General features: G+C 42.8%; 4 protein-coding genes across 8 annotated transcripts in view; 1 reads left to right on the top strand and 3 right to left on the bottom strand.

The window, feature by feature from the left end:
* Nucleotides 1–9136, bottom strand: part of LOC132830787 (cytosolic 5'-nucleotidase 3-like) — a 16821-nt gene extending 7685 nt beyond the window's left edge. The window contains exons 1-3 of the mRNA XM_060848635.1: nucleotides 9052–9136; nucleotides 6851–6949; nucleotides 5958–6027 (exon numbers count right to left, since the gene is read on the bottom strand). Of these exons, the coding sequence (XP_060704618.1) occupies nucleotides 5958–6027; nucleotides 6851–6949; nucleotides 9052–9054 (172 nt within the window). The 5' untranslated portion in view covers nucleotides 9055–9136. The remainder of the gene's footprint in view (nucleotides 1–5957; nucleotides 6028–6850; nucleotides 6950–9051) is intronic.
* A 9612-nt stretch (nucleotides 9137–18748) lies between these two features.
* On the top strand, nucleotides 18749–43534 carry LOC132830696 (kelch-like protein 10). The gene is made up of 5 exons (XM_060848509.1): nucleotides 18749–18939; nucleotides 21794–22283; nucleotides 25294–25911; nucleotides 38265–38414; nucleotides 43157–43534. The coding sequence occupies exons 1-5, from the start codon at nucleotides 18749–18751 to the stop codon at nucleotides 43532–43534; spliced, it is 1827 nt and encodes a 608-aa protein (XP_060704492.1).
* A 3850-nt stretch (nucleotides 43535–47384) lies between these two features.
* klhl11 (kelch-like family member 11) lies at nucleotides 47385–56871 on the bottom strand. 2 transcript variants are annotated; one of them, XM_060848508.1, is made up of 4 exons: nucleotides 56316–56871; nucleotides 52119–53721; nucleotides 49113–49141; nucleotides 47385–48024 (listed from the first exon to the last, which is right to left on the bottom strand). In XM_060848508.1, the coding sequence occupies exons 1-2, from the start codon at nucleotides 56699–56701 to the stop codon at nucleotides 52137–52139; spliced, it is 1971 nt and encodes a 656-aa protein (XP_060704491.1). In that variant the 5' UTR covers nucleotides 56702–56871; the 3' UTR covers nucleotides 47385–48024; nucleotides 49113–49141; nucleotides 52119–52136. The 2 variants fall into 2 exon arrangements, with proteins under 2 accessions (XP_060704491.1, XP_060704490.1); XM_060848507.1 differs by having other exon boundaries at nucleotides 47385–53721.
* Nucleotides 56872–65047: 8176 nt separating this feature from the next.
* On the bottom strand, nucleotides 65048–143694 carry aclya (ATP citrate lyase a). Of its 4 annotated transcripts, none has more exons than XM_060848947.1 (29): nucleotides 143499–143694; nucleotides 131914–132089; nucleotides 123056–123178; nucleotides 120272–120334; nucleotides 116010–116200; nucleotides 114570–114649; nucleotides 113722–113852; nucleotides 110867–110985; nucleotides 110242–110378; nucleotides 108665–108726; nucleotides 104571–104688; nucleotides 102913–103067; nucleotides 98482–98575; nucleotides 95363–95392; nucleotides 91872–92013; nucleotides 86951–87119; nucleotides 85467–85571; nucleotides 83148–83344; nucleotides 80133–80214; nucleotides 78947–79057; nucleotides 78178–78305; nucleotides 77737–77830; nucleotides 75253–75407; nucleotides 74499–74649; nucleotides 73011–73154; nucleotides 70195–70308; nucleotides 69341–69423; nucleotides 68313–68389; nucleotides 65048–66601 (listed from the first exon to the last, which is right to left on the bottom strand). In XM_060848947.1, exons 2-29 carry the CDS (start codon nucleotides 132070–132072, stop codon nucleotides 66507–66509), a joined length of 3309 nt encoding a protein of 1102 aa, XP_060704930.1. In that variant the 5' UTR covers nucleotides 132073–132089; nucleotides 143499–143694; the 3' UTR covers nucleotides 65048–66506. The 4 variants fall into 4 exon arrangements, with proteins under 4 accessions (XP_060704930.1, XP_060704932.1, XP_060704931.1 ...); XM_060848949.1 differs by having other exon boundaries at nucleotides 95363–95389; XM_060848948.1 differs by lacking the exon at nucleotides 143499–143694 and adding an exon at nucleotides 134699–134787.
* Between the last annotated feature and the right edge of the window lie 485 nt (nucleotides 143695–144179).

Genomic DNA, 144179 nt, shown 5'->3' with positions numbered 1-144179 from the left:
TTACTCTTCTGTACTGAAAGCAAAGCTCCGTTCACACGCATAAAATGGAAGTAAAACTCCCTTCACCCTGTCCCATCAAACACTCCCAGGATAGGGTTTACCCTGGATTAGATACACAGTACAGGTAACTGTACTCTTATACATAGAAAGCAAAGCCCCATGAAACATTCCCACAACAGGGACAGCACAGGGTGAGATATGAAATAATGCTTCCTCTACACTGACTCCATCAAACACTTCCAGGTCAGGCACAGCGTGGGATTAGATATAGAGTAAGTGCCTCTACACTTTTAAACAGAAATTAAAGCTTCCTCTACACTGTCCCTGTCAAACATACTCAGGCCATGTACTATACAGATATGATATCGAAGCAGAATTAGGCCATTCAGCCCATCGAGTCTACTCTGCCATTTAATCATGGCTGATACCTTTCTGAAGCCTTCTCCCTGTAACCCTTGATTCCCTCACCAAGCAAGAATCTACCTCTGTCTGAGATACTTTTAATGATTTTGTCTCCATACACCTTTGTGACAATGAGCTCCACAGATTCACTGTGCTCTGGCTGAAGACATTCCTCCTCATCTCCATTCTAAAGGATTGTCCTTTCACTCTGAGGTTGTGCCTTCAGATCCGAACCTCTCCTGCTAATGGAAACACGTCCTCCATGTCCACTCTGTCCATGGCCTCTCGGTGTTCTGTACGTTTTAAACAGACCCCACCTCGTCCTTTCAACTCTGCGAAGTACAGACCCAGAGTCCTCAACTGCTCCTTATATAAAAAGCCCTTTGTCCCAGGATCATTCTCGTAAACCTCCTCTGGATCCTCTCCAACTTCAGCACATCCATCCTTAGATTCGGGGCCCGAACCTGCCCACAGTATTCCAAATGTGATCTGACCAGAGCCTTTCATAGCCTCAGCAGTATATTTCTGCTCTTGTATTCTAGCCCCCTTGAAAGGAATTTAAACATTACATTTGCCATCCTGTCAACTGAACCTGCATGTTAACCTTAAAAGTATCATGAACTAAGACTCCCAAATCCCTTTGTGCTTCAGATTTCAAAAAGCTTTCCCAGTTTAGAAAATAGTCTATGCCTCTATTCTTCCTACCAAAGTGCATAATCGAACAATTTCCCAGCTTGTATTCCATTTACCCCTTCTTTGTCCACTCTCCTGGCCTGTCCATGTCTTTCTGCACTCCCTGCTTCCTCAACACAACCTGTACCTCATATTTTTGTTGGGCGAAAACTTAGCAGCAATGCTCTCAATTCCTCCGTCTTGGGGTTGTTAATGTATAATGTGAATATTTGTGGTTCCCAACACTAACCCCTGAAGAACTCCACTCGTCATGAGCAGCAATCCTGAAAAAGACCCCTTTATCCCCACTCTGTGCCTTCCACCAGTCAGCCAACCCTTGAGCCATGCCAGGATTTTGCCTCTAACACTATTATGTTCTTTAGTAGCCTGGTGTGTGGCACCTTGTCCAAAGCCTTCTGGAAATCCAAACAGACCATGTCTATTTGCTTTCTTTTGTCTAACTTATTCATTACTTCCTCAAAGAATTCTAATAGATTTGTCAGGCATGATCTCCCCTTGACTCAGTTCTATTTTACCATGTGCTTCTCAGGACTCCATAATCTCATCCTTAATCATGGACTCTAAAATCTTGCCAACCAAGATTAGGCTAATTGGCTTATAGTGTCCTGTCTCCTGCCCTTCTTAAACAGGGTGTTATGTTAGCCTGATTCCAGTCATTCCTGAAAGATCATCACCAATTCGTCTACAATCTCCTTAGCTATCTCCTCCAGAACCTCTAGTCCAGGTGATTTATCCACCTTCAGATCTTACAGAACAAGAACTAAGAACAATACAGCACAGGAACAGGCCCTTCGGCCCTCTAAGCCTGTGCCGACACATTTTGCCCTTCCATACTAAAACGGTCTTCACTTACAGGATCCATATCCTTCTATTCCCTTCCTATTCATGTATTTGTCCAAATGCTTCTTGAATGCTGCTATTGTATCTGCTTCCACCACATCCTCTGGCAATGTGTTCCAGGCACTCACCACCCTTTGTGTGAAAAACCTGCCTCACACATCTCATTTAAACTCTCCCTCCCCTCTGCATCTGTGTCCCCTAGTAATTGATCCCTCCACTCTAGGAAAAAGCCTCACACTTTCTACTCTATCCATGCCATTCACAATCTTATAAATGAGTATCAGGTCACCCTTCAACCTCCTGCATTTCAGTGAAAACAAACCCAGTCTATCCATCTTTCTTCATTGCTAAAATTCTCCATAACAGGCAACATCATGGTAAACCTTTTCTGTACACTCTCCAACGCATCCACATCCTTCTGGTATTGTGGTGACCAGAACTGTATGTAATATTCCAAGTGTGGCCTAACTAAACTTCCATAAGGCTGCAGCATAACCTGTCTATCCTTATACTCAATGTCCCTTCCAATGAAGGCAAGCTTGCCATAGACTTTTATTACTACCTTACCTACCTGCACCATAGTGATCTGTGGACCTGCTCACCCAGATCCCTCTGCATATCAATACTCCTCAGGGTTCTGCCATTCACTGCACAATTTCCACCTGGACTTGACCTTCCAAAATGTATCACTTCACATTTATCTGGGTTAAACTTCATCTGTCCATGCCTCCAACTGATCTATATCTTGCTGTGTCCTCCGACAATCCTGCTCACGATCCACAAATCCACCAATCTTTTTACTGTCTACAAACTTACTAATTAGGCAAAAAGTGAGGACTGCAGATGCTGTAAACCAGATTTAGATCAGAGTGGTGCTGGAAAAGCACAGCTGGCCAGGTAGCATCCGAGGAGCAGGAAAATTGACGTTTCGGGCAAAAGCCCTTCATCAGGAAACTTACTAATTAGACTAGCCACATTTTCCTCCAAATCAACAGCAGAGGTCCCAGCACTGATCCTTATGGAACACCACTCGACATATTCCAAACAGGATCCTTCCATGCTAGCCTCTGTCACCGACTCTCTTTATGTTCTGGTAAGCTGCTAGTGTCTTCCACTGTGAAAATTGATGCAAATTACCTATTCAGTTCCTCCGCCATTCCTTGGTTCACTATTACTGCTTCTCCAGCCTCACTTTCCAGTGCTCCAATATCCACTCTTGTCTCTCTCTTATCTTTCATATACTTAAAAAAATTCTTGCAATTTTCTTTTCAATTAATAGCTAGCTTACTTTCATATTTCATCTGGCTTCCCACTAATCTTCACCACATTGTTTGCTTTCTCTTTTATGCTGTCCCTGATTTCCCTTGTCAGCCGTGGTTGCTTCATCCTCCCCTTCGTACGTATCTTCTTCACTGGGATGAATCTCTGCTATGTCTCCCAAATTACCCTCAGAAACTCCTGCCGTTGCTGCTCCACAATCTTCCCTGCTAGACTCCCCTTTCAATCACCTCCGGTCAGCTCCTCCTTCATGTCTTTGCAGCTACCTTTACTCAGTTGTAATACTGCTACATTCGATTCCAGCTTTACCCTCTCAAACTGCAATGTGAATTGAAAATGCTTGAATCTATTATCAAGGTAGAAGTAGCAGGACATCTAGATGCTGTGCAGAGGGACCTGAGTGTCCTTGTGCATGAATCACTGAAGGTTGGTCTGCAGGTACAACAGGTAATTAGGAAGGCACATACAATTTTATACTTCATTGCTAAAGGGATTGACTTTAAAAGCAGGGAGGTTATGTTGCAGCTGTGTAAGGTGCTGGTAAGACTATATATGGGAGTGCTGCATGTAGTTTTAGTCTTCTTACTACGAGAAGGGGTGCAGAGGACGTTCACCAGGTTGATTCTGGACTTGAGGGAGTTATAGTTTATGAGAAGAAACAGAATAGACTGGGATTATATTGATTGGAATTCAGAACGAGGGGGAATCTTATAGAAACATATACAATTATGAAGGGAATCCTTAAGCTATAGGGATGTTTCCACTGGTGGGTGAAACTAGGACAAGAGGGCATAGCCTCTCAGTTAGGGGGAGCAGATTTAGGACTGAATTGAGAAGGAACTTCTTCACCCAGAGGGTTGAGAATCTGTGGAATTCCCTGACCAGTGAAATAGTTGAGGCTTCCTCATTGAATGTTCTTAAAGCTAAGATAGATAACTTTTTGAACAGTAAAGGGATTAAGGTTAATGGTGAGAAGGCAGGTAAGTGGAGCTGAAGCCACAAAAAGATCAGCAGACTCAAAGGGCCAGATGGCCTGCTCCTGCTCCTAGTTCTTATGTTACGGTCACTGCCTCCAAGGGAATCCTTCACTTAAAGCTTCTTCATCAAGACTTTCTCATTGTTGTGGTTCTGTTCGCTGAGCTGGAAGTTTTTGTTGCAAACGTTTCGTCCCCTGGCTAGGAGACATCATCAGTGCTCTGGAGCCTCCTGCGAAGCGCTTCTTTGATGTTTCTTCCGGTATTTATAGTGGTCTGTCCTTGCCGCTTCCGGGTGTCAGTTTCAGCTGTCCGCTGTAGTGGTTGGTATATTGGGTCCAGGTCAATGTGTTTGTTGATGGAGTTTGTGGATGAATGCCATGCCTCTAGGAATTCCCTGGCTGTTCTCTGTCTGGCTTGCCCTATGATAGTAGTGCTTTCCCAGTCGAATTCATGTTGCTTGTTGTCTGAGTGTGTGGCTACTAGGGATAGCTGGTCGTGTCGTTTCGTGGCTAGTTGATGTTCATATATGCGGATTGTTAGACTTTCTCATTACGCATCACCAAATCCATCTTGGGTACATTCCACAAATTCCTTTTCTTGAGATCCATTACCAACCTGATGTTGCAAGTCTAACTGTATATTGAAGTCCCTCATGACTACTTTAATTGTGCCTTTCTTACAGGCTTTATCTATCCTAACGTATGTGTGTCCTTGGACACTTGTTCCAGAAACTTTAAGCTCTGCTGAACCTTCCTCTCTTTTAGGTAAAAACAAGGACTGCAGATGCTGGAAACCAGAGTCTAGGTTAGAGTGGTGCTGGAAAAGCACAGCAGGTCAGGCAGCATCCGAGGAGCAGGAAAATCAACATTTCGGGCAAAAGACCTTCATCACTTGCTCTCTTTTAACTTTTCCCATAATAGTTCATGCAACAGAAGCCATCCCCCCCCACACCACCACTACTGTTTACTTTAAAGCCCTATCCACACTCCTGGTAATGGGATTTGCCAGGACTCTGGTCTCAGCATCATTCAGGTGCAGCCCACCCCATCGGAACAGTTCACTCCTTCCCCAGTACTGGGACCATGCATTTGAATCATTTTTCCCAAAACTAATATTTGAGCCAAATGTTTACCCCTTAACTTTGTTCACCCTGAGCCAGTTAGTTCATGGTTCAGGTAGTAACCAACCTTTCTGGTTCTGCTTTCTAATTTAGTGTCAAAAAGCGTGGCACTGGAAAAGCTCAGCAGGTCAGGTAGCATCCAAAGAGCAGGAGAATCGATGTTTTAGGCATAAGCCCTTCCCCTCTGAACCAAACTCCCATGCTGCTCCAAGTTCCCCATACTATATACTCACTCGAGCTGTCTTGCACTCGATGTACTCTGAGCATACTGAATGTACTGTACAACACAGGATAGATAGAGAGTAAAGTTCCCTCTTCTCTTTGAAACTGAAAGTAAAGCTTCCTGTACCATTTTAAACTGAATTCAAAGCCCCCTTGATATTGTCCTCTTCAAAATACTCCCAGGACAGGGGCAGCATGGGATTACTTACAAATGTGAAGCTTCCTCTACATTGTCACCATCCAAGAACTCCCAGAACATGGACAGAGATAGATGCAGAGTAATGCTCCCTCTGCTCATTTAAACTGAAAGTAAAGCTTCCTCTACCTGTTCCCATGAAACATACTCTCCACTCTAGGAGCTCAGCATTCCAGTTGCAAAGTGACATTTTCCAAACGATCCCCGCAGTAGAAAAGGCAATACTTACTGTAACAGGTTACCCTTTTTTTGGTGGTCTTGGCAAATCGAGTTAAAGTCATATCAAAATCTGTAATAACCTGGAATAGAAACAGTAGTCCATTAATGGAGTAGGTTACATGGTTGTTCAACTCCAGCATTCCTTTAACACAGAAAAATAGTAAGTTGACTGTGCACCATGAAGCAGACCCTTCAGTCCCTTAAGGGGAGATGGTAGTGTCATGGTACTGCCACTGGGCTAGTAATCCACAGGGCTGAAAATGTGTTGCTGGAAAAGCGCAGCAGGTCAGGCAGCATCCAAGGAACAGGAGATTCGACGTTTCGGGCATAAGTCCTTCTTCAGGAATTCCCGAAACGTCGAATCTCCTGCTCCTGACCTGCTGCGCTTTTCCAGCAACACATTTTCAGCTCTGATCTCCAGCATTTGCAGTCCTCACTTTCTCCTAGTAATCCACAGGCCCAACTTTAATGTGATGGGGTCATGGTCAAATGGCAGCTGGTAGAATTTAAGTTCAATAATGAGGCTAAAGGCCCATGGACCTGATGGGGTGCGTCCAAGAATATTTAACGAAAGCAGCTGCAGAGATTTTGGATGCATTGGGAGTAATCTTCTAAGAACTCTCAAGTTCTGGAAAAGTCCCAGAGGAATGAAAAATTGTCTCTACTTTCCTGTTCACTCTCACACTTCAATTCCTGATGGACAATTTAACACAGTTTTAAAATGTTTAATGTCACCAACTCCATCATTCTCTGGGAAAGCAAATTCCACAGGTGTAGAGAAAAAGCGAATTCCTAATCTCTGTCATAAACACGAGACGCCTCATTCTTAAAGGCCCTTTTCTGCTTTCAATCATGGTAAATTCAGCTGAGGATAGCTACGATCTGGCCTCATTACAGACCCACCTGAAGTTTGGAGGCTCCCCCATCACAGAGGGCGGAAATAATTCTTTCCACACGCTCTGGTTCCTGGATATGGACGGTGCTTTTTTGTAATTCTGGTATCTGCAGGAAATGAAATCAGTTAGCATATCCTCAAATCTAAAGAGCTCGATAAATCTGCACTTTACCTCTGTCCGTTAGTTTAAACAGAGTGAGTATTCAGTAGTTTTAGATGATGTCTAAAGTAGGTGGCAAGTGATCATAATGGGCCTACTGCTGGTTTTATGAAACAGACTGTAATCCAGCAAACAGAGACTATGGTCATCAAACAAAAAGCACCCCAAACCCAGCTACCACCAATCAATCCTCCCTCACCCTGGTAAAACCCTGATCCCTGATCCACACAAAGACCTAGAACCCGGTATCACTGTCCCCAACTCTAAAACCAACAGCCTGGAACCCAACCCCTCCCCCCCCACCGCCTCAAACTGACTGCCAGCACTGAATTTCAATGCATCCCCAGGGTAGGGTCTGAGACTGCACACTAACCTGAGTGCTCAGAACAGCACCCTCCTGCTGAGAGAGCTTTGGTCCCGTCTTCATCACTGACCCATACACCCTTGTACAATGAAAAGTTTCACAATGACACCAAACCCCACCGATACACAAGTCACTGATCCTCAAACATTCCTACAGATGAGCATGGCTTCAATCGCCTCCCATTACCCCCCATTCCCTATTTCCATAACATTCCCTTTGCCTCATTCCCTATTTCCATGCTACCATGGAATGTTACCATGTCCCATTCCCTATTCCAATCCACCCACTGCTCACCAATTCCCACTTTCAAAAACCCATTCCAAACAGAGGATACATAGACACCATGGTGACAGGGATTGTGGTGACAGGAATCGTGATGTTGGGGACCAGAGTGATGGGGAACCATGATGATGGGAGCCATGGTGACAGGGACCGTGATGATGGGGATCAGGGTGATGGGGACTGTGGTGATGGGGACGATGGTGACGGGGACCATGTTAATGGAGACCAGGGTGACAGGGACCAGAATGATGGGGACCAGGGTGATGGGGGACCAGAGTGATGGGAAACGTGGGGACGGGGACCTTGGTGACGGAGACCAGGGTGACGGGGGATCAGGGTGACGGGGGATCAGGGTGACGGGGGAATCAGGGTGACGGGGGATCAGGGTGACGGGGATCAGGGTGATGGGGGACCAGAGTGATGGGGGACCAGAGTGATGGGAAACGTGGGGACGGTGACCTTGGTGACGGAGACCAGGGTGATGGGGGATCAGGGTGACGGGGGATCAGGGTGACGGGGGTCAGGGTGACGGGGGATCAGGGTGACGGGGGATCAGGGTGACGGGGGATCAGGGTGACGGGGGATCAGGGTGACGGGGATCAGGGTGACGGGGGATCAGGGTGACGGGGGATCAGGGTGACGGGGGATCAGGGTGACGGGGGGTCAGGGTGACGGGGATCAGGGTGACGGGGATCAGGGTGACGGGGAATCAGGGTGACGGGGAATCAGGGTGACGGGGAATCAGGGTGACGGGGATCAGGGTGACGGGGATCAGGGTGACGGGGGGTCAGGGTGACGGGGATCAGGGTGACAGGGGGTCAGGGTGACGGGGGGTCAGGGTGACGGGGATCAGGGTGACGGGGGATCAGGGTGATGGGGATCAGGGTGACGGGGGATCAGGGTGACGGGGATCAGGGTGACGGGGGATCAGGGTGATGGGGATCAGGGTGACGGGGGATCAGGGTGACGGGGGATCAGGGTGATGGGGATCAGGGTGACGGGGGATCAGGGTGACGGGGGATCAGGGTGACGGGGATCAGGGTGACGGGGGGTCAGGGTGACGGGGATCAGGGTGTCCTGGTTAATGACGAGTGACAATTAGTGACTTTTCCCCATGTTCCTGGAACAGGGTTATTACTCAATACCAATGCTACAAGAGGCCATTCAGCCCATTCATACTGGGATGGAGCCTCACTCCCTCCAACCCCCACAGACACACATTGGGCCCCGGCCCCATACACGGGCATCCCTGGGCTCCCTGCCCCATCCCTGTGCCCGGGCTCGGCCCCATCCCCGGGTTCAGGCTCAGGCTCGGCCCCGGGCCCCATCCCCATCCCCCGGGCCCCGGCCCCATGCCCCGGCCCCATCCCCGGGCCGCTGTCTGTACCGGGTCACGCCCTCACCATGTCGAGCCGGCTCCCGGACTCCAGGCCTCGGGCTGTCGTTTGGAAACGCCGACTCTGGGCCTCAGGCTCAGGCTCCGCCTCTGACGGCAGCAGCCGCTACCCCTCCCCCAGACACACACACACACACAGACACCCAGACAGAGAGAGAGACACACACACACACCCCCAGACAGAGAGAGAGAGAGACACACACACAGAGACACACAGACACACAGGGAGAGACAGACACCCAGACACACACACACAGACACAGACACCCAGACACAGAGAGAGAGACAGACAGACACCCCCACAGAGAGACACAGACACAGAGAGACAGACACTCAGATACCCCACAGAGACATACACCCAGACACACAGGGAGACATACACCCAGACACACAGGGAGAGACAGGCACCCAGACACCCCACAGAGACATACACTCAGACAGAGAGAGACAGACAGACAGACAGACAGACACACGGAGAGGCAGACACCCCCACAGAGAGAGAGACAGACACACAGACACACAGAGAGACAAACACCCCCACAGACAGAGACAGACACCCAGACACAGAGAGACAGACACCGCACAGAGACATACACCCAGACACAGAGAGACAGACACCCCCACAGAGACAGACACCCAGACACACAGAGAGACAACACCCCCACAGAGACATACATCCAGACACAGAGAGACAGATTCCCCACAGAGACATACACCCTGATACAGAGAGACAGACATCCCCACAGAGATATACACCCTGATACAGAGGGAGACAGACACCCCCACAGAAACATACACCCAGACACATAGAGAGACAGACTCCCCCACAGAGACATACACCCAGACACAAAGAGATAGACACCCCCCCGAGACATACACCTAGACACACAGAGAGACAGACACCCCCACAGAGACATACACTTAGACATACAGAGAGACAGACACCCCCACAGAGACATACACCCAGACACACAGAGAGATAGACACCCCTACGGAGACAGACACCCCCACAGAGACATACACTTAGACACACAGAGAGACAAACACCCCCACAGAGAGAGACATACACCCAGACACAGAGAGACATATACCCAGAAACAGAGAGACAGACACCCCCACAGACAACCCCTCTACTCCTTAAAGTGAAATATTCCCAGATTCTGGGAAAATTGAGATTCAGAAAAGAGCAAACAGTTTGCCCAATGTTTCAGACAATATTCATCCTTCATAGTTTATTTTCTTCTTTATTTTGGCATTATTTGGCTTTTAACTCTTTCCTAAATCTCTGGATTAGGAATCACTGATCTTTGCCACATTGTGTGTTCTTTCTTTCAATTTGATACCATCCTGATCTTCTTTGGTTGGTTTATCCCTTTCCTGGAATCCTTTTTCCTGACTGGGATATCTCTTTACTGTAAATAGTAAACTATTTTCTTCAACATTGGGTCAAAATCCTGGATCTCCCTCCCTAACAGCACTGAGAGTCAACCAGCACAGACTGCAGTAGGTCAAGAAGGCAGCTCAGCCCCACCTTCTCCACAGCAATTCGAGATGGGTGATAAATGTTGACCCGGGTGATAAATGTTGACCCAGATAACAATACCCACATCCTAAAAATGAATTTTTAAAAATGCCTGCTATTGTTCCTCAACCATATTTTCTGCTGAACTCCTTCCCCATTTCACTTTAGCCACCTCAACCTTATGTAATTAACGTGCTCTACCAGTGCCGGGGCTGTACCTAACCTCATGACTACTCAACACCACGTTTCTGAGGGTAAATTGGGTCACGCAGTCACTGATGCTCATATGCTGGGAATGAATTGGAAATGCACCAAGTAGACCTCCTTAATGTAGAGTACAATGGGGATATTCATAACATCCAGGAGGCAACATTGTTTGGTGTTTCCTTTTTGTTGTGACAAATTTGGAGTAATAAAGGGAATTCTGAATGCCATAAATGGTCATATCTCAGTATCCCTACGGTGAGGGTGGGGGAATTCTTGGATCCCCAAGGAATAACATTACATAAAAAGTAGAAGTTGAATTTTGTATTCTTATACTTTTTTGTCATGGGTTGTGATTGTTGCTGACAAGGGCCAGTATTTACTGCCCATTTCCAATTAACCCCGGACTGAGGGGCATGCTGGGGCATTTCACAGGGAAATTTAGAGTCAGCCACAATGCTGAAAGTCTGGAGTCACATATAAGCCAGACCAGGTGAGAAAAGCAGATCTCATTAGTGAGCCAGATGAGAGTTTCATACACAATATTACTGAGACTATAGAATTGAATTTCCACCAGCTGCCATTTGAACCACTGACCACATGGCAATACAGCTGAGTGTATGATTACTAACCCCCATCTCCATCCCCAGCTTCCTCCTCAGCCCCCACATGATTCAGGAGTGAGACTAGGTCACTCAGCCCTTCGGGCTCCACTCAATAAGATCATGGTTGATTTGATACTGGCAGATTCCCAATGTTGTGGTTACTTCTAATAATATGCTACATGTACAGGGTTTTGATTATTTATTTAAGTGTAGAATACATAGGGATAGTGTATTACAGGGTTAAGCTAAATAACTCACATAGACAGGAAAAGGCAGTATCTTTATGCAAATTTTTGCCACATGGACATCACATTATCCATACTCCATTTTTTCTTCATAAAACATAGGAAACATGTCAGTTCTAGGTCACAGACTAATGCCACTGATGTCTTCTCCTTCACCACAGCCAAGGATCACTTAGCCCCACCCCCAATCGACCCCCAATCTCTTCTAGCTCTCTGGAATGTTTTGAGGGCACAAGTTGTTGTTTATAGATTACTGTTGACACCAGCCTTAAGGATACATAAAGTTCATCTAGTATAAGATTCATTAATCACAGTCTGCTCTTTACTTTTCCCTAGTTAACCCTTACAGCCTAATTAACTCTAACAATGCCTAACCGCAATAAGCTTTCACCCACTTCTTATTTTAAAAATCCACCCCGACTTTAAAATATTACAGACTCTGTTTCCAGTGCATTTTGATAAAGATAGTTTTAAAAAGTCATAATCTTCTGTAAGAATAAATTTCTCCTCGTCTCTGTCTTAAATGGGTGACCCTTGATTTTCAGGCTCTGTCAGGAGTTCTGGGTTTTCCTACAAAAAGGATCATAGCTTTCACATCCATCTTAGAAAACCCTTCAGGATCTTAAATGTTTCAATCAAGTTACCCCTTATTCTTCTAAACTCCTTCAGGCTTACCTGTCTACCATTTCTTCATAAGATACCCAACCCATTCAGGTATAAATCTGGTAAACCTTCTCAGAGCTACTTCCAACACATTTGCATCCTTCTGTAAATAAGGAGCCTAGTACTGTACACAGTACTCCAGATGTTGCCTCACGAATACTATGTATTATTGAAGAAATAACCTCCCAACTTTTGTATCCAATTGCTCCTGCAATAAACAATGCCAATCTATTACCTTTCCTAATTACTTACTGTAACTGCATATTAACCTTTGTGATTCAGGTTACTAGGACAACCAGATCTCACATTGCATCTCAGAGCTCTGCAATGTCTCACTACTTATATTTTGTTTAATTCTTCCTGCCAAAATGGACAACTTTGTAACTTACTTGCTTCCTTTTCTTTGTGCCATCGGCACGTTTATCAACCGTACCTTCAGTTCCGGGATCCAATTCATCTATGTACATTGTAGGAGGTTGAGACCCCAGCGCTAATCCCTCTGGCACCACTCTTGTGCACAGAGTCATCCAGCACCGAAATAGACCCTTCGGTCCAACCAGTCCATGCTGATCATAATCCCAAACTATACTCGTCACACCTGCCTGCTCCTGGCCTATATTTCTCCAAACCTTTCCTATTCATGTACTTATCCAAATATCTTTTAAATGTCTTTTACAACTACCACTTCCTTTGGAAGTTCATTCTACATATGAACCACCCTCTGTGTTAAAAAGTTGGCCCACATGTCTTTTTTAAACCTCTTTCCTTTCACCTTAAAAATGTGCCCCTCAGTCTTGAAATCCCTATCCTAGGGGGAAAAAAAACAACAACCATTAACCCTATCTACACCTCTCATTATTTTTTAAAACTTCTATAAGGTTGCCTCTCAACCTCCTACGCTCCGGTAAAAAATGTCCTAACCTATCCAGCCTTTGTTTATAACCTAAACCTTCCATACCCAGCAACACCCTGGCAAATCTCTTCAGAACCCTCTCCAGCTTAATAATAGCCTTCGTATAACTGGGCAACCAGAACTGGACACAGTATTTCAAAAGAGGCCTCACCAATGTTCTATATAACCTCAACATAACTTCCCAACTCCTACATTCAAAGGACTGAGCAATGAAGATAAGCATGCTAAATGCTTTTTTATGCCCAGTTTATGTATGGCACAAACTTCAAAGAATTATATACCTGAACCCCTAGGTCCCATGGTTCTACAACATTACTCAAGGCCTTACCATTAACTGTGTAAGTCCTAACCCTTGTTTGTTGTACCAAAATGCAATACCTATTGCCAACTGGAAAATGGCCACATTTTCTGTTGGCCAGCCAATCTTCTGTCTATGCCAATGAGTTTTCATTTCCTTTGTCTTTGATGAGCCACCTTATTAAAGGTCTTCAGGGAATCCAAGTATAGCACATCTTTCTTTTTTCCTCAAGTTCAATTCTTTTAAGTTCCATTTCCCTTTCCATTTCGAGTTGCTTTAGCTGCAATTGAATCTTCATTTACTTAAGTGACTCACCACTTTGTGTACCTAATCCCACTAGTATTTCCACCTGTCACAAATACTATGCTAATATGTTAATTATCTCTGCTTCCTAACTTTTGCAGGAAATTCTACCTTTATCTCTTTTGCCAATTCTATGGCCTAAGCCTTAATCAGGATTTGTAAATCAGTCAGTGATATCTCCTCCATCTGCACAACAATTTGAGCTGTTTCACTGGCACTTCATTTTATATTGTGAGAAACCTGGTTTCTGTCCTTAATGAATTAATTCTACTGCACACCCAATCTTGTTCAAAGATCCTGCACCCGAGCCGTTTAAACTTCCCCACGATCCTGATGGGAAGAGTGTGCAGGAAATCAAGCCAGCAGCGAACCATTATTCAATGAGCCATCAAAAATGTGGAAATGCCCAATTGGATCACTAAGATAGTTCATTTATCCTACTTTCACAAGGACAAAAGAAATCCTCAATAGGCAAAAGAAAAACCCAAAAGGAATGCAGATGCTGGAAATCAGAAACAAAAACAGAAATTGCTGGAAAATTCAGCAGATCTGGCAGCATCTGTGCAGAGAAATCAGAGTTAGTATTTCAGGTCCAGTGTGTTCTGAAGAATGGTTACGGGACCTGAAACATTAACTCTGGTTTCTAGAACATAGAACAATACAGAACAGGCCCTTCGGCCCACGATGTTGTGCCGAACATCTATCCTAGCTTAAGCACATATCCATGTACCTATCCAATTGCCGCTTAAAGGTCACCAATGATTCTGACTCTGCCACTCCCACGGGCAGCGCATTCCATGCCCCCACCACTCTCTGGGTAAAGAACCTACCCCTGACATCCCTCCTATACCTTCCACCCTTCACCTTAAATTTATGTTCCCTTGTAACACTCTGTTGTACCCGGGGAAAAAGTCACTGACTGTCTCCTCTATCTATTCCCCTGATCATCTTATAAACCTCTATCAAATCACCCCTCATCCTTCTCTGTTCCAATGCGAAAAGGCCTAGCACTCTCAACCTATCCTCGTACGACCTATTCTCCATTCCAGGCAACATCCTGGTAAATCTCCTCTGCACCCTCTCCAAATCTTCCACATCTTTCCTAAAGTGAGGCGACCAGAACTGCACACAGTACTCCAAATGTGGCCTTACTAATGTCCTATAGAGCTGCAACATCACCTCACGACTCTTGAATTCAATCCCTCTGCTAATGAACGCTAATACATCATAGGCCTTCTTACAAGCTCTATCCACCTGAGTGGCAACTTTCAAAGATCTATGTACATAGACCCCAAGATCCCTCTGTTCCTCCACCTTACTAAGAACCCTACCGTTAACCCTGTATTCTGCATTCTTATTTCTCCTTCCAAAATGGACAACCTCACACTTGACAGGGTTGAAATCCATCTGCCACTCCTCAGCCCAGCTCTGCATCATATCTAAGTCCCTTTGCAGCCAACAACAGCCCTCCTCACCATTCACAACTCCACCAATCTTCGTATCATCTGCAAATTTACTGACCCACCCTTCGACTCCCTTTTCCAAGTCATTAATAAAAATTACAAACAGCAGAGGACCCAGAACTGATCCCTGCGGAACTCCACTTGTAACTGGGCTCCAGACTGAATATTTAAAATCTACCACCACTCTCTGACTTCGACCAATTAGCCAGTTCTCTATCTAACTGGCCAAATTTCCCATTATCCCATGCCTCCTGACTTTCCGCATAAGCCTACCATGGGGAACCTTATCAAATGCTTTACTAAAATCCATGTACACTACATCCACTGCTCTACCCTCATCCACATGTTTGGTCACCTCCTCAAAGAATTCAATAAGTCTCGTAAGGCAAGACCTACCTCTCACAAATCCATGCTGGCTGTCCCTAATCAAGCAGTGTCTTTCCAGATACTCATAAATCCTATCCTTTCTCTCACAGACACTGCCAGACCTGCTGAACTTTTCCAGCAATTTCTGTTTTTGTTTCTGAAACGCACACTAGGTTTCATTAATAAAGAAAAATATGTATATTTGTTCTAAACAACTGTTTCGATTAACTAGTAGCAAAGTGGTTATTATCTGCTACGAGGCAAACTTAAACTAAATCTCATGCAAAAGGGCAGTAGAGAGGGCTTTAAATGAATTAAAGTGGGGAGAGGTCTGATGAGGAGAAATGTAGGCTTGCTCAGCAAAATGATATGGCAACATTGCAGGTATGATACCCAGAATGCGACAGGAAAGAAATAATGCACAAACATAAGAAAAAGCAGCAAATACAGTCAAAGGGGAGAGAAAAATGGTAAAAATGCAAAATTAATGGCCGTGTCCTTGAATGCACATAGTATTCCTAACAAAATAAATTGATTTATGGCACAAATAGATGGATGTGATCTTACAGACATGAATACAATGAAGTCAAAGCTGGGAGCTAAATATTCAATGGTAAGTAGTGGTATGGGTATATGAATGGGAAGGTTTGGAGGGACTTGAGCCGGGCACTGGTTGTGAGACTAGATGGGGTTGGGATATCTGGTTGGCATGGACGGGTTGGACCGAAGGGTCTGTTTCTGTGCTGTACTTCTCTACGACTCTATATGCCTTTGGGAAAGGGCAGGAAGGAAAGGGGATGGGCTAGCTTTGTTCATACAGATAAGATATGTACAATAGCAAAAAATAATCTTGGATTGGCAGATATGGAATCCATGGGTAAAAGTAAGAAATAACAAGGGGAAGAAGACACTGTTGGGAGTAGTCTAGAAGGCACCTAAGAGTTGTTATAATGAGGATCAAGTATTATATCTGGAGATAATGACAGGGTGTAGAAAAGGCTGTACATTAACAATGGGTGACTTTAATCTCCGTGTAAATTGAGCAAATCAATTTGGTAAAGGAAGCCAGAAGAAAGAATTCATAAATTGTAATTGAGAGAGTAGATAAGCTGCATATTATTTAAATGGAGAAACACTGCAACACAAGGGATTTAGAGGTCTTCACAGATAAATCAAAAAATGTCAGCATCCAAATTCATCAGGTAATAGGGAAGGGAAATGGAATATTGCTCTTTATTTCAAAGGAAATAGAGCTTAAAAAAAGGAAGCATTGCTAATAACTATCCAAGGCACTAGTCAGGCCACACCCTATCATACCATGAACAGTTTTGGTCCCTTTTGAAACTGAAGAAGGTTCATTCGGTTTATGCCAAGTATAGATGGATTTCCTTATGAGGAGAGGTTAACTAGGTTGAGCTTGTACTCACTGGGGTTTAGGAGATTGAGAGGAGACCTCACTGAAGCCCATAAGATACTTAAGCAGGGAGGTTGTTTCTTCCTTTGGCAGAGCCTAGGACCAGAGGGAATCATCTCAGAATGAGAGACTATACATTTAAGACAGAGTTAAGGAGGAATGTCTTCTCTTTGATAGTAATGAATCTGTGGAATTCTTTACTGCAGAGGGTTGTTGAGGCTGGGTCATTAAGAGACAGACAGATTTTTAATCAGTAAGGAAATCAAGGGTTATGGGGACAAGGCTGGGAGATGGAGTTGCGGATTATCAGATCAGTCATGATCTCATTGAATGGTGGAGCAAATGGCCTACTCCTGCCCCTATGCCTAATGGTCTTAACCAGATTTACCTATACTGGTGTTGTCTATTTGAAGGCAAGGTGGATCAGTGGTTGACTCTGTTGCCCACAGTGTCAGTGAGGCGGGTCCAATTCCAGCCTCGGGCGACTGTGTGGAGTTTGTCTCCCCATGTCTGTGTGGGTTTCCTCCGGGTGCTCTGGCTCCCTCCCACAGTCTAAAGATGTGCAGGTCAGGTGAATTGGCCGTGCTAAATTGTCCACAGTGTTCAGGGTGTTTAGGTTAGGTGCATTAGTCAGTGGTAAGTGTAGAATAGTGGGGTGGGGGAGTGGGTCTGGGTGGGTTGCTCTTCAGAGGGTCAGTGTGAACCTGTTGGGCCGAAGGGTCTGTTTCCACACTGTAGGGATTCTATGATTCTATCCCATTCCACTTGTAAATGTTAATAAACTAGAGACGATGATGTGAGGGGACGAGACATGTGACACAGATGATAGTAACCCTCCCTGAAACGGTGTCCCTTCCAGCAGCTGCTGAGCTCAGAAGGCAAGTCGGTAACTATAGCCAGACACATTGGATTTTAATCTATAAGTGCTCCCAGTGGTGGATTTGGACAGTGGAGACCCCTTCAGAGTGCAGCTTCTGGTGATATTTTCCAGGGAAAAATCCAGTCCCAGGGACCGGCACCACAGCTTTCAGGAAAAGCAGAAAAAGTGCTGGGGAAACTCAGCAGGTCTGACGCAGCTGTAGAGAGATAAGAGAAAGAAAAACGATCTCACTCTTTTTGGGAACATTTATCTACAACAGCTCCACAAGGGGTGGCAAAGAAAGGAATATTAGGAATATGCTAGGAATAGGATTGACTATTTATCACGTGAAAATTCCCTGGCCGGTTTCTTGAGATCTGTGGCTTGTTTTGGACGATTTGAAGTTAGTTACCGACAGCCTGTAAACTTACAAATATTGTCTTTTGTTATGTCATTTTGAAACGCACAGCCTCAATTTTTACGTTATAAGAACAGTCAATAATTAGGTTACATACAAACCAAAGGCAGCCACAGATCCATCATGTGAGTTGATAGGAGCAGGGAGTAAGTCGGCGGGGTCTGGCAGAGAATGTAAGCGGGTGTTAGGACTGACTCTGTGGCCCACTGGATACTGAATGACCTCTCACTGAACCAAGGCAAGGACCGTGCATTGTCCATGTCACCAAATGGAAGTCGCTGGGGAGCCTGCCCTCAGTGATGTTACAATTGCCCGGGTTCTGGAACCCTGAGCGGCGCCGCTGAAAACACAAATCGTGACAACCGCAGCTCACACATTGAGCACCTCCACCAAGCTCACTGGGAAAAAGCTTCTGCTTTGAAAGCTTCATGATGGAGGAACCCTCAACCTCAACTCGGCAGTTGAGGCAGAGCACCATGGAGAGGAAGATGAGCGCCATGGCATGTACCATCTTCAATGAGCTTCGACTTGAGGGAAAACTCTGCGACGTGCTCATCAGGGTGAACGGCATTGACTTTAACGCCCACAAGAACATCCTATGCAGCTGTAGCTCCTACTTTCGGTCAGTAACTGCAGCAAAGAGACTCCTTCCTCAGCCCCGGCCGTCCCATGTGTGCTCTAATCCCTATAGGAACCGCTCTGAAAGGAAGGCTCACAAAAATAACTCACCCCCAAAATGTGAAACTCAACAAATTCAAAATGTAAAGTGAAATTCAGAATTAATCCACTGGGTAAGGTGCAATATTTTAAATGCAGCAGGATTGCAGGAGGGAGCTCTATGACAAGATGTTAATCAGAATACGTAACTTTGTAACCTTCACAATCACACTATATTATTCCTTGCCAAGCCAAAAGGAGTGGGACTTTGCTAAAACTCTGCAACATTGTATTTGCTAGTCCTAGCCAAAGAGTCTCCTTAGGTTTTTAGATCAGAGTGGTGCTGGAAAAGCACAGCAGGTCAGGAAGCATCCGAGGAGCAGGAAAATCAACGTTTCAGGCAAAAGCCCTTCATCGGGAATGAACGCATTTCCGAAGGGCTCCTGCCTGAAACGTCGATTCTCCTGCTCTGGGATGCTGCCTGACCTGCTGTGCTTTTCCAGCACCACTCTAATCTTGACTCTGATCTCCTTAACCTGCAGTCCTCACATTCGCCTACTTTGGTTTCTACTCGATCCTACACTGCCACCTCTTATCCTGCAAAGCAGCCATCCTTGGCCACCTGCTATCTCTTACTCACATGTTGTTCCCAGACCAGACACTGGGGCAGAGGATGCAGACTATCCCGGGCCAGAGAGTCACTCAGCGCCAGCTGATAACTCCGCACGTACCCAGCATTCAGTAGTCCCTGCCCCTGTGCTCGGTTTGAAATTCGAATCTTTGTACTCAAACCTTTCGAATGGGCCTCGCCACCCCTGACCCGCGGTACTTTCTGCCACCATACAGACACCGGAGTACTCCACTTTCCTCCAATTCTACCCTCTTCCCCCAACAACCCCCCCACCCCCCCCACCAGGGAATCGCAAAAACACTACACCTGCTGGAAATCTAAAATAAAAGACACAAAGTTCTCAAAGTGTTCAGAAGCTCCGTGAATGCAGATAAATGTCCTGCTAACATCTCAGGTTCATGACCTTTCATCAGAATCTGAAATATTAACTCTTTCTATCCACTGATGCTGCCCAATATTTCAAATTCTTTAGACTACCATCGGTGGTCATGCCTTCAGCTCTCTGTGTACCAAGTTCCAGAATTCCCTTCCAAAACCTCTCTTTGTTCCAAAGATGTGTGGGTTAGGGTGACCATTGGTCATGCTAAATGGTCCATAACATTCAAGGATATGTAGGTTAGGTGCATTAGTCAGGGTTAAATGTAGAATAATGGGGAATGGGTTTGGGTGGGATACTCTTCGGAGGGTTGGTGTGGACTTGTTGGGCTGAAGGGCCTGTTTCCACACTGTAGGGAACCATGGTTGAATGGGCAGAACAGAGTCGATGGGCCGTTTCTGGTTCTGTCTTTTATGGCCTCCCTCATTGATCCGACTTCAATATTTCCATGGGTCTCTACGACAATATTATTTCATAACGGCTCTCTAAAGGAATTTTGGACACCACTAAATGCAAGGTGCTTTTTTTTATTAATTCATGGGATATGACACAGTTGACTGGGCCAATATTTATTGCCCATCCTTAATTTCCTTACCCTGGTGATGAGCTGCAGTCCTTGAGGTGTATGGACATCCATGATACTGTTAGGGAGGGATTTTGAACGAGCAGCACTGAAGGAACATGTCAAGATGGCCTGGAGGGAAACTTGCTGGGGGTGGTATTCCCATATATCTACTGCCGTTGTCTTTTTTAATGGGAGCGGTTACTGCCTCAGAAGATACTTGTCCAAGAAGTTTTGATGAGTTACTGCATTAGATGTAGATGCTTGTAGATGCAGTAATGCAGAGGTAGTAATGAAGAGCAGTTGGTGCTGATAGAACTGTGCACCATCAAGAAAACGGGAAAAAATAGAATCATAGAGTTATACAGCATGGAAACAGACTCGTCAATCTAACTCATCCATGTCCACCAGCTATTCTAAATAAATCTAATCCCATTTGCTCATACTTGGCCCATATCCCTCCAAACCATTCCTATTCATATACCCTTCCAGATGCCTTTTACATGTCGTAATTGTACCAGCCTCCACCATTTCCTCTGGCAGCTCATTCCCTGCACATACCACCCAATGCATGAAAATGTTGCCCCTTATGTCCTTTTTAAATCTTTCCCCTCTCACCTAAAAGCTATGCCCTCTAGTTTTGGACCCCCCCACCCTGGGAATAGACCTTGTCTATTTACCATGTCCATGCCCCCTCATGATTTTAAAAAACCTCCATAAAGTCACCCCTAGCCTCTGATGTTCCAGGGAAAATATTCAGCCTCTCTCTACAGCTCCAATCCTGGCAATATCCTTGGAAATCATTTCTGAACTCTTTCAATTTTCATGACATCCTTCCATTAGCAGAGAGACTAGAATAGAATAGAGGTAAAAACAATGACTGCAGATGCTGGAAACCAGATTCTGGACCAATGGTGCTGGAGGAGCACAGCAGTTCAGGCAGCATCCAACGAGCAGCGAAATCGACATTTCGGGCAAAAGCCCTTCATAATGCCTACTGAAGTTATTCCTTTAAAAAAAGGATCAGAACCAAATGATGCCTAAGCAGGGAACATCATTTGAAGTTTATTGTGGATTAAATCCTCGTGTAGGATTAAGATTATATCTGAGCCTTTTTTATTTCAAATGTACTTTTGCCAAACTGTTCTCAGTTGGATTACTACAGAGCAGCTACAAGGTGAGATAGATGGAACGTTTAGGTAGAAGTATGCTCTTATTTTCCTAAGCTTTCTGTGTCCTTTGCTGTGCAGGGCTCTATTTACTAGTGGCTGGAACAGCATAGAAAAGAAGGTGTACAACATTCCAGGGGTATCCCCCGACATGATGAAGCTCATCATAGAATACGCATACACTCGGACAGTCCCAGTCACTGTGGAAAATGTTGAGAGACTCCTGGCTGCTGCAGATCAGTTCAATGTCCTGGGAATTGTCAGAGCTTGTTGTGAATTCCTTGAATCTCAGTTATGTCTCGAAAACTGCATCGGGATTTGCAAATTTGCAGACTACTACTTCTGCCCAGAACTCCGACATAAAGCCTACATGTATATCCTACACCATTTTGAGGAGATAGTGAAGGTGAGTGAGGAGTTCCTAGAGCTGTCAGCCTTTGAGCTCAGAGACATCATTGAGAAGGATGAATTGAATGTGAAACAAGAAGATGTAGTATTTGATGCCATTCTCAAGTGGATTGCCCAGGACCCAGACCTCAGGAAAAAGTGCATTGTCATACTGCTGCCCAAGGTACTTTAGGAGCTAGATGTATCTTTCATTTGTATCAATTAAATATTTTTGTTGTTAAAGAGGGAAGCATTAATTAGCATATTGTCCCTTCACTTACACCTGAGCTTGAGTCCTATCACAACTGGGAGTACTCCTGTTCTGTTTTGTTGGTTCTATCAGCCCTACAATGGGACTAATTGCTTGTAAGCCTTGGTCCACTTAGAAAGCAGCCATCAATCTGGTGATAAACAGGAGCTGAAGTACATGGGTAAGACCACAGCACATAATTAGCAATTTAACTTCAAGATTTTGTTGTGTTAAAAATCAAGATTGTTATTTTCCCTTGCAATCTTGGCAGCCATGATAACAGCATAATATAAGTCATTCCCTAATGGAGAAGGTTAAAAGAGTCTTCTTCATGAGGATATATTGCTGTCTTCCTCACAAGGAAGTGGCTGGTGCTATGTGGATGAAGAATTCACCAATGGGAACAATCTAATCCTAAATAGTGATTACTGGAGCTGCAGCCTATTAACCACTTCATATTAGCTCTACCACAGTGAGGCAGTAGTGTGGGGGTAAAGGGAAAAAGAACCAAGAGGAGTGTCAGATATCCTGTTCACTCTAACAACTGGCTCAGAGGGAGCTGGGGGAAAAAAGAATGAATCACTTCATGGCATTTTGTGACTCCAAGTCTTTGTATTTAATCTCTGCAGATTGATTATAAATGGGTAGAAGAATCTTATCATCATTCATGTTTCTCTCAGTGCATGTTTTATTGATAAAATTTTACCGAAGTAATGTCAATTTTGACATCACTTAAAAGTGAAATACAGTTGTTTTATTTCAGTCAAGTCTGTGACACTGAGTTTCCTCAAGCACAACCCCTATAATTGTAGGTTATATTCACAATGGATTCCATGTAAACCCACAGACCGCCGGCTTTTACAAGGATTCCAATCCCTCAGTGTTCTTTGATGGAATCACCTGAAAGAGTGGCCTTTTCCCATTGAGCTTTTGTGGTAACTGTTCTTCGTTACCGAGGATGTGCCAATATCATTAACTGTGTTTCCAGTAAGCGTCTCCAGTAACCCATCAACTCAACTCCTGTGAACACAAGCTGTAATTCACCTTTACTGTTTAAATTTCCATCCCATGCATTAACTGACCTAGTTATCGAAACCTTGGATCAGCCTTGCTACTTATGTATTTTACTGTCCCTCCACCCATTCCACAATGGAGTCAGGCTCGTCCCCACTACCCCTGCATTCCATCCATGATCATTCCTTGGGGTTGAGGCTATAGACAAGGAACAAGAGTAGGCCATTCAGCACATCAAGCATGCTCCACCATTCAATAAGTTCATGGTTGATCTGATTTTAACCTCAACTGTACATTGTTGGATATCCCTGAGAATCTTTTTTCCCCTTTGTCATAAAGAATCTATCTGCAGAAAATTCTGCACCCACTTCCTTTTGAGGGAGGTCATTCCAAAGACTCACAATTCCCTGGATTGGTGAATGTTCGGGGGAAGCAGAGAGAAACCCAGAGGCAGGTTATCCCCTACCCCAGGCCTGACATGTGCATTCCTGCAGGGACCATTGAGAAATGAGCATGAACTGGTTCTATCCCCGCTTTCTGGGGGAGGGTTCTGGGACAATGAGGTCTACCACATGGTTCAAACTAAAACCTCCCTCCATCTGGGATCAGCAAAAAGCCGAACTTCGAGCCTTTGGTCCAGGCAGAGTGATGCCTTTGCCCAAGGAGCCATCTCAGTTTGTGTCGTCACATTTATGTGACACTGAAAACAAAAGGATCTTTGATGCTGCTGATTTGAAACACACACAAACAGAATGTGCTGGAGAAGCTCAGCAGGTCTGGCACTGTCTGTGAAGAGAGAAACAGAATTAATGAAGCTGATGTTGATTTTCAGAAAAAAGCCCATCAAGTTGGACCGAAGGGTCTGTTTCCCAGCTAACTCTATGATTCACTAATGTCCTTCAGGGAAGGAAATCTGCCATGGTCTGGCCTATATATCACTGCAGTCCCACAGCAATGGGGTTGCCTGTTAACTGCCCTCTGGGCAATAAATGATTGTCTAGCCAATGACGCCCATACCCTGTGAATGAATACAACTGACTTAATGTTTTGACTCCAGTGACCCAGTCTGCTCAGTTCTGAAGAAGGGTCACCAGACTCTAAACATTATCTCTGTTACTCTCTCTTTAGATATTGCCAGAAACAAAAAAATCAGAAATTACTGGAGAAACTCAGCAGGTTTGGTAGCATCTGTGTGAAGGGCGAAACAGAGTTAATGAAACCTTTGTTGTATAAACACCCATCTGCCTCATTAATGTCCTTTAGGAAGGAAATCTGCCATCCTTACCTGGTCTGGCCTACGTCTGACTCCAGATCCATAGCAATAGGGTTGACTCTTAATTGCCCTCTGAATAATTAGGGATGGCCAATAAACAAATGATGGTCTAACCAGTGATGCCCACATCCTGTGAATGAATAAAAAAAGTTATTGTTTTAAGTCCAGTGACCATTGTGCTCAGCTCTGAAGAAGGGTGACTGGACTCACAGAACAGAGAATTGTACAGCTCAAGGTTAGACCCTTCGGCCTACAATGTTGTGCTGAACATGATGCAAAATCAAACGAATCCATTCCGCCTGCCCTTGGTCTATATCCCTCCATTCTTTGCATATTGATGTGCTTATCTCAAGTCCCTTAAACGCCCCTATCATATCTGCCTCCACCACCAGCCCCAGGCAGCGCCATCCAGGCCCCTATCACTCTGTGTGAAAGAAACGTGCCCGTCACATCTTATTTCAACATTCCCGAAATGTTAACTGTGTTCTTCTCTCTCTCTCTCTGCACAGAGCTGCCAGACCTGCTGAGTTTCTCCAGTAATCTCTGTTTTGGTGTGCATTTATGTGGCGCCAGAGAGGGCTGTGCAGTGAGGTTTGGGGGGTGAATGAGAAGGGGTTGCGGTTCTGATCATTCTGACCATCCCTCCCTCTCTGGCAGGTCAGACTGGCCCTGATGAATGCCGAATACTTCATGAATAACGTGAAGAACAACGACTACGTGAAGGATAACGATGACTGCAAGCCCATCATCATCAACGCGCTGAAGGCCATGTATGACCTGAACATGAACGGACCTTCCAACTCGGATTTCCGAAACCCCTTGACTAGACCCCGGCTGCCGTACTCCATCCTGTTCGCCATCGGGGGCTGGAGTGGGGGCAGTCCCACTAACGCCATCGAGGCTTACGATGCCCGGGCGGACCGCTGGGTCAATGTGACCTGTGAGGAGGAGAGTCCCCGCGCCTACCACGGAGCCGCCTACCTGAACGGCTTCGTCTACATCATCGGCGGCTTCGACAGTGTTGATTATTTCAACAGTGTCAAGCGCTTCGACCCGGTCAAGAAGAGTTGGCAGCAGGTGGCGCCCATGCACTCCCGCCGCTGCTATGTCAGTGTCACGGTGCTCGACAGCTTCATCTACGCCATGGGCGGCTTCGACGGCTATGTCCGCCTCAACACCGCTGAGCGGTACCAGCCCGAGACCAACCAGTGGACCCTCATCGCCCCCATGCACGAACAGCGGAGCGACGCCAGTGCCACCACCCTCCACGGCAAGGTACCGGCGGCAGGGCTGCAGGTCGCGGGTTGGGCACGGCCAAGGCAGGGGGTGGGAACCGAGATGGGAACCAGGCTGGAGATGGGGGTCAAGCAATGGGAATGGGCTGGAGGTGTGGCAGGGATGGAGATGAGGATGTGGGGTTGGGATGGGGTCACGCTTGGGGCCGGGGTGAGGATTGGGTGGTAGATGGGGGTCACAGGCGGTGTTGGGGCAGGGATGATGATGGGACTGGTGGGTGAGGAGAGGGCATGCAAATAGGGCTAGGGGGCAGGGGTTGGACTGGAGATGGGGATGGGGGATGGGTGCATGGGTGAGGCTGGAGATGGGGATAGGGCTTGGGGCCAGGGATGAGGATGAGATGGGGGTAGCTGAGGTCTTGAAAAAGCTTGCAGCAGCCAGAGCATGGGAAAGGAAAAGGCTCCCCTTCACATTCCCTCCCAATGAACACCAAGATGCAGCTGGTTCGATGGCTCAAACCTGAGAGCCTCTGGTTTCATGTTCTTGGGCAACACCAGGGAATGGGTCAAAATGCACTTCCTCTCCCAGTTTATATATTCTTTTTAATTCAAACTCTTGTGCAGGTAGGACTTGAACCTGGGCTTCTCCTGGCCCAGAGGAAGGGACACTACCACTATGCCTTAAAATAGCCAAAATCTGAAACTAAAACAGAAATTGTTGGAGAAACTCAGTAGGTCTGTGCAGAGAGAATCAGAGTTAACATTTCAAGTCTAATAATCCTTCTTCTAAACCAAAATCTTACATGTGCAGAGTTCACTTAGGAGTGATTTGAAAGAGCCAGCACGGTCGCAATGGACTGAGTGGCCTCTTGCATTGGATGCTGAATCATCCCTGATTCGACACAGGTTCTGCCACAGAACCTGGACCTACTAATGTGTCCTATGAGCTCCTCGTCCTGGTCCTCAAATTGTTCATCAACCTGTTGGGACAGGCTGGCACCCGACACTGGGGCTGGTTGGGTTGAACCCAGAACCTTCTCGTCCAGAGGTAGAGTCATTACCACAAGAATCTTTTCACTCCTGGTTCAATGTGGATGACTCTGCTATCCCATTTAATCTGCAAAACGTACCAATTTTGGCTGATATTACTTTTCAGCACCCAGTCGGTTATTAAGAAACCATCATCATTGCCATGACAAAGCTTCATTCCTGCCTCAGTTTCTGTACGGGCAGACAGTCAGGAACATGGACATGAACCATCTGCAACTGGCCACCCTTGCCACAGTCTGATATTTTCCTGAAATATCCCAGGCCTCTCCATTACTCACATCATAAGGATATTCCATCCCTATTCTGTCCTGATCTCAGGGAAACATTCCTGAAGAAGGGCTCATGCCCGAAACGTCGATTCTCCTACTCCTTGGATGCTGCGCTTTTCCAGCAACACATTTTCAGCTCTGATCTCCAGCATCTGTAGTCCTCACTTTCTCCTCAGGGAAACATTATCTAGTTTCAGGATTCTGGTCCTTGTATCTGAGAATGGTTTGGTGACAGAAGCCTGCATCAGATATTGATTCTCTCCAGGACATGGCCTAAAATTTCATCTTCAGACAGTGATGCAAAACTAGATCAATTGCCTCTTAGCAATCTCTTTATTTCCATTGACTATGAGCAGCTGCTTTGATATTGCCCACTTTGTGCCTCTCTCTTACTGGATCAATACTGGATCGTGTATGGTCACCAAGGTGCAATATCTGAGGATAGCTGACATAAAGGAATCAGACCCTTATAAGAGTCAAAAGTTTTTAGAGCAGTAATGACCTGGAAAATAGCATCCAAGACTCCTTGTTTATTTCTTCTGCCAGCTCAAGAACCATATACAAGGCCAGAGGTGCTCGGGTTCACCTTGTATTTCATGAGTGTCACAGTTTTGTTTTATACTCAGGCGGACGATAGCATTAGAGCTGAGAAGTGAAACACCCCTCTTCAGGCATTCTGGCAGCTTATAAACCCACCCAGGCTAAGCAGGGTACAGTTCTCTGTGTTCTTCACTGTCGTTGACAGGATCCATGCATCCCTGTATCTCGATATAACCACATGTCCAATGGAATTAGTTTGAGATTGCTAAAACTCATTTCACAAAAGCCTGGGGCTCAACAAACCGGGGAGTCTCTGGTCCTTTGGCTGGGTGTGAATCCAGCTCCCAGAGATTGGTGATCAGTATTTAGCACAGAATGTCATTCTTTTGCAGATTCGATTCCTGGCATGAGGCTGCAATTATCCCCCGCATAATGTGCATTGATATCACATAGTCATGCTACCACAAAGTGTATGATTGACACCCTGACCCTTTCAGCAGACTTCACTCTGCACACATTAGAGATTGTTTATAGAACCATGATCCTAAAGTACTCCCAATAATTGTGACCTATTCCGAAACACTTGCTGCCTGATCTTTCAGGCTGATGCTCTTTTCCATCAGGAAGGTGCAGCATGGTGGCACAGTGTTTAGCACTGCTGTCACACAGCACTAAGGACACAGGTTCAATTCCAGCCTTGGGCGACCATCTGTGTGGAGTTTGCACATTCTTCCCATGTCTGTGTGGGCTTCTACCAGGTGCTGTGGTTTCCTCCCACAGTCCAGGGATGTGTACACTAGGTGGATTGACCATGTTAAATTGCCCCATAGTGTCTGGGATTCAACAGGCTAGGTGGATTATCCCTGATAAATGTGGGGTTATGGGGATCTGATGGGATGCTCTTTCGAGTTTCAGCAAAGACTCAATGTGCTGAATGGCCACTTTCTGCACTGTCGGGATTCTGTTCTATGGAAGGTGAGATTAAAGTCATTCCCCTACAAATGAGTACCCACATTGCCACCATATCTGCATTAAGTAACTGAGCAACAGTCAGACTCTTTGGCCCATTCAGTCTTCACATATAGACATACAGCATGGAGGCAAACCCTTCAGTCCAACTCATCTGCATTGACCAGACATCCCAAACTGACCTAGCCCTATTTCCCAGGATTTGGCTAATATCCTTCTCAACCTTTCCTGTGTATATACCTATCCAGATGCCTTTTAAATGTTGTAATTGTACTCACCCCCACCACTGCCTCGGGCAGCTCTTTCCATATATGCACCATCATCTGTGTGAAATAGTTACCCCTTAGGTCCTTTTAAAATCTTTCCCCTTAAACCTAATCCCTCTAGTTTTTAACTTCTCCACTATAGGACAAAGACCTACGCTATTCATTCCTTTCATGATTTTATAAACGTCTAAAAGGTCACCCCTCATCCTCTGATGCTCTAGGGAAAGTAACCCCAACCTATTCAGCCTCTCCTTATCATTCAAACCCTCCAGTTCCAGCAATATCCTTGTTTATCTTTCCTGCGCCCTCTCAAGTTTCACAATATCTTTCCTAAGAATGGTAACCAGAATCATACACAGTACTTTAAAAGTGGCCTCACCAATGTCCAGTACAGCCACAACATGACCTCCCAATTCCTATGAAAAATTCCTGTATCGTCACTCCTTTGTGCTCCCACGAGGAGGTTGAACAGTTCATCCACTTTACCAATGCCTTCCACCCCGACCTCAAATTTACCTGGACCGTCTCAGACTCCTCCCTCCCCTTCCTAGACCTCTCCATTTCTATCTCGGGCGACCAAATCAACACGGACATTTACCATAAACCGACCAACTCCCACAGCTACCTAGACTACACCTCCTCCCACCCTGCCCCCTGTAAAAACACCATCCCATATTCCCAATTCCTTCGTCTCCGCCGCATCTGCTCCCAGGAGGACCAGTTCCAATACCAAACAACCCAGATGGTCTCCTTCTTCAAAGACCGCAATTTCCCCCCAGACATGATCGACGATGTCCTCCACCGCATCTCCTCCACTTCCCGCTCCTCCGCCCTTGAGCCCCGCCCCTCCAATCACCACCAGGACAGAACCCCACTGGTCCTCACCTACCACCCCACCAACCTCCATATACATCATATCATCTGTCGTAATTTCTGCCACCTCCAAATGGACCCCACCACCAGGGATATATTTCCCTCCCCTCCCCTATCAGCGTTCCGCAAAGACCACTCCCTTCGTGACTCCCTCTTCAGGTGCACATCCCCCACCAACCCCAACCTCCACTCCTGGCACCTTCCCCTGCAACCGCAAGAAATGCAAAACTTGCGCCCACACCTCCCCCCTTACTTCCCTCCAAGGCCCCAAGGGATCCTTCCATATCCACCACAAATTCATCTGCACCTCCACACACACCATTTACTGCATCCTCTGCACCCGATGTGGCCTCCTCTATATTGTGGAGACAGGCCGCCTACTTGTGGAACGTTTCAGAGAACACCACTGGGACACCCGGACCAACCAACCCAACCACCCGTGGCTCAACATTTCAACTCCCTCTCCCACTCTACCAAGGACATGCAGGTCCTTGGACTCCTCCATTGCCAGACCATAGCAACACGACGGCTGGAGGAAGAGCGCCTCATCTTCCGCCTAGGAATCCTCCAACCACAAGGGATGAACTCAGATTTCTCCAGTTTCCTCATTTCCCCTCCCCCCATCTTGTCTCAGTTCCAACCCTCGAACTCAGCACCACCTTCCTAACCTGCAATCTTCTCATGACCTCTCCGCCCCCACCCCCCCTCCGGCCTATCACCCTCACCGTAACCTCCTTCCACCTATCGCATTTCCAATGCCCCTCCCCCAAGTCCCTCCTCCCTACCTTTTATCTTAGCCTGCTTGGCACACTCTCCTCATTCCTGAAGAAGGGCTCATGCCCGAAACGTTGATTCTCCTGCTCCTTGGATGCTGCCTGACCTGCTGCGCTTTTCCAGCAACACATTTTCAGCTCCTAATAAAGGCAAGCCTGCCAAATGCCTTCTTCACCACCCTGTCTACCTGTGACTCCACTTTCATGGAACTATGTACCTGCACCCCTAGGTCTCTTTGTTCAGCAACACTCCCCAGGGCCCTACAATTAACTATTACAAACCCTGGTTTGCCTTCATAAAATGCAATGTCACACATTTATCTAAATTAAACTCCATCTGCCACTCCTCAGCCCATCTGATCAAGGTCGCATTGTACTCTGAAATAATCTCCTTCACTATCCACTACACTACCTACTTTGATGTCATCTGCAAACTTACCAACCATATCTCCTCTATTCACATCTACATCTTTGATATAAATGATGAAAAGTGGTGGACCCAGCACTGATCCTTGTGGCACAGCGCTGGTCACGGGCCCCAGTCCAAAAAAACCCTCTACCACCACCCTATGTCTCCTACTTTCAACCAATTTTGTATCAAAATGGCTAGCTCCCCCTGGATCCCATGTGATCTAGCTTACTGACCAGTCTACCATCTGGAACCTTGTCGAATTCTTTGAAGTCTGGATAGACAACATCAGCCACTCTTCCTTCATTAATCTTCTTGTCTGCTCTTCAAAAACTCAATCAAGTTTGTGAGAGACTATTTCCCATGCACAACACTATCCCTAATCAGTTCTTGCCTTTCCAACTGCATGTAAATCCTGTCCCTCAGAATCCTCTTCAACAACTTACCCAGCACTGACTTAAGGTTCACCTGTCTGTAGTTTCCTGGCTTTTCCTTACAGCCTTTAACTAATGGCACCACATCAGACAATGTCCAAGTCTTCTGGTGCTTCACCAGGGGCTGTCAATGATGGAAATATCACAGCAAGGGGCCCAGAAATCCCTTTACTAGCTTCCCACAAAATTCTGGGAACTTAATCCTGATCAGGTCCTGGGGATTTATCGACGTTGATGCATTTTAAGCACTCCCCTTCTGTAATATGAGCTATTTTCAAGACATCACTTTATTTCCCCAAGTTCTCAAGCTTTCATGTCCTTCTCCACAGGAAATACTGATATAAAATATGTCTTTAGTTTCTCACCTATCTCCTGTTGTTCCACACATAGATGGGCACATTGACCTATCAGAAGCCTTATTCTCTCCCTCGTTACTCTTTTGCCCTTCATGTACCTAAAGAATCTCTTCGGATTCTCCTTAATCCTATTTGCCACAGCTTTATCATGTCCCTCTTTTGCCCTCCTGATTGCCCTCTTAAATATACTCAAAGTGCCCTTATATCATCTAGGGTTTTACTTGATCCCTGCAGTCTAAACCTGACACTTGCCTCCTTTTTTTGACCACATTTCTCTAGTCCCCCAGCATTCCCTACACCTCTCTGCCTTGCCTTTACACCAAGAATGTAGTGTCTCTGACTTCTCATTATGTCGTTTTTTAAGGGCCTCCCACTTTCCAACTGTCCCTTCACCTGCGAACAGCCTCTCCCAGTCAACTTTTGAAACTTCTTGTCCAACACCATCAAAATTGGCCTGTCTCAAATTGAGAACTTTAACTTTTTGATCAGTTCTATCCTTTCCATAACTATTTTAAAACTAATATAATTATGATCACTTGCCCTATAGTCCTCCCCTACTGATAGCTTTGTCACCTGCCATGCCTTATTGCTCCTTCTCTAGTAGATACATCCACATTATTGTACACACTGAACAAATTCCTCCCCTTCCAAGTCCTTAACACTATGACAATCCCAATCTGTGTCTGGAAAGTTAAAATCCCCTACCATTACAACCCTATTATTCTTACAGCTATCTGAGATCTCCTTACACATTTGCTTCTCAATTTCCAGCTGACTATTGACGGGCCTCATAGTATAATCCCAACAAGGTGATCATTCCTTTCTTATTTCTCAGTCCCACCTATATAACTTCAATGGATGATCTTCCAGGAATATCCTCCCACCCAGGACTATCCTCCGTAAGTACAGCCTAGCCAAAAACTCCACTTCCCCGCTCTCTTTCCTCTTTTTCTATCCTTCCTGTAGCCTCTATACCGCGGAAAATTAAACTGTCAGTTCAGTCCATCCCTGAGATTGGATATTGGTCCATCCCTGATTTTGGTCCCTTCCCAATTCAGGTGAAACCCATCCCTCTTATACAGGTCATTTCTACCCCTGAAAAGATTCCAGTGGTCCAAAAGTGTGAATCCTTGAACTAGCTCCTCTGCCACACATTCATTTGATCTATCCCCCTATTCCTATTCTCACTAGTTTATAGTACTGGTAGCAGCCCAGATATTAGTACCCCTAAGGATCTACATTTTAACCTCTGACTTAGTTTCCTGTTGGACGCAGATTTCTAAAACAGAATCTCATCCTTTCCTCACCCATGTCATTGGTACCACTGTGCACAACAAGCTCCTGCTGGTCATTCTCCCCTTTCAGAATATTCTTTATCATCTCTGAAATACCCTTGACCCTGGCCCCAGGGAGCCAACACACCATCCTGATATCTCGCTGATGACTGCAGAAATGTCAGTCTGTGCTCCAAACTAGGGAGTTCCCTATTATAATCAATAGCTTGGAATCTGACATAGCCCTCATTGCAATAGAGCCAGTCACATTATCAGAAACCTGTTTGTCAGTGCTATACTCTCCTAAAAGGCCATTCCCCCCATTGTATACAAAACGGGATACCTGTTTGAGATGGGAATATCACAGGCGACCCCTGGATACCTTTCCTGCCATTTCTAGCTGTCAACCATCTACCTGACTGTATCTGCAGTGTATCCACCTTCCAGAAACTGCCATCCATCACATCCCCTTGCTCTTGTAAACTCCTCACTACCTCTATCTGCCGCTCCAGCTGATCGATCTGGTCCAATAAGATTCGCAAGCAAACATACTTCCTGCAGACATAGTTGCATTCAAATTGTCCCTGATCTCCCACATCTGACAGGAAGAGCACATCACTCTACGAAAAGCCATTTCTGCTCCTTTAATAATCTGCAGATCCAGAAATTACCTAAACACAAACACAATCTTGTACTATAACCAACTAAAGCCCCCTCCACATTCTGAGCTTTCCCTGATATAATATCAACCATCTCCAGAGATGGTTAGAAAAGTTTTGGCTGAGATATTCTAACTTTCCCATCACTAAACAAATATAGAATAACATAAAGGTGTTTCCTCTTGTGAGTGAGTCTAGAACTGGGGACACAGATGAGAATTTATTTTCTTTCTGAGGTTTATGTGACTTTGGAAATCTCTGCCTCACAAGATGGTGGCATGGAGTCATTGAATACTTTTAAGATGGAGCTAAATGCACATTTGTTAGGCAGGGAATCAGATGGAAACATGGAGTTCAAAACACAAACACAAAAGCAACGTTCCTTTGAATGGCAGATCAGGCTTTAGGAGCTGAACAACCTATTCATCTGTTTATAAAGCATTAATACCCCCTCCAGTACTGCCTGCTCTGTAGGGACCCCCTGCTTTGTCTTGGAGTTGAGCAGAAATTTGAGATAAGTACCAAGAATAATAGATACTTACTGGTAGATAGAGTGAATACATTACAGGGCTTTCATGATGAGTCCTCAATGAGCCAATGTCTATACTTGCAGCTTAAATTAAGGTTCAGTTCTCATTCTGAACCTGCAATAGCATCTATTTTTATTCATTTTAAAAGTTTTCTAAAAACACAAGTTGCAAACTCCTTCAGTGGTAAATACAGTGCCTGGTGTGACACTATGCCATATATAATTGCCCAAGTCCCAAGCCTTGAGTTGTCTTCAGTTTGATATCAATCAAGATAACAATGAAATTTACAATTAGTTTTGGCATAAATAGACTGGGAAAATTAGGGAAATATCAATTCAGGTTCTGCCTGAGATACCCTACAATATGTGTGTGTATGAGAACATGGTGGGACAATAGAATTGGAATCTGTTGTGATGTCAGCTATCAGTGAAACATCCTCTGGCACATTCTAGATCCACACCCGAAGGATAAGAGCTAGGGCAAGGTGTGGCTGGGGCTCTGAGGTCTGGTGAAAGATGTGCCTTTATGTAAGTTACAGCTTGCAGGAAAGGTGGAAAGGCAACAAATGTGGAATAGTTAGTGGGTGACAAACTGGACTTTAAATTATTAAAGCAGCCACCATTTTGAAACTCATTCTCAAATAAATAACCAGAAATACTCAACAAATACCTTCAAAGTCAAGCTAAAGTTAGTGACCACAGAATCCTGGGATAAGGTAGCCATTCACCCCATCATGTGTATTCTGGCTCTTTGAAAGAATACCTAAGTAGTCCCACCCTCCTGCTCATTCCCCCTTCCCCTGGAGGAACAGAGGGATCTTGGGGTCCATATCCTTAGATCCCTCAAAGTTGCCACCCAAGTTGATAGAGTTGTTGAGAAGGTGTATGGTGTGTTGGCTTTCATTAGCAGGGGTTTGAGTTTAAGAGCTGCGAGGTTATGCTGCAGCTCTATAAAACCTGGTTAGACCACACTTGGAATATTGTGTTCAGTTCTAGTTGCCTCATCATAGGAAGGATGTGGAAGCTTTAGAGAGAATTTACCAGGATGCTGCCTGGACTGGAGGGCATGTCTTATAAAGAAAAGTTGAGGGAGCTAGGGCTTTTCTCATTGGAGCAGAGAAGGATAAGAGATGACTTGCTAGAGATGTACAAGATGATGAGTGACATAGATAGAGTGGATAGCCAGAGGCTTTTTCCCATGGTGGAAATGGCTATCACAAGAGGGCATAATTTTAAAGTGATTGGAGGTAGGTTCTTTACACAGAGTGGGGGATGCGTGGAATGCACTGCCAGTGGTGGTAGTAGAGTCAGATACATTAGGGACATTTAATCGACTCTTGGATAGGCACATGGATGATAGTAAAATGTACGGTATGTAAATTAATTTGATCTTAGAGTAGGATTAAAAAGTTGGCACAACAGTGAGGGCGGAAGGGCCTGTACTGTTCTATGTTCTAACCTAGCATTTCAGTGAAGCAAGAATACAGAGAAATAGAGCACCTTGTGAACCCAGAATTCCAAGTGTGAGTTCCGAAATTTTAGCAGTATAGGTTCAGTTTAAGCTCGATGCTGTCTAGCATTTTGAGACTTGAATTGATTGAATGGAAGTGTTTAAGAAAATTAAAATTAAAAATCACACAACACCAGGTTATAGTCCAATAGGTTTATTTGGAAGCACTAGCTTTCGGAGCGCTGCTCCTTCATCAGGTGGTTGTAGCAGTGCTTCGAAAGCCAGTGCTTCCAAACAAACCTGTTGGACTATAACCTGTTATTGTGTGATATTTAACTTTGTACATCCCAGTCCAACATCAGCATCTCCAAATCACACAATGTTTTATTACTTGGTAGTAAGGATAGAGAGAAATGTTCCTCCAGTGGGAGACCAGGACAAAAGACCATGGTCTTGGGAACAGATTTGGGCTGTCGAGGAGTAATGTTTGGAAATACTTCCTCACACAAAGAGGAGTGGAAATATTACACAGCCAAGTGGTAGATGGAGTTAAGGCATAGGTCAGTCTTAACCTAACTTTTAATAAGGCATTTGACAAGGTTTCACATGGCAGATTGGTCAAAGAAAAAGCTTATGGGGTATTGATTGAATGGGGTTGAACAGGGCTTAGTAACAGGAAACAAAAGGTAATGGTCAATGGCTGCCCTTGCGAATGGAAAGCTGTTTCAAGTGGTGTTCCATGGGGTTGTGTTGGGACCCCTCCTATTTGTTTTGTATATTTATGAATTGGATTTAAATGTGCAGGACACATGTGGTAAATTTGCAGATGACACAAAAATTGGCCATGCAGTGGATAATTAGAGGATAGCTGTATAGCTCCAAAAGGACGCGTATGGGTTGGTAGAGTGGGCAGGACGGTGGCAGATGCAGTTAATCACTTATAAGTATGAGGTTCTACATTTAGGGAGATAAAATAGTAAAAGGGAGTACACAATAAGCATGGATATATTGAGAGGGGCAGAGGAAGTGAGAGATCTTGGCGTGCAAGTGCAAGAGGTTGGAGTTGTTTTCCTTGGAGAAGAAAAAGTTGAGGGGTGACATGATAGAGGTGTATAAAATTGAGGGGTAGAGATAGACAGGAGGAACCTGCTTCCCTTGACAGAGAGTTCAAAAATCAGGTGTCATAGATTCAAGCTCAGTGGCAAATGGATTAGATAGGACGTGAGGAAAACATTTTTTTTCAGAGAGTCTGGAATTCGCTGCCTGAATTGGTGATGGAATCAGAGACCCTAAATTCTTTCAAAATGTATCTGGATCTGCACCTTTAGCACTGTGAACTGCGGGGCTATGAGCTGCATGGAGAATGGTAGGGATTGATAAATGGTTTCCTCCTTTTCCAAAATTTCCAACAGGAACAATCAGTGAGAGACTAGGAGAGGGAGCCTTGGCTATACCTTCCTGCTAATCCTGGGATGGAAATTCATTGTTAGAGACTAAACTGTGGGAAGGAGGAATACAACTGGGACCTTACTAATCCGCAAGGTTGACTACCACAGTAGTTACCAATCATGTCATTTTGTCAATTAACTTGAGCAGTTTGAATTCTTTTCACGGGTATCAACTGGAATGTCAACTGTCCATCAGACACCCACTCATTAATGCCGAGTGTTAAGGAGTGGAGATAACCATGAGTTCATCCATCAGTAAATTCTCTCAGTAAACTGGCCCCCACTGTTTGTACTGCAAATTTCATTGATACACGTCTCCAGGAAACAGTTAAACATCCGCAGTTAAAGTTCAGCGTTTTTTGTGAGAGGATCGGCTACAAGGTACAATAACTTAAGAAAGAGTAGAATGAGAAAACACCGAATCAGCCACTCTCCACAATCTCTGTGCAATTCCCCATTTCAGAGATTCTGCTCCAGAATAAATCATGTACCAGAACGCACACAGCTATCCTCTGAGAATCTACCCTCACCTACTTAATGTCTTGAGGGAAAGCTGTATCAGCATTCACTGATCATTCCCCTCAAAAAAAGCTGAACAGAACTCCTCACATTCACAACTCAACTATTTAAATGCAGCTTGCTAGAGCTTAAACATAGCCGACTATCTAGAAATTAGCATAGATGCTGAGGGTGGTTGTGGTGGGGGTCTATAACAAATTGTTTTAATCATTGCTGGTTATATTTGACTGCAGCATGTTTTTAAATAACTACAAATGTCACTTATAATATTTAATGGCTAATACCTGGTCTGTATGAAAATATGCTACCTCACAAAGATAGTTCATTTTCACCTACCCTGTTTTTGAAATGAACATTAAAGTACAATAATTGATTCCTCCATTATTATAAAAGCTTTTACTGTGTACCCTTAATCTTCAAGTTTCAATGATGAGCTCTATTTCAAAGTGTGACACACCAAGGTTCAATCTAGCTTCATCATCTCCTGTTTAAACAATGCCTGGTGTGTCACATCTCTCTTTAAGATAACCCTTCCCGCTCACGGCTATCTAGCTGTGCTTTCCTCTTCACCTCAGGTTTACATTTGCGGAGGATTCAATGGTAATGAGTGCTTGTTCACAGCCGAATTCTACACTCCTGAAACCAACCAATGGACAACCATAGCACCTATGAGGAGCAGGCGTAGCGGCGTTGGCGTTATAGCTTATGGTGAATGCGTATACGCAGTAAGTGACACAGCTTGCAATTGTAGAACACCTTTAATATCACAAAATATCCCAAGAAATTTTCCAGCTTGGTGTTAGAAGTTGAGAGAACATTAGTTTGATCAAGTAGGTTTAAAGGAGACTTCTGATGTGGGGTAAATGTTGCTAGGAGGAAGAGTAACTTCCAGACTTAGTGTGGCAAGATGACTGAAGGCACAGCTATCAAGTAATCTGAAGAAATGGGCATTAACCCATAGACTTACTATAAAGTTACAGAGATTGAGAAAGTGGAGCCATATATTGGAGGAGAATGGGATTTTGAAATGGACACTGGGGAATAGGGTCAAAAAGTGTGGTGCTGGAAAAGCACAGCCGGTCAGGCAGCATCTGAGAAGCAGGTGAGTCGATGTTTTGAGCATAAACTTGACATCAATCATTTCTGATGAATAGCTTATGCTCGAAACGTCGATTTCCTGCTCCTTGAATGCTGCCTGACTGGTTGTGCTTTTCCAACACCACACTTTTGACTCTGATCTCCAGCATCTGCAGTCCTCACTTTGTCCCACTGGTGAATGGGGATAAAGCCAGTGTGGGATACTGAATTGTTAGACCACCTCATCTTGCTCCTAGGCATGTCTGTCACCCAGCCATCAGTACAAGAGACAGTGCTTCTATCTCTGCCTTCAGAGTGGATAGGTTGACAGTTCCTTCAGTTTCCTTCTTTACAAATCACTGGTTCAGCACTCCCACCATTCAGTCAAACCCCACTGCAGAGTCACAGGGAACTAAAGAGAAGTCAACAAGGAAATGGGAATAAATAGGTGAGCAGCATTTCATACAGAATAAACATTGTTTTTTATTTGATTTACATTAATGTAAAGTTGCTGGAATTACTTGTAAACTTATCCAAATGCCTTCTTTATTCTTTATTCCAATATGTCCTATCTTCTCCAAGTTTCACCAGAGGCATTCCTTAACAAATAAATTTTCAAGCAAAAGGAACCTCAACTAGACTCTTGTCTTGTAAATTTCCTTAAGAACAGATGCTGATGTTTACTCCAGTCCCTAGCATTCAAGTAGGTGTAACAAAAAGGATACTGGCAGCATTAAAGACACATGATGAAGGCCAAAAATCTGGATATTGTAGTGAGAGGACAGAAGTACTGCTGACTATGCATTTGAAAATGCTTCCTGGGGTGGCCTGGGCTGATATTACCAGAAGAACGGTCTGAAGAACAGTTAAAAAAATTGGCTTGAGAAGGTTTCAATGGCGGGAAGAGCGGCAGCACGGTGGCTCAGTTAGTGGTTAGAATCACTGCCTCACAGCATCAGCAACCCGGTGTGACTCTCTGTGTGGAGTTTGTACATTCTCCCCGTGTCTGCGTAGGTTTCCTTCCGGTGCTCCAATTTCCTCCCACAATCCAAAACTGTGCAGGTTAGGTGGATAGGCCATGCTAAATTGCCCATACTAACCAGGGATGAGCAGGCTATGTAGGATGCTCTTTGGAGGATTGGTGTGAACTTGATGGGCCAAATGGCCTGTTTCCCTCAGTAGGGATTCAGTGAGTAGTTCAAGGAAGGAATGTAGGATAAAGTTTACAGATTAAGGTCAACAACTAAAGGCAGAAGAGACAAGCAGGGATGGATGTACTTGTGGCCAGAACCATAAGTGAAGACTACACTGAATTAACACTTGAATTAAGTTGAATTCTGAGAACCAACTCTCTATCCTCTATTAAAAATCACTCCTTTGTCCTGACAACAAACCTCACCGTTAGCTGTTCACTAGAGAGAGCTTTTTTTTAAAAAAAATAAGCTATCAGTATTAGCCAGACCAGAATTCTACAATCTGGAATGACTTCAGCCCAATTAAGCATAAGGAACACCAAAGGGGTAAATGCACAGAAGCTTCTGTATACCCCTTATTCTTCTTTTTCATATCCAGAAGTGCTTTCATGCACAACTGAGCATTTTTTTGCCCCATTACCAAATCACCCACAATACTTTTCAACTATTATCCAAGGGTGGCATGGTGGTTAGCATTGTAGCCTCACAGCGCCAGGGACCTGGGTCTGATTCCCATCTCGGGCCACTGTCTGTGTTGAGTTTGCACATTCGCCCCGTGGGTTTCCTCCCACAATCCAAAGATGTGCACGTCAGGTGAATTGGCCATGCTAAATTGCCCATAGTGTTAGGTGCTTTTGTAAATGTAAGGTAGGGGATTAGGTCTTGTAGGTTACTCTTTGGAGGGTTGGTGTGGACTTGTTGGGCCAAAGGGCCTGTTTCCATACTATTGGGAATCTAATCTACTCACTAAGTCTCCTGTTCTTCCAATCGATCAGTTTATACTCTTCATTCCAGAATACTATCTGGTAACCCTTCTGGTTCACTGATCTCCTTTAATGAAGGTACCTGTCATCCTTACCTGATCTGCTCTACATATGTCTCCAGACCCTCAGCAATGCTCAAATGGGGCACTTAACCCAATGAGGAGTTAGCAATAAATGTTTACTTAGTAAGCGATGCCCATGTCCTGTGAATGAACGAACGAACAAGAATACATGTAATGCAAAGGTTCATTTTAAAAGTACTGATAACAAGTGGGCACCAGATAAGGAATAGCTGAACAAGCCTATTCTCTTGGATTGATCTTGACTCTGCCTACCCATCTTTATACATTACAGAAAGAGAAATTACAACACAGGATATTAAACCCACCCTATTGCTAGCTGTTCAACTGCAGCTATCTATATTAATCAGATTTTCCAGCCTTTTCCTCCTCTTTGCATCCTGATACTTTTCAGCTGTCAGCCTTGTCTCAGCAGGCAGCATTCAAGATGATACTTTATGGAGTCAGTCATACAGCACGAAATAGGCCCTTTGGTCCATTAAGTCTACGATAACCTAGCTACACTATTCCTACGATTTCCAGTAATTGGCCCATAGCCTTGAATGTTATGACATTAAGTGCTCATCCATACCCTTTTTTAAAAAGCGGTGGGGTTTCCAGCCTCTATGCCTGCCCAGACAATGCATTCAATTCCAGAAAATATTTTTCCTCAAATCCTCTCTAAACTTTAGCACTGTACTGACACAGTGCTTTGCTGTCATCCAGAAAGTTAGGAGCTACGGGATACAGGGAAATCTGGCTGTCTGGATACTGAATTGACTGGCTGAAAGAAGACAGCAAGTGGTGGTGCACGGAAAGTAATGTCTGGAGGTCGGTGACCAGTGGTATCCCACAGGGATCTGTTCTTGGGCCCCTGCTCTTTGTAATATTTATAAATGACTTGAATGAAGCAGAAAGGGTGGGTTATTAAATTTACTGATGACGCAAAGGCCGGTGGTGTTGTAAATAGTGTTGAGGGATGTTGCAGGCTACAACACATTGACAGGATGCAGAGCTGGGCTGAGAAGTGGACGATGGAATTCAACTTGGATAAATGCGAAGTGATTCATTTTGGAAGGTCAAATCTGAATGCTGAATACAGGGTTAAAGACAGGATTTTTGGCAGTGTAGAAGAACAGGAGGAGCTTGTGGTCCACGTACATAGATCCCTCAAAGTTGCCACCCAAGTTGATAGGGTTGTTAAGAAGGCAAATGGTGTTTTGGCTTTCATTAAATAGTGGATTGAGTTTAAGAGTCACAAAGTTTTGCTGCAGCACTATAAAACCCTGGTTAGCCACTTGGAATTTTCTGTCCAGTTCTAGTTCCTCATTATAGGAAGAAGTAGATAGCCAGAGACTTTTTCCCCAGGGCAGAAGTGGCTGTCACAAGAGGTCATAATTTTAAGGTGATTGGAGGAAGGTATAGGGGAGATGTCAGAGGTAGGTTCTTTACACAGAGTGTGGTGGGTGTGTGGAATGCACTGCCAGCCCTGGCAGTAGAGTCAGAGACATTAGGGATATTTAAGTGAGTGCTGGACAAGCACATGGACGACGTAATTTGAGAGGTGATTAGGTTAGGTTGATCTTAGATTAACATGAATGCTTGGCACAGCATCGTGGGCTGAAGGGCCTGTACGGTTCTATGTTCTATTAACTACCAACACTGCCAGCTTTCATGTGAAAGACTGAAGAAAGTCCCCCTCACCCTTAAGCAAACACAAAAGATTCCATGGCAGACGTTGAAGAGAAGAATTCTCCTTACTGCTGAAACAATACTGTTAGGACAGATGATCTGGTTGTATTGCTGTTATTGTATCTTGCTGTACTTAAATAGGCTGTCATGTTTCCAACTTTACAATAGTGACGACACTTCAAAAGGTATTTAATTAGTTGTGAAACATTGTGAGCTATGCTCAAGTTGTAAGGGGTACTATGGAAATGTGTTTTTCTCCTTTCAAAAAGACACAAAAACTTCAAATGTTTCTCTATCTTTTCATAATCATAAATGCTGCATTGGGCACCTCAAAACCAGATTTTCCCCAAAGAGATACTGTACGAAGTATTTCCTCAAAGTGGTGGAGGTTGGTACAATTGCAGCATTTAAAAGGCATCTGGATGGGTATATGAATAGGAAGGGTTTGGAGGGATATGGGCTAGGTGCTGGCAGGTGGGACTAGATTAGATTGGGATATCTAGTTGGCATGGACGGGTTGGACCGAAGGGTCTGTTTCCATGCTGTACATCTCTATGATTGTGTGTGTTTGATTCCCAATTACCAGAATTATCCTTATTCCATCCCTCTCAGGGTACTTGTTTTATATTACTCAAAGCAAAAGGAAGTGTAGTGAACAGCTGTCTTTTCCATTTCTGTGCAGGTTGGAGGATTTGATGGAGCCAATCGTCTCCGGAGTGCTGAAGCCTACAGCCCACTCACCAACACCTGGCGTACCTTACCCACTATGTTTAATCCACGGAGTAATTTTGGAATTGAGGTGGTGGATGATCTGTTGTTTGTTGTGGGCGGTTTCAATGGTTTCACAACGACGTTCAACGTAGAGTGTTATGATGAGAAGACAGATGAATGGTATGATGCCCATGACATGAGCATCTACCGCAGTGCCCTGAGTTGCTGTGTTGTGCCAGGACTACCCAACGTTAGAGAATATGCAGCACCCAGAGACAGTCTGCTGGGATTACTGTCCCGTGAGGAACAAATAAAATACTCTGCCTCTACCAGTCTCTTAGCGGTATGATCTCTGCACTAAAACCCGATTACTCTTTTGCTGTTACCAATAAAATATTTTCCTGAAGAATCAACAGTGTAATAACCATAAAGAAAACTTATTTTTAAATAAAATTTTAAGCACAGTGTGAAGATTGGTCTGCATATGTTCATTGGTTATTGTGACGACGGAGCCCAAAAGACCCTTGTGACAGATTGGGAAGAACATCATTTCGAAAAAAGGCACGTTTTTTCCAAGGGTTAAGTAACAATCGGAAAATTATCTTTAATATCACATATACACCAGGAAAGCTGCATCCATTCCCTTGGCTACTCCACCTTACAGAGAAGAGTCCAGACAGTGATCCCCAAGGACAATGATACAAGCTGCGAGAGAAGACCAGAAAAATTTGGGCTCTTCTGCTGAGAAAGATATGAGAAACGTGACCTCACACGTGATTTTGAAGATGGGTAAAGAAATGGAATTACATTTTAACTTATATTCCAGGAATGTAGAATTCAGCAGAAGTCAAATTAAAATATCAAAGTAGAACAGAGATCAGCAGTTCTTCACAATGAGTGATCAACTCCTGAAAATAATTATAATTTAAAAATCCAGTATTTTTCACGTCTTCCCAGGATAATGGAATATATTGATGGGAGCAAATTGAGTTGATGGATCATGATCATTCACAAGCACAGTGGTTTAAAAAGAAATGAAATGTTTTGTTAGTGGACTACAAATGTTGAAAATTCCTAGAAAATATTCACAAAGAGCTTGCAACAGCAAATGCACTAATCTGAATTGAGCTTAGGGCAATTTTTGGGAAATGCATAAAACTATCAACAGCCAGGAAAAAATGTTCAACTGCAGAAGCTATAGGTTGGCTGGTACAGGAAAGAGATATAAACGACAGAAACTTCTTCGAGATAGTGATCTTGGAAACAGAAGGGCATTTCATCAGTCAGGGTAATGGCATATTCAAAGCACATCTCCCACCTCACACCTACCAGAATTAGTTCTGCATGGGAAAGCTCATTGTTGACTTCTGGTATGTCCGGCAACTCAAGCTCTTAAGTGGGCATTAAGGACTATTGGATAGCCTCGGCTTATCGTTGATGGGATTAACCCAGCAGCAAGTGGGTCTTTCACTATTTTGAGTGGGGGTGTAAGGGTAATGTACATAGTTGCTCAGTCATGTGGGTGGTACGGGGTGGGAGGGTTTGAAGTTGTCTCCAAAGGTATTGTCTGGGAGCCATCACCATGTATTCTGGCCCTATGAAAGGGCCTTTGTACAACTGTAGTGTCCCTGCCTCTATGCTAAGAGGTCTAAGTTCAGGTCCAGCCTTCTCCAGAGGTGTGCAATAACATCTCTGAATAGATTGATTAGGTGGTCAGAGGGCCAACAAGAGAAATCCCACACCACCATCACTTACCGTTGTCTTGGGCCTTTCATGGTCCTGGAACTCTGAGGTGCTCTTCTGTTAGCAGCCACAGTATCTTCCACAGTACTGCTTTGTGCAAGAGCTGCTGGCTTCTGATTAGCCAGCAACTTTTGATGTGTAGGACATCCAATCCCAGGGAGAAAGTGAGAACTGCAGATGCTGGAGATCAGAGCTGAAAATGTGTTGCTGGAAAAGCGCAGCAGGTCAGACAGCATCCAAGGAACAGGAGATTCGACGTTTCGGGCATAAGCCCTTCTTCAGGAATGGCTTATGCCCGAAATGTCGAATCTCCTGTTCCTTGGATGCTGCCTGACCTGCTGCGCTTTTCCAGCAACACATTTTCAGATCCAATCCCAGGGCTCCAACAAGCTGTTGCCTTGCCAATGTCCGGTAGATGTGTATATTTGGCAGACCTTCCGTGGAAAGCGCGGCACAGGTCTCTCACTTGCTCTCATCAGCAGTTTAAAAAGGAACTTATGAAGACTGGAAATCATGCAAAGAAATTTTCAGGTTTATTTCCAGAGTTATGAAGCTACCCACTTTGACAGTAGACAAGCAGAATATGATTTAAATTGAGGGAACTACGAATGCTGCAGCATAGTTGGTTCTGAGTGTCCTTGTATGATTCACAAAAGCTTATTAGCCAAGTAATTCAGAACATAAATGAAATATTGGCCTTTACTGCAGGGGGAATGAAGTTTAAAAGTATGCAAGTCTTGCTGTAGAGATATAGGACACTGCGAGATGTGTACAATTTTGGTCTTCTTACTTGAGGTATTACTTGCATTGAGAACATTTCACAGAAGGATGACTAGGCTGATTCCAGAGATGAAGAGATTGTCTCATCAGGAAATGGTAAGCAGTTTACGCATATATTCATGAGTTTAGAAGCACTGATCTTACTGAAACAAAGAATTCTGAGAGGACTTGAGATAATGGATACTGGGACTGTTTCCTCTTGTGGGAAAGTCTAGAATTATGGAGCACAGTTTAAAAATAAGAAGCATCCCATTTAAGCCAGAGTTGAGATAGAATTTCTTCTGTCGTTGGATTATTAGTCTTTGAAATTATCTTCCATACAGAACGGTGGACACTCGGTGTACTGAATATATTCAAGTTTGACGCACAGATTGTTGAGCTACACAGGAGCCAAATGAACTTAATGTTACAATCTGATCAGATCTTACTGAATAGTAGCACAGGTTCAATTAAGCCAAATCACATACTCCTATTTCTTATGATCTTACAGGTTTGAGCTGAACTTAAAAGTAACTAAAGTTTCATGATTTACTTTTGTTTTTGCACTGTTATTCCAGTCTGAAAGGTGATATTTACTCCTCAAGAGGTGGAAAAGGTAAAATAAAAGCAAAACGGGCTTTGGGGATGATAATCATGTTCTTGGGCTAGTCATCACGAAGCAGAGGCAGGTTCAAATCTCACCATGGCACCTGGGAAATTTAAATATAGAACATTACAGCGCAGTACAGGCCCTTTGGCCCTTGATGCTGTAAGATTATTAATCTGGCATTAAAAAAAATCAGCAATAGTAATCATATAACTACTGGAATGTGGTTTTAAAAACAAAATCAGGTTCACTACTGCAATTAGTATTCATGATTTGGAGTTGCCGGTGTTGGACTGGGCTGTACAAAGTTAAAAATCACAATACCAGGTTATAGTCCAACTGTGAGCTTCCAATTAAACCTGTTGGACTATAACCTGGTGTTGTGTGATTTTTAGCTGTTTAGTATGGCACAGTAGCTCAAGTTGTTGGCATTGTTGCCTCACAACGCCAGGGACTCGGGTTCAATACCACTCTCGGCGACTGTCTGTGTGCACTTTCTCACCGGGTCTAGGTGGGATGCTGTTTTTTTTTGGGGGGGGGGGTCAATGTGGTCTCAATGGGCCAAATAGTATGCTTCCACGCTGTTAGGGATTCTATGATTCTAGTCTGCTATCAGCATGGCTTGAGTGGCTCCAGAGGCACAGCAACATTGCTGACTTTTAATTGCCCATTGATTTGGTCTTGAAGTTCATCTCATTGAATTCAAACAGGCAATTCACTACAAGTCCTCAAGGGCAACAAGGATGAGCAAAATAAGCTGGTCTTACCAGCAATGCCCAGACTACATAAATGAAAATCAAAAGGAGCATCACAATTAAGGAAAGGGTTGAGGGTTGGGAGAATAGTGGTCCTGTTGTACACATGATACAACACTGTAACCATGAGTGTTCCACATGCTGGTTCTTGTGCATTAACTGCCCAACCTGCAAAAGCTTAGATAACCTGATGTACATTAATCAAATTCTGGCTATGGTGGTGACTCAACTGCAATTTAATTCTATTGTATTAACTCTACGTACCATATTGCCAGCACCCCAACCCACAAAAAGCAACCACACATTATTTGTGATAAATTTAAACTCTTCCTTTATTAATAAACATGTTACTGTAATATATTTTAGAAAAAACAAGAATGGATGAGTAACACATTGCTACACATGCATACACACAATACACCAAATTAAGTCCACACAACCTTGCTGGTTAGTATTCCAACTGATGTCAGGCAGGCAAATGCATACTCTGCTATTGGAAAGACAATCGTTTACCATCTCCTTTTTAATGCAAGTCACAATCACACAGTGCCCAGCTAGCTGCACAAATGCAGTCAGAGTTGGAAGGGAAAAAAAATCCTCTTTATTTAGGCAAAACATTTAAAAAAAAGGCAACAGGGACAATGCTGAAGGTAAAGTGGAATGGACTCATGCCTGAATACTAGACAGCACACTGCTCCTAATTCAAACTACAACATGCGTCAGAATTCAAACTCTTTCCTTACCTCAGTCCTCTCTCACTACAAAACATTCCTTATCCTTAGGCAGAGAGAGAGAGAAAAGAAATCACAGGCAGCCTGTTCATTCATAAATACACATACAAACATGGGTAGTGAAGTCTGTGTTAACTTGAAATTGTGCGCATCTTGGATCATTCTTCAACATGTTTGACATGATGGGAGTGAAATAAGCAAGAAAGGGTTGAGCAACAAAAACATTTTTAAGTAAAGAAAAGATCTGTGAAGGAAAAATAAAATCAATAAACTAATAAAAGAAATTTGTTTCTGTCTGAGATTGCAGTTAGCCAAACATAACTAGTAGCCATCACACTGTCCCCTCTCCTAACATACATATTAAGCGCTGAGGCAGATTTTGCTCTGGTAATTGTGCACTTCAGAACAGCAAAATGGGAAATACTAGCAGCATGCATATCCACATAAAGTACTTAGTTGCTTATTAATAAATTTAGAAGCACATTGAAAAAACTGTCCAGAGAGGCAGCCCATAGAGCATCAAATTAAGAGTGAATGTAGAGAAAATGTCAATAAAATATCCAAAGATCCAATAGTAATGTGCATGTTAACAGAGTCAAATTATTTAGGAATTTAAAAAGGTCATTCTATATTGTCATCAGGTCAGGCCCAGTTTGGTACATCTCATTATGCTGTGTGTAAGAAGAGTGGATCTACCCTGGTGGGTTACTTGCACAAGATCACAGAAATGTATAAAATACCAAATACCAAGAGTGTGCACAATTTGGTGCCATTAGCTGACCAGAGATATCCTAGTGATACATTATAGGAGCATCTAAAGTTGCATCAAATCAACACAGCTAACAATTTATGTGACACTTACTCCTAATAAGGTGATATCCAAGATTTTCCAACACCAAAGGGCAATGAAATCAAGAACACCATGGCCTTGATCATCAATGAACGGAGCCTTTCAACTGATGCTCACTACTGGGATATTGCAGTACACTCCATGACAGAACAACTAAAATTCATTCCAAATTTGAACATGAAATGTTTTGAGGCATTTCTGAGATGCAAAAGACATTAAAAATCAAGACCCCTTTTCAAATCTATGTCACAATAGGGTGCGAGTATAACAAAAGGCAAAGGCCACCACACTGGACTGTTTGCAGGCAGCAAGGTTTCATGCTGAAAGTCATACCTGAACAAAACATATTCTGAACTACAGCTTGAAGTTCGTTCGGTGTTATAAAGTGAGGTGCAGCACAACATGTTCACTCTGTGTTTAGTGCCCCATGCTTAATCAGGCAAAACACCTCTTCTGTTAAACCATGCTGATGTATCACTTACCATCACTTGTAATACTGCATGTACTGAATCTAAAAATAAAACACCTCATTAGCACAGAGAATTTCAATAAAACAACAATACTACAGCCTCATTTCAAACTACATAAAACAATAATAATCAAGGATGGGTGAATGCAGCTGCATTTTTCTCCTCTGCCACATAGTCTTACAAGTGCACAGCACAATGGACGGGATCAGAAAAATTTGACATTCAACAGGCCACATCTCAGTGAGTGAAATCATCCAAATAATATACCCTCAGCTGCATCACCAACACTACCTCTGGATGGCTTTGTGTGCCCTACCTGATGACAGGAGTGTGTTACGGAAAAAAGAAAGAAATCCAAGCTCAGGATCTCTCAAACTAAAACTGTGCACAAAACTGCCAAACAGCTCTCAAAATTTTCAGTTAACAGTAAGGTAGGGCACAATTTTTAAACATCAGCTCAACAGTTTAATTACAGAATGTGTCCTTCCAAACTGAACCATAACTGAGGAGAGCGTTCTGTGGGTTACAGGGAAGTCACTAGCAGTGAAAGGACAATAAAATTAGTTAAGATTTTCAGAATCAGACAAACCAAATATATCACAATGCTGAAGTCTAATTCAACCTTGTAACAGGAACATGGACCGATCCTGTCTTGGTTGTGACCACCGATGAATACGGATGGCTCTTATTTAATTTAAAACTGGAACAGATTGTGAAATACTAGCAATATGAAACCCAAGTGCTTAGTCTCAGCCCACTTTTAGTGTTTAAAAAAAACAAAGAACTGTAGAGTCTGGAAATCAGAAATTGCTAGAAAAACTCAGCAGGGCTGGCAGCATCTATGGAGAGAAAGCAGAGTTAATATCTCAGGTCCAGTGACCCTTCTTCAGAAACATTAACTCTGCATTCTCTCCACAGATGCTATCAGACCTGTTGAGTGTTTCCAGCAAAATGTGATTTTGTAAAACTGACAGTAAAACATTGCTACAAAAAGCCCAAGGCACTCATTAAAAAGGGAGAACGGTGCAGCTCAAAAAATCTTCAGTTTTGGAAATCAGTTGCCATGAACAAACATTGGGTCATTACCAATTGCAAGTTACAATGAGTTTGTAACAGATTCATTTAAGAAAATAGCAAACTTAGCAAGGAATGTACCACCAGCAGGACACACTCTACACATACATCACAAACATCAACTGGTGAAAGAATGGCCACAAAACAAAGCCACGTTAACACTTCTTTACTAAGTCACCTTTCAAATACATTTACAAAATACAAATTAATTCTACTTGAAAGATTTACACTTAAATAAGTTGACTTCTGATACAGAAATTATGCTGGCTAGTTTAAATTTAAGACTTTCCTTCCTTTGAGGAGAGTTTCACAAAAAGGTTGAAAATGTAAGCTATACAGGGAAGTACATCTCAGAATCCAATGGTTGTGCAAGTTAGTACATTGATACATAGCACAACATACACACAAAACATAACGTGACAGCACCAAGTTAGAGACTGCAACTAAAAGCTATACTCCACACACTGATTCTCACTATGCCTCAGAAACGAACTGATATGACTGAACTATTTAAAATCCTTCTATTTCAATGGTTTCTAGATTTTTAACTACACTAACTGTTCAGAACAAAGTATTGAATAGGCTGCACAAAATCGGTTGGTAGAACAGGCAGTTCTCCTTGTCCACCAAACAGAGCAAGAAAAAGTACAGAGAATAAATTTTCATCTCCAACAACTCAGGAGTTCAGATGTCTGCAGAGTTTCGATCATTTAGGTCAGGATACAAGAATTGAATGAAATATAACACACAAGTATACTGAATCCTAAGCAATGTATAAAACTAAGCTGACTCTAACTCATGAGTGTACTGGAGTGTAGGAATTAAGAAGAAACAGATAAGACACAAGGGTCTGCAAATATCATTCAAGATCAATCACTCAGGTACTCTGTTCAAGCAAAAACTGTTTGATTGTAACTCTGCTAGGCCCTTTATTAAAAAGCCAAGCTTAACTACAGCCCAAATGGTAAACCAAAACTGAAGTGTAATCAAACCCCAGCAAGCCAGGTAGCAGATTCCTGGAGCAATGAATCAATACTGACTGGCTTGTGCCTCAAAAATAAAACTGAGATTGACATAATGGAAAGTACTCTTAAAGGGTATCTTAAAATGGAAATCACCTCAGGTGGTTTAATGGTAGTGTAGTATGAAAACATGGTGTTCACTACCAATCAAATTAACTAACATCAGTTTAAAGTGCTTTCTGCGATAACCAAAGTGCTTAGGGAATCCTTTGCTGGTTAGTACCCAGCTTAAGTTTTCCAATTATTAAGCATTCTGTTTAATGGATCATGATTGGAAAACTTGGAGCATATTGTCAGTTGTGCTATCTGAACCAAGTCTAGATTCAACAATTTTCCTGTAAGTTTTAGGTTAGCCCAGGGATTGGTGCTATGTGCTCCCAGGCACCATGCACTAGACTGGCCCCCAGTCCTCCATCATTGTAGTCTTCATTCAAAACAAAATTAAGCTGTTGCAACCAGAGAGTGGCATTAACAGTAATGGAGATGTCCACATGATCAAGTGGCACCCTAACGAAATTAATATGGCTCAACAAAACAACTTCCCTCTCACTCCCTAACAAAGTAAATGTCTCGTTTAAGGAATAAGTAGTAAAATCTAGTCCCAACAAAGGATGAAGGGGAAATAAAAAAAGGTTACGTTTTTACAATAAGGCAAGACATTATTTTAAAATCACATGGTACTCATCCACCACTTGGCTGAGGACTGAGTGTGGCGTGGAAGGAGGCAACATCTCTGAAAAGGAAATCCAAGAACCTGGATGCAGCACACCATTCTACAGTGGTTGAACTCCATAGTTCTTAGAATATTTCTATTGCAATGTATCCCCAGAGATAGATGGATGGAGAAAGTGAGGCCATGCAAAAGAAAAATGTAACAAGCTCGGGGGTGGGGGAGTGGGAGTGTTCCTCACTCAACCCTCACCTCCAGAAGTGCTTCTGGTTAACATTCAACTTGTGGCTGCAGCTGCCGCCTGAGGCTTAACGATCGCCGATGTAACTGCTGCATTTGCTGCAGCCGCTCTCGCTGCCTGGCTAGATTTTGTGGCATTGGGTATCTCTGAACTCCATACAGGTACCTATAAGGTATCCTCACGTGGCAAGCAGTTGCCCGGCATCGTGGCTGGGGCATGGGAGGCAGCAGCATCCAGCGCTTCCTCTCTGAGCAGTAACGGTATGCCTCCTTCCGATACTGTTTGTCCATGTCATCACTGTTCTTCCAGCCGCCAATTATGAATACATCATCACGGAAGTAGCAAATCGCCGCCCCCTCAATACTCAACACTTCGGGGGGCAAGCTCTCCAAGATTTCATCAGCTGTCATGTTAGAGATTTTCTGCTTTGCTTCGGTGTCTGTCACAGTGTAACATTTGGGGCAGCAGGAGGCTGTATGGTAAAAGTTTGTTGTTGCAATAGCCATCTGGAAGGCGCAGTAGTTATCAAGCAGTGGCAGAGATTCCACGTCTTGCCACTGCCTTGTGTCAGTATCATACTTTGCATTTATAGTCTCCAATCCGTCTTCGTTGTCAGTGTCCACAGGGGTGCGAGCAGTGATATACACAAAACGATCTTCCACACTGATAGCTTTAACATCTCGTAATATTTTGGGAGCCGATTCCAGATGGTGCCATCTATCTTGATCAGGTTCATATACGTCAACATCTTTGAACCCTGGGCTAAAGTTCCCATGTCCCCCAATACTGTACAAATTCTGCTTAACTGCTGACAGCCCAAAGGAATGCTTCCTTGTGATCAGGTTGTTAACTTGTTCCCAGCTGTTTCTGTTTGGACTGTATCTCTCCACTGTCTTTGCAAACCCAGGTTCCATGGAGCCAGCCACATACACATGAGAGTCTGTGATGGCCATAGCATGGCCGTCCAGATGGTTGTGAATGTGGGGAAGATTCACCCATCGATCTTCATCAATGAAATAGCCAACACACTCACTTAGATAATCTCCACCCTCTGACACACCACCCACCACCATGATGATATCCATGTTTTGTCCAAAGCGAGGCTGGAATGACACAACCTGGGATGCCCAGTTGTCCAGATTGGCAGGCTGAAGATTTTCTGATCTCAGTGCATGACCTTCAACTGCTTCTGAAACAAGTCGGAGGCAGTTGGCATTATCAGCCACAAGCCGCTCAGATTTGATGATTCGAGTTAGGTATGTGGGCTTCATCTGAGGCAACCGCAATAGCTGGAACAGCTCCTCAAAGTGCTTCTCCCTCTCCTCTGGGTTCCGCTGCACCCACTTCACCACAGCCTCAAAAAGAACTTCCTCAGAGTCCACTGTGATTTCAGAGTCTGACAGCCAGTCCCTGACCAGGTGAAAAGGCAGCGTGTAGAACTCATCATCCTGTACCACCTTGGAGAAGTCCCTGCGGATCATGTCTGCTGCTTTCAAAGCCAGCTGGTCCAGGGAGTACATGTGGGCCAGACTGTGAACTGCCACACAGTTGGTGAGATTCAGCTTTTTCTTTAGAAACTCCCCACAGAATTCCTTCAGCTGGAGCAGGAGGAACCTAGAACAGGGAAATGGCACTTTTGGAAAATCATGTAACTGCCACTAATGGAGAATACACTTGAAAACAAAAAAATGCACATTTTACATTTTAAAATTAAAGTTACCACAAAAACTCCATATTGCATGAAAATGAATCAATTAACCAAAGCATTTTCATTCCATTCCTTCTCAAACAGATTCAGAAATATAAAAAGAAATTAGTGCCAAGTAAATTGGTGGGCGTGGGACAGGGAGTGGAGAGTGTTGGCTGTCTAATGCTGAGATCTGTTTATCTTCTGCACGGATGCTGCTGTTAATTTCTGGCAGTGATTCACCTAACTGTCAGTGCACAAAATATCACTCGTACAGATCCTACTACAGCATGCAAGCTCAGGCATACACTCACTCTTTATTCCCAAATTCAGAAAAAAGGGACGTCAACATCACACGACAGAATCACTTCAAGTGATTCTGCAAAATTAAAACAGTGCATCAAAAACATATGCCTCGACTTTACATTGCAATACAGACTGCTTCCTCATCTGGTGCCTTTGATATTCTCTGCTACTTAAATGTTTCTTTGTCACAATACTCCTATGCGTTATCCTCTCTTGCTCTCTGTTGTAACCAATGTATCACAGACCTCTCAACTCAAATAGCTTCCCAGTCTATACCCACACAGGCACAGGGGTGCTCATCCTTTCAGCAATGCTACCCAAATTACTTGAGTCAACTACCACATATATCCTGAAGACGTTCCACCAAAACTCATCTGCAGTTCTACTCTTCCTGCAAACTATTTTACCATCTTTGATTGTTTGTCCTAATGAAGTACACAGAGTTAGGTCATATTGTTTGGAAAAGACATCTAATTTATGTGGTAACAGTAAAGACTAATGAAAAGACAACAATATATGTCTCTTTAGTTTTGTAAGAAGATTCTTGATGAAATGCCACAATGAAGACAGGTCAACAAAATTGTTGCTTATGAAATGGGAGGAGACTTGGATAATCGGCAAGTTGGAGGAAATGGTTACTTTTCAGACGGTCTCTTCCCCCCATCCTAGTGCATTGCTCTGGAGTTTAGAAGAATGACAGATGACTTGTTTGAAGTGTACAATATCCTGAATGATCTTGAAAATGAGTACGGAACTAGGGGCATATTAAAATTAGGGGCCACTCTTTTAAGAAAGAAATTAAAGGAACTTTTTCTCCGAAATGGTTGAGAGATTTTGAAACTTCTAACCTTGAAGACTGTGGAGATAATTTCATTGAATATTTTTAAGGTGGAGCTTAATTCTTATTAGGCAGGGGATTAATGGCTATCTGGGGTAGATGGAAATATGGAATTCAAAACACTAACTGATCAGCCTCGATCTTAGTGACACATGGAGCAAGCACGAGCGATCAACTGATCTCCTACTGCTCCTAGTTTGTACACCCCACCCGACCAGGACTGTTATCAAATGACAACCTGCCCTTCTTATGTGAACCAACCTCTCCCCAATGGGAGTAGATGCCCAATGACTGTGGACCACCCAACAGAAAGGAATGAATTCCCTCAATAGCTTGGAGTTCCTTCCCCTACCAACTGGACTGGATGTCACGCTCCTCTAGCTACTAAGAGTGAACTCCTCCTACATGTACATAGTCTTGGCTAATGGATGTGGATCTACACTCCAGGCAATGGTCATAAATCCTATCTTCATGCATTGTCTACTTGGGGGCAGGGGTGAATCCCCTCATCCTGATAATTGGGAGTGGATTATCTGGTTTAATTTCTAGATGACTAGAAAAGAATCTGCACAGAAAGTGATTGTGTATTACCCTCCTTGGCCAAAGGGAAGTGGATTCATCACTTCTTCTGCCAGTGGGAGAAAATCAAACCCCACCAACACCATCCCCCAAATGAAACAATCACCATAATGCCCTGGGCCAATTGGAGCAGATCATTCCACCCTCCCCAATGGGAGTGGATCACTTCCCCCCACCCTGGGTCAACAGAATGGATCGCCCCTCTCCCCCCACCCCGGGCCAACGGGGTGGTTCGTCACACTCCCCGAATCACTCCTCTCCCCTCATCCTGGGCTAAACTGGGGTGTATTGATCCTCTTCCCCCATCCCGGGCCAACAGGGGTGGGTCGCTCCTCTTCCTCACATTAGAGGCTAACAGGGGCAGATCATTCCTCATTCCCCCACCACAGGCCAACGAGAGTAGTTCACTCTGCCACCAACCCAGGCCAATGGAAGTGGATCGTTTCCCCCACCAAAAGGAGTGGATCACATTGTCCCAGCCGATGGGAGTGGATCACTCCACTGCGCCCCCTCCCCCATGAGAGGGATCTGTCTTCATGCTCCAGACCAATGGGAGTGGATCAATCCACCCCGAGTGCCAATGGGGTGCATCAGTTCACCCCACAGCCACTGAAGTAGATCGCATCACCCGGGCCAATGGGAATCAACCACTTTGCATTCGCCACACCCCCTCCCCGCCCCTGACCAATGTGAGTGGATCATTCCGCCTCCCCGAACCAATGGGAATTGATCACTCCGCCCCTTATGGAAGTGGATCACTATGCCTCTGGGCCAATGGGAGTGTAGCTCCGCCCTCACCTGTCGGCCAGCTCCAGGACCTCATGGACAGTGCCGGTGCAGACACGGATGGAGCCCGTGTACATGAACTGGAGGACGGCTTCCACGGTGTCGGGGTCAGGCCCGGGCTCCGTACTCCATTTGCGCATCTCCACCCGCTCGGAGCGGGACTCCTCGAAGTTGCCGCCGAGCAGCGGCTCGAAGTACTCGGTGGCGGCGGCCAGCACCGAACGGTGGGCGCGGAACTCGCGGCCTCCCACTGACAGGGTCAGGTCACAGAACAGGCCGCGCTTCCTCTGCTCGTTCTGGCGCCGCGACAGCTCCAGGCAGTGGGTCCTCGATTCGAACACATCGGCCTCGCCATCGCCGTCGTCCCCGCCCTGGCCCGGGTCCGGGGCCGCCGCCATTACACTGTCCAACCGCCAACGGCCCCCGACTTCCCTCGTTCACGTTATCAGAACCTGCGCTCAAACGTCATCACACTTGGTGCACTGTACCTCCGCTCGTGACTAACGTCATGGGAACCTGCGTTCGTGCGTTATCATATTTGGCAGCCTGTGCTCCCGCCCAAACAGCACGAGCCTTGCCGCTTCTAGAGCGTCATCGGAAGCTGCGAGCCTACTTACCATTTCGGTTGATTCTGCCCACCCCTGTCATGAGCGTCATCAGAACTAGTGCCCATACGTCAGTGATTTATGTGCTCCCTCCCCCCCAGGAACTCCTCCAGCAAGTTGTCTGGTTACCCTTGGAAATGAGGGGGCACATGGTTGAGATATGTAGTCATGAGGACTATAAACAGGAGAAACTTGGGAGAGATCAATGAACCAGGGAATATAATTAAACTAAAGGAGATGGAGAAGCCCTTCTTCACTCAGGGTAGTGGGAGAAACCCTCCTAACATTGAAGAGATGTCCATTTGCAAGGCCATGGGCCATGTGCTGGGAAATAGGATTGGAATAGTTAGGTGGCTAATTTTGACCAGTATAGACTCAATGGGCTGAAAGGCCATCTTCTGCGTCAATGTCTCTGACTAACTTGTTGCTAAGACACTAGTTAGATCTCAGCCAGAATATTGTGTCCCGTTCTGAATACTGTACTTTAGTTAACAATAGGATGGCAGTGGAGCACATGCAGAAGAGGTTTTCTGATCAAAGGTCAAAATAGCGCAGATATTAGAAATCTGAAACAAACTCATGGAGCAACGCAGCAAACCTGGCAACGTCTGCAGAGACAAGCTGAGCCAGCTCATTGCTGCTGCAGCAGAGGCAAGTTTGGGTTCCTGGCAGCGCCTGTTTCCAGTGCAGATTCATGGAAGTGCCTTTGAGTCCAGTATAGATGTGGGCAGCATTGAAAGCGGCCACATCATTTGAGATATGCTCAAAGTGGGCACATGGCAGTGTAGAGTTTGGGCTGGTATGTTACTCAGTGGCACCTGCATTGGCAAAGTACAGTGAGGATTTGTAATGGTGAGTGCATCGTTGGAGGTGAGAGAGTGCCCGAGTGGCAACTCATGATCTAGTGGCAGCACAGCAAGGGGGAACATGTGCCTTTGGCAGAGCACTTGAGGACTGTAAAGCTGTATGTTTTATTTCTTCATTTTTCGGCTTTTATATTGTATGTTTTGCCTTATTTTTGTCTTAACATGATGCCAGAAGTGGTGACACTATGCAACACTTTTCACTGTATTGTGACAAAAAACACTTGACAATAAATACATTAAATCAGTTAACATTTCAACTCCAGTATGACTTATTAGGATGCAGGAGGCCATTTGACCCATAACTGGCATTAGCTAACAGAACCAGTGCAATGTGTTTTGTCCCAAATCCTACCACTATTCAAAAAAATCAAAAGCCATCCTAAACACCTCAATTGAAGCTTCCTCCATTTTTCTGAATGTGATTTTTGGACAAGGGATCAGGCCAAGTAATGAGGCTGGAATGAAGAGGTTGGGACTATTCTTAAGCTAAAAGATTTGACAGCATTTTTCAAATGATAGGCCTGTACAGAGCAGTAATTCTGGATGTAGGTTTGCTCGCTGAGCTGGAAGATTCATTTTCAGACATTGTCACTTGTCACCATACTAGGTAACATCTTCAGTGATGAAAATGTGTTGCTGGAAAAGCGCAGCAGGTCAGGCAGCATCCAAGGAACAAGCAATTTGACATTTCGGGCATAAGCCCTTCATCAGGAATGAGGAAAGTGTGACCAGCAGACTAAGATAAAAGGTAGGGAGGAGGGACGATGGAGATGTGATAGGTGGAAGGAGGTCAAGGTGAGGGTGATAGGCCGGAGTGGGGTGGGGGCGGAGAGGTCAGGAAGAAGATTGCAGATTAGGAGGGCGGTGCTGAGTTCGAGGGAATCGACTGAGACAAGATAGCGGGGCGGGGGGGGGGGGGGGGGGGGGGAAAGAGGGGAAATGAGGAAACTGGAGAAATCTGAGTTCATCCCTTGTGGTTGGAGGGTTCCCAGGCAGAAGATGAGGTGCTCCTCCTCCAGCCGTCGTGTTGCCATGGTCTGGCGATGGAGGAATCCAAGGACCTGCATGTCCTTGGTGGAGTGGGAGGGGGAGTTAGTGTTGAGCCACGGGGTGGTTGGGTTGGTTGGTCCGTGTCTCCCAGAGGTGTGCTCTGAAGTGTTCCGCAAGTAGGCGGCCTGTCTCCCCAATATAGAGGAGGCCACATCGGGTGCAGCGGATGCAATAGATGATGTGTGTGGAGGTACAGGTGAATTTGTGTCGGATATGGAAGGATCCCTTGGGGCCTTGGAGAGAAGCAAGGGCGGAGGTGTGGGCGCAAATTTTGCATTTCTTGCAGTTGCAGGGGAAGATGCCAGGAGTGGAGGTTGGGTTGGTGGGGGGTGAGGACCTGTCGGAGTCACGGAGGGAGTGGTCTTTTCGGAACGCTGATAGGGGAGGGGAGGGGAGGGGAGGGAAATATATCCCTGGTGGTGGGGTCCGTTTGACGGCGGATGATACGCTGTATACAGAGGTTGGTGGGGTGGTAGGTGAGAACCAGCGGGGTTCTGTCCTGGTGGCGGTTGGAGGAGCGGGGCTCAAGGGCGGAGGAACGGGAAGTGGAGGAGATGCGGTGGAGGGCATCGTCGATCATGTCTATGGGGAATCTGTGGTCCTTGAAGGAGGCCATCTGGGCTGTATGATATTGGAACTGGTCCTCCTGGGAGCAGATGCGGCGGAGACAAAGGAATTGGGAATATGGGGTGGCGTTTTTACAGGTGGCAGGGTGGGAGGAGGTGTAGTCTAGGTAGCTGGAACATCTTCAGTGAGCCCTGGACGAAGCGCAGGTGGTGGTTCCTGCTTTCTATTTATATACCTGGGTTTCCTTGGGGGGGGGGGGGGGGGGGGGGGTCATTTCCTATTCTTTTTCTCAGGGGGTGGTAAATGGGATCCAAGTCAATGTGTTTGTTGATAAAGTTTCGGTTGGACTGCCATGCTTCTAGGAATTCTCATGTGTGTGTCTTGGTTTGGCTTGTTTTAGATGGATGTGTGTTATCACCACAGGATATGACATCACAACCCCAAGGAAACCCAAAACATATAGAAAGCAGGGAACACCAGCAGTACTTCATCCAGAGGCTCACTGAAGATGTTACCTAGCACGGTGAGGAGTGATGAAACATCTGAAAATGAACCTTCCAGCTCTGTGAGCAAACCTACATCCAGAATCCCAACCGGAACTACAAATCTTCCTAAAATTTGCAAAGTGCAGAAACTGTTCATGCTCATTGAGCACAGATTTACAAAAGAAACAAATGCAAGTTGAGACCATGATTAATGGCCTTGAATGCACTTCCTGTGTAGCATCAAGGAAAGTTCAATTAAGATATTCAAGAGAACAGATTTTAAGTAGTAACAATGTGCAAGTAATTGGGAAAAGTAGGAGAGTCAGTGTTAGATAACGACATTCATATGGAGGCATGCTGGAGCGATTGTCTTCTGTGCCATAACATCACTGACCAACTCATTCCTCTCACCCCATTGAGCTCCAAGATCCAACATCTCCATTACCCCCTTTTTCTGAACCTGTGACCCACACCTCATTTCTGGTTAGGGTTTCATTCTATCCCTACCCCACACCCACTCAACCGCAAGTGGTTGGCAGGGCCCTCAACTGTGACTGACCCATCTACCACACTTCTGTCCTCAGCCATACCCCTCCCTCCCAGAGCAATGACAATGTTCCCTTGCCTTAATTTCCATCCTATCAGCATTCCACAGGAATCATTCTCCCTGCAACACAATGCACACACTTCCTTACTCCCCCATGGCACCTTCGTATGTAGTGGCAGGTTGCCCATCCATCTCTTCCCTCCTCACCATTCTATGCTCCAAACACATCTTTTTACTCATACTTTTTAAATCTAGTTCATTATATTGCTGCTTAATACAATGTCCTCTTACATTGGTGAGACAACACAAACTGGGTGACCATTTTGCAGAACACCTCCATACTATCCATAGGAATGACCTAGACCTTCCAACTGCTTGTTATTCATCTCCACACGTGCTACACTGCTCTGTTGAAGTGCAACGTTACTTGGAGGATCAGCACCTCGTTTTTCATTGAGGCACTTTACAGTTTCCAAGATTTGATATTAAATTCCACTAAAGAATGACCTGTCTTTTAATTTAGTAAGTCATATTGCACTCCACTTTAACCATTAGCTTCAGCTAGCCTGTTCAAGCAAATTTAATAAAATAGTTTCTAACCAAAGGACAGTGTTATATAAATGTTATACAGTTATACACAAAGGAAAGTGCATAACCATTCAAGCACTTATTGACAATAAGTGAACTGGCTGAAGAAAGTCTTATATATATGCAAAGCAAGAATGATTTATCTCAACCTGCTGACACTGGATCAGTGATTAACACTACTTGTCAAATAGGCAATATCATGGACAGTGAGGAAGGTTATCAGAAATTGCAACAGGACCTTGATCAGCTGGGGAAATAGCAAATGAAATTTAATATAGATAGCAGTTCTTGCATTTTGCAAAGTCAAAGCAAGGTAGGAGTTTTATGGTAACTGGTAGGGCCTTGGAGTGTTATGGAACAGAGAGATCTTGGAGTTCAAGTGCCTGATTCTCTGAAAGTGGAGTCACAGGTAGACAGGGTAATGAAGGGTTAAGGCATTGAGTATAGAAGTTGAGAAGTTATGTTGCAATTGTACAGGACATTAGTGAGGCTACACTTGGAGTATTGTGTTCAGTTTTGGTCACCTTGTTACAGGAAGGATGTTATTAAACTGGAAACAGTGCAGAAGAAATTCCCAAGGATGTTGCCAGGACTCAACAGTGAGTTATAGGAGGAGGGGGTGGACAAGCTAAGACTTTTTTCTTTAGAGCGTAGGAGACTGAGGGGGGGAAAATCTTATGTGTATAAGATCAGAGAGGCATGGATAGGGTGAATGCACACAGTCTTTTTCTCAGGGTTGGGGAATTGCGGACTACAGGACATCGGTTTCAGGTTAGAGGGGAAAGAATAAGGGAACCTAAGGGGCAATTTTTTTTTTTGCAGAGGGTGGTATACATAGGGAATGAACTACTAGTGGAAGTGGTTGAGGTGGGTACATTAACAACATTTAAAAAAAGGTATTTGGACAAAGACATGGATAGGAAAGGATTACAAGAATACGGACCAAGTGCAGGGTAATGGGGTTAACATGGATGGGGACATTGTGGTTAGCATGAACCAGTCTAGGCCGAAAGGGCCTGTCTCCGTGCTGTCAGACTCTGACTCTCTACTGTCACAGACAGGAGAGAAATAAACTTAAAACTTCCAAATCCCTTTCCTTACTGCTCACAATATTGCTGTTTTGGAAATGTAGGCGTGTTTCTAAGTTCCTCTAATTTAAAGAATCTGCAACAGACTTTCATAGATTTAAAGATAATTTATTCACACACCCAGAGTGTAAACACAATCACATACTCAAAACAGATAATTATAGTACATTTCTACACGTTAAACCAAATGTGTTAAACCATTTCTACATGTGTTTAAATAATTAACAATTCATTTGTTTGACTTTTCATCGGTTCAGTTTATGGGACCAGGAGAGATCATCATCCTTTTCCATCTTAACAGATGGATTAAGAAAGACTGAACTCTGAGAACCACACTGTTGCTGGATTCCTACAAATGTTAAGCAGGTCAGCCAGCTACACAATTGAGACTTGTTTGTACCAGGTTGTTGTATTTCTGTACAGATACTATTGGAGTTTGGAATCAGACCAGGAGGTTTTTAAATGCCTTTACGGCATCCTTGTTCTTAAAAGGCAAAGATGGCAAACTCTTCGTGTTCTTGCAGTTCTTTTCTGGTTCTTGAGATAAAGGATTACAGTATCAGAAGTTTATTTTACTCATTTGTGGAATGTGGGTGTTGCTGGCTGGCCAGCATTTATGGCCCGTCCCAATTTCTCCTCGATGTGGTGGTTATGGTGGAGCTGCCTTCTTGAACCGCTGCAGTCCACTTGCTGTGGGTTGACCCACAATGCCGTTAGGAAGGGAATTCTAGGATTCTGATCAGCAACAGTGAAGAAATGGCAAAATATTTCCAAGTCAGGATGGTGAATGGCTTGAAGGGGAACTTGGAGATGTTGATTCCCACATATTCGCTATTGTCCTTCTGGATGGAAGTGGTTATGGATATGGAAGGTGCTGTCTGAGGATCTTTGGTGAATTTCTGCAGTGTATCTTGTAGATAGTACACACTGCTGCTACTGGGTGTCAATGATGGAGGAAGTGACATTTATGGATGTTGTACCAATCAAGTGGGCTGCTTTGCCCTGGATGGTGTCAAGCTTCTTGTGTTGTTGGAGCTGCACTCATCCAGGCAAATGCAGAGTACCCCATCACACTCCTGACCTGTGCCTTGTAGATGGGTGTATAGAGTCAGGTGGTGAGTTACCCCCCACAATATTCCTAGCCTCTGACCTGCATGGTAACCAGGTTTCCCAAACTAAATTGTTCCCATTGGCCTGTTTGGCCATATCCATCTAAACCTTTCCTATTCATGTACCTATCCAAATGGCTTTTCAATATTGCAACTGTACCTACCTCTACCACTTCCTCTGGCAGTTCATTCCATATACGTACCACTCTGAAACATTCACCCCTTCAGTCAGAGTCAGAGATGTACAACATGGAAACAGACCCTTCGGTCCAACCCGTCCATGCCGACCAGATATCCCAACCCCATCTAGTCCCACCTGCCAGCACTGGCCCATATCCCTCCAAACCCTTCCTATTCATATACCCATCCAAATGCCTCTTAGATGTTGCAATTGTACCAGCCTCCACCATATCCTCTGGCAACTCATTCCATACACGTACCACCCTCTGCATGAAAAAGTTGCCCCTTAGGTCCCTTTTATATCTTTTCCCCTCTCACCCTAAACCTACGCCCTCTAGTTCTGGACTCCCCGACCCCAGGGAAAAGACTTTGCCTATTTATCCTATTCATGCCCCTCAATTTTGTAAACCTCTAAGGTCACCCCTCAGCCTCCGACACTCCAGGGAAAACAGCCCCAGTCTGCTCAGCCTCTCCCTATAGCTCAAATCCTCCAACCCTGGCAACATCCTTGTAAATCTTTTCTGAATCCTTTCAAGTTTCACATCATCTTTCCGATAGGAAGGAGACCAGAATTGCACACAATATTCCAACAGTGGCCTAACCCATGTCCTGTTCAGCCGCAACATGACCTCCCAACTCCTGTACTCAATACTCTGACCATAAAGGAAAGCATACCAAACGCCTTCTTCACTATCCTTTCTACCTGCAACTCCACTTTCAAGGAGTTATGAACCTGCACTCCAAGGTGTCTGTGTTCAACAACACTCCCTAGGTCCTTACCATTAAGTGTTTAAATCCTGCTAAGATTTGCTTTCCCAACAGTCCCTTTTAAATCATTCCCCTCTCACCTCAAATCTATGCCGCCTAGTTTGAACTTCTCTAATTCAAAATGACATTCAAGCAGGCTGTAAGAAATAAGTATAAACAGTTGGCTGGGTTTTGAGGATATTTGGTCAAGGTTTGAGATCACAAAGCCCACACGGTGAACACTTCTGCAAGAATTTTCACTGAGTGAAAAAATTCCTTGGAGATGAAAGAAGCAGCCAATGAATACATGAACACAAACCTTCTCCCAAATACTTATGGAAAATGAAGCTGTACGGTGCTATTACAGGTAACAGACATGACATTTCAAAAATGATTTATATATCTTGACAGCACATTGAAGTAATATACATCCCACTCAAAGGAAAGGAAGAAGAAATCAATCATTGCCATTACGACTCTAGTCTCTCTCAGATGGAAACAGACACCAATGGGAGAAAGTCTAATCATTTGTCTCAGGACCTGGACGTGCTTGAACCATACTCAAACTAAATCAGTTCTTTTGAGTCCAGCTTCAGGTAGATCATAATCTCTAATTTGCCAGTGAAGTAGTTAGGACATGTTAGGTGAACATACATTTTTGGAAGACCCAATGATATTTCAGCCTGTAGTTCAGGCACAGCTAAAAAGCCCAGATGCTGCTCTGCAGAAATCACATTCAAATACAAATCACACTGACTCACATTCCAGAATTAGTATCTTAAAGGTCTACAGGCACCTAGGGGGAAGGAACAATCTCAACTCTCCCAGCCCAAGAATCTGACCATCCTTGATTCAGACTATTTTATAACTCCCCAAAAACAAAACAGACAAAAAAAAACACAGACAACAAAATACCCAATAAATTACACACTTTAATTTATACGAAGATACCAGGTAGATTTTGTGGTTATAGGTTCAGGCTTGGGTGCCTTGACGATGCAGAAAACACAGTCAAACAGGTGCATATGATTACAGCTCACGTATGAAGACTGAATTTCTAATGATTAAAGACCCTATTTCCCTTCAATCCCTCAACAGGATGTCACATCTCATTCCCAATCTCCTAATTTTAAAATTAAAATTCTGAAACCACACAGAGCAGACAAAGATTTAGTACAAATGGTCCCTTAAGTTTATATCAGCACAGTTACGACATAGGACTTACACACAGCAACGTGGTTGGATGAAATGCCATTGAAGCTGTACAGCAGACCCCAGCAAGAGAAAGTAATCACCTCAGTCGGACTGATTGCGTTGTTCCAATTAATGTCAAATATGTTGCCTTTGGTGCACACTCGTGCAATGTACAAACCTGAGAGCCACTGCTGACATCACGAGACAAACAGCTGCGTGACGTTCCAATGTCCACTGTTTCAAGTGAAGACATCAGAAGCATAAAAGAAAATGTAACATAAGCAACATAGTGAACAAAAGAGCATCATACAAAGATGCTAAGCATTCATTGGCTAATAATGACAAATTTCTAGGCTACAAAGTTAAAATCCCATTAACTTGTAAACATCAAGCTGCTTACAATAGATCACAGTCTGCAAAGTTAAGACTGATCATTCAGAGATGCAATGGCACCTAGATCAGTCCTTTCCAAATCTCCGGCCCTGCAGAATTAGGTCGAATCAGCAGAGAAAAAAGTGCAAGTGAATGGAGTTGCCAGTACATCTCCAGGTGGATAGCTATAATTTGCAAGTTGCCTACGGGTTTTGCTTGTTCAACTTTCTTGCTGCTTATTTCAGACAGTTAACAATTATCAAACCCCACTGAGTTCCCAGCTTACTGATTTTGTAAACAAAAAAAATCCTACTTGAACTGAGAATAAGCTTCACTGAATGGAAATGTTTCTATAGCAATACAGCAAAAATATTTTTGGATAATTTTCCTGATAATACTTCAAATGAAAGAACAATTCTACTTTGGGTTCTGCTGTATTCCGTAATGGCAACGCAGACAAAGAACTCCTGACAACACCGATTCCTTGCTTTCTCTTTATAGCTTACACTAGATTCCCAAAATAATGTGTGACTTCTGCACGTACACACCCACACCCGGTTTAGCACTGGGTTTCAGCTACTTCCTAATCGACTTGCAACGGCATGTATTTGGTTTGGTTTTAATTAAAAACAGCTGCATCATTTCACGAAGCTCTTGTTTGTACAATTAGTCAAGACGTGAGATTTCCTTCCCCTCCTTCAAGAACTTCAGTGCACAGAAGAAAAGCGATGTAAACACTTTTTGACATGAGCGGGATCAGGGAGGTGTTTCTGCACTGAGGCCCCCTTCCAAGCTAACACAATGTTCACATGGTCATATGTTCTGGTAAAACATAAGAGATGTCATCCCATGGGTGACGGTATAGTCCTTGCTTCAAACGTTTCTGATCCAGATAGTGTCCTGGAAAGTTAAAGTACATTAGTATCCACAGGAAGTAATGCAAACAAAAGACTTCAGGTTTCAGTTTAAAAGTAGGTATTTTTGAGAATCTTTTGGCATAAACTACTTAGGATAGCCTGCATTCCTTTAGCTATAAAAGTAATCCCAAGATAAAAAGGTATCCAAAGAATTGTTCAGAATTTAATTAAAATAAACCATTCTGTCCCACAAATGCTGACTAATATTTATGCTCCATACTAGCCCCTTCCAATGCTACCTTATCTTACCCTATTAATAATTCCTCTATCCCTTTTTCAAGGGGCTGGTTAGTTCAGTTTGGCTAGATGAATAGAGTAAAACCAACAGTTTTGGTTTCAATCTAAGTTATGATCATTTATATGTTTACTGTAAATATATCATTTACTGTTTTGTCACTTTATCCCATGCTTCTGTAACAGTTACCTTCAAACTATATAATGGTCTCTCTCCAATAGAAAGAGATGCCTATGATCCTTTGAGGATTGAGACTCCAGACTGTTCCTTTATCCCACATATACTTATCAATCTTTTCCTTACATACATCATTTGCATTCACTTCATACAGCAGCAATTTTCACAATCCAGCCACTGAGAATACAGTGACTTGCATCTCATCAGATGCCTTCACTTTGCTGGGACAAAAGCAGTAATGGAAAGGCGAATCCCTGCTGCCAACACTGCATGTTTCCTTGGACTGACAGTCTCGATCCTCAGCCACATGGTCCATTAGTGTGAAATGAGAAATTCACACATGCAATTTTGGAGCATGTCTGCCACCCACCCACAGACAAAGCAGACCAGATGATTTCACATCTGCTGGCAAAATTAAAAAGCAGCGTACGTTTTGCAACATCTTGCAAAAGTTATGTAAAAAGGTATGCAAAGTTATCAAAGAATGCCAGTAGATTCTACAAGATGAATAAATATCGGACAGATGCAGCTAACCATGGGGAAAGTGAGACGTCAATACATTGGACCCAAAGACAATAAATCAGGATAGTTTCTCCAAAGGAAACAGAAGAGAAGTTCAAGAACAAAGGGATCGATGGGTTTACAGAAGCAAGCTGGATTTCACTACTCCAAAATAATCACAAATATTGGTTGTTAAACTCATGATGATTACAATGCTTTCATTGTAGAAAATCTTAAATTTATCTGGAGTGGGTGCATTCAGTTTTGGACCTTGTGGAGGGGTACACAGATTCACCAGAATGACACCAGGGCTCACAGGGACAACTGAAAAACTTCCTATTCCCAAGTGCATAGGAAGCAGAGGTCTAACGAGGTTAGGTCTAGGAACATGAATTAAGGAAGCACTTCCTGGTCAAAACAGGAACTCTGCTAAATCTATGAATTTCAAATCAATTAAAAATTTGAGACCAAGATGGGGCAGTTTTTGCAAGGACTCTGGAACTAAAGTAGGTAAACTGAGTGAGAATCAGCTATTTACGATCTAACTTGGCTCCATTTTCCTTCAGATTCTCTTCTGATCTATCCAGTTCAGTCTTGAAAATTTAAATGAACCCAGAACACAGTCCAGATTTCCACAATCCTTTGTGCACAAGTGCTTCCCTACTTCACTCGAGCAGTCTAAATCCAAGATAGTGGTGGGGAGAGAGCATAGCAAATGTAACTCCAGCTATCTTATGCCTTCTAAAAGGATCATCTAAAAGGAAACTAATAATGAACTTACCAATAAAGCCCATACTTCGTCCAAGCACAAAGATTCCATTCAGGGCACCAATCTCCACATACTCATCAGCTTCCTCCCTGTACAAAATTTAGGCAAATTAGCACTACTTTCGAATTGAGAAAGATAGGTCAACATAAACTACTCTGTACTCAGACACTGGCATAGAGCCAGCACTTGCTGTTCATGTAGAATTGTCAACAATGCACAGTACAAAACTATTATGGCAAATAATTGGATTTCCTTCTAGAATCTTCCCTTTATTCCAGTGAACATTACAAATCTATTTTTGCTTTGAAATCTGTTATGCAACTTTCACCCCTTAGTATCTCTCTCAACCATTGAAAAAAATCCTCAACCACCCCAGAGTGCAGCAGCTACCAGATGCTGAACCTTCAGGAGATAGATGGACTTTTAATCATTAATGATTTGAAGGGTTACGAAGATAGGTGCAATCAGCCATAATCCTATTAAACAGTAGAGCAAGCTTATGGGGCTGAATTGCCTACTCCCACTCAGGTTGCAACACAGAACTGCACAGTACAGGAACAGGCCTTTCACTGTCGGGTGACTGTGAGAGTTTGCCCATTCTCCCCATGTCCAAAACTGTGCAGGCTTGGTGGATTGGCCATGGGAAATGCAGGGTTACAGTGATAGAGTTGAGTGGTGTTCTGGATAGGATGCTCTTCGGATGGCCAGTATGGACTTGACAGGCCAAATGGCCTGCTTCCACACTAAGGATTCTACAATTCAACTTAGAAAGCAGTGAAACTGGAAACAAGGAAGTTGCCCATATGCGCTCAGAGACAGTGCATCCTGTGGCTGCACTTGTACTCTTGATGGAGAAGGGATAATTTCACTGCTTTACAACTCCAACAACTGCGATCATACTCAATTGAATAAAAACTGCTATGAAGCACCCAAAGGTTGTGAAATGTTGTAGAAATCCTTTTTCTGTCACTGAATTCAATAACAGCCTCAGATAATTCCACATCAAAATGTGTAACCTTTCCTACACAGAGAGAACATACCTTGTAAATGCACCACAGTTTCTTAGCAAGTCAACCATGGCAACACCAATAAAACCGTCAACATTCAGGATAAGATTTGGTTTCTGAAAAAAAAATTAACCATTCAATTCTCAAACAATATTTATACATCAATAATAAACACAGATGGGGCAAGCTTTTAATAACTGCAACAATTCAGAAATGGTTAATTCTTCAGAATATGCATTATTAAAAATAAAACATAAGCATGGCTCGTGAAAGCTCATCCAACCACATTTTGTGCTGCAGATTTTACTTAAGGAAAAGCTTTCATATAAAAAGAACCACATTTTGTTGATGCTGCTGTTGGCAAATAATTTGGAAACAAGCTAATTCAGTGACAAAAAATGGAAAGTACTGCAGATGCTGTAAGTCAGATAAAATCAGAAGTTGCTGGAAAAGATCAACAGGTTCTGCAGCAGCTGTGAAGAGAAAATAGAATCAATGTTTGGGTCTAGTGACCGTTCCTCAGAACACAGCTCAGTGACTGCTTGCCCAGATTCTGCATTTAACCAACTTGCCATCTGATTATGAAGGTACATTCCACAGTGTACAGCACAAAACTACGGGATGGTTTCGAGTTTGAAGCTAATCAAAGTCTAAAGTCTAAAATAAAATTTGAGCTATGAAAGGAGTGATTGTTCCAGGTAATCCCAATGAAGGCTCTGCTTCCTTCCCTACCAAAACTCTGAAGGTCTTGATTAGAGTTACCAAAATCAGTTTTGAAATTTCTACAGGGGAATTAGTATTCATCACTCAATCCCTGATAGAACTGAAGTCTGTGGAAGATAGGTTATTTGCTGACCAGTTTTCAGGTTCCTGTGCAAGTTCCATACCTTGGAGGTAGTAATCTTCTCCACTTCTAGCGCATAGTCGAGGAGAGGTGTGGCTGGGAAGTGCTGCTTCACAAAATCTTTTAGGATCTGTACCCTCATGTCAGGATTGTTAATCTGTGATCAGGAAAGTTTAATTCATCAAATACCATAATGGCAATTTAAATGTGCAGTACATACCAGGATCTCTATCAGATCATGGTATTCCCAAAGTGACTGATCATCATTCCCAGACTGTATTTTTGTGATGGCTGAAATGTTGTCACCTCTAGATGTAGTTACCCCATGTATATTGATCCAACCTCCCAATCTTCAACTCGGAATAAATCAGAGTGCTTCCAAAACACTAAACGTCAACACAATTGGTAGATTACAGCCACTGTACTCCAGCAACTCAAGACAACTCATACTTGTGTTCCAAACTCTGGTTTTCCTGTTTTAATTTGCAAAAAGCTATTCCTTGAAAAGTCTTAAATCAATTCACCACAATCATGAGATAATGTGAGATGTATGACATTTATTTGTATTTAATTTAGAAATGTCACCTTCAGTGATAAACCCTTGTAAACCCAAGTCAAAAACACTGCAGATACTCATGAGAATAGGACAGATCAGCACTTGCATGAGGCAGGTTATCAATAAGTGGAAGTTTATTAATTACCCTTTATTACTTCCAAACAATGCAAAATGCATTGTTGGCAAGATAATAGTGTATCCAACACTCAGCACAGCCAAGGGCCTGAGTAGCAGAGTTTCTGACCAAAGCAACACATTTCACTGTCCTCTTGTGACATCTGGTGGCTAGTTACAGAACTGCAGCAACAGCCAGTATCGCCCAATGAGTCACTTTCATGTGGGGAAGGTGCATTCCATTTCTTTTTATATAAAAGTTCTTTATAAAAAAGGACTGAATCATCTTTTAAGAATGCGTTTCTCAGGTTTGCATTATCAGCACAGCCCTCTTCCACATTCCCAGGCAGTACATTCCAAATTTCCACCACCTGCTGAATCTCCTGCCCCTTACCCTAAATGTATGCCTTCTCATGACTGACCCTTCAACCAAGGGGAACATCTGTTCTCTATCCACCCATACCCCTCAATCCTCTACACCTCAACCACACCCCCTAAACCCCTCTATTCTAAAGATGCCAATCCATGTCTATTCGACTTCAATTTCTCCATCTCAGGCAACATCCTGGTGAACGTCCTTTGTACCCCCTCTAATGCTATCACATCCTTCCTGCAGTCAGGTGACCAGAACTGCACTCGATACTCCAGTGTACAAACTCCAACATTGCTCTTACACTCTATGGCATGGCTGATGAAAGCAAATGTCGTATGTGCCTTAACTACACTATTCATGTGCTCAGGGGAGAAAGTGAGGTCTGCAGATGCTGGAGTATCAGAGGTGAAAATATGTTGCTGGAAAAGTGCAGCAGGTCAGGCAGCATCCAAGGAGCAGGAGATTCGACGTTTCGGGCATAAGCCCTTCTTCAGGAATGAAGGAGGGCTTCATCAGGCCATTCCTGATGAAGGGCTTATGCCCGAAACGTTGAATTTTCCTGCTCCTTGGATGCTGCCTGACCTGCTGCGCTTTTCCAGCAACACATTTTCAGCTATTCATGTGCTCAGCCAACTTCAGGGATCTGTGAATAATTACCCCAAGATCCTGCTGTTCCTCTAAGCTACCCAGTGTCCTGCCTTTCATTAAACATTCCCTCATCTCGCTTCTTCTTCCAAAGTGCATCACAGTTATCAGGGTTAAATATCATTGGCCCATTTGACCAAGCCATCTCTATCTTCCTGTAACATACAACCACCTTCTTCACTATTAACTGCTCTACCAATCTTGGTGTCATCTGATAATTATCATATCATTCTCTCCCCACCCCCCCATCCCCAAATACATCATAGGCAGCGGTAAGATAGGAACCTACATCTCTATCGAGACTGGAGTTCAGTTGGTGTCTTTTCCCAGGGTAGAAACGACAATTCCTAGGGGACATGGGTTTAAGTTAAAAGGAGTAAGTTTAAAGTCGATGTGAGAGGCAAGCTTGTTTTTGTTTGTGTGTTTTTTTAAAAAGAGGGTAGCAAGTGCCCGGGATATGCTGCCAGAGATGGTGGTGGAAGCAGATACAATAACAACTTTTAAGAGGCATCTTGACAGAGACGTGAGAAGGCGGGGAATAGGGGGATCCACAGCTTGTACAGGCAAAAGGTTTTTAGTTTAGAAAGGCATCATGTATCAGCACTGTCTTGGAGAGCTGAAAAGCCTGTTCTGTACTGGACAGTTCTTTGCTCCCAACCCCCAACAGTGATCAATCACCTCATCACAATATCGATGAACGAACTACCTTACTCCAGCTGTAATCACCAGCCCCACCTGCATTCTCCTCCCTTGTTCATTCCACAAAATGATCAATGCACCATCCTCTCATCTGCCGATTCATGTGACACCAAACTGCTAATTACCAATGATTCCAGAATGAGTGTGCATGTACTCATGCAAATAGGACAGGTTTCTTTCAAAAGGGGATGAAGACAGAGGTTCTGCTCAAAGGAAAACAGCCAGCAGATACAGATCAGGGCCAGGTGATGTGGTTCAGGTGAGTTTGGTCACAGATTTCCCATGACGTGAGGATGCATTTAAAAAAACATTGGTTTTTAGGTCATTTCAGTTTTTGGATGAGAGTTCAAGGATACCCGAATTGTACTCTCACCAGATCTCATAAGAAATGCAAAGGTGTAGTCATGTCATCCTGCCTTTGATACTGGAAGCCAGACTAGCACATGGCATGCAAAACTGAGAGAGAACCCACCGACTTGACTCGATGTCCAATTCCCATAATCAGCTTCCCTTCTTTTTTCATCTTATTGACAAAGTCCATCGGGATGAGGCTGCTGTCGAAAGCTTTGCTGAACTGCTTTGCAGCTGCATCTAAAGCCCCTCCAAATCGATCACCCTATGGACAGGTGCACACATACAGCAAAAATATATTAGTGATTTGGGAATACGGATTTCTGTATCCATAATACAACAATCAACTCAATGAAAATATATTTACAGCAAACACTCAAATAGATTTGAATTTGAGCCTTCCCATGGTAATATTCCAAAGGCAACAAGCAAGAAGCAGATGATGCTCAGTGGGGCCATATACAGTCCCTCCTCGATTGGCTTCATTGGCACTGAGCCCTTAGAACCAACCAGTTTTCTTGTCTTCGCACCAGAAACAGTATGAGTGCAGCAAACTGCCAAAGTTAAACTGTACCAGACATAGTAACCACAGAATCCCTAGTGTGGAAGTAGGCCATTCGGCCCACACCAACACTCCCAAACAGCATCCCACACAGACCTCCACCCTATTCCATAACCTGACATATCCCATGGCTAGTCCACCTAATCTGCCCATCTCTGGACTGAGGGGGGAAACCATTACATTCAGAGAGAACCCATGCAGACCTGGGGGAAACTCGCAAACTCCACCCAGACAGCTGATTGGGGCTGGAACATGAACCTAGGTCCCTGGCACCATGCTCCCCTGCTTAAACAGTGGTAACAGAAGCTGTTAGCCTTCAGTTGCTCATGAAGGATTTCTAGTCACTGATTCCAAAACAGTGTATGATAATTACAAATGCACATCAGCATAACTTGAAAGCTTGAAGCAATAACAGATGCCCTCTAACGTGCAGTTGCTGACCTGAGATCATTGGGAGTATATTCAAGATTCTGGGAAGCCCGAATTGCTTATTAATACTGACTGAAACATTCACAGCTTCCTATGATCCCAGCTCACTCACTATAGCAGCAGAAATAGTATGCACGGATTGTAAAGCACAGGGAGTGCAGTCAGGAAGAGTGGGTCTAAGTGGGACATTATTACAGTGATATTGCTGATCATTTGGGTAATTTAATATAATTATTTCTTCCTGATATACAATAGGAGAAACAAAAATTAACCAGCCTGGAAGATTAGTTTCTCCAGATTAGTTACCAGTTTAGAGGCTGATCAATCATTATCCTGCTCAGCAATTTAGCACATTCTTACAAACCGACAATGATACATCTCTGGTATGGAATCAGTATGAGAGTCAGTGAGGGAGCTGACAAACAGGTGCTGTTTGCTTGGATCTCAACAATTCAGGTGCACAGTCAGTACCTACCTCACAAAGCAGAGACTTGCCTCAATTTAAAAATAATGGATGAGTAGGTTTAAAATCAAAAAAGCAAACAGGATACGCAGATTAAAATGTATAATCCGCATTCTATTGATTTGCATCAAGATAAATACAATACTGAGGCTCACAATGGTAAGGAGGCCAGATGTGAGGCTGGATATAAGATCCTTCCCTGCTCGTGCACAGACAATGGTGTTGTGAGCCCCAGAGACGGCGGGACCATGGTCTGCTGTTACCATCAGGCACATCTCAATAAAATGGCAGGCATGCTTTGGCAATCTTGAAGAAAAGACACAGAGATAGAATAATGTCACATTGTGGAACAAAGAGACAAACATTTACCAAACCCACCTTCAGCTATTAGATTGAAAACACTAACTCTAAACTGCAACACTTTATTAGCTTCTTTACCAGTGACAGTTTGCAGATTAATACTTGTCATTTTACTTTGAAGAAAAATTCCCATGTTACTCCACTTTCTGCTCCATGCCACCATCTTGTTAGCACACACTGCTCTGCAGGGAGATACAACAATGCAAAGAAACATTTGGGACTGAAATCTCAGGAGGCATTCAGAGCATTACCATGGACTGGATTACCAAAGATTAATGTTCATCCTAAATGATTCACACTCATTGCAATGCTTTGTTTCATAGAACCAGCAAAATGTTCACAAGGATTACAGGGATCCAATGAGATTTTTCAGGTGGCCCAGTATTTCCCGGTTTATCAGTGCAGAGAGCTATATTGATCACTGCTGTTTGAAAATTATACTACCACTTTCATCCCCCCCATTCTAGCCAATCTACATCAAACACCTGGAGTTAAAATGGTTTAGTCAGTGCCAAAGAATATTGCTGCAGGATTAGGCACAGATCTCACCTTCTCTGGAACCACAGCAAGCCTAAGACACCGCCCAGACCCATTTCCTCCTTGAAGATTTCCGTGATGGGCATCCCTGCATAGATGAGCTCCTGACCCCGCTCGTCACAGATGCTGGTCATGAAGGAAGCTGGTTTACGGATGAGACCCAACTCCTGCAATATATGTTCAAAGCACATATTTAAAAAAATCAGAATAGGTTTACTTGATGAAAAATATAATTATTTAGATCAGGATAGTTTAAAACAGATCTCTCACATGGCTGCCAGAGATCATTTCTTTGAATGAACGAATAAATACTGGGATCAAAACATTCCCAGTCAATTTAAGCTTGCATTGTAGGCTGGATTCCCAGATATGGGTGAACAAAGGTAGTGCCAAAACTTTAAAGTGACATTTCATAAAGCGTCAGAGAGGTACAGCATGGAAACAGACCCTTCGGTCCAACCCGTCCATGCCGACCAGATATCCCAAACCCATTTAGTCCCACCTGCCAGCACCCAGCCCACATCCCTCCAAACCCTTCCTATTCATATACCCATCCAAATGCCTCTTTAATGTTGCAATTGTACCAGCCTCCACCACTTCCTCTGGCAGCTCATTCCATACATGTACCACTCTCTGCGTGAAAAGGTTGCCCCTTAGGTCTCTTTTATATCTTTCCCCCCCTCACCCTAAACCTATGCCCTCTAGTTCTGGACTCCCCAACCCCAGGGAAAAGACTTTGCCTATTTATCCTATCCATGCCCCTCATAATTTTGTAAACTTCTATAAGGTCACCCCTCAGCCTCCGACGCTCCAGGGAAAACAGCCCCAGCCTGTTCAGCCTCTCCCTGTATCTCAAATCCTCCAACCCTGGCAACATCCTTGTAAATCTTTTCTGAATCCTTTCAAGTTTCACAACATCTTTCCAATAGGAAGGAGCGCAGAATTGCACGCAATATTCCAAAAGTGGCCTAACCTACGTCCTGTACAGCCGCAACATGACCTCCCAACTCCTGTACTCAATATTCTGATCAATAAAGGAAAGCATACCAAACGCCTTCTTCACTATCCTATCTACCTGTGACTCCACTTTCAAGGAGCTATGAACCTGCACTCCAAGGTCTCTTTGTTCAGCAACACTCCCTAGGACCTTACCATTAAGCATATAAGTCCTGCTAAGATTTGCTTTCCCAAAATGGAGCACCTCGCATTTATCTGAATTAAACTCCATCTGCCACTTCTCAGCGCATTTGCCCATCTAGTCCAGATCCTGTTGTAATCTGGAGGTAACCCTCTTCGCTGTCCACTACACCTCCAATTTTGGTGTCATCTGCAAACTCACTAACTGTACCTCTTATGCTCGCATCCAAATCATTTATGTAAATGACAAAACGTAGAGGGCCCAGCACCGATCCTTGTGGCACTCCACTGGTCACAGGCCTCCAGTCTGAAAAACAATCCTCCACCACCACCCTCTGTCTTCGACCTTTGAGCCAGTTCTGTATCCAAATGGCTAGTTCTCCCTATGTTCCATGAGATCGAATCTTGCTGATCAGTCTCCCATGGGGAACTCGTCGAACGGCTTACTGAAGTCCATATAAACCACATCTACTGCTCTACCCTCAATCTTCTTTGTTACTCCTTCTAAAAACTCGATCAAGTTTTCCTACACACAAGGCCATGTTGACTATCCCTGATCAGTCCTTGCCTTTCCAAATACATGTACATCCTCTCCCTCAGGATTCCAACAACTTGCCCACCACTGAGGTCAGGCTCATTGGTCTATAGTTCCCTGGCTTGTCTTTACTGCCCTTCTTAAACAGTGGCACCATGTTTGCCAACCTCCAGTCTTCTGGCACCTCACCTGTGACTATCGATGATACAAATATCTCAGCAAGAGGCCCAGCAATCACTTCTCTAGCTTCCCAGAGTTCTCGGGTACACCTGATCAGGTTCTGGGGATTTATCCACCTTTAACCGTTTCAAGACATCCAGCACTTCCTCCTCTGTAATCTGGACATTTTGCAAGATGTTACCATCTATTTCCCTACAGTCTATATCTTCCATATCCTTTTCCAGAGTAAATAATGACGCAAAATATTAATTTAGTATCTCCCCCATTTTCTGTGTATCACGACTTGAAGAAAATCTTCCCAATTGACCAACGTGGTGCCTAAGGGGATTGATAAACCAATGCACTTCTGTCCATTCAGGCTGGATATGTCATAAGGAATTTATCAACAGCAACATAAATCACCAGACATCAAAAGAAACACAAAAGGGAGACTACAGCGGATAGTCTCAGGAAGGTCCTTTCTGCAGCTCCCACTGTAATTTACTGCTCCATTATTGGCCATGGTAGTAGGGGGGAAGGGGGTGCAATATCTACAAAGTTGCAAAACAAACCATTGCCTTAAGGCCATATACAATTATCACATTGAGAGAGCAGCAGTGGAACAAGCCTCCCAGCTAAAGTTGCTGGCTGCATCGACAACTTACTCTGGCCCAGGAATAGTCCATTGGCACGGTCGGAGGAGGAACTTCTTGTGCAGGTACGATCACACCCTTAGCAACCAGGTCATCATAAACATTTCTGTCAAATTAAAAAGATTTCTCAATCTGTAGTATTCTTGACAACACTGTGGCAGTATATTATTGGTTTAAATAGGTCAGCTCACGATCAGCCAGCCACTGTTCAATCGCTAGATTGACAGGTGCTTATAAAGAGCTCTGCCCAGTAAATCTCTTCTGTTCAGAGCACCAACCTACCCTTTCCCTGTTACAGCACCAGTTCAGTCTGCTTTTCTGCCACACATTCCCACACCAGTAAACTATGTTTATCTGAATCACCGAGTAAAATAAATACTTCCAAGATGTGGCCTAAGTTTGCTCTTCACCACCATCCCTTTATTCCCAAGTGTGTCTGGAGTATGCTCTTACTTGATGACCTCTCCTAGTTCATCAAAGTTCCTTGGCACAATAGCTCCACTCTCTCTCAGTGCCTGGTTCTTGGCTACCGCTGTCTCAGAATTCTCATTAGCACAGGCACCAGCATGGCCAAACTGCACCTGTATCAGGGGAGAGAACAAAATACTTGTTACCTGATCAAGAAATGAGACATTAATTTCCACCACATGCAAAAATTAAATCCTGTCAAGTCACTGTCTCTAACCACAGCCATATATATATTTATGGCATTGACATGTTTTACAAAACTTATTTACTAGCATATATTTGCAGCTTGCGACAGAAAGCTTTTTTGTTAAAATCCCTGTGAATTTTTACACTAAGGGAAGGCAAGTATTATTGTTGAGAAATTAGTGCATCTTCCAAACTTAGGATCCCAGTGCCAGTCACCAATATTCACAGGTCAAAGCTCAAAGGAGTAAAGCTGCTTCTACTACACATCCCAGGAGGTCAGATACATAAGGAGTTAGGGACCAAATCTCACTCTACCACACAAACACAGTGAACAGCCAAAACAACATCCATCATCTCCAGCCAGAGTGTGAAATTCTCAACATGGTCTTAATGTTGCACTCTGGGCCAATACCATAAGGATCTAAGTTGAAAAGGTCCTATCACATCAGACACCATAAAACAGCTTTTATTTCATTGTTCTGGTTGCCTTTGAACATGGGTCCTCAAGTCTTCTTTTTCTTATTGAAAATATGCTTTAAAGTGTGTGGAATGACTAATATACCCTTACCTCAGAGGCAAACATAGTTGCACAGGTCCCAATGCACCAGATGACCACAGGTTTTGAGATTCGTCCTTCCTTAATCCCCATGCAGATCTTGTATTCCTCATTTCCACCAATCTACAGAAAGTTTGAGGTTAGATTGTTCCCATTTGCCTCCATTAATTCTCCAGTTTAGACATGTAATATTAAAACTCTTAAAAGTTTTAAGCAAAATAAAAGTCAGAGATGCCGAACTCCCAGCGACACTGCCACCAGACAGTGCGCAGGTGGAGCTGGATATCCAAAACCAGTATATATACTGAAAGAAAAATGTCAATTCCAAGTCAAATGATGCCAATCAAAGCTTGAATGAATAAATGCAGCACTTAGAAGTGGTACTTTATCAGGAGTAGGGATCTACTGGAGATGAGAATCAAGAGTGTGGTGCTGGAAAAGCACAGATCAAGAAGCAGAGGAGGAGAATTCGGTTTTGGGTATAAGCCCTACATCAGGAATCTGCAGCCCTCGCTTTTTTCCCCCCAGCTACTGGAGATGTTAAATTAAGGCTAATCTGCCTTTTCTGGTCAACGGTTACTTCCATTCCTCCACAAATGCCAATAAAGAAATGAGTTTGTCGTAATCCTGTTTGTAGATTCCTGCTGCACACAATACAATTGCCAGGCTTGCCTAAAATAGTAGCAATTGCACTTCAGAAATAACTGAACAGTGAAGCTACACAGGATGGCCTGAAGAGGTGAAAAGTATTTCATTAATGAACACACCTTTAGTCTTCCATTTAGTCAGAATTCCCAAAGCTCTTAATTCAAAGATTACTCTAATAGAAATTTCAAAATTTTGATGGATTATAATTATGGTTTCAGTCCATGTTGCAAACCCTCTAAACTTCACCAATCTCTCCTTCCCAATGACAAAATTATAAGCGAGGATCACATTTTTAAAATGTGCAAATTTTCTGTAAATCTGAAGTTAAAGAACTATAAAAGTTTTTGGCAGGTAGATAAAAATATTGCTTCAGAGTCATATACCTCCTGTAATAAAGCATCACATCTTATAGCCCACTACCCAATAGCAATCAAATTGTAGTTAGCAGCAAGACTGCAGTTCCCTTCCTAGCAACAAAGTTTAGACACAGTCAGTGAAGAACTGGACCACAATTCAGGGACTTAAACCAATGCCTGCTAGAGCTACGCACCTCTCCAAGGACAACAATCATCTTAACTCCTGGTGTGTCCTGGTAACGCAAAACATGATCCATGAATGTAGATCCTGGGTACCTGGTGTAAGGGAGAAGTAACACTGTCATCTTTCCAAGTTAGTATTTACTCCGAGAGTTTTTTTCATTGATAAGTATCTTTGAAACATGAGTAATCAAGTGTTACTTTTAAAAATAACATGATACGGTTTTTGGTGAAATGCAGTTTAAGGAACAGCTTTGGCTACGATAAAAATGGTGATACCCAGAATGGTGATCTGAACACCACATTCAAACAGCCATGGGGGGATTCTAGGTTCTGCACAAAGATTTTTTTTTATTAACATCAGTGAGTAATCTGTCATTTGATGACAGTTTGGGGAATTTTTGCGTAAAACTTAACATGCAGAATTTATGGGTAAGATGAAGAAAATCAATGGTGCACAGGTGCACATGGGACAAGGGGATGTGCAGGGGCACCTGGAGGCTATGTAAAGGAGTGAAGCAATATCCACAAAAAAGTAGTGAAAGAACATTTAGTATATTGACAAGTCAAAGTCAGACTCTGCTGCTGTAGGACACCATCCAGTTAAAATCTAAAACAAAGCACTCATTCATTTTGTCAGTTAAACTACTTTATTTGCTAAAATTACTTCCTTTTAGATTATTCTAATGCCTATTTTGAACCGGCAGGTATTAAGCTCAATTTCTATTTGAAATTCTGACTGTTGCCTCAGCTGGAAGCCATGTATCCAAATATCTGAATGAAGAGGAGGCAGCCATTGGGACGTTCGCATCTGCTCAGCCATTCAATAAGCTGATCAGACTGTGGTCTCAACTTCACTTTCCTATCTACTCCTGATAACTGCTGACTCCCTTATTAGTCAAGGATCTAACACTGCCTTAAAAATATTCAAAGGACCTGCCTCCACCACCCTCTGGGAAAGAGCTACAAAGAATCACCATCTCAGAAAAAAAACACATGTTTCTTAAATGGAAGACCACTCATTTTAAATGGTAAACTCTAGTTCTAGTTTCTACCACCAAGGTAAAAATCTTCACAGCGTTCATCCTGTCAAGTCCCCTCAGGATCCGATGTCTCGATTCCTTATTCTTCTAAACACTAGAGTCATAGAGATGTACAGCATGGAAACAGATCCTTCAGTCTAACCCGTCCAGGCCGACCAGATATCCTGACCCAATCTAGTCCCATCTGTCAGCACCAGGTCCATATCCCTCTAAACCCTTCCTATTCATATACCCATCCAAATGCCTCTTAAGTGTTGCAATTGTACCAGCCTCCACCACATCCTCTGGTAGCTCATTCCATACATATACCAAACTCCTTAGGTCCCTTTGCCCCTTAGGTCTCTCTTATATCTTTCCCCTCTCACCCTAAACCTATGCCCTCTAGTTCTGGACTCCCCGACCCCAGGGAAAAGACTTCGTCTATTTATTGTGGTTCTGTTCGCCGAGCTGGGAGTTTTTGTTGCAAGTGTTTCATCCCCTTTCTCGGTGACATCCTCAGTGCTTGGGAGCCTCCTGTGAAGCACTTCTGTCATGTTTCCTTCGGCATTTATAGTGGCTTGTCAGTTGCTGTCCGCTGCAGTGGCCGGTATATTGGGTCCAGGTCGATGTGTTTGTTGATAGAATCAGTGGATGAGTGCCATGCCTCTAGGAACTCCCTGGCTGTTCTGTTTGGCTTGCGCTATAATAGTAGTGTTGTCCCAGTCGAATTCATGTTGTTTGTCGTCTATGTGTGTGGCTACTAAGGATAGCTGGTCGTGTTGTTTCGTGGCTAGTTGGTGTTCGTGGATGCGGGTTGTTAGCTGTCTTCCTGTTTGCCCTATGTAGTGTTTTGTGCAGTCCTTGCATGGGATTTTATACACTACGTTGGTTTTGCTCATGCTGGGTATCGGGTCCTTTGTCCTGGTGAGTTGTTGTCGGAGAGTGGCTGTGGTTTGTGTGCTGTTATGAGTCCTAGTGGTCGCAGCAGTATGGCTGTCAGTTCAACCGGCTATCCTTAGTAGCCACACACACAGACGACAAACAACATGAATTCGACTGGGACAACACTACTGTTATAGCACAAGCCAAACAGAACAGCCAGGGAATTCCTAGAGGCATGGCACTCATCCACTGATTCTATCAACAAACACATCGACCTAGACCCAATATACCGGCCACTACAGTGGACAGCAACTGACAACCGGAAGCGGCAGAGACAAGCCACTATAAATGCCGAAGGAAACATGACAGAAGCGCTTCACAGGAGGCTCCCAAGCACTGAGGATGTCACCTAGAAAGGGGACGAAACGTTTGCAACAAATACTCCCAGCTCAGCGAACAGAACCACAACAACGAGCACCCCAGCTACAAATCTTCTCCCAAACTTTGTCTATTTATCCTATCCATGCCCCTCACGATTTTGTAAACCTCTAAGATCACCCCTCAGCCTCTGACACTCCTAACCTGTCCAATTTTTCCTGGGAATGGCATGGAAATCAAGTCATGGCAATCTTTTCTGAACCGCTTCCAACACTACTCTTATTAAACAAGGAGACCAAAACTGTACATCGTATTCTAGACATGGTCTCACCGACATCTTTGACAACTTGAGAAAACATCCCCACTTTTATATTCCACTCCCCTGACAATATCATTCATTTGCTTAATTACATACTGTATCTGCATAACTTTGCACTATTAATTGTGCCAGGATATTAAAACCTCTGTGCCTGAGTCCAGCAATCTCTTCCATTTAAGTAATATACTGCTTTTGTATTCAGCCTGCCAAGGTGGACAAGTTCACATTTTCTTGCATTATAGTTCATCTGCCCACTCACCTAACCGATCTATATCCAATTGTAGACTCTTGTCCTCTTCACAACTTCCTAGGCTGCCTGTCTTTGTCTCTTCAGCAAAGTTAGCAAGCATACATTTAGTTCCTTCACCTAACTGGTTATCCAGGACCTTTAATGAGGGAAGACAGCTCTTCCTGTTCACAGTTCTTACCGATCTCCACCGATAGCAACCCCCTCATAGACACCATCAGTGGTTCTGGAGATGATATTGTTGAGCTCATTAGACATTCCTCCGGAGCGAGAGACATATGCTACACTGCCAGGGCGGTACAGTTTGGAGGCCAGGATATTATCCAACATACCACCTGTGTTCCCGATCTTGTAGCAGCCTGGCTTTATGCCACCCACCTGAAAAAAGACAACAAACAATGAAACACAAGTTGGAGTCTGTTTTAAAAGAAAGCAACACTTCGCCTTCAACTTCTTCACTGCCCTACCCTACCCCACCCCAGCACAAAAGGGATTGACTCATGGGTACTCATCATCACTTGACATTACCTTGCATGAGCCAAGACAGCAAATGCAGCCAAACAACTCGATTGAGGGGACTATCATAATCAAATCTTCACCCAACGATCACCAGTGCAGACTTCAGTAAGAGTCTCTGGATGTGATCAAGAGCAGGAACCCTGGAAAAATATTTCATCCTGTCCAAGGAGAGGGGCTGAGGTCAACTCTGGAACCTGGAATGCTTCCTTCACTGAAATCAGTTAGCTGGGCGAAGACATGGGATAGTCACAGGTTATAAGTTATTTGAAACACTAAATAATTGGTTGCTTTCTCGAGTAATTAAGTGAGGATCCATCAATCAAGGAAAATAGCATTTTAGAATATAAATCCAAGTTTAAATATTTGAAAAGTGACCAAAAACACGTGATTAGGAGCTAAACAGGTTACTTAAATATAAATGACCTTAAACCGGCATGGTCACATTATTCAGCTCAGAAGCAGCTTTCTGCTGTTGGATCAATGATGAAGTGGAGGATAAAATCACAGCTGGATTAAAAGGTACTGAACTCAAAAGCCTAGACACATCTTCCTAGCATAGCCACCTAGTGATACAGAAACATATTTTTGCAGTTCAAGAGTCATTGTACTGGAAACAATACAATAACTTCTCTCTCCACAGATGCTTCCAAACCTACTGAGTTTCTCCAGCATTGTGTTTGTTTCAGATTTCCAATATTCATACTACTGTGTTTTTACATACGCCATCTGGTCAGTCTCCCCATACTTGTCCATTACCACGCACATCATCCCTTGTGAAAATTAACTACATTCCAGAGTCACAAACTTTTGTTTTAGTCCCCTCCCCTCCTTCTGTAGTTCCGCAAAAATAGTTACATCTTTAACTTCTTGCTAAAGTCAGTGACCTGAAAGGTTAGCTCTTTTCACATTTATTGCACAATCCAGTGAATATTTCCCAGATTTTCTATTTTTATTTGAGATTCCACACTATTTTGCTTTTGATTAATCTTTTGACTATTGCTCCAAGGAGGCTTGTAGCTGTCTGGAGAAGAACTGTCAGCAATCTCTCAGTATTATTGACAACTCTGAATAATCAAAACAATGGCAAGAGGTTGAACCAGAGATCAGAGAAGCCCCAAGTGTCTTAGCCTCAGGTTCCCAATCTTGGAGTGTGGTTGGTTTTATCCATTTCACAGCCTGACCAATAAAGAACTCAGACAGCAGGGAACTGGGCGGGGGGGGTGAGCGAGAAGAAGAATGACAGTCAGTTTCAAGTAGTTACTGCCAGATACTGCAACCAGAGAAACACTTTCCCATGTGAGTCAAAGTCAAATGTCACAAATGAACTGGACACAACTGTCAGTGAGATGATTCTCAATCACCCATGACAAACTCTTTCTTTCACCTTCAGAGGCAGAAAAGTACAAAGGTTTACAAAATAAACTGGTCAAGGGGGCACAAACTTCACAATAATGTCATGCATGAGCTCTTCCAAATGCTTCCACTCCACATAAATGTTGCGAGAACACATATAATGAGTCTCCAACAGACAGAACTAAGAGTCAATAGAAAAAAACCCTTAAACAAAGGAGGTTCCCCTGTTCAATGGGATATAGTTAAAATATGTTACAATTCCCTCTGGAAGCAAAATAATAAATCACTCAAAGCATGTGCAGAAACCAAAACATGTACGACAGGAAAAAAAGAGAACGGGATATATTTGAAGGGAAACTATTTGCAATGCTAAAGGGAAAAGAGAAAGCTGCGTATCTCTACTGAAGAGCTAGCACAGACATGATTCACTGAATGGTTTCTTTCTTTACTATAAAATTCTATAAACTATTAACAAGTAAGACATCTCACCATCCTGAGCAAAGCAACATTGATCAGGAAACATTTTTAAAATAGCACAGGAAAACGTACTTGCTTAAAGAAACTGTAATATCAATAATCTATACACTTAGTTGCAAACATACGTTCAGGGTACATAGAGTTTTCTTACCGTAGCCGGCCCAATGATGGTCACACCTTTCTCATCTGCCATCTTGATTAATCTCCGGGTCAATGCTTCAGGGATTCCTTCAGCGATTATGGCTATTGCCCGGATCTAAAGCACAGAATAAGCACAGGTTGACTGCAATACAGTCATTGAGAGTAATCCAACTTGGAAACCAGTAAGAACAGGGAGGAAGAAAAGGATTCACAATGGTAATTAGCTTTCCAAGTTAGTAAATGCTTGGTATCACTTAACCATATAAACTGGAATTATTCGATTCAGTTTGTGATCTGATTTAATTTGATTTACTGTTGTCATGTCTCTTAGTAGTGTGAAAAGTTTTGTTTTGCAAGCAGTACAGACAGATCATAACATACAAGGACATACAGATCATAGGGTGTTTAGACAAAGCAAAGTATACAAGGTCGAGAATGTGGTACTGGAAAAGCACAGCAGGTCAGGCAGCATCCGAGGCATACAAGGTTACAGCTGCACAGGATAACTGATTACTATACTCAGTTACCTCAAACAAAGGTGGTAATAGAGGCTTTACAAGAGAGAAAACAAGAAAAATAGGGTCCTGCAGTCACTATCCAATGATCGTCATTTACAACATCTTCCTGAATATGCAGATGCCACTCATTGCCTAGGACTACAGTTGGCTGTGGAACCGTTAACTACAGCCTGTGAATCTAGGAGGGGAGGGAGAGACAGAAGCAGGAAGGGGTTGTTCAGCTCTAAGCCTCTTGACTATTTAAGTAGCACTTGGTTGATCAACAAGCTCATCAAAAATGAAATAATGAATCAAAACAGTCTCTCTTTGCAAAGCTTACAGTTTATCATGGATTAGCATGCTAATTAATAAAATTATCCTCAATACATTTATCAGATTGTCTCCCCTGTATGAATATCTAATGGGCTTAATAAAAATATGAAACTATGATCCATAATGACAAAAAGGCTTTTGAGCTGATAAACATCTGTGCTGATGACACCTCTATATTATGTGCAGATACTACTGATGAAGGGTCTAGGTGGTGGGGCGGAGGCTGGTGCCCTAAAGGACAATTGCCTGACCCTGGAGTAGGGTAGGGTGAAGCCAGCACCGAGGCCTGGGGTTGGTAGGAAGAGTGGGGATGACTATAAAGAAGAGATAATGTCACAATAAACGCTGTCACAGTGTTTCATTTTGCATCCTGCAGCACCATCTTTTGACAGACAGATGCTTCCTGTCACTTGAGAATAAAGTCAACTTTCCTTTCACTGTCCCAAAGGTGGTGCTCATAAGATACTCTGCCACATAAATAAGCTAGCTCTTTTAACAATTCAGCATATACTTAAGAGTAGCTTTGCCTTCTGTGTTGTTCTAAGAATTTATCTTAAAGTTCATTTAAACATCTATTAAAGGCAGACAAATGCAGAACATTAAAACGTTAATCAACTCAACTTGCAAGCTTTTGTGACATTTGAACATGAGGGAAACAACAAACCTGGGAGAAGCTCATAGTTTCCACAGTGCTATCGTAGGCGGAACGCAATGAGGCAAAGTTGATGAGAACATCCACCTCAGGGTGTTTCTTCAGGGCATCAGCCATGTTCTTGTAAACAGGAATAAGGATTTCCTTGTGACCCCAGTAGAATTTCTGCTTGTGATCACCACTACAGAGGGGAACAGGATTAGGAACTGTCAACTCAAATGGCACTCCCAGCAATGTCAAGCTTTTATAAGTTCTCACAACTCAAATTCAAAACTGCAAGCAAGTGTATTTAATTTTAAAATGTGATGCAAGGTATTATAGTTCAATGAAAGATGCTTCTGTGCAAGTGGCTAGGGTGAGCAACAAACTCAGTCAGGCCCAGAAATATTTGCATATCCAGGCCAACCCATCCATGAACCCGGCAGAAATTACTGCTTGGCCAGCAGAGGTCTGTCGACAGGGAATAAGTATTCAAGGTTTGTGCGAAGATTTGTAGCTCGGGTGCTCGTTGTTGTGGTTCTGTTCGCCGAGCTGGAAGTTTTTGTTGCAAACGTTTCGTCCCCTGGCTAGGCGACATCATCAGTGCTTTGGAGCCTCCTGCGAAGCGCTTCTTTGATGTTTCTTCCGGTATTTATAGGGATCTGCCCTTGCCGCTTCCGGGTGTCAGTTTCAGCTGTCCGCTGTAGTGGTTGGTATATTGGGTCCAGGTCGATGTGTTTGTTGATGGAGTTTGTGGATGAATGCCATGCCTCTAGGAATTCCCTGGCTGTTCTCTGTCTGGCTTGCCCTATGATAATCGTGTTGTCCCAGTCGAATTCATGTTGCTTGTTGTCTGCATGTGTGGCTACTAGGGATAGCTGGTCGTGTCGTTTCGTGGCTAGTTGATGTTCACGTATGCGGATTGTTAGCTGTCTTCCTGTTTGTCCTATATCGTGTTTAGTGTTTTGTGCAGACTGTACAAAACACGATATAGGACAAACAGGAAGACAGCTAACAATCCGCATACATGATCAACTAGCCACAAAACGACACGACCAGCTATCCCTAGTAGCCACACACGCAGACAACAAGCAACATGAATTCGACTGGGACAACACTATTATCATAGGGCAAGCCAGACAGAGAACAGCCAGGGAATTCCTAGAGGCATGGCATTCATCCACAAACTCCAACAAACACATCGACCTGGACCCAATATACCAATCACTACAGCGGACAGCTGAAACTGACACCCGGAAGCGGCAAGGACAGACCACTATAAATACTGGAAGAAACATCAAAGAAGCGCTTCGCAGGAGGCTCCAAAGCACTGATGATGCCGCCTAGCCAGGGGACGAAACGTTTGCAACAAAAACTTCCAGCTCGGCGAACATAACCACAACAGGGAATAAGTATGGCCAGTCAGCTAAATAGTGAACGGTTTGGAGTGGAACCAAGGATCTAATGACTGCATTCAAATGAGAGCCAAGACTTGTGACTCCAAGTTACTAAGCGACTTGCTCTATTCATTGGCTGCAATTTATCCCACTGTCACTCAAATTCAAATTTTGGACAAAGACACCTTTGGAGTGCAGAATTTTTGGGACTTCAAAATATTAGAATGCTAATTCCTACCACCCTACAAACAGGAAATTGAAATTAGTTCAAGTTGGAATAGAGAGTAGATTAGAGCATTGAGAAGATTTGTAGTTCAGTTGAGGTTCTGGATGTAGGTTTGCTGGCTGAGCTGGAAGGTTCATTTTCAGATGTTTCGTCACCATACTAAGCAACATCTTCAATGAGCCTCCGGACAAAGCACTGCCGATGATTCTTGCTTTCTATTTATATGTTTGGGTTTCTTTGGGTTGGTGATGTCATTTCCTATGGAATGTCATTTCCTGTACATTTTCTCAGGGGTGGTAAATCAGGTCCGGGTCAATGTGTTTGTTGATAGAATTCCAGTCGGAATGCCATGCTTCTAGGAACTCTCACGCGTGTCTTTTTAGTTTGTCCTAGGATGGATGTGTTGTCCGAGTTGAAGTGGTGTCCTTCCTCATCTGTCAGTAAGGATACTAGTGACTAAGAGTCATATTGTTTTGTGGCTAGTTGAAGTTCATGTATCCTGGTGACTAGTTTTCTGCCTGTTTGTCCAATGTAGTGTTTGTCACAGTCATTGCATGGTGTATTTTGTAAATGGCATTAGTTTTGCTTGTTGTCTGTATAGGGTGTTTCAATTTCATTAGCTGTTGTTTTAGTGTGATGCCGGGTTTGTGGGCTATGATGCCAAGGGGTCTGAGTAGTCTGGCAGTCATTTCCGAGATATCTTTGATATAGGGGAGTGTGGTTAGGATTTCTGGACGTGTTTTGTTTGCTTGTTTGGGTTTGTTACTGAAAATTGGCAGACTGTGTTCATTAGGTACCCGCTCTATTTGAATACGTGGTATAGGTAATTTTCCTCGGCTCTGCGTAGTTCCTCTGTGCTGGCTCATTGAAATAATGTTCTGATGCAATTTCGTTTGTGGATGTTGGGATGATTGCTTCTGTAGTTCAGTATTTGGTCCGTATGTGTTGATTTCTTGTAGATGCTGGTTTGAAGTTGCCCATTGGCTGTTTGCTTTACTATGACGTCTCGGAATGGCATTTTGTTGTTGTTTTCCTCCTCTTTAATGTATTTTATGCCAGTAAGGGTATTGTTAATGGTCTTGAAGGTTTGCTCTTCTGGTCTGCAGATTGGCACTGGAAACTATATCAGATTCTGGTGAGACCACATTTGGAGTAGAGAGAGCAGAATTGGTCTCCTTACTGAAGGGAAGATATCATTCATTAGAGGCAATTCGTGAAGGTTCACTAGGTCTCTGACCTCTGGTATGACAGGAAGATTGTCTTATGAGCAAAGGCTTTCAATAATACCCTTACCGGCATAAAATGCATTAAAGAGGAGGAAAACAGGCTAGAACTGATTTGGAGTTAAGAAGGAGAGATAACTTCATTGAAATATATGGGATTCTTAAGAAGCTCGACAGGATAAATACTGAAGGGGATATTTCCCCTCATGGGAGGGTCTTCGGAGCAGAGGGCACAGTCTCAGAATAAAGAGGCACCAATTTAATGGGTGAAGGAGGAAGATCTTCTTTGAAAGGATTGAGTGTCTTCGGAACTCCTTTCCATACAGAGCTGTGGGGATAGCGTCCTGATATAGGTAGATTCTTGATCAATAAGGCTATCAATGGTTACAGGGTAAGAGCAGGGAAGTGAAGTGCAAAGTGTCAAACCAGCCATGATCCTACTCCATGTTGGAGCAGGCTCAAGGGGCTAAACAGCCCACTCCTGTTCCTTTTCTTATGGAAATCAAGAAGTCAACTCATTTCAGTCACTGAGTCATTGTTCAAACCTAAATACCCACCTGCTGCTTTTCCGTCTTGTTTACACCCACCACTCTATAGATGTCTTCCAGCAACCCTCATTCTCTCGTCTCAACTGCACAGTTAACCCAACACCCTTCCCTCCATACTTATCCTTTCAACTCCCTGCATGCATTCTGGAAGCAATGCCAGCTGTAAGAGGTACAAGTGTGGGAGAAGGGAAGCTAGGATATGATTAGAGCAGGAGAAGTGGTGAAGGCCATGATTAAACCACTCAAATGTTTTAGAGTCATAGAGATGTACAGCATGGAAACAGACCCTTCAGTCCAACCTGTCCATGCCAATTAGATAACCCAAACCAATCTAGCCCCACCTGCCAGCACCCGGCCCATATCCCTCCAAACCCTTCCTATTCATATATCCATCCAGATGCCTTTTAAATGTTGCAATTGTACCAGCCTCCACCACTTCCTCTGGCAGCTCATTCCATACACATACCACTGTGAAAAAGTTGCCCCTTAGGTCTCTTTTATATCTTTCCCCCCTCACCCTAAAAACCTATGCCCTCTTCCCTGGACTCAGGGAGTCCAGAACTAAAGACTTTGTCTATTTATCCTATCCATGCCCCTCAATTTTGTAAACTTCTATAAGGTCACCCCTCATCCTCCGACACTCCAGGGAAAACAGCCCCAGTCCGTTCAGCCTCTCCCTATAGCTCAAATCCTCCAACCCTGGCAACATCCTTGTAAATCTTTTCTGAGCCCTTTCAAGTTTCACAACATTTTTCTCGATAGAAAGGGGACCAGAATTGCACGCAATATTCCAATAGTGGCCTAACCAATGTCCTGTACAGCTGCAACATGACCTCCCAACTCCTGTACTCAATACTCTGACCAATAAAAGCAAGCATACCAAATGCCTTCTTCACTATCCTATCTACCTGCGACTCCACTTTCAAGGAGATATGAACCTGCGCTCCAAGGTCTCTTTGTTCAGCAACACTCCCTAGGACCTTACCATTAAGTTGTGAAGCACTGCTTTCCCAAAATGCAGCACCTCGCATTTATCTGAATTAAACTTCATCTGCCACTTCTCAGCACATTTGCCCATCTCGTCAAGATCCTGTTGTAATCGGAGGTAACCCCTTCAATCATGTTCCCATTGCCAGTTCTTAAGTCATATTAAGCTGGAACAGTGCTTGTATTGGGAACCTTCCTAGGATTATCCAGAATTAGAGCTAATGCAGGCAACTGCCCAGAATGCCACACTCTGCGATGTCATAACCTTTGACACAGCATCTGTGCATACACAAAAAATGCCATTGTGCTGTCACAAATAAATATGGCTTTAAAGTAATGCCAGGAAAATTCAAGATTTACCATCAACATCCATTAAGGACATGACGTTAACTCTGTTGCAGTGCCACAAGCAGCAGTCATGAGTTGCAGGTGTATTCCAGATAACTTGTTTTTTTTTGTAATTTTAGAGTCCTGGATTGGAAAGGTTACAGCATATTTGCAATACTACATCACAGTTCAACAGACTTTACCAAACCAATAACAAAAGAGGGGGAAGCAGGAAAGCACACTTACGTGAATGGGTAGACCATGGCTGCAACTGATGGTTCAACCCGTGAACAGACATAGTCAAAGTCCAGCATTCCTTGTACAGCTCGAGTCTGCATTCCCCAAATAATGGACTTGGTGTGGCAGCTAAAGAGTGTGGTGGCTTTACCTGAAAACCAGCAGCACAATTTCAGTGACAAATGGCATCTTGAATGAGGTTTTCAACAAGGAGATGGGGGGAAATAAAGGATCTACAACAGGCAAAGCAGAAGGACTGAAGAAGAGAGAGGGGGCTGGAGAAGGGATATCAAAATTCTACCTTATCAGGAAAGCTGATGAACTATACATCTAACTCAATGGCTTCTTGGCCTGAAAATGTTCCACTGCACTGACCAGCTGTTTCCAAGTATCTCACCTCCCCTCAAAGCATATTCGATCTTCTTTGCTTCGCTTAATAAAACACAAATCTTACTTACAATTTTGTCATATTTTGGCTATAATGTCATTACCACCTAGAAGGACAAAGGCAATGGATAAAAGAAAACATCTGCAAGTTCCCTTCCCTAACAGCATGGAGTGGTGGTGGTGGGTGGGGGGGGGGGGGGGGGGGGGGGGGGGGAGGTAAAAGGGGAAAGGAGTAACTACAGCAAACAGACTGCAGGGGCTCAATGCAGCAGCTCATTACCACCTTTAAAGCATTTAGGGATGGACAATAAAGCTGGACCAGCCTGCAACGCTCAAATCCTATGACTGAATAAAAGAAATGATTGAGGGATATGAGCTGTAACAATATTATGCTCAGTTTTAAACTGTAAATATGGATGCTAACATCATGTGAATCACTACATCAATGAGAGATAATTTACCCATTCTGTAATCTTTAGGAGTACATGGAACCTTGGTTCAAATATATTTTCTTCTATCTTAAAATTGATTTGTAGAGGAGAGGGTGCAGATGCTATTTTGCTGTAAACCTGTGTATTTATTTCAAGTGCCTGCGTTAGTCATGGTGTCTGTTCTCAATTCAGTTGAAAAAAGTATGAATATTAAAAGTCATTTTATCTTTTCATCATTGGTCTCAAGACAGATTTGGTCACATGGTGCCACCCTCAATCATTTGCAAAGACTGAACTGGGCACGGGCATGTCCTGAGCTAGTTTCAAGCTCCAAAGGAAATGCACCACAACTATGAGGGACAGTTCCCATTTGTTAAAAGTCGTACTGATTTTTACATCACTCAAACATCCCCAGATTAACAGCACAGAGCACTTGGGAAAGAGGACAGAAAAGATTCAAAAATCTCTTTGAAATACTCATTCATTGACTAAGTTTAAAGGAGGCTGATACAATTACAGCATTTAAAAGGCATCTGGATGGGTACATGAATAGGAAGGATTTAGAGGAATATGGACCAAGTGCTGGCAAATGGGACTAGATTAGGTTGGGATATCTGGTCAGCATGGACAGGTTGGACCAAATGTACAGCTCTATGACTCTGTCTATGCATAAAATAGAAGTGCCTGAAGTGGAAGCTAGAAAAGAGAGAGATCAAGTCTCTGTCTTACACTAGAGCTCACTTATTGTTCAGACTATTTAGTGGCCTTACTTCCAAAACATTAAACTTGTCTCTTTTGGATTTTTCAATTTTGGATTGTGTCTGAAGGGTTTCAATGAGTAACCTGCAAGTATTTCTGTAGTATTAGAGAACTCCTGAAGTGCAATAGGGGATTTATAGTGGGAGAGTTTAGGAGTTAACAAGGTAAATGATTAGTTCATTAGACTTTCATATACAAAGTGTTTTTTTATGGACTTTGGGGAAGCACCCATAAATAAACAGAAAAAAAGACTTTTTACCCTCAGTTTTGGGCAGTTACGGAAGTCTTATCTGAAATTGGATGTGTAGAACTGTCACTCCTGAGTGAGGGAGGTAATTTGGGACTGACAGAAAGTAGTTACCTCAATGTAAGGAGTTTAAAAGGTTTGGATAATTAAGTGTTTAGTTCAAACCCTGAAGTTATTTGAAGCTAAAAAAGTCTAAGATCAGTCGTATGAAGGCTTCAGGAGGAGACTATCACATTCTCAGATCAGGACCTTGAAGCCACATTGAAGTTAAGTCTCAGGTGTGAAAGAGAAGGCAATTCTCTCTAGTGGGAGCACTATAGAAGGGTGTTGTTGGGATTAACAAGGTTGTACTTGTGTTCTTTAAATACTTAAATCTTTCACTTGGTTGTATATAAATATCTAAATGCTTGCTTTATTCTTTATCTTTATTTTATTTGCATAATAAACTTTGTTTTACTGTTAAGCCAGAATCTGCAGCATTGCAATTTTGTCAATGAAAGACAGCCTTAAAATTTTAAAAAATGAAAGATGATCCATCAAGCTAGGTTTCAACGATAGATCTGACTTGTCCAGTAATAACATCAGCTGGGATTGCAACACTTTACAGACTCCACTAGACTTATGTTTTATTTTCAGATTTCCAGCTTTTTCAATCTATTTCTTAATTGCCATTCACCAATTTTCCTGCGAAGGGAGAGTGGACGGAGGGCACCCAAAAGAATGAGGAACTGTAGAGGATTCGGCACTGCATAATGTGGCTTTAAACTAGCAAATAGTAGGGCCAGTGTCAGCAGTGATGGAGAGCTAACGGCCCAAATCAGACAACACTGGGAGACATTTAAAAAAAAAGGGGGAATTTCATCATATGAACACTTCACAATAATTCAGAGACTCCATCCTGGTCATAGTTCCCCTGTCTCCTTCCATGAAGGACTGAGGGAAGACAAAGTTTATCAAATTAAATCAAGTCTTGTATTATGATGGCAACTTTTAATTTTAAACAAAGAATGAAACCAGCAGTTCACAAAACTGTTCATTAGCATCAGTAAGGAGATATTCCAGAAAAGGTTGGGTTAATAGTGTACACATGGTGCTAACAAAACTCTTCAAAACTTGACTTGAGAAAACAAGGCCTACTGGAAAGGTTTGCTGAGAGAGAATTCCACAGGACTCAGACTATGAAAGCCAGGGTGGTGGTGGACATGGAGCTATAAAGGCAGTCAAGAATTCGTCAGCAATTGCTGCAGGAAGGCGAAGCTCACATACAAGCTAGTTTGACTACTCTGGTTCCCAGCTGTGCCCCATTAAACGGACAGAGCTTAGAACCAAAATATTGAATCATGCTGGAGTTATCTTGCTATACATGGCTCTAGTGATTCTACCCTACAAACAGCAAGCTGTAAAGAGTTAATGCTTCATTATATTATAAATTCAGAAACAAAAAGATATACTCCATACAAAATGTTTAAAAGAAATGTGTCAAGAAGGGTTTAATGCATTTGATTCCCAGCTCCCCTCAGGTAAATAAACACACCTGAGATTTTCCCACAGGTTAATTTTATCTCTGAAATCAAATGAAGCAAAAACATTACAGCTGTCTGCTGGAAAAGCAGCATAATAAATAGCAACCATACACCTTTCATGAACATACATTTATCCGTCTGTTGCCCTCCTACCTCTTTTCTTTTCTTGCCTTGCCTTTCCTTCTGTCAAAGAGATTACCAACAAAAGAAATGTATCACATAGTAAGATTTGTTAAAAAAACATCACTAGCTGACACACCCTTCCCAATGGCACCACCATCTCCCTTTTGACCAGGAATACACATCCCCCCCCCAATGGCCATCATTACAAGTGAATGAAATGAGGGCCATTCCAACACAGCAATGCAAGGCAGTTTAACCTCCGCTTCCAAAGCAACCTGAACTAAACAACACAACTTGGCAATGTTGTACATCGGGTAGAGGACTATGCTCTGATGGGACACTGGGCAAGTTATAAGAGACAAGTTTAAGAATAGTAAATGGCATGAAAAGGGACTGTTCAGTCCTTCATGCCAGGTGAGGCACTTTATAAATAGTTAGTTGTCCAATTACCAATCATTTGAGGATCTTCCCTCAAAGAAATTAAATGGGGCATTATCCACATTGCATAAGTGATGTTATACCTTGGGTTGAAACTAAAACATCTGAAATTTACCCAAATACCAGACGAAGAGGGTATAACCATAAAATCGGAGCCAAGCCATTCAAGTGCAATGGCAGGAACTATTACTTCACATGCAATAATGGAAATCTGCAATTTCTTTCCCCAGAAAGAAACTGAATTCAATTGAAAAAAACTTAAGCCTTGATGCAAGGGTTACAGAATAATATTAAATAAAGTACAGAATTTGTTCAGCTAAATGCAAAGCAGAAAGGGCTCAATGACAAATCACCTCCCCTTATCTCAAATAAAAATCTAAGTGGTACCAGGATCATTCGGTAATCACAACCAAGTAGCCAAAATTTATTCAGTATTACATTTGAACTAGCTTTTAAGAATAAATGTCAACTCTGCCATTCACATTACATTTTAAGTAAGGAACCAACATTCTCTTTTTCCAAGTTGGCTTCTTTCAGTGTAAAAGAGACCAGAGGTGCAGCACATCTGAAATGTGAAAAAAATATAATTTATAACTAAAATGAGTTGCTAACAGATGCTTCTGCAAGCTCTTAGGTCTCGTTTTGCAAAAGCAGCACCATGTATCCTGAGCCAACCCAAAGTATCTACCTGCCCGGTGACAGAGGGTGAAGTGCACGTCATACAAGACATCTACCACCTCCAGCTGCACCAAAGTGAGCAAGGTTGATGTCTGCTATCTGCTTTTGAGAGTCTGGTCTCAGGAGCAGATTGAAACAACAGGACCTCCAATCTACCCAAGCTCAAGTGCTTTAGACTGCAGTAAATATGAGAAGTGAACCCTCATTAACTGGCTTAAAACAGTTGCTCCCTCCCAAGAGGAATAAGATAATTCACATCATTTGTCTTATTTGCACTGGACCTGAAGCAAAAGCCAAATAAGTATTTGTCTTCATTTTAACATGCTAATTTGTAACAATGCAGGGTATACAAGAACAGAACTTTGAGAAAATTAAAACACAAAATAGTTGCCTTCATTGTGTAAATTGTTATATAATGATATATAATTGTTATATAATGCACTGTGCTTTCTGAAGGCAGCACCAGGCTCCAAACTATTTCTGTTTAACACTGATGCGTTCTGAACATTTAGCTCAATATTTCCAGTATAACAAGTTTGATAACGTGTGTATAAACCAAGGGAATGATATAATGCATTGAACGTCACAGATTACCAGGTAATTATGAGCCATGTACATCGTTGAAACACTGGCAAACGAAAATAAAAATAAAACAGTTGCAAAAAAAACAAATAAAAATTAGGCAATAGAATGAATACATGTGGAGATTTTGTAGTATGGATCATTTGTTAAAACTGGAACAACACTGAAAGAAAATGGAAAGAACAATACAGAGGAAAATAAACTCAATCTGTAAAGATTTAAAAGGAAAATAAATGAAGTTAAATTATTTAAGTGATCAGCACAAGACACAATTAACTTCAGACAAAAGTGACACAAGACACACAGTACTGCAAAGAGCATCAGGGAGAGGGAAACAAAGATATAGAATGCGAAGCATAAAAGTAGTAAAGCTGAATTGACTGCATTGAGCCTGTAGAAGATAAAGGTAGCGAATATCAAGGAGTACTGATCACCCTGACATTTAAACTGAGGGATTCTCCCCACAAACAGCAACATATTCATTCCCCTCCCTAGGCCTTTAGAAATGTCAGCAACCCTTGCTAGAGAAAACAAAGCTTGAGCATGCAAGTCAATGATAAGGCAAAAGACTTGCAGAGAATACAATGCAGTTCCATGATGATTTTCTCCAATGAAACAGCAAAGAGATGGAAAAAAAATGAGGCCGGAGTAGGATGAGTTCAGGAAATCGATGAGACAAACAACAGATCAGCGACACACTTAGAACAGAGGTGTTTGACATAAATAACTAGTATCTTCAAACTGAAAGCAGTTGCTCTGTGAAAGGGAAGAAAGTTTACTAGGGATTACCCTTGCTCCAATGGTGGCCATGCCAGGGTTGCAGGATTTGAGCTATAGGGAGAGGCTGAATAGGCTGGGCTGTTTTCCCTAGATCATCGGAGGCAGAGGTATATAAAATTGAGGGGTATGGATGGGGTAAGTAGACAAGGTCTTTTCCCTAGGGTGGGGGAGTTCAGAACTAGAGGGCATAGGTTTAGGGTGAGGGGGGAAAAATATAAGAGAGACTTAAGGGGCAACATTTTCCAGAGGGTGGTACATGTATGGAATGAGCTGCCAGAGGAAGTGGTGGAGGCTAGTACACAATTGCAACATTTAAAAGGCATCTGGATGGGTATATGAATAGGAAGGGTTTGGAGGGATATGGACCAGGTGCCGGCAGGTGGGACTAGAAGGGTTGGGATATCTGGTCGGCATGGACGGGTTGGACCACAGGGTCCGTGTCCGTGCTGTACATCTCTATGACTCTAAATGTTGCAATAAGTTTATGCAAAACAATCAAAGACTGACTTCAATTAATTAACAGCAATCTTAAAAAGAAAACTGCCCAAGCTTTGGAGCAGTGCATCTGTTAAATTCCATAATTTGGACTCTGACATTTCCCATATCTTAGAAGCTTGCCTCCTATATAACAAGCTTCGGTTGTGGTTACAGCCCGGCATTTATCGATTTACCGTGAGGGATGGTCTGCTTCAGACTCATCGATGTTCTGTTGGTGTCGTCAGATTTTGAATCAGAGAAAGAAGCAGTTCTGCTGGGGGCTGGAGTCTGAAAGCAAACAAAAAATGTACATTCTATTTATGTATGCAAAAATTGCCAGCCAATCTGTCCATTAACAACTGTGATTCAAAATGTTGTAAAGAGGTCATAATGGACTCAAATTAATTCTCTCATCGTAGATGCTGCGAGAACTGAGTTTTCCAGCATCCTCATTATTATGCTTTTATGCATGTTCCCTCAAAGAATTCAAATAAATTTGAGACAATTTACCCTTCATGAAACCATGCTGACTCTGCTTCAGCGTATATATTTCTGAACATGCCATTACAACCTAGCATAAACTCAAGCATTTTCCCAAAATGTTAAGATAACTAGCCTATAGTTGCCTTTTACACATCTTATTCCCTTTCTGAAAATCAGTGTTACATTAGCAGTTCCAACACTACTCCAAAACAGGAGTGCCGGGCAGCACGGCGGCTCAGTGGTTAGCACTGTTGCCTCACAGTGCCAGGGACCCGGGTTCAATTCTTGTCTCGGGCGAATGTCTGTGTAGAGTTTGCCCATTCTCCCCATGTCTGCATGGGTTTCCTCCCATAATCCAAAGATGTGCAAGTCAAGTGAATTGGCCATGCTAAATTGCCCATAGTGTTAGGGGCATTAGTCTGGGGTAAATACAGGGAATGGTCTGGGTGGGTCGCTCTTCAGAGGGTGGTGTGGAGTTGTTGGGCTGAAGGGCCTGTTTCCTTACTGTAGGGAAACTAATCTAACAATTCTTGGAAGGTGCAGCCACTGTCTTTGTAGGTAGTCCTTTTAATATTCTAGGATACATGTGTAAAGAACCTACCTCTGACATCTCCCCTAAACCTTCCTCCAATTATCTTATAATTATGCCCCCTCGTGATAGACATTTCTGCCATGGGAAAATGTCTCTGGCTACCCACTCTATGCTTCTCAACATCTTGCACACCTCCAGTCCTCCTTCACTTCAACAAGAAAAGCCTGAGCTCCCTCAACCTTTCTTCTTAAGACATGCCCTCCAATCCAGGCAGCATCCTGGTAAATCTCCTCTGCACCCTATCTAAAACTTCTACATCCTTCCTATAATGAGGTGACCAGAAATGAACACAATATTCCAAGTGTGGTCTAACCAGGGCTCAACAGAGCTGCAGCATAACCTCACAGCCTTTAAACTCAATCCCCAACATACATATGCCTTCTTAACAACCCTATCAACCTGGTGACAACCTTGAGGGAATCTATGGACATGAACCCCAAGATCCTCTACCTCCACACTGCCTTTAATCCTGTATTCTGCATTCAAATTCGACCTTCCAAAGTGAATCACTTCACACTTTTCCAGGTTGAACTCCATCTGCCACTTCTCAGCCCAGCCCTACATCCTGTCAATGTCCTGAAGCAACCTACAACAGCCCTCCATACTATCCACAACTCCACCAACCTTCGTGTCGTCAGCAAACTTACTAACTCACCCTTTCACTTTCTCATCCAAGTCATTTATAAAAATTATAAAAAGATCCCAGAACCAAGCCCTACGGACCATCACTGGTCAGCGAGCTCCAGGCTGAATACTTTCCATCTACTACCACTTAGTAGTAAAAGATCCCAACAAATTAATTGTAAAAACATATGTAGCAAAGATTAGTGTTAAGGTAGTGGATTAGGAGCATTTAAAAGTCAACAAAAATGAGCAAAACAAAAAAAAATTATGAGTAAACTTGCAAATAGTAGGATGGACAGGAGTATCTTTCAGCACAAAAGGGAGAGTCCAAAGTGAACAATGGCTCTTAGAGAATAAAATTGGGGAAATAAAAATGGGGAGCTAGAAAATGGAAGAGAAGTTGAATAAAAACTTGTGCCAGTTTTTGTGGACAGCACATTGGCTCAGTGGTTAGCACTGCTGCCTCAACGCCAGGGATCCGGATTCAATTCCGCCCTCGGGCAACTCTCTGTATGGATTTCCTCCGGGTGCTCCCACAGTCCAAAGATGTGCAGGTCAGGTGAATTGGCCATGCTAAATTGCCCAGTGTTCAGGGATGTGTAGGTTAGGTGCATTCGTCAGGAAAAATGTAGAGTAATAAGGGTAGGGTAATGGGACTGGGTGGGTTACCCTTCAGAGGCTCGGTGTTGGGCCAAGTGGCCTGTTTCCACACTGTGGGGTTTCCATGGTTCAGAAAACACCAGTAGTGGCACACTTGCGCTGACATGGACAGAGTAGTAGAATTTAAACTGAAAATTTCCCCTTCCTCGAATCTTACTTCCCCACTGGGATAGATCTTTGTTGTGAGCCATAATTCTTTTCATAACCTTCTGCAATTAATCCTTAAATCATCTTTCCTGCTCAATTCCTTTCCCAGTCCACTCCACCTAGATCTGTTCTTATTCCTTTATAAATACCCTCAGTTAAGTGGAGCACAGTTGTTTCCAAGCTGAAAATGTGTAGTTGGAAAAGCGCAGCAGGTCAGGCAGCATCCAAGGAACAGGAAATTCGACGTTTCGGGCATAAGCCCTTCGTTCCAGCAACACATTTTCAGCTCTGATCTCCAGCATCTGCAGACCTCACTTTCTCCCCACAGTTGTTTCCAACCCAAGTTATTCCTTCTCAAACCAAATGCTAAATTCTATCATGTTACGGTCACTAGTCCCTCAAGAAATCTTTTATTCCAAGGTCATTTATTTATCCCACCTCATTACACATCACTGGATGCAAAATAACCTGATTTCTGGTTGGATCCACTTTTTTTTTTAATTCACCCATTGAACATGGTTTCGCTGGCTTGCCAGCGTTTATTGCCCACCCCTGGCTGCATTTGAACAGAGTGGCCTGCTAGGCCCTTTCAGAAGGCAGCTGAGAGTCAGCCCCATTGCTGTGGATCTGCAGTTACATGTAGGTCAGACTGGGTAAGGACAGCAGATTGCCTTCTCAAAAGACATTGGTGAACCAAATGGGTAGTTCTGAAAATAGGAAATGGTTTCATGGACATTGTAGGTTCTGAATTCTAGATTTTTTTTTATTAAATTCAATCCTGCCCTAACCTGGGTCTCCAGAAAATTAACCGACTTTATGGATTAATAGTCTTTGCCTCTGCCAAAATTATTACATTATTGTAGGAAACTGCCTCAAAATATAGTATAACCTCTTCCACACAGCTACCCCTGCCGATCTGACTTTATTAACCTACATGATTTAAGTTATCTAGAATTAATGTGCAGCTTTTTACCATGCCCTCATTATCACCTGATGTATTCGATGTTACAGGGCAGCCAATGCTAGTGGATTATTGATTACTCCTACCAGTATTGTCTTCCCCTCATTATTTACCTCCATCTATATGGATTGTAGATGGGCCAGAGAAAGATCACCATTTGCTATCATACTTTTTCTATGCCATACAACCCAAGCTACTTCATCACTCTTTCAAAATGTCTCATACCCTTGATTATTTAATTCCCAGCTTCGATCCCCTTGTAACCTCATAAATACTAAGATCACACCCATTAACCACTACTTATAGCATACATTTACTTTTTTCTTTCCAAATGCTACATGCATTCAAATAGAGCTATTAATTTTGCTTTATTCCCAATTTTACTACTACCACTTAGTAGTAAAAGATCCCAACAAATTAATTGTAAAAACATATGTAGCAAAGATTAGTGTTAAGGTCGTGGATTAGGAGCATTTAAAAGTCAACAAAAATGAGCACTACCTTTAACTCAATTTATTGTTGTTTTTCGATGTTTATGTACACCATCCTTTTCTGTCTTACTCAAGATATAGCTGTCCTGTTAAACCCTTTTGCTTTGCTCGCCTATAGTTCCTCTCACTAATCCTTCCTCACCTCTCCTAATTAGTTTAAAAGCAGAGTTACTCAATTTGCCAGGCCACTCTTCAGATTGGTATATTTTCAAGATTTCAGATCAACTAAAAATAGTATAACCCCATACCTCCCCAATTCAGAATTTTCACACCTGTTCTCTATGACCCCATCAAATTGCTTAAACAGCTTAATCAATTAGATTACACTCAAAGCTTTTGCACTTAAGAGAATAAAAGCCTCAGCTAAGGGCTCTGTTGATACAATAGCAGAGTCCCGACCTTTGAAACCAGGAGAGCCAGGTTCAACATGCTCCAATGGTGTGGAATATAATCTGAATTGGTCGATTAGAAAATATATACAAACCTTGTCCATCATGACCTCATGCTCCATCCCTTATTCATTGCTCCACTAACAAATACCAATAAATGAGCAGTCGCAATCTCCTGATTACAGCACTATCGTCATCAATTTTAAAATCAAAGCTAGCAGATAAAAAGACACACCAATTATTTAAATTACATCATTATTTTAGGCTGCTGCACTTACTGACGGACTGCCGCTGGCATTTAGCAGGAAGTTGGCAGTGTGGGCAGCCATGGGTGGCTGGTCAGGAATGGTTCGGTGACCCAGTGCCATTCCTACAATTGCAGTCATGTGGGTTTCTGTTCCAAAAACATAGATTGGAATTCCAGTTGTCTTCCCTGTAGACAGAGGTAATTGGTTAGGACTGGAACAATTGAAACTTGATCACTTTAAACTATAACATGTGAATAAACTACTCCATTATTCTAGAGTGGGAAGCAGGTAAGGGTATAAATAAAAGTTAATAGGAAAACATTACTTTTTTGAAGTCAAAGCAATATTTCGGAGGAGAAAGCCAATATGCCTTCATTCATCTTATAAACTGCACTGAACAAACAGTGACACAGCCAATGTGGACACATTTAATTAGTGGGCAAAACGGATCCTCTGCATACTCCATACACCCATTCAGTGTTGCATGCGTGTGTTATGGTTGAGGAAAACAAGCTGTTATTGTAGTTTCTAGTTCACCTCCCCTCTCTCTAGATTGGTATTCCCATCCTGGGTTGATGGTCTTATTCTCAAAGTGGACAGGAGACCTATTCACATCCCTTCTGGATCCTATAGCAACATCACTTGAGGCACCTTTTGCAAAGTTAAGTCACCAAGGTTTATTTGAAGATATGCTAAAGGAATCATAGCTATGAACTAACATGCTGAAACTTTAATATAAGACATGTATAGTATGGAAGAGGTCCTTAAGCCCACCAAGTCTGTGCCAAAACTACGTAAACCTAACTAGTTCCACTTTCCAGTACTTGGCCTATAACCTTGAATGTCATGATATTTCAAGTACCTTGTAAAACTAAGCGGTTACCTGCTTCAACCACCTTCCCTGGCAGTTTTTTCAGACTTCTACACTTTGAGTGAAATATATTTTCCTCAATGCCCCTCTAAACTGCCTTTCACCTTACAAGTGCCCTCTATCGATAATAATTAAATTAAGGGGAACAATGCTTTCTATCCACCCTGTCCATGTCCCTCAATCGTATTCACCTCCATCTCAACTTTCTCTGCTCCAAAGAGAACTCTAGCTTATCCAGCCTCTCCTCATACAGAAACTGCTCCATTCCAGGCAAGACCCTGGTAAATCTCTTCTACACGCCACCCTCCACTCCAGTTCCATCAGAACCTTCCTGTTCTTACAATCAATGCCTTGACTGATAAAAGGCAAGTGTTCAGAATGCAGCACAGGTTTAACGGATAGCTAATAGCTTGCCAGCTCTGCATTTTTTACCAGATATACCATTGGCAGTATTTAGCTACATAGAGTCATAGAGGTGTGCAGCACAGAAACAGGCCCTTCGGTCCAACTCGCTCTTGCCAACCAGATATCTTAACATAATCTAGCCCCATTTGCCAGCACCTGGCCCTTATTCCTCTAGACCCTTCCTATTCATATACCATCCAGATGCCTTTTAAATGTTGTAATTGTACCAGTTTCCTCTGACAGGAAATTCCATACACGCACCACCCTCTGCAAGAAAGAGTTGCCCCTTAGGTCCCTTTTAAATGTTTCCCCTCTCACCCTAAACCTATGCCCTCCAGTTCTGGATCCCTCACCCCAGGGAAAAGACATTGTTTTAAAAAAAAATCCCAAGAGACAAGTTGTCAAACCTCACCAACTTCACCCATGACACGGAGACCCTCTTGATAATTGGGTCCACCTCGCCTAACGAAAATGGAGACATTATGATTCTGCAGCGGAGTTTGGTAGTCCTTGATTGCACGTACTATGCCCTAGGATTGGAAATAAGAAAATTAACAGACATCAAGAGGTTTCATCTTTCATACAAAAATCAATTTAATCAAGAAAGCTTTACCAGAAAAGATCTGTTTAGCTACTGATCTCCTCGATTCCTCCAATTTAAGAATATTCAGCTTTTTGCCCCCAAGATCACAGGGTTTCCTGCCATATTATTTTGACTAATGAGTCTAATCCTTCCAGCGATTTACGTTGAAATATTAGAATTTTATTTGTTCACGGTTTACGGGTGGCATTGGCTCAGCCAGCATTTACTGCCCATCTCTAATTGTCCAGATGGTAGTTAAGAGTCAACCACACTGCTGTGGAGTTGGAGTCACAGTCCAGGTAAGAACAGATTTCTTTCCCAAAAGGATATTTATGAAACAGATAATCTTTGCTTTTAAAAAAAAAATCAATAAAAAGTGGTTCCACGATCACCCTCAGGCTAGCTTTTTTTAAAAATTCCAGATTGTTTTACGGAATTAAAATTTTGCCATCTGCCAGGACGTTAGCCTGGGGTTTAGGATGACCACTCTGGGTTACTCTCCCTCCCCTGTAGGATGGTTATTTAAAAGCAGCATGGATATCAATGATTCATAGGAATGTTGACCAGTCTGAGATGGATCATCTGAGGATGGCAACAGACCACCCTCCCTTCAGGGAGCCAGGCTGCTGACTCACCAAGGAAAATTTTAGACCCACTTAAAGTGACATAAGCAGACACAGCAATCCTTCGTAAAGGTTCAGCAGTGTCCTTCACATTGAAAGAGTATTTTTCTTTGTTCATAAAAGTCACCCACGTCATGTATAAATCCATTAGTTTAATCACTGCCTTCAAAATGTATTTTACTCTGACTGCTTGAAGTCAGTTTAAGAGGGTCGTAACCTAGGGAAAAAAACCAGACAGAATGCCAACAGACAAAACTGCATCAGCCTATTAATTAATAGCTGCACCAACATGAGTGGAATGAATAAGCAACTGTGTAAGGCTGAGTCAAGTCTACCAGACTTGATATTATACGAAGAAATAAAATGAATTTGATTCCATTGGGTTTTGTGTGAAGTATAAAAAGGATAGTGCAGAGTAGTTACAACAAATAACCTGAAATTAACTAAAACGTTTATAAATAAGATATGATAATGAAGCAAAGTGTACTTTTCTGGATGAACTAAATCAAGTCAGATACCTTTAAGCCTGTAATTATCATATGAATTAATAATCAAGTAGACCACTGGACAGAATTACTTTACGCCAAAAATAATTACCAACTATCAGAATTGCAAAATATTTGCAGTCCAATTAGGTAACTCAACCAATTTCATCATTAGATTAGATTACCAAGTGTGGAAACAGGCCCTTCGGCCCAACAAGTCCACGCCAACCCTCCGAAGAGCAACCCACCCAGACCCATTCCCCTACCCCTGCATTTACCCCTTCACCTAACACTACGGGGAAACTTAGCATGGCCAATTCACTTAACCTGCACATTTTTGGACTGCGGGAGGACTCTGACGCAGACACAGGGAGAATGCGCAAACTCCACACAGACAGCTGCCTGAGGTGGGAATTGAACCTGGGTCTCTAGTGCTGTGAGGTAGCAGTGCTCACCACTATGCCACCGTGCTGCCCTATTTCCAACCCTCGCCATGCCACTCTCATTCATCTCTCAGAGACATTAAGCATACTTAACCAATTCCAATGTCTCGTTCACTCTCCACACCATTCTTACTATTCGAATGCCATCTCCAACCTTCCACTTTTGATACCATAGCCTCCATCCCTTCCCCTGATTTCCCAATCCCATCATATTTTCATATGGACCCTGACTCACTAACCCTGTCTCCTGAAAGGAATAGCTCCTTGGCTGACATACTGAAATTTATTTAATCACGATCCAACTGAATCTGTTATGCCTGAAGTAACCTCCAAGGCAGTGCTGACTCAGTTGAGCTGGAACTCAACTGGAGGAAAAGGATGCGTACCTTGGTTAATCCTGCAACAATTCTGACAATTACTCTCTCCAATATCACATCCGTTCCTTTTATGACACTCCCTCCAATCCATCCATCCCTTCCCAAATTCCCTGTCTCCAATCCTTTTCTTGTTCCCCATCCTCTCTAATGGCATCTCAATCCAATGCTATTCTCACTCCTCTCAGTTCCCCTCAATTTCTCCAAATAAGGTAATTTAGATTTGGAGATGGCGGTGTTGGACTGGGGTGTACAAAGTTAAAAATCACTACAGGTTTAATTGGAAGCACACTAGTTTTCGGAGCGTCGCTCCTTCATCAGGTGATTGTGGAGGGCTCAATCCTAACACAGAATTTATAGCAAAAGTTTAGTGTGATGTAACTGAAATTATACATTGAAAAACTGATTGTCTGTTAAGCCTTTCATCTGTTAGAATACCATAACAGTTTCACTTCTTTCATATGTAATCACAAAACCTTTTTTTTTAAAAAAGGTTGCATTTTCAGGTTAGCTGTTAACAATGGTGATAGCTAGACAACATGTTGAAGGTGTTAGCCCCCTGTGTTCTGTCTATGACCTGATGTTTAGATGATTCTAATCTAAAAAGTGAGATAACGGAGTTTTACATGAATTCATGCAGTTTGAGCAAAGTGCAATGTAACCCTGCAAGTACAAATTCACCCCACACAATGTGTGCATGTGGGTCTTTGCCTGGGTTGGGGCGGGGTGGGGGGGGGGGGTGTGAGAGTGTGTGCATGCGTGCGCACATGTGCAGTGTCTGAAGTCTGTGAGGGGGTGCATGTGAGAGAGTGTGGGGTTGTCTGTGTGCACGTCTGTGTATGTGTGTCCCCGTGTAAGTGTGTGTATAGTGCAATGGTGGTCACCTGTAATGTGACATGAACCCAAGGTCCCGGTTGAGGCCCTCCCTATAAGTATAACTCAGCCAACGTTGTCTACCTTGTACATTGCAGGCAAGGATCCCCGGAGGCATGGTACATTGAGGAAACCGAGCAAAGGCTACGACAACGGATGAATGGGCACTGCACAACAATCAACAGACAGGAGTGTTCCTTCCCAGTTGGGGAACACTTCAGTGGTCCAGGACATTTGACCTCGGACCTTTGGGTGACCATCTCCAAGGCGGACTTCGGGACAGGCAGCAGTGAAAAGTGGCCGAGCAGAGGCTGATAGCTAAGTTCGGTACCCAGAGGGAGGGCCTCAACCGAGACCTTGGATTCATGTCACACTACAGGTGACCACACACACACACACACACACACACACAGCCGTACAGACTTCAGACACTCTGCACTCACTACACACTTTCTCTCACTCTCAACCCCCAACCCAGACAGACACACACACACACACACACACACACACATTCACCCCACACATATATTGTGTGGGGTGAATTTGTACTTGCAGGGTTACATTGTACTTTGCTCAAAAACTGCATGAATTCATGTAAAACTCCGTTATCTCACTTTTTAGATTAGAATAATCTAAACATCAGGTCATAGACAGAACACAGGGGGCTAACACCTTCAACATATTGTATAGCTATCACCAGTTAACAACTAACCTGAGAATCCAACTTTTTAAAAAAAGATTTGTGATTTACACATGAAAGAAGTGAAACTATCATGGTATTCTAACAGATGAAAGGCTTAACAGAATATAATTTCAGTTACATCACACTGTAAATTTTTGCTATAAATTCTGTGTGTTAGGACCACCTGATGAAGGAGCGATGCTCCGAAAGCTAGTGTGCTTCCAATTGAACCTGTTGGACTATAACCTGGTGTTGAGAGATTTTTAACTAAGGTAATTAAAGTCTCCTCATTACGCACACCAGACATACCTGTGACATGTACGCTAATCCTCCACTGATACCAGGCTCCACCCAGTAAATCAACTCACTCGCCAAATTGGAATGCACAGACAGAAAAATGCAGTTTAATATAGATTCAAATATTCTGAGGAACAATGCATTACCTTAAATGTTGCTGCTACATTTGTGAAATTAGCGATGCTACCTCCAATAATGAGAATTTTTCCTGAATAGAATAGAACAAGTTTACTCAGGCAAGTTGAAGAGTTAGCACAAACAGTAAATAGCTACCTATAGTATCTTATATTGTTCCTGGAATCAAAATGTTTGAGTATTTGCAGCACAACCAATAGACATCAGCAAATGGAGGAGTGGAGGAAAGAGAGGTAAAAAGCCAGAGAATGTTTTTTAAAAACAAAAGATAAACAGTTTCAGAACTTTGGCGTGCAGCAAATGAAGTCAAGGAAACAAAAAGACTGACAGAAAGACCTGGAGGAATATACCAATAGTCGAAGCACCAAGGATGACCCCAAGCATAAAGATAGGAGCAGCAGTAGAAAATACTAATCAAACCAGGGCCGCCATTCAATGCCATGATGCCTGATCTTGCCCACCTGCTCTCCAAATGCCCGAGAGATCAAAAATCTAGCTGAACCTTAAATATATTCAACAATGGAATTTCTACACCCTCTAGGGTTAAGAATTCCAGATATTTACAACACTTTAGGTGAAGGATGTTCTCAGCTCAGACCTAAGTAGTAGCCTCAGGACTGAAGTCAACGCCTCCATTTCATGAGTGTGAATCGATTATGAAAATAAATCAGTGACACCTGTTGTAGCAGCAGTTAAAGAAAGCTTAAGAGAGATTACTAAAATTTGCACAGTGTTGCATAAAGCCAGCGGATATTTGCAAAGCGCAAAAAAGTGAAAGTAGTCCAAGATTTGGGAGGAAGATGACAATCAAAATGAATTTTATACAATTTGGTAAAGGCAGAAAATATTGGCAGAACAGAGGCCAGAGCTACATCAGTGCTTTAGGAGCAAGGGGACAGCTCTGGGCAATTTTTGATCATTCCACAGAGAGCAGCAATGTTCTGCGGGTCAATGACAAGGAGGTGCCAGAGTAGGACTGGGGTGGACAAAGTTAAAATCACAACACCAGGTCATAGTCCAACAGGTTTATTGGGAAGTACTAGCTGCTCGCCTTTTCAGGCGTCAGGTAGCTAATGGGGCAGGATCATAAGACAGAATTTATAGCACAAGATGATATCATCATGCAACTGGTATGATATATTGAACAAACATTCTAAAAGAGGAGAGACCTAACAGCAATCTAGGTTTGTTCAATGTATCGTACCAGTTGCACAACACTATCTTGTGCTATAAATTCTGTGTCCTTTGATCCTGCCCCACTAGCTACCGGAAGGAGAAGCAGGGCTCCGAAAGCTACTACTCTACTACCAAATAAACCTGATGGTGAGATTTTTAACTGAGGATCAATCCAGAAGATGAAGAGTTGCTTGCCGTCAGCATATGGAGAAAATGATTATTTTCCAGAAGATATTTGTGTTTTAATACATGAGGGAGAGAATCAGATATATGGGTCAGGGAATCACTGGAAATTTAATATATACAATGTAGTGACTGGAAGCAGGAAAGCGAAGTGACTAGAAATGAACTCTCCTTAAATGTTCCTTAATGAGCTCAATTTCAAGACTGCTCCAAACCTTTGTGTTCTCACCTTCTGGATGTTGCTCTCTGGTCATGAGAGACAAAATGGTCTTTGCATAATCATAGGTCTGTTGCTCACTGGGTGCACCTGAATACTCTCCATAATTTGCCAACTCATCCACTCCTCCAAGATCACAGATGGTGTCACTGTGAAGAGGTAATCAGGAAAACAGTTTACAGCCAAAATAAAATTGCCTACAATAAAAATTAATGAAGGTCTGCGCTTACTTCAAGGCCTCTCAATTAAATACAATAGCCTTCAATTTTTACCCCCTCATTCTTCCCTCCCAAATCCACAATTAATCTTCCATAAACTGCATTGATACGCCTTGAAAATAGAATCATTTGAACCAATCAGCATTCAAAACATCTCCACCATTCACTGGTTAACGTTTATTTTGACAAAGTTAATAAAATGTTCAAATAAAAGCAAAATCCAACTCATTTCCCAAAGCTTTCTTTGTTCCCCCTCATTGATCTGTTACAAGTTCGAAATTTAGCTCCATTTCTTGAATCTGTGTATGACAGGAACTCAGTACATCAATGTTCAAGAACAGGTACAAATTATTTTGATTTGCACTTGAAAGTTAAGGTTTAAAATTCTGCACCCAGACTTAATGAAGAGTAAGCAATACCTGTACACAACAGAGGCACCTCCTCCAGCCACCATTGTCCAAATCCTACCCTTAGGGTTCAGGATAGTCAGCTTCAGACTGGCTCCACTCTTTGCATCAAGATCGGCAATATAAGCTTCCTGTAACAGTAATTACACTATAGGCATTTAAAATAATTTAACCAGTGATCAGCCATAATCATACTGAATAGCACAGCAGGCTCAAAGGGTCTGAAGATCTTTGCCTGCCCCTATTTTAGACCATTAGACATCGGAGTGGAAGGAAGGCCATTCAGCCCATTGAATGGCAGAGTGGACTCAATCATGGCTGATGGGCATTTCAATTCCACTTGCAAATGTGTTGCTGGTCAAAGCACAGCAGGCCAGGCAGCATCTCAGGAATAGAGAATTCGACGTTTCGAGCATAAGCCCTTCATCAGGAATAAGAGGAATTGATACGCCTTGAAAATAGAATCATTTGAACCAATCAGCATTCAAAACATCTCCACCATTCACTGGTTAACGTTGAAGAAGCTCTCTTCCTCCATCTACTTACATTTCAATTCCACTTACCAGCATTCTCCCCGTAGCCTTTAATTCCTTGTTACATCAAGAATTTATCAATCTCTGCCTTTAAGACATTTAGCGTCCTGGCCTCCACTGCACTCTGCGGCAATGAATTCCACAGGCCCACCACTCTCTGGCTGAAGAAATGTCTCCGCATTTCTGTTCTGAATTGACCCCCTCTAATTTTAAGGCTGTGCCCACGGGTCCTAGTCTCGCCTAATGGAAACAATTTCCTAGCGTCTACCCTTTCCAAGCCATGTATTATCTTGTACGTTTCTATTAAATCTCCCCTCAATCTTCTAAACTCCAATGAATACAATCCCAGGATCCTCAGCCGTTCCTCATATGTTAGACCTACCATTCCAGGGATCATCCGTGTGAATCTCCGCTGGACATGCTCCAGTGCCAGTATGCCCTTCCTGAGGTTTCTACATTTTCGATGTTCCTCCCCTCAGTTTATCAAATGAAACAACAGGATCATCGCATCAATTAGTCCATTGAAGTCTTCACAACAACAGATACAGAAGACAAATGCAACATGGCTGGGCCAGATACATCAGAACTAATAATGGTACCTGATGCACAGGTATTGATGCGCTAAACAGCTAGCAACTTGTCATGAAGAAATACTAAATTTCAATCCCCACAATTTGGTGGCACATTTGCCCCATTCCATCATTAGTTTTTTAAAAACAGAATTTCAACCTCAACTCCTTCACAAACTCTGTGGAACACGTACACTTGCACATTAACTATCTTGAAACTTGCCACAGAATATCAAGACTCAACGAACAGAGCAATTCCACTGACACACTAAGTGTCAATAACCTTTCTGGACCACAATTAAAAACATAGAGACTGGTCTTTTCAATTTGCTAACTGCTTGATGAGATTTCAAAAATGTTTGTTATTTTACTTCTCCCAAGTCACTTTACTTTCCTTCCCTGAACTGCACTGAATTATTGTGCTCTACTTCACTCTCCTTCCTCCTACTCCACTTTATTTCTCATTCATTCATTTTATTGGTTAAGGATACATGGCATCTCATTGCCTCACTGTGCTGTATCAGTTCATACTCAATAAGCTGGCGGGCAAAAAAAAATTAACACTAAACAAAGTCAGCATGGCTTTCATAGCGTGGCTTTGTACGGTGGCATGGTCATGCCTCACAAGCCTTATTGTGTTCTTTGAGGATATGACGAGATAAGTTGAAGAAAGTCAAGCAGTGGATGTGATGTATGTGGATTTCAATAAGGCATTGTATAAGGTTCCCCATGGTCAGCTCATTCAGAAAGTTAGGAAGTATGGGATACAGGGAAATTTGGCTCTCTGGATACAGAATTGGTTGGCCGAAAGAAGACAAGTGGTAGTGGATGGAAAGTATCCTGCCTGAAGCCAGGTGACCAGTGGTGTCCCGCGGAGATCTGTTTTTAGGCCTTTGCTCTTTGTAGCTTTTATAAATAACTTGACAGCACCTCTCAAGGCTTGGATGCAAGACAAAAATGCTAATCTGCATTACCTTAAATCTATAACATTAAAGCAGCACACTTGAGCAATAGCTGTTGTGACATCGGATTGCAAATGCTATCTCACCACTTGATCCTTATCAAGAACATGTGGCTGAGCAGACCTGGTAGTCTGGTTAACAAGAGGAAGAGTCGGAAATTGCATTTGATGTTTGTTTATTTGACTTATGACTAAATTACTTGAAGACCATCATACAATTGCCACATTCATATGGGTGTACATAGGCACCAGTTTGTTGGAACAGACTTGAGACACCTGTGCTGTGAAGCCCACAGCAATATTCCCCAAGAGGAGCTAAAGGAGTTTGTTTGATTTTATATTGATACACTTAAGTTTTAGAGCCACTTAAAGTAATTTGTTGCTGTGAGCATAATTAGGAGGACCATAATCTAAGGTTCCCATTACTAAAACTAACAAAACTAAACAGACAAGATTAGACTTCGATTCAAATATAGTTAAATCCTATTTTAAGCTTAACGTGAGCACGCTATTAATGTCTGGAATCAACCTCTGGCTGTAACATTGTAAGCAAAGTCTGATCATCATTTAACAAACAGATGGATCTTTCAGGATGTATGAACTGGGTGGAGTTGAACAGCTTTCCATGTCTGTATGAGACAATGGATTCAAAATTTGCAGAGGAGGAAAATAATCCCTAAGAAAGAAAAACAGGAAGACATTTAAAAGGAGGACACATTTAGTCCTACAACCTTGATGCCTAGCCAAAGGTGGTAATCGATTTGGAAAAGAACACAAAATGTGTCATCATACAGCACTACTTACCTCAGGATAAGCTTCTCTCCCAAATGGTGGTGGGAATTCCACATCTCCCCATTTACTCTTGCAGATGTAATCTGCTGTGGCATCTATCTTTGCTGCCATATCAAGGACAAATACTCCAGAGCCAGTAACAACTGCAGAGAATCGAGAGGGTAAAAGGGTATGCAATAAATAATCACTGAAAATACCAGAAACCAACACTGGATCCAACACAGCGCTATTGTAAAAGTCTGTTCTATGCAGTTTGGTTTTGAGAACTTCGCATTATTTTTGCAAAAGTATTCATCTTCACTCCATAACCTGTATTTAAGGAATCCTAGATTTTTGACAGTCAGAAGTACAGATATGCAAGGAATTAGAATTAAAACTTGCAACTGAAAAGGCATGCAGTAGGTTAATCTAACTAATAAAAGGATAACAGGAGACAGCATGAGACCCCGACGACACCCTTATAGCTCGTGAAAAAAATTCCAATTTTCGGTTCAAGATTTTACTCATACTTTGAGATGTTACTTCATACAATTTTGTCCATTTTTGCTCTGAGAAACCCCAAACTATTGCTCAGGATGTGGCTTCCAGCCATATGATGCAAGTTCTGATGTGCATGCTATTAACTTTTACGCAGAGCCCAAGTCATATTCTAGTCCAATGCTGAAGACACCAGAATTTTAAGGCCTCAACTTAAGAGGCTAATCTGGAAACATGAAATGCACTGGGTCCGTTATGAAAATAAAATTATGGCAGGACTAGCAGCTAACACTAACAGGTTCTCCTTTACAAGTTGCTGTTTATTTTAATCAACTTGGCTTAAAAACATCCTATGGATATTGGTCACCAAATTTCATTTTTACCTAATGGATTAATCTCGAGGTAGGTGAAGTACAGTTCTTCATACAGTTTGAAGAGTCCAACAATAAAAGAGGCCAAAGTGCTGAAAAGACAAGAAAACCAAAAGTTAAAATGACAAAATAGACCATTTCACGGATCAAAATGAGGTGAAAGATAGCACAGGTTTGAGGAATTGACTGGCTTACTCTTGTTTCTAATAGTTTAGTTCAAATGGCTCTGAAATGGACAAAGTAGTGGCTGTGCACATTCAATATGAAGATTTACTGCAGCTGAGGCAGCTCCTGTCTGCCACTTTCTCAACCATTTTTCTTTAAATGTTTTGGTTATATATTGTACTCTGGGCCATAATTAATTCACCAAATGAAACTTTCCTTTTGGTCTGAAGTTTATATTAAAATATTCAGCACTATTTCCCCCCTTGAGAGACCACTCAGTAAAGAGGGGCTAATGTGTTCCTTGAACCATCGAGATGTGTCTAAGCAGCAGCCAGTAACTGCAAACAGAAGGAGTGCATTGGAAAGCTATTTTACCCTTTGGAATAACAATCTGCCTGGCACTGCCCTCAGAGGTATTCACATGTAACCTGTAGCAGAACATTCAGGAGAGGAAAAATAGGATTAAGAACTTACATTTATTAGATTACTTACAGTGTGGAAACAGGCCCTTCGGCCCAACAAGTCCACACCGACCCACCGAAGCGCAACCCACCCATACCCCTAGCATGTGTCATGTTGTATAAACCTCGAGATGCCCCTCGATGCTTCACAACCAAAGTAGTGCCGAACTGGTCAGTATTGGAGTGTAGCAAGCTAAAGAGCATTGCAAAATCCCTACGGATGAATGGCCAACTATTGTCCCTCTGGTCCTGAATTAACGGATAGGTCACTCGAGCTGGAGATGAAAAATTTCTTCACTAAGTCACAAATTTTGAATTTCTTTGTCCAGAAGAGCTGTGAAAACTCACTCACTGAACAGGTTCAAGACAGGAGTTGCTAGATTTCAGCAGGCTAATGACATTGAGATAGGGAGCTAGCATGGGAAAATGGTAACAAGGTGGATCTACCATGACCTAGACGAATGGCAGAACAGGTTCAATGCACTGAAAGGACTACTTTTTCTACATGACTCAAATCTATGGGTATCAGAAGTACACAAGAAAGGGGAGTTGAGGCCACAATCAGATACCTATCATCTTATCCAAAAGAGGATCAGATTCCTGTTTATAATCTGTACATTATACGCAATCTCTGAATCAGTAGTGACCCAGCACTGTAATCAATTGCAATGCCGTATCACCAGAGATGGGACCAGTAAAAGCTAACAACTGAAGCTGTAAACTACCCATCCACATTTAAATAGAGGCATCCAACAGAAAATCTAGCAGCAGCATAGGTGGCAAACAGCCAACAATGCAACAGAAAAAGAACTTTGTTTAAAGTTACCTTTTCCTGTTTTCAGGCACATGCTGGAGCAAATGCGTAATAACATCCTGCTCAGACAGATTTCCGTCAACTTCCACCATGAATCTGTGGGCTTTCGAGTCAACATCACCAACATCCACCCCACCCTCGTGATGGAACAGGACAATGTCACCTTCCCGAGCAGCATAAATGCAGACGTAGAATTCTTCATCCTGAGCAAGAACCACAAAAATGTTAACAACTCACAAAAAAGCAACATAATTTTGTCTTGAATTCCTCACGGTTATAAGATAAAGGGATACCCTGACCAAGATACTTAAAATGTTAAAAGGAGTCAATAATGAGAAACTTCTCTCTCTAGTGACAAATCAGGAACACAGAGACCCAATCTTAAATCTAAGGTTCTATCATTCAAGGGTGATATCTAATAAACTTTGTATACAAACGCAGGCAGAAAACTGGGACACTCCCTTAAATTTGCAGATGCCACAGGGTCACTTGGTGGTTAAGACCAGACTTACAGATTTTTGTTAGGCAAAGTTATAAATGGATACAAATACAAGGCAGGAACCTGGAGGTGTAGATCAGTCATGCTGTAATCGATTAACAGGACAGACTCGAACTGACTGACCCACTTCCCTTCTTAAAATTCTGTGGTCACTTACCCATCCAGTTTGTACCAGTGCTTTTTCTTCACAAGGGACATCTCCACAAGATGCTACCCAACACCTTCAACTCTCCTCTTTACAAGCAACGTTTTAAAAACTTAAGCAGCCATTACAAAAAAACACACACTGTAGCCAGCTTCTGTGCAACAAAATGTCTCCTGTAATGTTATTTAGAAGCCAGTTGGGAATACATATTTAAAAACTTGCTGAGTCACAGAGCAGTTTATAGCCATGGAATCTTCCTTTCCTAAGGAAGTACTATGGGAAGGGGGATGGAAACATGAAGTGATGAGACTGGGCCACCGAAGGACTGATGCGAAAAGCAAAATTCCTGCATTTTCATGCTTCCCAACCTTTTTCCAAAAATGAGCCCATTTTGAGGATTGAAAATTGTTAAGAACTTATTGAGAACTGCAGAAGTAATGGCCATTGCTGCCTCAGAGCTCACCACTCCAAAGATCAGCTCATTGCACCATTTGGAATTGCGACCTTCACCTTAGAAAATCTTGGAAGCGGAAGAATATAAGGCCCTACAACTCAAACCAGTTTTGCTACTAAATAGCATTATGGCTGAACTTTCGCGCCACTCCATTTTCAAGTAACCAACCCCAACTCTGATTATCTGGCTTCCTAAAAAGTAAATTAATCCCAACTTTCACTATACTCAATCATCAAGCATTCAATTCCTTGATTCAGAACTCTCAAGTGAAAAAGTTTCACCTTGTCTCTTAAGTGGAGACATGAACCAGCCGCTCCCTTGTCTTTATTCACTGACCCCTTCAGTTGATTGCAACTAATTTTAATTTAAAAATTGACTGCCTCTTGTGGATGTCTCACTCCCAGACCCAATTAAACATGTGCTTTAAAAAGTCAGTTTAACCAGGCTCAAGTTAACAAATAGTAAATTAAAAAAAAGTGAAAGAATTACGGATGCTGCAAACCAGAAACAAAAACACAAATTGCTGGAAAAGCTCAGGTCTGTCAGCATCTTTGGAGAGAAATTAGAGTTAATTAGATTACTTACAGTGTGGAAACAGGCCCTTCGGCCCAACAAGTCCACACCGACCCGCCGAAGCGCAACCCACCCATACCCCATCATATACCCCTTACCTAACACTATGGGCAATTTAGCATGGCCAATTCACCTGACCCGCACATCTTTGGACTGTGGGAGGAAACCGGAGCACCCGGAGGAAACCCACGCAGACACGGGGAGAACGTGCAAACTCCACACAGTCAGTCACCTGAGGCGGGAATTGAACCCAGGTCCCTGGTGCTGTGAGGCAGCAGTGCTAACCACTGTGCCACCGTGCCGCCCAAATGTTTTGGGCCCAGTGATCCTTCTTTCAGAACTGATGGTAGCTAGGAAAAGTCATCTTTTTTATGCAGAAGATAGGGAGGTGGAAGGGGGTAAGGAGTAAACAATAGGCGGAGGTACAGCCTGAAGAGAGAACACAGTTGGACAAAGGAATGGATAACAGTCAGTTGAGGAGAATGGATGGCTACTAATGGAGACATTTACTGGCTAACAATGGGTAGAGTGTAATCGCAGACCATTACATGTTACTGGGTAGAGTGTAACAGCAGACCATGTGATGACAAGGCCTGGTGTATGGGGATTGGGGTAAGGACATGGGAGAAGGTGCCTCAAGCCCTGAAGTTATTGAACTGGAAATTGAACGTAGAAAGCTGTAGAGTTCCTAAACAGAAAAGGAGATGCTGTTCTCCCAGCTTGTGCTAAAAACTTTGCTGGAGCAATGCAGCTAGCTGGAGACAGGGATATTGGACAGGGAACAGGATGGTGTGTGGTTAAAGTATGAATTTGCTAATTCACAAACGCAAGGAATAAAAATGTAACATGTGCACACAAATTGGAAATGACAGGCAAGTCCAAAATAAGCAATTTGGAAAAAAAATTTAAAAATCATTTTCTGAATTGTTTCTGATCAGCAGATAATTGAAAGTTACAATTGTTGTCGTGGTGGTTACCAGTAGCGCTGATGTTACTTGAACAGTTTCACAATCCCTCATTTTGCAGACTGACAGATTCTGTTCTGATTCGTTTCAATCATAATTGAATTCTTATTCTCCTTTTGTCTAACTTACCCCCTGTCACTAGTGCTAGAAATATTTGTTTGTAACAGGATTAAGTGGGGGACACTGAAAACAAAAAAATGCTGCAGATCTCAGCGGGTCAGACTGCATCCATGGAGAGCGAGCAAGCTCACATTCAGTCTAGATGACTCTTCAACTGTGATCTTCACAGCAAGCTGACACCAGACTGGAACATACGGGAGCATTCCATTCTACTAACATATTCCATTAAACTTGAAACTGGCTTTTTAAGTCCTATCATTGTATAAAAACACATCGGCAGTTTGGGACATAATCTGCAGGGGGATAAATGGCTGTTGAGCAGAGGGCCATCAGCTGTCATTACAGAACAGAATCCAGTCAGTTTCGATATGCCTCTCTTCACCCCACAATCACCAATCTCCTTTGAAGGGCTGTTGTTTGAAGTTCCTCCTGGATCTACAGGTGTGGCAATCTGTGGGTTTCTCTCCAAACAGCCACTTCATTTAAATCTGCAGCCATTTTGGCTGCATCAACCTTCTTTTTAAAGATATCTTGGAATTAAAAGTTAAAAACATCTACAGAACTTCAAGGCTCTGATGCATGCTCATGGCAAAGACCAATCCCTTATCCCAAGACTGAACTCCTAGCTCTAGACCCAGCCATCAGGAAAAACAAACCGTGTCAGCATCTGTTAAGCCCTCTGAGAATTTTCATTGTTCTCATGGAAACAATGCATTTGTCTAAAGTGCAGAAAATACTGGCACACTCCACTTAAGCCCTCCTCACAAGACAGCCCTCTCGCTTGGAATTAACATTAGTCTTCATTGCAACCCTGTACCTTTCCTTTGCCCATCCCAGCACTCTCATCCTTCAAGAAAAGCACACACTTCCTTCGCTGAGGAAACCAAAATTGTACAGGTTACTTTAGATGCAATCTAAAGACAGCTCTGGACAATTGCAGCTTCTTTACACTTCCTTATTTCAAATGCCTCAAGATTAGTTTGTCTTCCCAATTGCTGACCACACTAACATGTTAATTGCCTTTCATACGTGGACAGCCAAATTCCTCTGAATACCAAAACTTATTACTTTTTAACACTATTCTGCCTTTCACTTTTCCTTTCAGCTTTGTATGCCTTAGAATGAATTGAGAAATATGAGAATGCCTAATCTCAATTCCAGTCAGATACCACTAAAGTGCATCTGCAAATCTAATAGGAGAATTTTGCCCTGATGCTGTGTTAACCATCATTCATATTCAGAGCTCCTGACAGCTCCTTCCTCAGGATCCTAAGCTTTGCCCCATCGAGACTGTCAGAAGTTTAAAATGAAACAAGAACTAATGAACTGTGAACAGAACTGAGAATCAGAATTGAGAATCTAGATTAGGAATATTTTTGTTTAACTCTATCCATGTACAAATTAAGGAATATACAATAGAAATTAATCCTGCAGCAGTGAGTATACTCCATAATTCTTAATATTAATCAAAAAACCAGAGGCAAATTTCTTTAGTTTAAAATCTGTAGTTTGACCAACCTGCTGATGAGGTACAAATGGCTCAATCAGAAAATGCTTCAGTACACCTTTTGCCCGTCCAACCTGGTTAAATTAAAAATAACTCCATGAGGAAACATCAAAAACCTATTGCTTTCTGCCTGGAACAAACATTTATAAACAAATAAACATCACCTATTGTTCAGAAACGCTTTATATGCATTAACGGTCATTTAATTAGACCAACATTTGGGAATGAGAAAGATTCTACAAATATTAATGAGATGCTGAATGCTATGGCAATATTATTGCACATGTTAAACCAGGGAACTCTACAGGCAAATTCTCTTCTACTGCACTACTTCAACTACAAGAGGGCTCATCATTTAAAGTTGTATTACAGCAATGAAGTAGCACTTCCCAGAGTTGGGTGACAAAGCAGCTAAGGATCAGGTAACCCTGTGTCTCAGCCAAGCAGATTCAGCCATAGTCCACACAGCAGCCTGTAAGAATCACTTATTATTTATGCCTTAGCAAACCTGTCACAGGAACAGCACTCGCTCACCATTTAGACCACTAAGAAAAAAAAAGACAGGATTAGAAAAAAGACAGACTCCACCCTCAGACTTTGCAGCATTTCATTTGAAAGGAGAACACCCCTTACTTTCTGGCAGATCTGCTGCACATTTCCAAGAGTTTTGATTTTTATTTGGGAAAATCTAATCATTTTTGCTAACTCTTCAAGATCATGTGGAGCATAGATATTCATTGAAACTACTCTTAAAATAATCTTAGTCAAGAATGTGGTGCTTGAAAAGCACAGGACAGGCAGCATCCAACAAGCAGAGGAATTAACGTTTCAGGCATAAGCCCTTCGCCAGGAATGAGGCCTCATACCAGACGAAGGTCTTGTGCTTGAAACGTCAATTCTCCTGCTCGTCGGATGCTGCCTGACCTGTGCTTATCTAGACTGCACTCTTGACTCTGATCTCCAGCATCTGCAGTCCTCACTTTCTCATAGTTAAAAATCTTAGTAAGGATATATGTCTAAACCTATGAATTTGTTGTACAATGCAGCAAATACTGCTGCTCACAATACAACAGCTCTCAACACCACTTTGGTCCCCTTTGGCTGCTGCTCATCATCTGGAGGAAACATTTTGCAAATGTCTATCCTAAATTTTTTACCTTTGCAACAGCAAATCTGTGGCCATACACCCTGTCACATTTAACGTACTTTGAGTTTAACTAGCTTTCGCTACCCGCATGACCCATTCCTCTGATGTTAACTTTATGTATTACCCCATTTAGTTACACCAGCTCTGTGCCATACATGTGCAGGTTGATGGAGAAATGCAGTGGCTAAGTCAATAATACCTGCTGTCATGGGATCATATAGCTTTTCCAATATGTTGATTTTATATACTGCAACTAATAAGCGAGCCAGACGTAGAACCTTTTTTCTATGTTTAGACCTGAGCAAGATAATTGAATATATTTGGAAGCTGCTGCTGTGGTTGACATTTTCGTAAATTACATTTCATATGTCAAATACATCAGACAAAATAGAAGCAGACAACTTCATTACCACTGAATGTTTGAAGCAGTGAATTTCCTTACACTCCCTAATGGATTGTCCCCTCAATCTGACATTTAACAGACAGCTGTGATTGTATTGGCGAGGAAGGGCTGCTCCAGGACAGCTCACCAAACGGCAAGCTGTCTACAAGAAACGTGTTGTGAAGTTGAACTTTCACTTTGCTTTCACATTCCAGTCTCAAAGTCTGCAGAGCAGTGACAGCTTCCAAAGCCAGGCTTGAAACTTACCAAAGGCTTCAGTCAGCCTTTTCAATACCTTACCAAGTATACATGCGAACGAAGTTAACGGTGTGCTTTGTTTGTGCTGAGTCTGGAATGCGAGATTAACATGGTATAATCATTTTGTTTGAATTGCTGCACTATGTATTACAAGATAGCCAATGAAGAATGCACCTTTAATTTTGCATCCATACTGGCTACAACAGATGTAGGATTGGAACCACAAGGTAGAAAAGGATGCAGCTTCCCAATATATTTAATGTTTTTACTCATAAGGGGATTTACTGGCTGGGACAGCATGTAAAGCTGATCCTTAATTGCCCTTGAGGAATCTTAAGTTTTCAACACTAGAAGAATTCGTGGATTTAAGTAACCCATCTGCTTGAAGCGGAATCAGTGAAGTGCTGCAACCTGCAGCAGGAGAACATTCAAGATTTCTCCAGTTGAAGGATGTGTCAGTCCGACCCTCAACAAGGACATGATTACCCCACCTGGCAGATATCCTTGCTGCCAGTCTGCTGCAGCAATCTAGCTATCAGAGAAGATGAATCATCGTACTGAATCATCAGCACCGTCACAGTAATAGAAAAGTCAAATCTCAAAGTGGGATTTGTCAAGCAACGCACTTTTCACTGCAGTCATGCTGCTCATTTCGGAAAGGATAACAAAAGAACAAAAAAGTATTACTTAAAATGGAGAAACGCTGCAACACAAAGGGGACTTGGGGGACATCTGTGCATGAACCACAAAGGTAGCACACAGGTGCAGCCATAAATCAGGAAGGCTAGGATGATCCATTGTAGAGAGAGATTGATCGAGAGTAAAGGCTAAACGAGTTGGGACTCAATATATTGGAGTTTAGAAGAATGAGAAGTGATCTCATTGAAACATACAGGATTCTTAAATGGGCTTGACAGAGAAAAATGTTGACAGGATGTTTCTCCACTTGGAAGAGTCATTCATGCACCGCTTCATTTTCGCACACCATACCAGAGTTACATCACTCACCATTGCTTCCAATCCCAAACGCGGCTTTAACCATTCCTTTACCCCGTTCAAATCCAGGTTAACTCCAATCAAGCCCAGTTTCCCACGACGTTTAATCAGTTGGTCTGGCTTCACCACCAAACGCTAAACAGCAAGAGAAAACAAAACATGAAAGGTTAATGCAATGAAATCAAAACAGCCAAGAAATTATATTCAAAAGAACAGAAATAACCCTTCTTTCAAGGGAAAGAAACTTCAAGGTTAAAAGGATTCTTTTAAAATCAGAATTTGTACTTAGTAACACAGGAACAGGCCATTCAACCCATCAAGCCTGCACAGTTATTTAATGCAATCATGGTCATCTTGTCGACACATCGTTACTGTTGGAGGTCAGAATCAGCCTCTGAATTGAGAATCTACAGATGACCAGGAATCCATTGATGATTGCCAGAGAAGCCCATGTGGCTCACTAATGTCCTTCAAAGGCGGAAATCTGCCATCTTCACCTGGTCTGACCTACATGAGACTCCACACAATGTGGTTGATTTTCAACTGCCCTCTAATAGCCCAGCAGAAACTCAGTTCAAGGGCATCTGGGGACAGGCAATTTCAAACTGGTGGAGGCATTCACTGACACCTTCAACCTCTCCCTCCTACAAGCCAAAGTCCCCAACTGCTCCATGAAGGACACCATCATCCCTGTACCTAAGAAAGCACGTGCAATGTGCCCTAATGACTACTGCCCAGTGGTTCTGACCTCCATCATTAAGTGCTTTGAAAGGCTGATCATTGTCCACATCAACTGGTCTTCCAGCCCGCCTCAATCCCTACAATTTCCTACTGACTTAACAGGTCCACAGTGGATGCCACGTCCATAGCCCTGCACTCAACCCTGGAACATCTGTATAACAAGGACACCTACATCAGACTCCTGATCATCAACTACAGCTCTGCTTTCAGCATCATCATCCCCTCCACAGTAATCGCAGAACTCGGCTGGGAATCAGAACCTATGTCTCGGCTCTGCCCTCTGCAACTGGATCTTCAGCTTCCTGACCCACAGAACGCAATCAGTGAAGGCAGGGAACTGTACCTCTTCCACAATAACACCCAGCACAGGAGTACCCTAAGGATGCATACTCAGTCCCCTACTGGACTCCCTGTACACCCATGACTCATTTGCCAAATTCCGACTGAACACCATCCACAAGTTTGCTGATGACATCACTGTAGTGGGACGGATATCAAACAGTTGTATATGGTAGAAATGACAAATCTAATCTACTGTACTCTACACTACAGTGATAAGTCAAAATACAGGAAGGAGATAGAGCGCTTGGTGATGTGGTGCAATGGGAGCAACTTCTCTCTCAACGTCAGCAAGACTAAAGAACTGATCGACTTCAGAAAGAAAGGATGAGAACACACACCCATCTACATCAAGGGAGCGGAGCGGAGGTGGAGAGAGTCAACTTCCTAGGAGCGACAATAACCAACAATCCCTTGTGGTCAGTAAGGCATATCAACGCCTCTTCTTCCTCAGATGGCTCAGAATGTTTGGCATGTCCATAAGGATCCTCACCAACTTGTGCAGAGGTACCACTGAGAGCATGCTGTCCGGCTGCATAACGGCCTGGTACAGCAACTGCTCTGCATAGGACTGTAAGAAACTACAGAATGTGGTGTGCACAGCCCAGACCATCACAGAAGCCAACCTCCCATCCAAGGACTCCATTTATACTTCCTGCTGCGGAAACGCTGCCAACATCAAAGCCTCCTCCCAACCCAGTAATGCTCTCCTACAATTCCTTCCGTCAGGCAGAAGATACAGAAGCCTGAACACATGCACCGATAGGTTCAGGAACAGCTTCTTCCCCACCATTATTTGACTCTTGAATGGACTGTCCAGCTTCAAATAATACTGACCGTGCTAACGCTGATCTTGCCTAGTGCATGCCCTGTGCAGAATAACCTTATGCCTCTGTCTAGTTTGTTTTCACTCTTATGAACCGCATGGCCTTGCTCACTATGATCTGCCTCTACTGCTTGTAAACAAAGCTTTTCACTGTACTTAAGTACACTTGACAATAAACCAATCAAATTGAATCAAATAAATGCTGGCCAGCCAGTGACGCCCACATCCCCGGAGTGAATAATAAATAAATAAATAAAGCCCTGGATTGGGCTCGAATCCAGTAGCTTTAGAGTCATACAGCTGTACAGCTCGGAAACAGTCCCTTCGGTCCAACTTGTCTGTGCCGCCCAGATATTCTAAATTAATCTAGTCCCATTTGGTCAATATCCTTCTAAACCCTTCCTATTCATGTACCAATCAAGATACTTTTTAAATGCTGTAACAGTACCAGCCTCCACCACTTCCTCTGGCAGACCATTCCATACATACACCACCCTCTGTGAAAAAGTTGCCCCTTAGGTCCCTTTTTAAATCCTCCCCTTCTTATTTTAAACCTATGCCCTCTCGTTTTAGACTTCTTCACCTCAGGGAAAAGACCTTGTCTGTTTATCCTATCCATGTCCCTCAATTTTATAAGCCTCTATTCCGGTTTCAGGGGTGTTACCAATGGAGCCACAGCTGGGCTTAGCAGAAGAGATGAGATCCTAGTGGCCCTGCTCACTAAACCACACAATCATTAGAGTGCGGAAGGAGACCGTTCAGCCCAGGATCTACTAGACAACAGAGCAAGTTCTGCTTTACCATCTCATGCCAATCTCCTGTTTTGTTTTCCCATAGTCCTGCACACCATTGTTATCCAAAAAAGAACAGCCCTCTTGAATACCTCCAACACATTCCCAGGCAGCGCATTCCATACCCTAACCATTCACTGTTTGGAAAATTTCTTTTCTCAAATCGCACTTGCGTTTTTTGACTCATTTTAACAAGTCAACCATCTACGGGTCCATGAGTGCAATTATTTGAAGAAATGGCCATTGTACCAAAATTCAGCATCTTAACATCTGCAAGAACGGAAGATATCATTTTAATACATTTGGATTAGAAATCTGCCTAAGTTCAGAAATTCATAAGATGTAGGAGCAGAGTTAGGCCATTCAGCCTGTACTGTGAGGTAACATTTCAGGATCCGTTAGCTCATTTGGCTGGTGGTTGCTTTGCAATACAGAGTGATGCCAACAGGGCAGAAATTGAACCCACTGAGGTTATCACAAAAGTGTCTCCTTCACAACCTCTCCCCTCGCCTGAGGCACAGTGACCCTCAGGTTAAACCATCACCAGTCAGCCCTCTCTAATGGGAGAACAGCGCTATAGGACTATGGTGACTTTATGTTCTTACTTTACATAGAGTATATATGGCAACCTATGACGCTTACATTTCAGCATTAGCTGCTTAGTGTTTACTTCATGAACACAGTGCAAGTATGGCAGAAAGACTCTTGTCGATCATAGAGTCAGAGTCAGAGATGTACAACACGGAAACAGACCCTTCAATCCAACTCTTCCATGCTGACCAGATATCCCAACCCAATCTAGTCCCACCTGACAGCACCCGGCCCATATCCTTCAAAACCCTTCCTATTCATATACCCATCCAAATGCCTCTTAAAATGTTGCAATTGTACCAGCCTCCACCACATCCTCTGGCAGCTCATTCCATACATGTACCACCCTCTGCGTGAAAAGGTTGCCCCTTAGGTCTCTTTTATATCTTTCCCCTCTCACCCTAAACCTATGCCCTCTAGTTCCCCCACCCTCAGGAAACGGCTTTGTCTATTTATCCTATCCATGCCCCTCATGATTTTATAAACCTCTATAAGGTCACCCCTTAGCCTCTGACACTCCAGGGAAAACAGCCCCAGCCTATAGCTTAAACCCTCCAACCCTGGCAACATCCTTGTAGATCTTTTCTGAACCCTTTCAAGCTTCACAACATCCTTCTGATAGGAAGGAGACCAGAATGGCACACAATATTCCAACAATGGCCTAACCTCAACATCATCTCCCAACTCCTGTACTCAATACAGTGACCAATAAACGAAAGCATGCCAAACGCCTTCTTCACTGTCCTATCTACCTGCGACTCCACTTTCAAGGAGCTATGAACCTGCACTCCAAGGTCTCTTTGTTCAGCAACATTCCCTAGGACCTTACCATTAAGTGTATAAGTCCTGCTAAGATTTGCTTTCCCAAAATGCAGTACCTCGCATTTATCTAAATTTAATTCCATCTGCCACTCCTCCGCCCACCCGATCAGTAATGCTGAGAAACATTGCACCCTATGAATAGCTTCAGTCCCGTTCACTTCCTTTTGTCCAAATGTTATTCGCGACTTTATCAAGAATGAAACCAGTCCAGTTTAAGACGCTGAAACTATTAAGTCTACCATAACGTATGGTTACTGGGATCTACTGTCCCATAAGGTGGAGGAATTTTTGATCATTCCCACTTCATTTTCCAGAGACTGGCCAGAAATTGACCAATTCTGACTACTTTTCTCATTGGTTGATTTATTGTCACATGTACCAAGATACAGTGAAAAGCTTTGTTTAACTGTAGCCTTTTCTTCCGTCTGAGAGAAAATGATTCGGATCAGATCCCCATAAAGGAGCTACTTGTGCCTGCCAGCAAGACAAGCTTCCATTCATTGTCTGCAGTGTCTGGTAATGACCTCGAAACTGTCATTGTCCCAGTTGCCCTGGTACCCAATAGCTCATTATATCTATTAATGGGGAAATATTAATCAGATAAAACAATCTTTGAAGAGGTAAACTTGGACACTAAAGGGAATGATGCACAATGTTAGTAAGGACAGGATCTGACTCTGCAGATGGAAAATAATAATGGTGGAATATTTATTCAGCAGCACAGCTAAAGGTTGGTGGGCACTTGGAGGGAAAAGGATAAATTGAGGCCTAGTTTCAGAACCAGTTACATGGGAAGAGAGTCAGCAGCTGCAAATGGCCTCAACATGGTCTGGTTTGAGGAAGTGAGAGAGAGAAAAAAAAAATCAAACTGTGACCACACTGGAAGGCCATGGGTTGATTGACTGGTGAGTACTATTGCTTTATTTCCCTTTTTTAAAGTAATACAACTGAGTGCATTTGGGAGGGGTCACCAAATCTCTGATGAATTACATGTCAATGCCTCAACCAATGTCAAACTGCCAACCATTCAGCAACCTTTCCTCACACAGTGTCAAGTGCTGTTGGGGAGCACTGTCGTGTCCAACGCCATTACACTTTCTGCCGTGTGGGTTCATGCAGATGTAATGCTTCAATTTAGGCACAAAATAAAAGGACATATTCTGGTGATGCCATACCTCTATCTAGCGTTATCTGAGAAAAAGATAGATACTGGATACAAATGGAGTTTACAGGACAAGAGATGGTTCAGTGGTTAGCACTTGCCTCACAGCATCTGGAACCCAGGTTTGATATCAGCCTCGGGTGACTGACTCTGTGGAGTTTGCACATTTTCCCTGTGTTTGTGTGGGTTTCCTCCAGCTGCTCCAATTTGCACCCACAATCCAAAGATAAGAATTCTGGGTAATCCAAGATGGAGGATGGGAAAAAAGTTTGGCTGTAAGAGCTGCTCCTTTTGAGGTATTTTAGATGTTGGAGGTGATTTCCTCGTATTCCAGGAGCAGCAATTACTGTTTTATATGCTGCTACATTATTTTGGAACTTTGGAGAAAAAAAGTCATAACAACAACACTTTTAAAAGGAACAAAGATAGACAAAGAAGCGAGCACGTGGTCAGCGAGGGGAAGAGAGAAAGAAACCTACACAGCAGAGAATCTGCGCAGTTACTGCCTTTGCTGTTTGAATTCACACAGAGGGTGGTGCATGTATGGAATGAGTTGCCTAGGGAAGTGGAAGGCATCTGCATGGGTATATGAATAGGAAGGGGTTAGAGGGAGATGGATCAAATGCTGGCAAATGGGACTAGAATGGGTTGGGATATCTGGTTGGCATGGACAAGTTGGACTGAAGGGTCTGTTTCCATGCTGCATCTCTCTATGATTATCCATTTCAATGGCCATTTCTTCCATAATATGTCCCATAAATATAGCTGTTAGGGCTAAAGAAATTGGGGTGAAAGGGGAAAACAACTACAGAGAAAGATGAGCCATGATTATGTTGGAAGAAGAAGCAGGTAAAATGGGCCAGATGGCCATTTCATGCTCCTAGTTTCTACATTTCTTATATCCCTTCCAAATATCCCTTGATATTTGGAAATCTATTCATCTCTACTTTAAATGCACTTAATGATCCAGCTTCCACAGCCCTCTTTATTTCAATCCTAAGTGGCCTCCTAATTTAAGAATTGTATTCTTGATTTTAGATTTCCCAATCAGGACAGATATTTCTTCTAAACATCAGGATAGCTGAAAGTGTTTCCGAGTCAACTGAATTCTCACAACTGATAATGACTCCCTACCACAAACCGACTGGGGAATAGCTGCCCCTGTAGTTTTGGGTCAATATTTATCTCCCAACCATCACAAACAGATCGACTCGTTGTTATTTTTTGTTTGAGAGCTTATTTTACGCAAATTAGTTACCATGCTTCCAACGTACCGTGATATAACAGCTTTAAGATGTGTGTACTATCCTGTATTCTTTTTGGAAGAGAGGTGTTGACACAGAGGTGCCAGGAGGTCTCTTCTAAGCCAATAAAGGAAACAGCTCGTGAAGCCCTGCCTGGGTTTTTTTTTTAAAAAAAAGGGCCAGAACAATAAAGGCTGATACAGTAACAACAAAGGCAACATCTGGATGGGTATACGAATAGGAAAGGGTTTAGAGGGACGTGGACCAAATGCTGGCAAATGAGAGATTTATTTAGGATATCTGGTCAGCACGAACGATCTAGATCAAAGGGTCTGTTTCCGTATTGTATATCTCTATAATTGTACGACTCTATTAAAAGCAACACGAATGGGTGGAATCAAGCTCCCCCAGAACCAGGGTTTTAGTTTAGCTTTCAGTTGCTAGGGTTTTGAAGTTGGCTGCGGAAGCTGCTACACATCTACACACATCTCAGCCACAAAGAACTGGAGTTCTGTCTCGTTGCCAGAATTTTCTCTTGGTGGTATTCTCTCCTGGACAGCAGAAACATTGCATGAGACACAATCTATTTTACTGAATCTGTCTCTGCTAATGGTGTCTTTATGGGATGTTACTATATTGAAACAGTTGCTGTTTAGTAGTTAAATAATTTGTTATACTGTTAAGTTTTCCAATAGAGTGAAAGTTATACAAATTCTTTCTTTGGTTTGTATTTTAACTAGATGCAAAAAATAAAGCATATTTTGCTTAAAGTCAAGTAGTGTGACTAATCAAATTACAGCTGCTTCAACTTGTCTTTAACTAAGAAAAATGTTAAGGTTTAGGCTATCTCCATGAGAAATTTAAAGGGGGTTTGGTCTGCTCCATAACAGACAACAGTGACTATATTTCAAGAATACTTCCAGAGCTGTAACATGCTTCAGGATGTCCCAAGATTCCAAAGCACTACAATTATTTTAAAACCTTTACCAAATAGATTTGAATTCACAAGAAAGAGTACGCTCAATCTATTCAGAAAGGCCTTGATCGGAGTAGAACTTAATAAAGGCAAAAGAAAGGGTCATCTGTTATTGCATATGAAGGAGGCCAAGAGAAATTCAATGTTAAAATAGAATTTTACAAAATTTTGATTCAAGTGTTTTACAGGTAAATTATATGTTGGCACTAAACATGTTAGCTCTAAACTTACTACACAATACCCAACAAGAGCTGCATTCACTGCAAGTCTTTTCCGAGTTCCCTTCGACTCCAGCAAAATCAGATTTTTTTCTTGGGTCAGAGTCTAGGCAGCTTTGCTGTTTGGTTAGTTGAATGAAAGACCATGTCCTTTAGATTACAACTTGCAGAAATTGTTGTAGAAAACTAACCTTGAGAAGGTCTTTACTTAAAAAAAAAATGCCAACATAAATTGACTTATGCTGTCAGGGTACAACATGCAACATGATACTTCTGCCAAATTCGTCATTTGGGGAGCCACTTAATCATGAAAGCCAAGTTTATCTAGAGATTTATGTAAAATGATGTTACTGGCTGTACTGAGTTGAAAGAAAATTTAATTAGCCTAACACTGATTTCCAAATCTCTAGCTGGCTGGTGCGTGATGCAAAATGTTTAGAAGCTTTTATAAGTTACTGTTACATTTTTAGCTCCAATGATCACTGTAAGACCACAATAGACAGTGGTTACGGTGGGAAACAATCTGAAGTTTAATTTACAGAATGGCTTTCCACACAAGCACTCCTATATCCACAGACATTCGGGTCTTAGTCCTGCAGTCACATAAGGAAGGAGTAGTGGACCAAAGCTAAACATGCTAAAGAGAGACAATATGGTGCCAAGTTAAAGAAAACTGGTGAAATCAGAAGGAAGATTAAATACCTGGCTCCCAGGAGAAAAACAAATCTCAGCACACACTGCACAAAATGCAGAAGTTAATGGCTATTTCAAGAAGTGTGGCACCCCTTGACCAGCCCTGTATGTCTTCCGAAGCATAACAAGGCCAAGGATATTTAAACAACACTGGTATTTTGTCAGACTGCACTGAATTCACTGTGGAAGAGGGGAGCAAACACGGGATGGCCCTCATCTTGTGATTTGGTACAATCTGTTCGGTACTGCTACCCAGTGGGAATGAGCAGACATTTTGTACAAGGTTTTCATCTCAGTATGTGATGTCGGTGCCAGCAATACCTGCTGTCAATGATATATCAGGTGGTGTGCACAAAATATGGAAATACAGAAAACCTAGAACTGTCTTCCCTGAGCAAGAGAATTTCTCATTGGAAGAAATTCAGTGGTTCTTTGAGACATATCACTAGCAATACATAGAGACTTACCTCTGTTAGCAGCCAAGGATGCTCTTGGATGAGGAGGTCCCAGTCGGTGTCAGGTTGCAATCTGGCATATCTGAACTTGTTCTGGACTGCACTCTTTGTGGAGATATATTTATAAAGGAATTCTTTACCTGTCTGCTCTGATATGGCTTTAGCAGACATGGCTGATCAGATCTTTACTGTAAAAAAAACAATTAAAAGCAAAATCAGTCTTAAACTAAAAAGAGACAGTGACTTGAAAAATCCCATGCAGACCAAATAAAGTTCTGCTCTTTACAACATGTCATGAAAGCATAGGTGACCAGAGTTTAGGACAGCATGAATTAGGTTAGATCAGGGGAACATATCGCGAACTTTAAGGACCGAGCGAGAAAAGGAAGGACGGACGGACGGACGGAAGGAAGGACGGAAGGAAGGACGGACGGACGAAAAAGGGGCAGAGGGTGGGAGAAAGATTGAAAGGCGGAGGAGAAAGAAGGAAAAGAAAGAAACAAAAGAGTGAACTGCAAACTTCATTACTTCAACAGTAAATCAGCAATGCAGCTTTTTCAAGCAAAATTCCCCAATTACTGCAGTATGATTCAGAGTTTGGTTTGAAGATTACATAGTGCAATCAGCGACACATTGATGCCAGTGAATTTCTAAATTGTTGCACGATACTCAATTTATCCATTCAGTTTGGAAGGAGAGCCTGAGGAAAGGTCACTGGACCTGAACATTAATTCTGCTTTCTCTCCACAGATGCTGCCAGACCTGCTCAGCTCTCCCTGAGATTTCTACTTTTGTTTTCGATTTCCAGAATCTGGAGTCCTTTGCTTTGTGTGGGAGGTGTGGTTGTGGTGTTGTCACTGGACTGGTGATCCAGAAGTCCAGGCTGATGCTGTGGGAGCGTGGGTTCAATTCCAACTTGGCATCTTGAGGAATTTAAGTTCAATAAATAAACTTAAATTTTAAAAACTCTGTGATGAGGACCATCAGACTATCAATTTGGTTCACTAAGGCCCTTGATGGAAAGGTACGTGCCACCCCTTCCTAGTCTGGCCTACACATGACTCCAGAACTATAACAATGAAACTGAATCTTAACTGCCCCCTACATAGTGTACGAATCCACAGTTGAAGGACAATTAAGGAAGAGCAATAATGCCAATCTAGCCAGAGATGCCCACATTCCATGCACTACTGTATATTTTTACAAAATCCAGGAACAGACTTGTAACCCCCATCAGGACAGAAGTGAGGACTGGAGATGCTGGAGATTAGAGTTTACATTACAGTGCTGCTGAAAAAGCACAGCAGGTCAGGCAGCACCCAAGGAGCAGGAAAACCAATGTTTCGGGCAAAAACCCTTCATCAAGAATGCACTTATTTCTGATAAAGAGCTTTGCCCGAAATGTCGATTTTCCTGCCCCTCGGATGTTGCCTGACCCGATGTGCTTTTCCAGCACCACTAATTCTGTAGCCCCCATCGCTTCAGCTTAACATTGCCCTGCAAAAGTTTGTGTTGGAAACTGAATTAAATTGAGCAGGTGATTTTCTCCTCCACATTCCTATTAAACAGACACAGGGTTCAAGCGTCGCTTTAGACAATCCCAGTGAGTGGGGGCAGAGCTCGGATCCAATTTTAGGTTGGCCTCTAGCAAGATACTTGTACCCAGTCAATACAGATATTTGCCATGACTTTTCCCAATTCAATTACTTCTCCCTCTGCTATTTATTACATTGAAAATTTAAGCAGCTAGACTGGCATTAATAACTCTAGCACTTGGTGGCACTAGGCGCTGGGGGAATAGTCAGTCGAGAAAGAAAATAACATTTGCTGTCACAAGAGACTGATATATATTGCGTAGTACACACACTACACAATCCACTAATTGATGACAAACGTGCTTTGGTAACCTTGAAGCAGAGGCAACATAAAATGTAATTCAGAGCCGGACAGGCAAAATGAACAAATTAAAATTAAAATAAACAATTTTAAACCGGAGTTACATTTATTCTAACAGGTTAATATCAATACATGCTGAAAATGTGTTGCTGGAAAAGCGCAGGTCAGGCAGCATCCAAGGAGCAGGAGAATCGACGTTTCGGGCATGAGCCCTTCTTCAGGACTCATGAAGAATACAATATAGAGCATTTTCCCAAAGAATTAACTTCAACTAAGTTCATCATAAGGAGCATTTTAAGACATTACCAAGAAGCACTTTTGATATGCAAACGTTATATTTGTCATAAACTGAAACCAAAACCCGAACTGCTGACTTTAAAAAGTATCTTGAAGAATCTCTTGGTTATTGCTGATGCCAGTAGCTTGCACAAAATTCTAAAAAAAAATCACATCCAAAACATCTAATAAATATTTTTAACCCAGAGAGAGATAAATGTTGCATGCATTTTGCATCTGTCCTTGTAGTATCAATATTATATAGCCGGGAGCATGCAGCCATAACTGTTAACCTTGAAAACATAAGGAGAATGACACTCTCCTGTTCCAAGCAGCTGATAAATGATTCTGCTCGTCTGCTCAAATTATCAGTCAAGTTACTGAAAACACAATCACCAACAGTATCACTTCAAACAGCAACAGTTGTGTCGTATTAAATACTTGGAGATTTAAGGAAAATCTAGAAAACAGTTTAGCATTTTGCATTAAGGATACACAATATCAAATAGCACAAACTTGATCACAACTAGCAAACAAAATCAGTCAAAATCAAAAAAGCAAAGGCATTCAGTCAGTGACCATTTTAAAACTGAAGTTTTGATTTTAGATAAAGAACAGCACTTACACAATTTAGAGCAGAGAAGGAACTGATAGCTTTATAAGAATTCTTCAGCATTTATCAACAATTGGAAGCCGTACAGCATCACTGTGGGAATGACTTTTTGGGGGGGGGGGGGGGGGGGGCACGCGTATTTACAGCAAAAGGGCGGAACTCATGCCAGCAAATCAGAATTTCCACTATCGGCAACTGCTGTTAACATTAAGCAAGCCCAGGTCTGGCACAGCAGGATAGCTCTCCCTCAATACCACCAATAAGTTCAACCCCTTTCTCAAAAAAAAATCACAATTTTGTCTGACTTTCCTTCTCAAGTTTAGACACTCCTTTTCAGTGACGTATGAGGGCTAGATTTATGCTGCAAGAACTGAAAGTCTGCTCAAACCTATTTCATACAGGAACAGCGGATACTCCCATTCTGATTTGGCCTAAGTCAGAGATGAAGCAGTCCTTATTAAGCCACTGTGACAAACAGAGCCAATTTTCATTACCCTCCAGCCAAGAGTACTGAGGTTAACAGATGCATTCCATTGGTTGACCTTAGTAAATTACATTGACCACAGATAGAATCGCTTAGGTATGTCTGGCCCTTTACCTCATCGAGCTATCAAACTGCTGCACAGATCTTCACTCATCTTGTTTTACTCCTAAAACGTGGGCAAATTAGTAATTTTTGGATCAAAGTGAACATAAACAAAAAATACACCAAAAAATCCCAATCTCAGCAACAACTAAAAGACAAAATTGTCCTTTGATCAGTCTATTATTAGAACCTGTCAAGTTTCATTTTCTCCCTCACCCTTTAGCCAACATCATCTCCAATACATATGTTTCATTAAAGAGCATATGTTTGCTATTATTCGATCTTGAAAATCAATTATGCAAAGAATGCTTCAGGCAAAGGGAATGGACTTAAAAACAGGAAGCAATGAACCCTTCATAATCAAATGATCTTGATGTAATTTTACAATCATAATGCTAGTTGCTGCACACTAAGTTACTCCCTGGGCCATCTAAATGATTGCTCAGTCCTTCAGTGAATTATGAGGTTCAGCAAAACTAAACAAAACGTAAACTCCAAATGATTTTGAAGGACTAACATGGAATATTGGAAAAGACGACTGCCATTTGTGCAACTCTTCTAGCACAGTCAGTGCGGAGGAAAACAATGCAACAGGAAATCTAATTTTCAAAAGAGAAACAAAAATTAAGTTAAACCTTTGGTATTCCATAAGGTGGTGGCCCAATAAAAGATGCTTTCTCCACTCCCATCTGAGCGCTGAAGGGGATTCATACTAAACTTGAAAAGTTAACTTGTTCTTCCCTTCACAAATGCAGCCAGGCCAGAATTCTGCAGAATTTTGTATTTGTATACAGGAAATATGCCTATTTCTTATTCTTTCACATTCAATGTCTCAATTAAATGTGGTAAACATCTATTGAGAGGTACATAGAATATCATCTTTGGTGGACTCCATAAGCTGTCCATTTTTACCAATAAAATCCACTAAACCAGTAAGTGGAATGGATGGCAGGCAAGACACCATAAGTAAGGCTTTCAAAACCTAGACTCTAAATTTTAAAAAATGAATAACAAAATTCAATTTTAATGATTCAGCATATTCAAAATAACAAGCAAAAGAACAGGGCCTGCCAAGGACCAAAGTGGACATGTATGTGCAGAATCATAGGAGATGGACAAGGTTCTTAAATGAATATTTTGCCTCTGTGTTTACCATGAAGATAAGACGACTTGGGAACTTGGGAAACTTAGCGGTGTCGCCTTGGGGACAGTCCATATCATAGTAGAGGGGGTGTTGGATGTATTAGAATGTATGAAGGTGGATAAATCTCCTGGTCCTGACCAGACATATCCAAGATCACTGCAAGAGGCTGGAGAAGAAACTGCGGGGGCCCTGGCTGATATTTTAGCATCATTAGCCACAGAAGGGTCCCAGAAGACTGGAAGGTGGAGAATGTTGCGCCATTACTCAAGAAGGGCTGCAGAGAAAAGCCTGGGAACGATAGACCAGTAAACTTAACATCTGTGGTAGGTAAGTTACTAAAGAAGAATCTGAGTAATAAGATATACATTCATTTGAAATGGTAGGGTTTGATAAGGACTAGTCAGCATGACTTTCTGAGCAGGAGATCATGTTTCACAAATTTGTTAGAGTTCATCGATGAAGTGACCAGTAAGATTAATGAGGACAGGGCAGCAGACAGTCTGTATGGATTTCAGTAAGGCCTTTGATAAGGTTCCACATGGTAGGCTGCGCTAGAAGGTTAGATCGCATGGAATCCAGGGGGAGCTGGCAAACTGGATGCAAAATTGCTTCCTATCACCAAGCCAGAGTGTAATAGTGGAAGGATGCTTGTTGGACTGGAGGTCTGTGACTAGTGAAGTGCCTCAGGGGTCGGTGCTGGGCCCATGATTTGGGTGAGAATGTACAAGCCATGATTAGTAAGTTTGCAGGTCACACTAAAACAGGCAGAATCGTGGACAGTGAGGAAGGTTTTCAGAAATTGCAGCAGGACCTTGAGCAGCTGGGGAAGTGGGCCAAGAAATAGCAAATGGAGATCAATATAGATAAGTATGAGGTCTTACATTTTGGAACGTCAAATCAAGGTAGGAGTTTCATGGTGAATGGTAGGGCTTGAGTGTAGTGAAACAGAGGGACCTTGGAGTTCAGGTTCCCAGTTCTCTGAAATGGAGTCACAAGTAGACAGGGCAATGAAGGTGGCTTTTGGCACACTGGCCTTTGTCATTCAGGTCACTGAGTATAGGAGTTGGGAAGTTATGTTGCAATTATACAGGACATTGGTGAGACCACCCTTGGAGTATTGTGTTCAATATTGGTCACCTTCTTATAGGAAGGATGGTATTAAATTGGAAAGAGTGCAGGAGAAATTTACAAGCAAGTTGCCAGGACTCAACTGTCTGAGTTACAGGGAGAGGTTGGACAAGCTCGGACTTTTTTTTGTAGGAGACTGAGGGGGCATCTTATAGAAGTGTATAAGATCATGAGAGGCATGGATAGGGTGAACACACTCAGTCTTTTTCCCAGTGTTGGGTAACCGAGGACATCAGTTGAGATTAGAGGGGAAAGAATAAAAGGGAACCCGAGGGGCAACATTTTTACAGAAAGTTGTACACATATGGAATGAGCCAGCAGCAGAGGTGGTGGAGGTGGGTACATTAGCAATATTTAAAAGGCATTTGGACAAATACATAGATAGGAAAGAATTAGACGGATATGAGCCAAGTGCAGGGAAATGGGGTTAGCGAAGATGGACATTTTGGTTGCTATGGACCCGTTGGATTCGTTGACTCTATCTTGAAAGATGTCTACCAATACATCCTCTTGTCCTACAGCCATTTTAAGTACTCGTAAGGAGTTTAAAAAATGAAATGCAAACCTACTTGCAAAGTGGGTTTCAAATTGACAAATTTTAAAATGTTGTACAGTAACAAAATAAGAATCTTCTGAACTGCCAATTCTCAGACAGAAGCACTTTGTACAGAAAATATTGGTCAGGCATATGCAAAATTCACAGGAGAAAAAAAAAATCACAGATCCAAGGACACAGCATCAAGCGTAAATCCGAGTCCTGAACACAACCTTCTCAGAATTCTTGAACTAGCTAGCATCGAGAAAATGTCACAGGAGTGAACGCTTTCAGTAATTAGAATGTAGAACACCACGTTTGCGCTGATCATGATGCCATTCCAAACTAATGCCATCTGCCTGCACGTGGCCCATATCCCTCTATTCCCTGCCTGTTTTTGTGTCTTGTCTAAATGCCTCCTTAAACATTCCTATCCAATCTGCTTCTACCACCTCCACCAGCAATGCATTCCAAGCACCTATCACTGTTTAAAAAAAACACTCGTCTTGGACATCTCCTTTAAACTCGCACCTTCTCACCTTAAACAAATGCCCTCGAGTATCTGACAGTCCCACCCTGGAAAAAAGACTGACTACCCATAGGTTCCAAATTTTATTCACTTCTGTCAGGTTGTTCCTTAGCCTCAGATACTCTCGCAAAAAACAACCCATGTTTGTGCAACTTTCCTTCTAACTATTGCATTCCAATCCAGGCAACATCCTGGTAAATATCTTTTACATCTTCTCAAAAAGATTGTCGTTATAGTGTGGTGTCCAAACAGCACAGAATATTTTAAACGTGACCTAAAGTTTTATACAATTGCAACATGACTTGCCAATTTTTATACTCAATGCCTGAATCAATGAAGCCAAGCATGCTGTACATCTCAGAGGAGTAGAGAGTAGAGAAGAAATTGAAAGGTGAGGAACAAAATTTCAAAAAGAAAATTTTGAAATAAAAGGACTCAGCTGCTTCACTGTGCAATCATTCCTCAGGATGTGAGCATCACTGACAAGTCTAGTAATACTTTTGATTCCTAGCTGCCCTTGGAAAAGGTGATGACAGGTCACCTTCCTGAAATGCTGCAGCTGATAAGATATAGTTAGATACATACAAACATAGAGCAGGATTAGACCATTAAGCCATTTGCAGCCATTTCACCACTTAGTAAAATCATGGTTCACCTGACAATTTTTAATGCAGTCAAGGCTGTGGTGCTGGAAAAGCAATGCAGGTCAGGCAGCATCCAAGGAGTAGGAGAATCAACGTTTCAGCTTGTGGGCGGCACGGTGGCACAGTGGTTGGCACAGTGGTTAGCACTGCTGCCTCACAGCGCCTGAGACCCGGGTTCAATTCCCGACTCAGGCGACTGACTGCGTGGAGTTTGCACGTTCTCCCCGTGACTGCGTGGGTGTGCTCCGGTTTCCTCCCACAGTCCAAAGATGTGCGGGTCAGGTGAATTGGCCATGCTAAATTGCCCGTAGTGTTAGGTAAGAAGTAAATGGGTGGGTTGCGCTTCGGCGGGTCGGTGTGGACTTGTTGGGCCGAAGGGCCTGTTTCCACACTAAGTAATCTAATCTAATCTATAAGCTCATCAGGAATCCTGATGAAGGGCTTATGCCCGAAACATCGATTCTCCTACTCCTCAGATGCTGCCTGACCACTGTGCTTTTCCAGCATCTGCAGTCCTCACTTTCTCCAAATTTTAATGCGGCCAAGATGAAGAAATTACAATATATGTCCAAGTCAGTATGGTATTTCACAGAACGAGATGCGCCTATGCACCCACTGCCTTGTCCTTCCACGTGGCAGGAATCAAGGGTTAGGAGGTACTGTCAAAGAAGCACTGGCATCTAGCTCATGGTGTGCCAGTACTGAAGGGAGCAGATGTTTATGCCGCCCAAGCAGATTGCCTTGGCCTGAAGTATTTATTTATTCATTCGCAGATGTGAGAAGGCATCTTTTATTGGGCCATCAGGCCAGCATTTATGTCCTATCCTTAATTGCCCAGACGGCATTTTTAAAGAGCCCATCACATTGCTGTGGATCTGGAATCACATGCAGGCCAAACCAGACCAGGAAACAATGGCTGATGTTCCTCACTAAGGGATTTAGTGACTGAGATAGGTTTTTATGGTGATTCGCAGTTATGTCTCTTGAACATTAGTCTGCGGCTCTGGCCCTGTGATGTGATCACTAAGCCACTACCTCCCCTTCGCAAGTGCTAAAGAAGCTACGACCAACTCGACAAGTGGAAAGTATTTGATCACACTCTAGACTTGTGGCTTTTAAATGATGGAGAACTTTAGGAAGTCATAAGCTGCATAACCCACCCTCTGACATACAAATGCTGTGGCTGTGTGAAGTATGGCTTCTCCTGGCTACAAGTGAGGGATGAAACTATATAAATTAAACAAAGAATCAGATATTCTCAAAATAATCTGAAATATCCAAACAAATGATTTTTACTGTGAATTCTGCTCAGGGAAATAAGCATCAATGGGAAGAACCAGCATTTGTACCATTATGTACAGCAGGATATTTGCAGCCTTATTATATATAGCCCTTTTATACCACAACATCCACATGAATAAACACTTGTCAATAAAAGGAGGAATTCTTACAAAGCCAAGTCAACAATGACTTCTGGGTCACATGCAGCTCGAATATTAAATTAAGTTGTATAGTTTGCTAGCTAATAAATGTCTAAATATAGAAATAGACTGAGGCATATTTCATTCCAAAAAGGTTATCAAAGCAGCTAGCAGCTGCACTAGTTTCTGCCACATGACTTCATGAAATACTGAACATTGGCAGGGAAAAAGAAAGTACCTTCAGGCAGGAAACAATTCCGAAACAAACACTAGTATTGATTCCATGCTGATTTTGGAATTCCTCTCAGAGACAATTCTATGTTTTATATTTACAATGTGCACAGCTCCTCATTTCAGCTATGATTAGATGTTAATGCAACCAGGAAACAATTATAAAAAATGAAAGGAAATGTGCTCTTTTCATGTCAAGGGTTATCTATACATCGCAATTACAGAATCATTCCAGTAGATCCATGAACTTTCCTGGGCTTCAGAGTGTAACCCGCTCAGGTTATTAATTCCAGAGTATTAGATTGTCTAATTATGTGCACGTTATAATTCTAAAAATAACAAGTGCTTTCAGTCTGCACAATGCACCACTTATTTCCTTTTAACAAAGTTAATCATAATTTGGCAGCTTGGACACATACTGTAAACTAAAAAGAATAAAACTTCTCTCTTTAATGTGTGCTGTGCTGCAAAACTTTTGTGCCTGCAAAAGGAGACTCCTCACAAAAGCACTTATTTCACCCAACATTCTGTGCATAAAACATTTATGACTGTTCTTTTGCTCAACTTTAGCTGCACACAATTTCTGGTAGTTGGATCCAATGCGAATTAAACATTTCAGTGGGCACCTTTTCATAAACATTCAGCTAGAATATAAAATGTTAAGTTGTTTGCTTGGCATTACTTGACTGTCAGTTTAGTCATTGTTGGACCATTTCTACAATTCAGGGATCTCAAAGTATCCTGCTTCAGAAGTGGTCAATTTTGCAAAATATGAAGCACAGCAGGCAACTTGCACAAACCAAACTCCCATAAATGACAACAATAATGGCTATATAGTCTGTTTCAGTGATTTGGATGAAAAATAAATATTGCTAGAACAACAGGGAGAAAGGTGGATGTGATTTCTAAAGCAGTCTAAAAGGCAAGAGAAGGTATATTATTAAATCTCACCCAAATAGATGGCCTTTCCAATAATGCTGCACAGAACTCACCACTTTAATCAGAGGCAGTGAGGAATTTGGAGTCTCTAGAGTGGAATAGCACCCTTATTGAATGTTAAACACAAGATGCTCCCATTGAGACAGGTATAAAAATTCACAAGCAGATTGAAAGATAAACCTTTGGCCAAATGTTAAACAAAATAACTTTAAACGGTTACATCGCCATTTAACATTGGCTTAAATCTTATATCTAAACTACAAGTGAAAAAAGGGCAGATTCTCTTGGGGAAAAAAAAATGTAAAACTATATTAAGGATGTGAATGTATTCGGGTTCTACCAAACATCAAACAGGAGAAAGGTGAGGACTGCAGATGCTGGAGACCAGAGTTGAAAAGTGTGGTGCTGGAAAAACAACTGGCCAGGCAGCATCCGAGGAGCAGGAGAATCGACATTTCGGGCATAAGCCCTTCTTCAGGATATCAAACAGTCCAAGGGATAAAACACAAAGTTAAAAATCACAACCCCAGGTTATGGTCAAAGATTTATTTGGAAGCAGTAGGTTTCAGAGCAGTGTTCCCTCATCTCAACCACCTGATGAAGGAGCAGCACTCTGAAAACTAGTGCTTCCAAATAAACCTGTTGGACTATAACCTGATGTGTGATTTTTAAACTTTGTCCACTCTAGTTCAACACCGGCATCTCCAAATCATGATAAAACAAAAGTTAAAAATCACACAACACAAGGTTGTAGTCCAACAGGTTTAATTGGAAGCACACTAGCTTTCGGAGAGACACTCCATCAGGTGATTGTGGAGGGCTCGATCGTAACAGAATTAATAGCAAAAATTTGCAGTGTGATGCAACTAAAATTATATATTAAAAAATTCTGATCGTCTGTTAAGCCTTTCATCTGTGATAGTGAATAGTGATAGTTTCACTTTTTTCATGTGTAAATCACAAAACCCTTTTAAAAAAAAGTTGCATTCTCAGGTTAGCTATTAACAATGGTGATACTAGACATGTTGAAGGTATTAGCCCCCGTGTTCTCTGTCTATGCCTGATGTTTAGATTGATTCTAATCTTAAAAAAGTGAGATAACAGTGTTTTACATAAATTCATGCAGTTTTGGAGGTCAGAGACCAGCATTTCCAAATGATGATAAAACAAATGATTGTCAAGAGAAGATTGAGTCAATTACAATTAAACATTGCAATTAAAAACCCTCACAGTGGCTACACCAGCTCTTCAAAGACAATCAGTGTCTCTTACCTTACAGACCTGTAAATTTTTTCCCACCAAACTTTTCATTCAATTCCCTTTGACAGTTATTCTGGAATTGACTTCCATGCCTTTCGAGCAGCACATTTCAAATCACAACAGCTCAGGTGTGACAATTACTCTGTCCCCTTGCCCTGTCCCCTGGTTCTTTTGTCCATTACCATGAAGTGAGGGCTGGGAGAGGCTGGAAGCAGCTGTAAAAGACCAGGAAAAGGGGACAGTGCACCGACCACAGCTGCATCATAAACCAGCAGCCGCTTTCTATTCAGACTGCTCGGTGATGATGCCATGGAGCACCCTCACCCTCACCCTCACCCTCACCCCCGGACCGTGGGCCCAACACCCCATCCCTCAACCCCGAGCCCTGGCCTCACCTGCGGCCTCCTCTCCCGGCTCCGTCAGGGGACTCTCGCTCACTCACTCTCCCGGCTCCGTCAGGGGGCTCGGGCACTCTCTCTCGCTCACCCGGCTCCTTCAGGCGGCTCTCGGTCTCGGCCTCCACTCTCCGCCTCTCGCCTCACCATCTCCTGATCGGCCATCCCAGCTCGCCCATTGGCTCATGCCGCATCACGTGAGGATCCAGCCCCACCGCCTGACCTCCCTGCACCGCCCCATCCCACCAGGATGTGCCGACGTAACGGCAGCGCCCGGTGCATGCTGGGGGTTGTAGTCTAATTTTCCCTCCAAGTCAGTCTGAGGGTCTCTGTGCGAACTACAACACTCCGTGGCTGATGCAAGAGCTCCTCCAACTCTACGTAAGAACTGGTCTCGCTGCATGCTGGAGGTTGTAGTCTCTATATCGGATTGAGCCAATGTACAGTGCCTTTTTCAAACTACAACCCCCAGTATGCATTGCGCAACTCACGCAGGGTATAGTCACGTATCAGGCCACAATGATACCAGGAGATCTATGTTCAAATTCCACCTGGTCCACAGTAATGTAATCCCATCCCTGAGCATGTTGACTCGGAAATAAATGCAAACAATAAATTCATTATGCTCTCTCTTTGAAAAATACTTAAATATTTCTTTAATTATATTTTGAAAATTATAAT

Source organism: Hemiscyllium ocellatum, chromosome 32 (assembly GCF_020745735.1).
Source record: "Hemiscyllium ocellatum isolate sHemOce1 chromosome 32, sHemOce1.pat.X.cur, whole genome shotgun sequence".
In the NCBI taxonomy this organism is placed as follows: domain Eukaryota; kingdom Metazoa; phylum Chordata; class Chondrichthyes; order Orectolobiformes; family Hemiscylliidae; genus Hemiscyllium; species Hemiscyllium ocellatum.
Note: the sequence above shows the minus strand (reverse complement) of the source record. Positions and strands in the feature narration are given on the sequence as shown.

Bases quoted from the DNA above. Each gene is read 5' to 3' on its own strand.
- LOC132830696 (XM_060848509.1), top strand. From the start codon at position 18,749: ATGGAGGAACCCTCAACCTCAACTCGGCAGTTGAGGCAGAGCACCATG. The intron at 22,284-25,293 runs GTACTTTAGGAG...CCTCTCTGGCAG, and splicing joins TTGTCATACTGCTGCCCAAG to GTCAGACTGGCCCTGATGAA. The intron at 25,912-38,264 runs GTACCGGCGGCA...TCTTCACCTCAG, and splicing joins CCACCACCCTCCACGGCAAG to GTTTACATTTGCGGAGGATT.
- klhl11 (XM_060848507.1), bottom strand. From the start codon at position 56,701: ATGGCGGCGGCCCCGGACCCGGGCCAGGGCGGGGACGACGGCGATGGC. The intron at 53,722-56,315 runs GTGAGGGCGGAG...TCCCTGTTCTAG, and splicing joins GTCCTGGAGCTGGCCGACAG to GTTCCTCCTGCTCCAGCTGA.
- aclya (XM_060848947.1), bottom strand. From the start codon at position 132,072: ATGTCTGCTAAAGCCATATCAGAGCAGACAGGTAAAGAATTCCTTTAT. The intron at 120,335-123,055 runs GTGAGTGATGTA...TAATTTAACCAG, and splicing joins GTTTGGGATTGGAAGCAATG to GTTGGACGGGCAAAAGGTGT. The intron at 75,408-77,736 runs GTAAGTTGTCGA...CATATATTGCAG, and splicing joins TGGACTATTCCTGGGCCAGA to GAGTTGGGTCTCATCCGTAA.